Source organism: Corythoichthys intestinalis, chromosome 1, assembly GCF_030265065.1.
Source record: "Corythoichthys intestinalis isolate RoL2023-P3 chromosome 1, ASM3026506v1, whole genome shotgun sequence".
NCBI classification, from domain to species: domain Eukaryota; kingdom Metazoa; phylum Chordata; class Actinopteri; order Syngnathiformes; family Syngnathidae; genus Corythoichthys; species Corythoichthys intestinalis.
In genome coordinates, this window is record NC_080395.1 from 31,904,878 (window position 1) to 32,028,841 (window position 123,964).

The following is a 123,964-nucleotide window of genomic DNA, read 5'->3' on the forward strand; positions in this document are numbered from 1 at the left end:
AATATGCCAGAGTTTGGAGGAACACTAGGGAGAAGGAAATGCCAAAATACCTGAAGTCCAGTGTCAGGTACCCACAGTCAGTGATGGTCTGGGGTGCCATGTCAGCTGCTGGTGTTGTTTTATCAAGGGCAGGGTCAATGCAGCTAGCTATCAGGACATTTTGGAGCACTTCATGCTACCATCTGCTGAAAAGCTTTATGGAGATAAAGATTTCATTTTTCAGCACGACCTGCTCACAGTGCCAAAACCACTGGTAGATGGTTTACTGACCATGGCATTACTGTGCTCAATTGGCCCGCCAACTCTCCTGACCTGAACCCCATAGAGAATCCGTGGGATATTGTGAAGAAGTTGAGAAACACCAGACCCAACACTGTGGATGAGCTTAAGGCCGCTATCGAATCATCCTGGGCCTCCATAACACCTCAGCAGTGCCACAGGCTGATTGCCTCCTTGCCACACCGCATTGAAGCAGTCATTTCTGCAAAAGGATTCCCGACCAATTATTGAGTGCATAGCTGATATAATTAATTGAAGGTTGACTTTTTTTGTATTAAAAAACACTTTTTTGTATTGGTCGGATGAAATATGCTATTTTTTCGAGATAGGGATTTTTGTTTTTTCTTGACTTTTTTGCCAAAATCATCAATATTAAAACAATAAAAGGCTTGAACTACTTCAGTTGTGTGTAATGAATCGAAAATACATGAAAGTCTGTTAATCAGTACGTTACAGAAAATAACTATCACAAATATACAAATATAAAATATACAAATATAAAATTAACAGGTGTGAATTTTATTCCTCATCAGAGCACAACGCACAAATATCTTATTGTGCAAAAAACGGAGTTGCACGAAAAAACAACACAAAATAAAATTGGAAAAACAAAAATTAAAACTCAAAAACATAAATCAATAGTGTTGAAAAAAAAGACGGGTCCCTTCCTGGCAACAGCAGCACGCAAAGGAGCGCAAAGTGGCAAGCGAAGGAATTTTAAGGACGCTAATGACGAGCGCCTAGATGAGGCGCTGAGTGACATCATCTGGCAGAAGGACGGCTGCGCCGTGAGAAGCCCACGTGACCGATGACGAGTCGTACCGGCCGGCCAGCAGCCAATGAAACATCTTCTAAATGATGTCATGCAGCAGCTGCAGCGGTGGTATACGTCATCCTCCTCGTCTTCATCAGCATGAGGGGCGACATCAGATGTAGCTGCGTGTCAGGTAAGTGGGCGACCCTCTTTTTTTCATCCTTCTTTGCCTATTCTCCCCTGCTTTCCATTTCCTTCTTTGTCAGATCATTTCGCAGCTTTTGGACTTGTCGTTAATTTGGTGACTGTTCGATGAGGTTTCGCCTCAGACGCGGCGTCAATTGAAATTGTAGCGAGATGAAAAAAATGAAAAAGAAGGGACGCGTGCACACACAAAAAAAGAACTTTTCAGGAATGATAAAGGAAAAGTGTCGGAGAGCAAATCCAAGAAAGTAGTCGGTGGCGCGGCGCGTCTATGCTTCGGTGGTAACCATACGTGGATCAGGAATTTTACAAACAAGCCAATCAAATTGCTAGAAACGTCCACGGTCATCTTTTAGATACACAGTATAGTGATCCCTTGTTTTTCGCGGTTATTGGGGTCCAGAACCCGTCGCGATAAGTGAAAAACCGCGAAGTAGGGCCTCCTCCCCAATTTTTGTGTGTGTGTTTGTGTCAATGTATTTATTTAGATTCAGCATTGAAAAGAGATACATATTAGACATGTTTTTTTTACCTTTTTCCCCAAAATATAATAATTAAATAAATAAAAACATGTACTTATAGCATAAGCAGATTTTAAGGGAGTGACAGGGGGGCCACCCCCCCGGTGGTCGAAAAGTGTCATTGCATGTAATTCGTATATAATAATAATTCCTATAATTTCATATATATATTAGGGGTGTCAAACGATTAAAACTTTTTAATCGAGTTAATTACAGCTTTAAAATTAATTAATCGTAATTAATCGCAATTAATCGCAATTCAAACCTTCTATAAAATATGCCATATTTTTCTGTAAATTATTGTTGGAATGGAACGATAAGACAAGATGGATATATACATTCAACATACGGTACATAAGTACTGTATTTCTGTATTATAACAATCAACAAGATGGCATTACCATTATTAACATTCTGTTAAAGCGATCCATGGATAGAAAGACTTGTAGTTCTTAAAAGATAAATGTTAGTACAAGTTATAGAAATTTTATATTAAAACCCCTCTTCATGTTTTCGTTTTAATAAAATTTGTAAAATTTTCAATCAAAAAATAAACTAGTAGCCCGCCATTGTTGATGTCAATAATTACTTACACAATGCTTATGGGTGCTGAAGCCTATAAAATCAGTCGCACCCAAGCGCCAGCAGAGGGCGGCAAAACTCCGAAAAACACAACAAGTACACCTTTCACTCTGCTGTCATTTTAATCTATTTGAGCGGGGCATTTGTGTGTTAATTGCGTCAAATATTTTAACGGGATTAATTTAAAAAATTAATTACCGCTCATTAACGTGATCATTTTGACAGCCCTAATGTGTAATGCAATAAAACTGCAACAAAAATGAATGAAATGAACAAAAAAACATTTTTATAATGGGTCGAAATTATTTTTCGAGCACCTTAGACAGTCATTTGCTTTGCATATAATTTCAAATATATATGGCGGAAAACATTCAGGTGACTTGAAGTTCCGCTCTGAGACCCCCAATTTGGCCAACTTTCAAAATTGTCCGATATGCACATGTGATACATCATTGGAAAGCTTAAAATCTCCATTTTCTGGGGGAATAAAAATTTTGAACAGGAGGGCATTTTTAAAAAAATATATTTTTTAAACAGCAAAATCCTATCTGGAGGTGAGAGCACGCAAGAGCAGAATTACAGACGTCATGACTTTAACGAGGTAATATCGCGTACTTACCTTGTTTTCGATCCAAAAACTCCATGAAGCATGTATCACTGAGTGTCAAGACACAGCTGTGAATGGCCATAGCTGGATTTTGGGGGGATTTTATGGGTGAAACATGGTCATATAACAAGGGTCGCAATGCAGAAATCGCAGACATTAAGGAGTGGTCGAGAATTTATTTTTCATATATTTAACCTTTTAAACTTTGTTTTTCAATTTTTCTTTGTTTGGATCGATTATTTATCATCGAACATATCGGGGAAAATGTGACAGTAACAAAAAAAAAAATACAATTAAGCGATAGTTATGAGGTAGGTGACTTTTTTACAGACGCCATTTTTTTCATTATGACATAATTTGTTTAAAAGTTTAAAATATGTGAGTGAATAAGTTTTTTCAAAGTCGTTTTTTTTTTTTTATGAAATATGAGACATCAATTAATGATTCTAAGCTAAAAACGACAGACATTTTGAATAATAAATATAATTAATTACCTTCGTTTTATGGCTGGGTTGAAACAAAAGCGGTTGCGCGTTGTCTATAAACTGGGGTTTCCAGGGTAAAACGGACAAATTAAAAATTGTTCGGGGGCTTAATGCACCATGAATCTGTTATGGCAGCATATAGACATATTTTTCTATCAAACACAACAGTTGTTTTGACTTAAAATACTGCAGTTTCTTTTAAAGAGGAGTGCAAGAGCAAAAACCGTTTTTTCAGTCTTGTCTGTGTTTTCCGCCATATATACATATATACAGTGGGGAGAACAAGTATTTGATACACTGCCAATGGGTTTTCCCATATATATATATATATATATATATATATATATATATATATATATATATATACATACATAAGAGAAAAAAATATTTTAAAAAATGATTGAATGATTGAAATGAATGATTTTCCTTGATTGAATTTTTTTTTTTTTTTTTTTAATTGAGGCAACTTTTTTTGGTTGAAAATATATATTTTGATTGAAGCAACTTTTTTTTTTTTATTGAAGCAACTATTTTTTTTGATTGAATAATAAACACACAAATCTACCTCCATATGGCTCCGCCCTGGGGATACAATTTTTGACTGGGGTAAGTACATTGGCACGACATCGGCGGGTGTACCAAATTCGATGGGTGACCATCTTGGCGAAAAGTATTGCCTAAGCAGCCTGATTTAGAATTCCCCTCAAGAATGATGGGAAACAAAAAACGCTCATTGTCACCTTATTATTATAAATATTCTTGTAAGTTAATTTTATTGCTGACACTGCGTTTTGGGGTCATCAACATGTTGTGCCCCCGCTTCCCCAATAGTCAAACTCCGCCTATGTTGGCAGAAAACACATACAAGGCTAAAAAAGCAGTTTCTGCTCTTTCATCCTCTATAAGATAAACTGCTGTATTTTAAACCAAAAGAACTGTTGTGTTTGATAGAACAATAAGTCTATATGCTGCCATAGTGAATTCATGGCACATTAAGCCCCCGAACTATTTTTAATTTGTCCGTTTTACCCTGGAAACCCCCGTTGACAGACGTCGCGCAACCGCATTTGTTTCAACCCAGGCATAAAAAGAATTATATTTACATATATTTTTAAAAATTATTCACTTGCATATTTTAATCTTTTAAACAAATTACATCACAATGAAAAAAATGGCGTCTGTAAATAAGTAATGGATATCTACCTCATAACTATCGCTAAATTGTATTTATTTTTTTTGTTACTGTCGCCAATATTTTAGATTAGATTAATCAATTCAAACAAAAAAAAATGGGGAAAAAAACGTTTAAAAGGGTCAACATATGAAAAAGAAAATTTCGACCACTCCTTGATGTCTGCGATTTCTGCATCACGACCCTTGTTATATTACCATGTCTCACCCATAAAATCCCCCCAAAATCCGGCTGTGGCCATTCACAGCTGTGTCTTGACACTTGGTGATACATGCTACATGGAGTTTTTGGATCGAAAAGAGGTAAGTACGCGATAATATCTCGTTTAAATTGGGGCGTCTTTAATTATGGTCTCTCATGCTCTCACCTCTAGTTAGGGTTTTGTGTTTAAAAAATCTATTTTTTTTTTTTTAAAAATGCCTCCCTGTTAAAAATTTTTCCTTTGGTGTATCACATATGCAAATAGGACAATTTTGAAATTTGACCAAATTGGGGGTCTCAGAGCAGAACTTCAAGTCACCTGAGTTTTATCTGCAATATACAGTGGTACCTCGACATAGGATCGCTTCGACACACGATCTTTTCGACATCCGATGTAAAATTTGACTCGCCATTTGTTTCTACATCCGACGACATGCTCGAAATACGATGATTTATGCCAGTGCCGCAGTTTCTTTTTTCCCCGCAAAACGGACACACAGCTGATTTTCTTGTGAGAGAAATCAGCATAGGTTCCAAGAATATTAGTCCAGGTGGTGAAAAAAGGGAAAAGGTGATGCTTACCGTTGAAATGATGATGTAAATGATAGAAAAATGCATAGCATAGCATGGTGTGCGTGTCCGTGAACTGGCTCGACGATTCGGCCGTAAAATGTCTACGATCTCGACGGTCCTCCTCCGACCTCCGTTCGCCATTCTTTATAAGTTAATGTGACAAATATTATTATTGTAACATCGCCAAAGAAATCGTCAGCTTCGTCAGGTTTTTGATCATTTCAGAACTTGTGTAAGACAACAGGCCTACTGTCCGCCGCAGCTGACACCCAACAACAAAACATGAAAAGTGAAAGTAAAAACTCTAATGCACTCTCTCTCACTCTGTCGTTAGCGGTGCGTTCATATACACCACGCAAAGCACATCTGCCAAGCATTATTATTATTAATATTACATTATTATATTATTATTCCTATGGGGAAATCCTGCTCAACATATGACCATTTTGACTTACAAACAATGTCCTGGAACGAATTAACGTCGTATGTAGAGGTACCACTGTATAATAAATGTTTTTTAAGCACTTCAAATGTAATAATTATGATTATTATGAAGTTTATAACATGTTACTGTCCCACCGGATTATTTTTAAACAAGAATAAATTAGAAAAATGCTTGCCTTTATTAAATGTTTCATGGAGTGAATCCACTCAAATCCGCTCAAGCTGCTCACTTACACACAATGAGTTGCCACAGCAACTGTTTAACAATTTAAACGATTATTGACGCATGCGGCACTTTGAAGCTTGGGCTTCCAAGCATTGGTGCCAAGATCAGATATTAAAAGTCTGTCAATCATTGTTAACTTTAATAAGCAACTCCAGTGCACTGCCTGACCAACAAAGATGATCGGCTCGGGAGGCTCATCTGCATTTATTTATTTTTGAATTGAAACAAAATCCGTGATGGACTGAGGGCGCGAAGTTTGAAGCGCGAAGTAGCGAGTGATCACTGTTTGTCGTTTTGTTCAAAAGACAGCTTTTCATTCGCCAAAATGCTTTACTATTTTGAATTGCTTTCGGATCGAAGTAACTGTGTTCAATTTTGACACAGTCGCAGCATCTTTAAAGCCCCTCCGAAAGGATCAAAGATTAAAGACTTTGTCATGAGCTTGGGGGGGTTATGGCGGCGCGGCTGCACGCCCGGTTTGCGGGCGTAAGCGGGGCCTGGGTCGGTGAGGTTAAGGGCTAAATATCCTGTATGATGATGTGTGGCGCTGTAATATCTGTTTCAGCAGGTGTGCTTATCACAGCTGACATAAAACTCTTCGCCTGTTCAGATTTGTTTCACCACTGACTGTACCGTATGCTCTCTTGCTACTTGCAGGTCGTCGATAACTCAAATCACCCTGAGTGTCAAACTTCAACCTGAACCTTCATCATTGGAACCATGACATCATCCCTGAGAGAGAAGCTGCAGGGACTCCCCCTAGCTTCCCTCCTGTGCTCCTGCATCATTCAAAAAGCGCCCGATACCAGCGCTGAGAAGGAAGGTCAGTTCGACGGTCAAAGGAATGCCAATTCACGACAACGGCTAGCCATTTCATATTTGTTTTGCGCTCGCTCCTCCCGCAGGCACGGTGGACCTGAAGCTGGGCGCCATTCATCACCTGGAGCCCGGCGAACACGCAAGCGGCCGGGCCTTCCGTGTGGTCCTGGAGCCGCCCGGTTTCGGCGGAGGGCCCGGTCAAGGCACACAGGATGCCTGCCGACAGATTGTGGTCCGTTCCACCTTTACCGACCTAATTTGGCACGTGATGCTCGGAACGTCATCTTGAACGCGTGTGCGTGTTTTTCCAGTGTCGGGAGGCGGAGCTTTTGGAACCAGGGAGGGAAGACCGGCGCTGCGTGGTCAACGACCGGCTCAACAGTGACGTCCGAAACATGACAGAGGTCGGTTTCAATTTTGCTTCCTTCTCTTTAGTCGCTATAGAAAGTCAGAGGAAAACCGGCTCGGCCTTAACGTCGTGGATATCGGCTAGGTTAAAAAGTCAAGGCTTTAACACTCAAATGATTAAATAAGGCTGAAATGATGTTCAAATGACATGACATTAGTCTGATGAAAGCATTGGAAACCTACTAGTGGGAGTCCTACTAGTTATCGTTAATCATACAGGTAGTCCCTGGTTTACGAACGAGTTCCGTTCCTGCGCTGGCGATGTAACCTGGATTTCCACGTAAATCGGAATGAGCCCTTTAAATACCTCAAAACACCCTTTAAATTACAAAAAAAAACAACAACAATCCAAAAACATGTATTATACGTCATTGTACTGTCCTCGCCAAGATGGTAGAGCTATACACACATCCTATGTGCAATACTTATTTATGTGCAATATTAATGTGCAATATTCAATGCCTTCACTGTCAACTGCTACTACTTCACTTCAATTATTTGCACTGCCTGAACATAGGACTACCTCATACATACTTTATATTTATTTAGATTGTATACTTTTATTCTTGCAAGCCACTTTCGGGATTTTTACTTTTCCTGCACTGTATAGGGAGGTGCTCCACAGTTTTATTGTACAACTGCATAATGACAATAAAGGGCTATTCTATTCTATTCTATTCTATTCTATTCTATTCTATTCTATTCTATTCTATTCTATTTAGGGCTGTCAAAATTATCACGTTAACGGGCGGTAAATAATTTTTAAAATTAATCACGTTACAATATTTGACGCAATTAACGCACATGCCCCGCTCAAGCAGATTAAAATGACAGTATAGTGCAATGTCCACCTGTTACTTGTGTTTTTTGGAGTTTTGTCGCCCTCTGCTGGCGCTTGGGTGCGACTGATTTTATGTGCTTCAGCATGACGGGCTACTACTTTATTTTCTGATTGAAAATTTTACCAATTTTATTGAAACGAAAACATTAAGAGGGGTTTTAATATAAAATTTCTAAAACTTGTACTAACATTTATCTTTTAAGAACTACAAGTCTTTCTATCCATGGATCGCTTTAACAGAATGTTAATAATGTTATTGCTATCTTGTTGATTTATAATAAAAAATACAGTATTTATGTACCGTATGTTGAATGTATATATCCATCTTATGTCTTATCTTTCCATTCCAACAATAATTTACAGAAAAATATGGCATATTTTATAGATTATTTGAATTGCGATTAATTACGATTAATAAATTTTTAAGCTGTAATTTACTCGATTAAAATTTTTAATCGTTTGACAGCCCTAAAAAATTCTATTCTATTCTATTCTATTCTATTCTATTCTATTCTATTCTATTCTATTCTATTCTAAAGTCCTAGCTAGACAGTGAGCTAAGCTCCGAAATGACGATGTCAGACGTCTGTGTGGTTTGCTGACTTTATTAAGCTGCTCATGACATCAACAGTTGCAGAATGAAAGTATAATAAAATGAAATTAAATCAGTCTCATCCTCAATAAAAGCAAATGAAATCTGCGTTTACAAGTAGCTGCTGATGCAGCAATAACAAACGATTAGCATGTATCAGTTAGCGTCCGCACTTCATCAAAAACAATCCCATAAACTCGCCCCAACTATTTGACCACAATTGAAAATGCACAATAAGCAGTACTAAATGGGTTATACTAGTATATAGCCATTGCCTCTGGATGCTTCACAAGCAACAAATGTGCACGCAGGCTGTCACCTCTGTCACTCGGCTGCTCTGTGTGTGCAAGATAGGCGTCTCTAAATGCGCTCGCGTCCTGTTCTTCCTGCGCCAAAATAAAAGCATGCATTACAAAACAAAAGTCAACATTGAAAAAAAAAAAAAACAACGACACGCAGTTGTCGTAAAGTCGAAATAGCGTAAGTCGGGTCTGTCATAACCCTGGGACTACCTGTATTTGGGGATAGGGCATGCCGGGCTGGGATTTGCCCCTTGTCAGAACGTGGAACTCGGGTGGATACAGTCAAGCTCACGTGTGATTGATTCGGCAGGTTTCTTGACGGACGACCTGATTGTGAGAGCGGCCCACCTTCGTCTGGAGCCACTCTGGGAGAGTTTTTAAAGGAGAGGCCCACATGATCAGGCTTCATTTGGGCGGGACGGAGAGGACGTCACCAGCGCCTGTAAATAAAGATGCGACAAGGGACACCTGTGATGTCACGTGCCACGTCATGTTGAATAATGCCTCTCCTTGGACCTGTTTCATGCCTGTAGAGGTCCTCAGATTGACTTTTCAGTCACAGTGGCGCACTTTTTCCAACTCTGGGAGACTTCTGATCATTTGGTTTTCGTGCCATCACGAGTAAGACATTTCAGTTTGCTCGTACAGCAATTGTGTCTTCCTAGTTACCTTTTTTTCCCCCACTATTACATTTCAGCTGTTGGCAAAGTTACGACTTTGGAAAATTCAACTGCTTACTTTAGTGATCATTTCAATGGCAAGAATGGACACTTATGTCAATGCTTGATTGTTTTTCTTTGAGGTAAAAAAAAAAAAAAAAGAGGCCAGTGATCTGCTTAAGAGACTTTGGACTTGAATTTCTAGGCTGCATACAGACATTTGGCTTTTATGATTCTACCAAATGCAAGAATAGACTATTCCTTCACCAGCTGTAATCTTGTTATTCTTTAGTTATCAACATGCTTTGTGTTTTTTGTTGGTATTAGACATGTGCCGATTACCGGTTTCAAGGTATACCATTGTATGAAAACGTCAAGGTTTCAAAACTGCCAAAACTTTCCGTCATACCGTCCCTATGGTATTAGCTATTTTTTATGTCCCAAAAACGCATGCAGAAATGCCTTGCTTGCAGCTGTAAGGCTCAACCCTCTCCCATTGGTTGTTGCTCAGTGTCAGTAAATCAGCTGTGCTACACGATCGCTGGAGGAGGTGAAACTCCTGAACTCTTTCCCCCATCGAGGAAAACGAAGTCGCTGGTATGGGAATACCTAAGCTACAGAAAAGTTACAGATGGCAGCGGATTAGAGGACTGCAGAGGAGGCAATACCTCCAATATGATTTTGCATTTATAAAAAATTAAAGGTTAGTAAACATTGTCATGAATGGTTCCCACAAGCTACAAAGATTAAATCTAACATGTTTAGTGTGTTTAGCGGTGGTAAAACGTTTTTTTTTCTCTCTGGCAACTGTCTGTGTTGAGAAATAGAGTGTGTTTATAATGTAAACATGATACATGTAATTCACACGTGCTTATTATGGAAAAATATTAAATTATTTTTGTTATGATGGTAATAATGTTGAGCTGTGGCTGTGGGTTAAGGCTCATCTAAAGGACTGCATTTATTTTAATTTATATTTTGTTATTAATTAATTATTTTAATTTAACATTATAGTTATGTTCCAATTTGCTGATATGTTTTGAACAATAAAACTCCTGTTCAATGGGAAAAAAAAGGTTATTTTTTTGTTGTTGTTGTTTTTTTAATGCCAGATATCTCAACACATTTTAGAGCTGTAATTGTTATCATACCGTCAGAATATCATACCAGCACCTGCATAGTTGGCCTTGGTAACTTTTGGGAGAAAATTAGCTTTTATACTAGAGAACATAAACATATCTAGCGGAACACAGACAAATACAAATGTTTTTGTTTCGGTGTGACTTATAAACCTAAAACAACATTTGGGAATGTTTTTTGTGCTAAAAAGCAGTATAGACATTTTGGGGTGGGAATTTCTGTCCCTCCCATGCAGTTGAAGTTGATTTCTGATTAAAAAGAGCGACATCTCTAATCTTTTCAAGCGGGTATCGTTTTGCCCAGCCCACTGTACCTATCTAGAAATCTGTTGAGGGGTTTCTAGATCAGCAGCCACGGTTTTCTCGTTAACGCAACGTGTGGTCAGTCGTAAGGAAAAGGCCGCACGTGGACCAGTGAAATATCCGACAGCTTGGGATTCATTGCACAGCCACGCAAATACTACTGCACTAAGAGTCAAGGGGAAAAAAGCCTCAAAAATACACCTCGGGATTTTAAAAGACGTATGATTGTAGGCATGACCATTAAGTAGGAGGGGCTGCTGACCAAATGAAAAATGACCGAGAAATTACATTTTTATAGCACAGATTGGTTATTTCACGTCTGGAATTTGGACCTGATTCACAGCCTCTCGATTATTTGGATACCCTTGTCATAATGAGAGCCCAATTTGAGCTTCTCCTATTTTTCTCCTTCTCCTGAGGGTTCTCTTTGAAGCAGAAGACAGGTTAAAAAAAAAAGAAAATTGTGATGGTTTTGAGGAAAATCGCATATGAACAACATTTGAGGATGAGGGGAAACAGATGATGTCCTTGTCTGTTTCACCTCCTGCTCAAAGTGCCTCAGTGATGTCTCTTTTAGCTCATCTCTTGCGCTGAAGTTATCCCAAGTGTCAAGTGTAGTGTTCTGCCAGGAGGTCCAATATTGCTTCCTGACATTCACGTTTTACACATTTTAGTTTGCAGTGTGTGACGAGTCAAGCGGAGGTTGTCATGATTTCAAGACTGACATGGAAATACATTTCAATTTAATCATAAGGGAAGTTTGATTTTTGTGGGATGGGGGGCAAAACAGGTTGATGACCCCAAAACGCAGTGTCAGCAATAAAATGAACTTGCAACATATATGTATATATCTGAACCTTTTGGAATTTTTCACATTTCTGCATGAAATCACCACCAAATGTGATCTGATCCTTGTCAAAATCACACGGATGAAAAAACAGTGTTTGCTTTAACTAAACCCCCCCCCCCCCAAACATTTATAGGTTTTTATATTTTAATGAGGATAGTATGCAAACAATGACAGAAGGGAGAACAATAAATAAGTGAACCATCACATTTAAATATTTTGTGGCCCGCCCCCCTTTCGCACGATATGTTCAACCAGACGCTTCCTGTAGCTGCAGATCAGTCTGGCACATCGATCAGGACTGTACTAATCTTGGCTTATTGTTCCAGATAAAACTACTGTAGTTTAGTCAGATTCCTGGGATGTCTGGCATGAATCGTTGTCTTTAGGTCATGCCACAGTATCTCACTGGGGTTCAAGTCTGGACTTTGACTTGGCCACTCCAGAACGTGCATCCTCTTTTTATATTCAACTGTCTGACAGACGACTTCAGGTTTTCCTGCAAAACATTCTGATAAACTTTTGAATTCATTCTTCCATTAATGATTGCAAGTTGTCCAGGCCCTGAAGCAGCAAAACAGCCCCAAATCATGATGCTCCTTGCTCCATGCTTCACAGTGGGGATGAGGTGTTGATGTTGGTGAGCTGTTCCATTTTTCTCCACACATGACATTGTGTGTTACTCCCAAACAATTCAACTTTGGTTTCACCAGGCCACAAAACATAGAGCCAAAGCTTCTGTGGAGTTTCCAAGCGCCTTTTTGCGAACATTAAACAGGCAACATTGGGTTTTTTTTTTAGAAAGCAGTGGCTTCCTCCGTGGAGTCCTCCCATGAACACCATTCTTGGCCATAGTTTTACACATAGTTGATGTGTGCAGAGAGATATTGGACTGTGCCAGTGATTTCTGTAAGTCTTTAGCAGACACTCTAGGGTTCTTTTTTACCTCTCTGAGTATTCTGCGCTGAACTCTTGGCGTCATCTTTGGTGGACGGCCACTCCTTGGGAGAGAAACAACAGTGGCAAATTCTCTCCATTTGTAGACAACTTCTCTGACTGTCGATTGATGAACATCCAGATTTTTAGAGATGATTTCGTAGCCTTTCCCAGCTTTATACAAATCAACAATCCTTGATCGCAGGTCTTGAGACAGCTCTTTTTTGACCGAGCCATGATGCACATAAGACAATGCTTCTAATCAAGACAATTCTTACCAGTTGTGTGGTTTATAGTTGGCTGGGCAGCTTTAAACCACTCATCAGTGATTGGGCACACACCTGAATTTTAAAAAATTGGTTTCAATTGCTCTTTAAGTCTCCTTAGGCAGAGGGTTCACTCACTTATTTTTTCCCCTTGTGTCATTGTTCGCATGCTTTTCTCATTAAAATATGAAAACCTATAAATGTTTGGGTGGTTTTAGTTAAAGCAGACACTGTTTTTACATCTGTGTGATTCTGACAAAGATCAGATCACAGTTGATGGTGATTTTATGCAGAAATGTGAGAAATTACAAAAGGTTCAGATACTTTTTCATACCACTGTATTTGTATATGGCGAAAAAGACAGACAAGACTGAAAACGCAGTTTCTGCTCTTGCACTCCTCTTTAAAAGAAACTGGTGTATTTTCAGCCAAAACAACTGTTATGTTTGATAGAGCAATATGTCTATATGCTGCCATTGCAGTTTCATGGCGCATTAAGCCCCTAAACTATTTTTAATTTGCTCGTTTTACCCTGAAAACCCCCGTTTACAGACGTCGCGCAACCACTTTTGTTTCAACCCAGACATAAAACGAAGGTAATTAATTATATTTATTATTCAAAATGTCTGTCAATTTTAGCTTAGAATCATTAATTGATGTCTATTATTTTGTTAAAAAAAAAAAAAAAACGACTTTAAAAAATTATTCACTTGCATATTTTAATCTTTTAAACAAATTACGTTACAATGAAAAAAAAAAGGTGTCTGTAAAAAAGTCACGGATATTTACCTCATAACTATCTCTTAATTGTATTTTTTTTTGTTTCTGTCGCATTTTTTTCGATATGTTAGAGGATAAATAATCGATCCAAACAAACGAAAATTGGAATAAAAAAAAAAAAAAGGTAAATGATTGAAAAAGAAAATCTCAACCACTCCTTGATGTCTGTAATTTCTGCATCGTGACCCTTGTTATATGACCATGTTTTACACATAAAATCCCCCCAAAATCCAGCTGTGGCCATTCACAGCTGTGTCTTGACACTCAGTGATACATGCTACATGGAGTTTTTGGATCGAAACAAGGTTCGTACGCAATAATATCTCGTTAAAGTCATGGCGTCTGTAATTCTGCTCTCGCGTGCTCTCACCTCCAGATAGGGTTTTGCTGTTTAAATTTTTAAAAAAATTTTTTAAATGCCCTCCTGTTCAAAATTTTTCTTCCCCCAGAAAATTGAGATTTCAAGCTTTCCAATGATGTATCACACGTGCATATCGGACAATTTTGAAAATTGGCTAAATTGGGGGTGTCGGAGCAGAACTTCAAGTCACCTGAGTGTTTTTCGTCATATGCATCTTGACACTGTTCGTGTTCAATCCTTTGTTCAAGTTCAATTGTTGTTGAAGCTTTTGAAAGCTTAGGTTTAAAGAAATTATGAATATCCATCTTGCCTCCAACATGATCTGTTCAAAAAATAATTTTGACCTGTAATGTCTATTATGAAATACTCCGCGTATGACACTGTTATTTTTTTGCATCAGCGTTTTTTTTTTTATTTTTTTAATGAGGATCAGATGGATCGATGGATCGATGAAGCAAGTTGTTGTTGTATGATGGCGATCGACTGTATGAGATTTGCATACAGCACATGTAAATGAAACCAACGAGTCCTCGTATTGTTAAAAATTATAGTTTCTTTTTTAAACACTTTGCACAAGATAATCATCAATAAATGTGATTATTGAATGTATTGTATTAATTTATTAGTGAAATGGGTGAGAAAGTGAAAGAATAATGTACGTATATATGTGTATTTATGTATTCATTTATCTGGAAAACGTGTGGGGTAAATGACCCAAAATATAGTTTTGAGAACTATTTGTGGTGAATGTGGTGAAAATGAGTCTGCCTTAGGAGAAGTTTAATGAGATAAACATGAAAATGGGTGTTTTTACGTGCAGAGTGTGAGAAGGCCACGCACAAGCTTTTCCGTGGCCTTCTCGCACTCTGAGACTACAAAATACAGAAATTTCAGGATGAGAAAGGCAAAAATACAGTATGGCTGGTACTCGCAGCTTCCAGAGTTGACCTATAGCTGCTCTCCAATTGGCTATTGCCTAGCATTCCTCGCATCCAATTGGCTAAGAGAGACCTCTATTGTATGTGTATGTACAGGGTGACCCCCCAAAAAAAGTTTACACTGCCATAATACAACTTAAATGCCATGTTTATTCAGCTTAGAATTAGAATTTAATCACAAATTATACATTATTGTAAAGAACATGTACAGTACACTCTATTTTTCAATGTGTCCTCCCTTAAGTGTCACAACAGCCTCCAGGCGCCTGCGGAACGCTTGACAGGTCTTCTTTATGTAGGATGCTGACATCTTTTCCCAAGATCTAACAATGGACCTCTCCAAGGCTGCCACAGAAGTTTGTGGCTTCTTACAGGCACTGTCCTCCACAGTTGCCCATATGCTATAATCCAGGGGATTGAAATCTGGACTCTGGGGTGGCCACATATCACCTTGTCAATCAACTTTTTGGTCCCCACAGATCGGGCATTTCCAGACCCAGGTTTTCGTGAGGCTGTTCCAGTATCTTTCAGCTTCTTTTTAACTTTGTAGACTGCACATCTGGATATTCTCAGATTTGCTGCAATCTCAGTAGGTGTCAGACCGGCACACAGCAATTCAGGTACAGCTAAAATTTTCTTCATTTTCAGCAGAAGCACAGGAATTGTAGAGACGAGAGATTACCAGCTGCATTGAGTGACCTTAATGAATCACTTAAGCATGACAACCTATTTAGATATGTTTCAATGTCTTTTAAACAAGCAGTCAACTGAGTGTAAACTTTTTTTTGGGTCACCCTGTACGTACCCCAATGTCCTCTTCATTTGCCTCTCGCGTTCCAACAACTTTACATGAGTGTATTAATTATGATTCTTTACTCTATTCTTGTTTTTTTTTTTTACATAATGCACAACTCGGATTTTATGTTTATTGTGCAATAATGTAATTGTAATATACTGTATATTTGTTACATATTTTGATGCATTTTTATGCAGTATAAAAGATTCATGTCTAAATTTGGGGGGGCTGGGAAGGGATTAGGGCATTTACATGGAAAACGTGTCTCTAATTACAGGCTTTTCAAGTAAAGAAATTACTTCCAGAACCAATTAATTTCGTAAGTAGAGGTACCACTGTTTCCTGATGTCGTGTTTGAAAAGCAAAAGCGACGAGCGACAAGTTGTCAACATCACACAGCACAGCAGAGGGGTTTATTGAACACATTGCACAAGAGAAGAGATAAGCTCCAGCCACGAGCACTTCAGCTTCGCGGTGACCGCCGTACATCTCGGATGCACGTGCAGCCCACGGCCACCAGGCGGGGCTCCAGGCGGAAGCGCCGCCGTCCCCCCGGCTCCGGCGACTCCACGCGGCGCAGCAGCGTCACCTGATGCAGGATGGGCTTGGATCGTAGCCTCGCGTCCTCGGTGCCGTCAGGGTTCAGACAGCCTACCAAGACACAGCGGGCCTCTGACACCGGCGGGAAGACGGTTGCGTCCAGCAACTTGCTGACAACAAAATGCATGGACGTATTACATGCGTGCATGCGTCTCTACGCTGTGTGTGTGTGCGTGCTTTTCCTACTTGTAGGTCCATGGCGAGATGGAGCGGTTTTGCAGTGGCTGAATAGTCTGGGAAGGATGCAAGATGCTTGGGTCCAGCTCCAGGGTCACCGTTTCTAACGGGGACTTCACCGTGGCTTCCGTTTGCTTATCCACTTTCAGGTCGGCATGGCCCGGCAACATCATCATTATTATCGTCCACGCCACCTGGACCCATCAAACCGCTTACCTTCATCATCTTGAGCATTTTTGCGGTCATCAAACGTCATCGGCGCTCTGATAATTACTATCGCTCACACTCGACGATTTGTTTCCCCTCGACACGCAAATGCTAACGCCATGTAGGAGTGTGACGTGCAGAAAAGAAGTTTCAAAAGGGTGATTAGGCCAGATGGAAACAGACAACAGACAGAGCTCGGAGTTGTTTCTGTCACGTATACAGTGTTTTTGGAGGCCTTCGAGACAGACAAACCAAATGCCTGATCATTTCAGGCCCGTTTCAGTCTTTCGACAGCCCTTTTGACAATCAAGTACTGAGCTGCTGAAGTTTAACAAATTATCCAGAGTTTGATTTCAGCCGTTCAAGCATAAATTTTACCCCATTTCTGTAGTTGTTAATAAAAGTGGATGGAAATTTCTGCTTTTACTTTTAGCAAAAAGCCACCAGCAACATTTATGCCTATTTTCTGACGGAGGTTACCGACTAAAGATGTCCGGATCGATTAGGGTTTGATCGGGTCCGATCACGTCATTTTCAAAGTATTGGAATCGTCAAAAAATATCGGACATGCCTTTTTATTATATATATATATATATATATATATATATATATATATATATATATATATATATATATATATATATATATCTTTATTTAAATCGTTTTTTAATTGTATATAATGTTACAGACAAAATGTCTTACATTCATCTAGAGTAGTTTTGGCTTAAAATAGGGCTATCAAATTTATGGCGTTCACGGCAGTAATTATTTTTTCTTAATTAATCACATTAGATAATTAACGCATGCGCTGCACGACCCACTCACACATTGTCGCGTTCAATTTATAAAGGCGCTGTTTTACCAATATATAGAGCTAAACGCAGCGTATAATGAGTAGAAAGAATTTTGACAGCCTTTGGAGCCTTATTTTATTTGGCTAAAGCCTTACATTCCCTCTCTCAGCAATTAAAATTAACGTGGGAGGCAATATGGGGAAGAAAGGTAGTAGTTAATCATTTTCTTAACACCCTATGTTCTTTCCCAACGCAGAGAAGATATATCAATTGGTGCCCCTACGCACAGTCATGGTTGCACTTCCCATCATGCATTTGGGTTGAATGGGTGCAGTATCATTTACTGAAAGTTCAACAAATACACTGGATGGTGATATTTAGTCACAATATACAAAGTCACATTTATCCTTTAAGAATTACAAGTCTTTCTATCCGTGGATCCCTCTCACAGAAAGAATGTTAATAATGTAAATGCCATCTTGAGGATTTATTGTCATAATAAACAAATACAGTACTTATGTACTGTATGTTGAATGTATATATTCGTCTGAGTTTTATTCATTTTTTTTTAATGCACTGCCAAAATGTATATGATCGGGAAAAATTATCGGGAATGATTGGAATTGAATCGGGAGCAAAGAAAAAAAAAAGCAATCGGATCGGGAAATATCGGGATCAGCAGATACTCAAACTAAAACGATCGGGATCGGATCGGGAGCAAAAAAACATGATCGGAACAACCCTATTACTGACCCAACCAAATGATTGCCACTTTACAACAAAACAAAAAAATTAAAACATTATTACCTCAAATAATGATATTTGGTTCACCAAACAGTCACTGGAAAAAGTCACTTGACAATAATTTGGCATCCAAAATAGATGATCGGTAGAGTGGTCAAAATAGTGACACCCCCATTCATTCTTCTTCACATTCGAAAAGATGGTCAAAAGATTCAAGTCATGTTGATTTCTATCGACCGAAAGCACTAGAAGATGATAAATTCGTAGACAACGTGAATCAACAGTGATATCCTTCGATCTAAAGAAGGAGTGAAAAGCGCAGCAGAAAGCAGTCGATTGAAGTTTCTAAGTATCTCAAAGGGCTTAACAAAGATGGGCGACATCCCTTTCATCTGAACCCCGCGGATGGGCAAAGAAACATTTCGAGGCACGCCTGGGGAATAAAGAAGGAAAACAAAACTGGCAACAAACGGGCTTTTAACGAAAGTCCAGCACAGAGCGAGCCCCAAGTCCTCATCACCCAACCGGTGGCTTTTGAGGCAGTTGCCAGCCTCTGTTCTTGCGTGTGTTCTGGAGGCCGATACTCACCATTGAGACGGCGCCGCTCGGCAAGGGAAACATTCTGGCAGATGCTCGGAAGGTTTGTCTGAAGCTCTGCAGATGCGGGGACCTTTATCCCCATCGACCGGTGTCATCTTCCCTGCTAGACCGCGTGTGACAAAGCGAACCACCAAACCACTTTGGGTTGACATGAAAGATTCTAGGTCAAGCTTTGCTTTTGATCTGCTCACGTTGCACTTTGGGATGAAAGAACCAGCGAACTTTAGCGGTTTGCGGGTTTGCTTCCTGTCGTAGGAAGCTCAGAAGGGGGTGTTTTCGGTAGGGGTCTTCCTTTTTTTGATGTGCTCCGGCCAGGAAATTCCACTTAAATCGACAAAGTTGACTGAGAACGTCACACGGAGGCCATTGGGACAGCCGGAGAAGAGTGAGAAGCTGGCTGGTTGGTGAAGGGAAGAGCAGGGACCGTGCTGAGCGCCAGGTCCGAAGCCGCGAACATGCCTCCCGCACGCATGTAGCAGCTCGATGCTCGGCACAGGAAGCAATGTGCGTCAGTGAGGCTGACCTGGTTTCGGGTGACCCGCTTGACGTGTTGTCACCGTTTCTGCTTTGTTCCGCCTACGTTGATGCGCGACTAATGGAGGCTTTTTGTTCCACTCCACCGCTTGATCCCACCGCGTCCTTCGAATTGTTGATCTTAGGCTACCGCGACACCTTGAAAAATCATCGTCGAACCTCTACAGCCCTTCGTTCTGTGCAGCAGATTCTCTCGATCCGGAGTTTTTGGTCAACGGAACACTCAACGCTAGGAGAGGGAACCTCTTGGTCAGGGGCGCTGCCAGGGATTTTGGGCCCCATCACCAGTGCTGGGAAACACACACACATTTAGAGTATCAACTACGTAATTTCCTGCATTCTGGTGAATCTTTTCACACTAATTTGTACATTTTCTAATCAATCAATCAACTTTATTTGTATAGCACATTTAAAAATCCGCCAAGGAGACCAAAGTGCTTTACATACCATAAAACAGCAAAATAAGTTAACTTTCAAAGATAAAACATACACAAAATTAAAATAAACAAACAGTCATTGCACATGAAAAGCTGAAGAAAAATAAAATGTTTTGAGGCGTGATTTAAAATCTGTAAGTGAAGGGGCCTGTCTAATAGTAAGTGTTAATTGGTTCCACGGCCTGGGCGCCATCACTGCAAATGCTTCAGCCTTGATCTTGGGACTTCCAGAAGCAGGTGGTCAGCTGATCTGAGGGTTCTGGTTGGACTGTAAGGCTGAAGCAGTTCTGGCAGATATGGCGGTGCAAGATTATTCAAACATTTAAAAACAAATAATATCTTAAAATGTATTCGGTAATGTACTGGGAGCCAGTGAAAAGATGCTAAAATCGGGGTGATATGTTCGCGCCTGCGGGTTCTGGTTAGGAGTCGAGCAGCAGAGTTTTGCACAAGTTGTAGACGGGCCAGTGCAGCCTGACTGACGCCTGCATACAAAGAATTACCATAATCTAGCCGAGTTATGACAAAAGCATGGATCAATTTCTCCAAATCAGAGCGTGATTTACAATAAATTTCACCTTAACAATCTGGCGAAGCTGATAAAAACAGTCACGTACAACGCAAGAAATCTGCTTCTCAAATTTAAAATCAGAATCAAATTGGAACCCTAGATTTTTGACACAGTTCTTAAGAAATAGAGACAATGAACCGAGGTCAATATTCAAGTAGGCCTGGCTACTTGGTCTGAACACCATGACTTCAGTCTTGCTGTCATTCAAACTTAAAAAATTAAGTGAAAGCCATGACTTTATGTCGTTGAGGCATTCAATGAGTTGACAGAACGTGCCATTTTGTGCCATTGGAAAATAGATCCAACAGTCATCAGCATACAAATCAAACACCATGTTTCCTAAAAACAGAACCAAGAGGCAAGAAATAAAGCGAAAATAAAAGAGGGCCGAGGACAGATCCCTGTGGAACCCCATGTGGAAGCAATGCCTTTTTGGAGATAAAATTGCCCATTTTCACAGAAAAACTCAAATTTTCTGCTTTAATTTAAGATGAAAATATATTTGTGTAAACATACAGTGCATAGAGCAATAATGAATAGACTGATATCCTCTATAAGAAATGTACTGAAGGCCATCTTTTACAATCTAAATATATTTTTATTAGAAATATTCTCAAAGCAAATACCATAATAAATGACTTAGAACAAATGTTTTGTTTGAACTTAACTATACTACAGTATACATTACAGTATACAACTGTTTTAGTATGAAGAGATTGCTAAGGATTTGCCTGCTGTACTGAATAAATGTAAGCTAAAAGTGGAGCAAACACTAGCTAGCAAACAATTACAGTATTTCATTATGGCATAAGCGTAGCCTCATCTGGATATTTGCGATCTCCACTACAGGCTCCGAAGCGAGGTCCCTTGTTAACAAAATAAATTCAATTGATGACAAACTAAATTCAATAAAATTTTGACAAAGTGGATTCAAGTTGATTTTAAAAAAGAAAATTTCGACACCAGCTTTCAACATCTGTAAGATACCAAAAAATGCCGTTATTATTTGGAATTCATGTTTTTGAATAGGTGCATGTCGCTCATTGAGGCCGGGAAAATCCCGTATTTCTTACGGAGTGAGCTGGGACCTCGCTTCGGAGCTAAGATAACAGGTTAATTTTCAGCACCAAACTGACACAAGACACCAACCTTCCTTTGTGAAATACTTTGTCACATCCTGTTGGTATTTTCTACCCATCTCCTGTTTTGCTTTCTTTTCTTTCCTCTTTTGAAAACCTGATTTTTGTTGTGAAAAAATTTCTGCAGTACTGCGCTGCGCGCACTTCGAGTCATTGAGGGGTGTAAATGCGCACCGCTATGCTCACGGTCTGATCGAAGGAAGAGCGGACCAAACCATTTAATGAAAAATGGGGGCTGGCAACAAATATGCTCTCTGGGTGTTTACTTTTTGCCAAAAACAAAACAAGAAAACGAAACCCTTCGTTTTATTCCTATTAAAATGATTATTATTTAAATTTGCAAACGATTACCTAATGTTCTAATTTTCTTTGTGGGCCCCCATCAGGACATGGGCCCTTAGAATCAGTCTCACTTTTCACCCCTATACGGCGCCACTGCTCTTGGTACCTCACGATACGATACGATTTGCGATACAAAGCTAACGATAACGATGATTTGACGATATGGCGATACAACGATTATCGATACATTGGTCAGGAAATCGTTCTAGGATATTTTACAGAAAACTAATAAACAGAAAAACAAGCTTCTGCTGTGAATTGGAATGAGTTTATCACTAGTAGACGTCCAATCCATTTGAAAATGGAGGGTGGCAGCGAATGAACGACGGATTGAACATCTATAGCCATCAGTGGCAGCCAATGCCAGGCAATGAGGTAATTTTGGGCCATTTAAGGTCATTTACCTGTTGATTTTCAGTTACTTCCTGTTGATTTTGGGGTATTTTATGGTCACTTCCTGATTATTTTACGTTACAGAACAGGAAGTGACCTGGGATTTACCCAAATGAATAGGCAGTGACTCAAACTCAACAGGAAATGATCTGTAAATGCCCTATAATGAACAGCAAGTGACCTGTAAATGCCCCGAAAATCAGACAAAATGACTGTGAATGCTCTGGTTTTGAATGAACGAACGTTCCTAGTCTAAATGGATTGGGCGTCGAGCACCGTCAATGGCAACCTTTTAAAAAAAAATTTTTTTTTTTAATTGACACCTTTTTAAAACGATATCTCGATTCTTGACAGGAGCATATCGATAGCCTTTTGGGATACAAAGTATCTCAATATATCACCATTTCGATATTTTGTCACACCCCTACTCAACGCATTGCGATGTCCATCGCACACAATTTCCTTCCATAAACTGTGCTAAATTATGTCGTTAGACAAATTATTTATTCTGTTGTGAGCACCCCCTAGCTGAGTGAGATGCACGTATTGCTCACAAAATTCGGTACAAATATTACAAGTGGGCTTTGACAAACTAAAATGTGGCTAAAATCAACAAGGACAGAAAGTTACTAATCCGGTTATATGGCATTGAGTTCAGGGGCAATTATGGGATTTGTGGTTTCACATTTGGTGAGAGTGGTTGGAATGTGATTCAGTTTATACGCATGAAGAGCCACAGCAAAAGTGAAAAAGGCTGTACAAAATAGAAGTCAAGACACACACCGCTTTTGGATACAGCACAGAGTACACTTGCTGACATGTTCCTTCTAGATCCACGTTTTTCTAATTTGATACGTTTATTCCTTGATCGTGACCTGTTTTTGTTGTTGTTGTTGCTTGCCTGTCATAAAACGGCTGACAGGTTGTCCGTTCATGTCAATTTGATACATTTATTACTAGAGTTTTATAACTACTTGCCTGTTTTTGCAATTACTGATAATTATATCACACAATGACTGGGGAGAGAAAGGTTCAGAAAGAAATCATGGTGCTAGATGACTACCACTCTTTCGTGAAGCTCCGAACAGGCGTCATCACCAGCATCTGCTGTGCGGCTAAATCGTCATCATCTGATGCCTAAGGTTCAAACATGTAGGGATTAATTGTAGATAATCCTTCCTGGGAACCTTTGCCATTATTGTCGTCAAGAAAGAGTGATCCTTTTAGTGGAAAATATCACTGATATCGTTGCTGCTGCTATGCTCGCTGTGGATTGTCTTCTGTTGCGTTCAGGAATTTACGTCACACTTCCGGGTTTGGGAAGGGACTATTAACGGAGTGCACAAAACCTAAAAAAAATGCAAATTATCCTCGCAGTTACGCGTTAAAAATGACATGATTGTTTTGACCAACTCGTCCAAAATTTATATTTGTAAAATTACACCTAAATCCGAAAAGCTCTTTAGATGCTCTTTAACACAAAAAATATTTTTTTAAAAATGAAAAAAAGAAATATAATGGCTCCCAGTAGTTTCAAAAATTGTTGATTTTAAAAATCATGAATCGACGTTGACGTTGAACCGTCCGTGGCAGCAGGGCCACAAGTCCTAAATTTTGGCAGAAATGACCACTTAGCAATTGTGGTAGAAAAAAAAATAACCCCCAGACAATTGTCATGAAGACATGGTGTCACCACACTCACCACACAATTCATACTCTTTATTTGGACTCTTTTGTGACGTAAAATGTTTTTGATAGTTATTTTGAGATTTTGGGTTACTTAAAGGGTCAATTCCGATTTACGTGGAAATTTTGGTTGCGTCGCCAGCGTAGAAACGGAACTCGATTGTAAACCGAAGACCACCTGTATAATTCAAGTTTGAGAATGCTACCTTTGGAATTTCGACAAGGATGTGACAAAACATGTGCAGTTGTAATTGGTAACTTTTAATCCGTAGCAAAGAAAAAATACCCGTAGAACAAAACAAAAGAAATCACTTGCAAACAACAACAACAAAAAAGACCAACAACTTGTAGAACATTTATTAAATAATTTTTTAATGGTTATTTCAGAATGCAAATCTTGGGAATGTATATATATATATATATTAGGGCTGTCAAACGATTAAAATTTTTAATCGAGTTAATTACAGCTTAAAAATTAATTAATCGTAATTAATCGCAATTAATCGCAATTCAAACCATCTATGAAATATGCCATATTTTTCTATAAATTATTGTTGGAAAGGAAAGATAAGACAAGATGGATATATATACATTCAACATACGGTACATAAGGACTGTATTTGTTTATTATAACAATAAATCAACAAGATGGCATTAACATTATTAACATTCTATTAAAGTGATCCATGGATAGAAAGACTTGTAGTTCTTAAAAGATAAACATTAGTACAAGTTATAGAAATGTTATATTAAAACGCCTCTTAATGTTTTCGTTTTAATAAAATTTGTAACATTTTCAATCAAAAAATAAACTAGTAGCCCTATTCTGTCCTCAATGTGTGTAAGTACACAAATTGACAGATAGCGAACATAAGTTCCAAAAAGAAATCAGACTGTGTGGCAAAGTTGCATGGGCTTTACTGAAGTCATCTCTTTTTGACAGGAGCACGTTTCTTGTATTTTTGTAAAACTGAAAATAACAAGGCAATGTGTCAATAACTTGCATAAATCACAAAATAACATAAAATGTACACACACGTGTCCATTTGAGCAGTAGCACTAGCCAATTAGCTCACAAGCATCTAACAATGTAACTGCATTTCACCATATATGTGAACAAATTCAAATACACATCATCAATAACTATCTAATGCTCATGAATATAAACAAAGGAGGAATATAACTCACAAGCGATGCATGTATTAGACACAAACAGTGTGATGGGGCTATGAGAACTGCCACTGAATACTGGATGCGGACGTTAGCTGGTCTGAATAGCACTGTCTATTAGTGTGAGTTCGCGTCGACATATGATCACGTAAGAAAAGCGCGCCGAAACCCAAATAATCAGCTGCACTGAATCGCCAGCAGAGGGCGACATTACGCCACATAACATATGCAAGTCACACCCAAGCGCCAGCAGAGGGCGGAAAAACTCCATAAAACACAATTAACAAGTTGGCCTTTCACTGTACTGACATTTAAATCTGTCTGAGCGGGCCTAGTGCGTTAATTGCGTCAAATATTTTAACGTGATTAATTTAAAAAATTAATTAACGCCCGTTAACGCGATAATTTTGACAGCCCTAATATATATATATATATATATATATATATATATATATATATATATATATATATATTTTTTTTTTTTTTACAAGTTAAAAATTTTCACATGGAAAATTTTCATTTTACAACTACGTTACAAATGACTTTTTGGCTCCAAAAACTTGACAAGGATGTGACAAAACGTGTGCACTTGTAATTGGTCATTTTTAACCCGTAGCAAAGAAAAAACACCCATGGGAAAAAAATACACTTACAAACAAACAAACAAACTTGTAGAACAATTTAATACATTTTTTTTCATGTTTATTTCACAACGCAAAATTTGGGAATTCAAGTTTTCTTTTGTTTTGCAAGTTAAAATTTGTCATTTTACATGAAATATTTTCATTCTACAACTTCACTTCTTTCTGCACTATTCTATCTCCATACTTCCCTCCTCCCCCCCCTCTCTCTGCTCTCTCCCAGATAGCTGATGTGTGATAAAATTAGACAACTCGTGCTTCATTCAACCAAATTGTACTAATGCGCCCCTTTACAATCTCAGTAACCATAATGGCATAGCAAAGATAGGAAAAGTAATTAGATTACTCACTACTGAAAAAAAAAATACTGTTAGAAATCCCGTTGTACTCTAACGCCGTTACTAACAACACTGCATGTAGCCAATATATTTGGTGTGCTTGTACATGACATTATTTTGTCTGATTCGTAAGATGTCTTACTGATTTAAATACTTCAAAGCGAGGATTGGACATTTACAGAATTAAATTGAGTGCAAATTTACATTACCTGTACTATACTTGAGTACCCTTGTATTGTGTGCGTATTTATTTATTTATTTTTCATTATTGTTGTTTAAAGTCGATGGCAAATCCCAGTACATAACATAGTTCTTGTAGGCAAGCTAATGTATTTTGTACCACTGTAGCTGTCATAGTTGCGCATGCGCAGGACTCAACACGGTACAGGCAGACGCTCTTGAAACAGAAGGCTCTCGCTCGCCGTTTTTCTCTTCGTGTCTGCTCAATCTTTTGTTATTGTGTGTTTGTTGCAGCCTTTTTGCTGACGGCAAGAATGGCGTACCAGTTGTACAGGAACACTACGCTAGGAAACAGCCTTCAGGAGAGCCTGGACGAGCTCATTCAGGTGATGAGCTCAGCTAACGCTAGTTAGCTTCCGTTAGACGGGCGCTCGTTCGCGCTTATCTACCACAAGAATGACGCGATATAAACATTTATGGCATCTCTGTTTACGGCCTTTAAAATTAGAAAAATTCCTGGCTTCGATATTCACGCCTAGGTGTCTTGTCAGTCTTGCTGTTGAAAACGTAGACTACTCGTTGAGCGGGTTGGGCCTTGCCTATGCAACGTCAACGCATGCGCCATATTGGATGTGGAAGGGGTAGATTCTTGTGTGGTCTGATCCAACACTAACATGAGAGAAACGTTCGTGTGTAGTATGTGTATAAAGGAGAATGGGGTTGGGTTTGCACGTTGTCAATATTCATAAAAAATAAAATAAAGTGATTTATTATTATTGGTTACAATCATCCCCGCTAGTAGAGTTGGTTGCCACTTTTAATTAATTTAAATGGCAGTTTCTTATGATGACAACCTCTTAAGGATATTGAAGCGTGTTTGAATTACCTTAATAAAAAAGGAATCTAATCAAGAATGCAACATTACTCGTGTTTCTAAAATGACACAATTTGCTATGACTAACTTATTTAACCAATAGGAATTCAGTCGTCTGAAACTGTGATACCAGACAAACGGTCTACACTAGCGCTGCAGTTATTGATTACTGTAGTAGTCGATTAATGTATCTACTAGTTAGTTTGAAACATTGAGTAATCGGATTAGGAACACTAAATGCGTTGCAGAATACATTTTAGGAGATGTAAAACGAAGGCTTGCTAAGATTGCTCTTTCAAAAGAGCATTAATCGCGAAAAGTGTTTCTTCAAACTACCGTAATTTCTGGACTATTGGGCGCCCCTGATTACAAGCCTCACCCACTACATTTTTAAAGGAAAAACCATTTTGTACATACATAAGCCTCTCCTGTCTCCAAGCCGCGTGTGCCCATTTAGTAACATGAGATATTGACAAAGAAATACACAGAGTTTTCAAAATTTTAATAACACACCTTAACTTTTCGTTCCAAACAGCGCCAGCGAACACGTTAGTTATACAGCAGCGGCACGGAAGTTACATAGCATCAACATGGTGGTAGCAGCACTAAGTGGGCTGATTATTAAAAACATAAAAGTCTTTGTTAGCCATCTTCATCTTCCTCCTGTGCACTCAAACCATGGAAGTCTTCACCCTCAGTATCGGATATGAAGACGCTCAGATACACTTCGCCACGCACGTACTCAGTCCCTCCTTCGCTGTCGCCTTCAATCTCTCCCATAATGAGGCAAATTCACTCCTGAGCCCGTGCCATCCTCCTCGTCACGCAGCAGACTGGCCCCTCGAAACCTGTTGTCGATGGCGGACTTCTTTCACACCGCTTCACGCTTCCAGGCTCCCCCGGCAAGAGCTGCTTTTCGCATGCGGCAAGTCTTGGCAAACGAACGCTCGCCGCTAGTCATCTAAGCTTCCATACAACTCGGATGGCCAATTTAATTTCTTTTAGCATTTTCCATGATGCGGGTCGGCCAATTCTACTCATGCACAAAGACGAGGGTCCACCACCTCTATTCATGCACAATGCACAAAGTTAAACCACCGGTAATAGTGCAAACTAACGTCTTCCTCTACACATATATTCCACGTATCTCACTCCCACATTCCATGCTCTAGCGCCCATGGAGGCCGTCAGAAAAATGCACAAATTGGCCGCATCATTGAACACGTCGCAGGACCCAAAATGAGGGGAAAAAAGTTGCGGCTTGTAGTCCGGAAATTAGGGTATGCACAATTGCACTTTCATTTAAAAATAATATATCCGAGCTTAGTATAAAAACAAAAATGAAAATACTTTAAAAGAACAATTTGCTAAGTTGCATAGCAAAAGTCCACTAGCTTAAATGATATATAATGCTAACTTTTTTTAAATTTTTTTTTTTACAATCTTCTTAACAAATCGTTCAAACACATATTTCAACAAAAAAATAAAAATAAACGGCTAAATATACCTATAAATTCCGAATGCATTAAAAAAATGTATTCGCTCAAGCAAACGCTTACCTTATGTTAGTCTTCACAGGGAGCAGTTGGAATCAGCCATGTTAAATGAGGTATTTCATATTCACTGTTGCCACTAGAGGGCAGTGTATCCTCCCAAATAAAACTAAATGCAAACACTTTCAAAATCATTACAACGGCACTCTAATTAAACGAATGCACGAAACAGCAAAATTTGATTCGAGGCTTTTTTTTTGTCTAATCAAATTATTTGAGGTAATTGATTAATCATTGCACCACTAGTCTGCGTGCCCCAATGCATGCACACTACACAGCACACTGCTGTCTTTTAGAGTTATTCTAGTTATATGATATACACGACTGAGAGTTGCTGGAAAACAAATTCACTGTAACCAGTACAGAACCGTGACCGTAAAAATCCTTTGAACTGTTGGTGGTGTTAAAACTAAGTCCAAGTCATGCTTTTGACAAAAGCTAAACTACCAGCTAGCAAGCAACTAGCTAACTAGAGAATATGAATCAAAACTGTAGCTTTGTCCTAATACTTTGTTATTAGAGTTGTCCGATAATGACTTTCTAACTGATATCCTAATGTTGTCCAACTCCAAAATCTAATACCGATATTAAATCGATACCGATATATGTGGTCATGGAATAATCATATTATTGCCAATAATATTAAGATGCCCCACTGGATACTTGAATAATCATAAATGTAACAACGTCAAGGTTTTCCAAATGAAATAAACACTGAAAAATAAGAACTTCAACGGAAGTTATACAAAAAGGCAAGGCAAGGCAAATTTATTTATATAGCACAATTCAACACAAGGCAATTCATAGTGCTTTTACATCACATCAAGATCATAAAAATCACATTAAAATCAATAGAAGGTAAAAACAGACAATCGAAATAGGAAATAAAATACATAAAAATCGCATTTATTCACGAACAGAATAAAAAAAAAAAGAATACTACTACTACTTCTAAGAATTGAAATCAGCAAAAAAAAAAAAAAAGTGCAAAAATATTGTCCCATATAAATAAAATAATTTAAATGATCCCAAATGTCCGTGATTAAATAAAAGAGAAAATTCACAAATCACGTTTACACTAGTTACCCCAAAGAGCCACTAGGGGGCGACCAAAAAAGTACTAATACAGGGTGTTACTGGTAATCATAGAACATGCCAGTGCAACGACCGTTCCCAAAATACAATTTGCTGGGATTTTTCACAAATTTTAAAAGTATAATTATGTGTTTTATCACTTTTCCTAGTGGCCATTTCTTTTTGTTGATGCTGTAATTATATGTGATGTTTATTATTCATCATTTTTCATTTACTGTTCAGTTTATTTGTGCACCTGGAGTGATAAGGGTCTTTCCCTCAAGAACCAAATCTGAAGCATCTTCGAGACATCTAGAGCGCACTTTTAGCAGAGCGTCCATGCTAAGCCCACGCATAAAGGCTCCATGCTTGTACATTTATTTATAAACCAGCATATATACTGGCGCATAACTGTTTTCGGTTATTCTTTTAAATGCTTTAATCGGCTGATATTATCTATTTGTAATGGTAACCTTTTCACAACTATAAACATTTTGTGTAAAAACCCATGAAAAGGATAGTAAAACATTTAGAAATTTACCCTGAAAAATGTCATTGCCTCAAAGTGTGTGACTTTACTGTAAAAACAATGATTTTTATTTTCTGGGCACTATTATCAGCGTTTCAATGCTGATATTGTGCAACACCGCCCTCTGGTGGTCGAGCTGTAGCAAACGTGGCAGCCAAACTTGTTATCCCCTTTATGGTGTATTTGTCATTTATATATAGTTGCACGTGTTGCTGTGTAGTGCAGGTAATCCAACATAACAAAATAAGTTTTGATAAATGATAATTGTGGCCGGAAGTAATACTGCATTTGAGAAGGGTGGATTGGAAGAATGGAAACACATTTGCTCAATATCAAGTGCTTTCAATGTGTCGTGCTTGCTTGTGTCCTTTAGACGCAACAGATCACTCCCCAGTTGGCCCTCCAGGTTCTTCTTCAGTTTGACAAAGCCATCAACACGGCGCTGGCCAACCGCGTTCGTAACCGCGTCAACTTCAAGGTGAGACTTTAGATTTCATTTTTCCTCTTTATTATACATCTGCGTCAGACTGACTCATATAAATACTGGAGTGAAGTTAGGGTGTATGGTATGGCGGCCATTTGTAATATGTGTTAGATTTTTTCCAAGCTGCTTTTTTGGTCATTGAATGCAGCCTCGATCGATATGTGATGAGTATTTGCATCACCTGACTTGTTCGTTTTCTGCTTGTTGCAAGGTTTTCACGATTCACTGCCCGAACTTGCTAACGCTCTCTGCCTGAGCTAGAAGCCGGCACAACACCATACAAGAACCAGCTTATGTGTATGTGACTAACCTGTGCTGTAGTGCTTCAACTAACGATTATTTTTTATAATCGATTAATTCAACGATTAATCGGATAAATATCACTTTTTTCAATTACCTTCATAATTTAACATAGTTATTTTAGGCATTTTGTAAGCAACAATGAAGACAAAATGGATGGCCATTTCCTTAAAAAATATTTTATTACAGCTTCCTGACTTAACTATAGTCTACAAATGTACTGTTTTAGGTACATAAAACTTGTTAAAGTTTTTAATAAAGTTTCTGAGTATGAAACATTAAAATTTCTCAATACACAAGACAGACAAAAGTCCTCTTCATTTGAATAAAAAAAGTGCTGCTGATTGACATTTTTCTACTTGTGGGCAAAGCACTGATGTAAATTGTCAATGACTCATTTATTTAAACTAGAGCTGAAACGAATACTCGAGCAACTCGAGTATAAAAACTGATCCGAGTAATTTTATTCACCACGAGGAATCGTTCAATTTTGCCAGCTCTAAGCATCACGTTTTGCCTGGACTACTTTTAACACGGGACAACGCGCTGACGTCATGTGCGTAGAGAAAGAAGCAATAAATTAAAAAAAACTTACTGCAGCCGACAGCCACTACAAACTACGCCAACCTTGCTAAAAACTACCCCCGCATGATGCTAGTGTTGTAGCAGTAGTGTCCGATGTGTCTCATAGGTATCGCATGCATTTAGAACTAGATGCGAAATGATGGACTCAGCCGCGTCTGGGCAGCGTTAGTAAACAGCCGCCATCTTTAAGCAGTAGACTTCTCATCGCTCATAAATGTAACGTTACTGTCACTCGCTCACGTAACGTTAGCCCTTCGGAGGGCTAGGTTTCTATTGATTATGACCACTGTCGATGCGCGGCTAACGTGTCTTACATACAGGCTTTAACTAATCTGTAAAAACACAGCGCTGTAGAGTGATGAGGGTATAAAATTAAAACATAATAAAGCTAACTGCCAGTTTTAGCTCAATAGTCATTGCTGAATAAAGCACCAAGTAGCACTGGTCCCTAATGTGCTCCAATACAGCAGGTATCATACATTTATTTTTACACTGCAAAAACTCAAAATCCTATCAGTACTTACAGTTCAGACTAACTTAAAACTTAACTAGAACTTGGGGAAAAACACGTAGCTTTCAAGTGATGTGTGTTATCAAGCGTAATTACCGTACATTTTTAGGTAAGAAATATGTTTTTTATTTTTTATAAGATTTAGAAGTTTTTTGAGTGAAAGCAGTGATTTTTTTTTTTTCTAGTCACATCTGAGAAGCAATTGTTGGCTGTTTTCAACAATGTACATCGAAAATAAAGACATTGATTGACTGAAAATGGTTCAATATTGGATTAAATGTCTTTTTTTCCTCATATATATTGATAATTGCTCTTTACCTAAAAAAAAATGTTTTATCCGATTACTCGATTAATCGATAGAATTTTCAGTCGATTACTTGATTACTAAAATATTTGACAGCTGCAGCCCTAATTTAAACTAAACAAAATTGAATAAGGAGGAGGCAGACTGTAACGAATCAGTTTTCTTTATCAAATAGTTGTTCATACATACAATCCAAATCCAATTTCAAGGCACACTGTTGTATCACAAGTTAGTTAGCTGTTATATAGATGGGTTTGTGTGTGGTTTCCAGAGCTGAAACGAATACTCGAGCAACTCGAGTAACTCGAGTTTAAAAACTGATCCGAGTAATTTTATTCACCTCGAGTAATCGTTTATTTTGACAGCTCTAAGCATCACGTTTTGCTCGGACTACTTTTAATGCGGGACAACGCACTGATGTCACGTGCGTAGAGGAAGAAGCAAAAAAAAAAAAACTTAGTGCAGCCGACAACCGCTACAAACGACGCCGACGTTGCTAAATACTAGCCTGCACATGCTACGTTAGTTGCAGGTAGCGTCTGATGAGTCTCATAGAGATCACATGTATGTTGAACTAGATGGACAATGACAGACTAGGCCGCGTCTGGGCAGCGTTAGCAAACAGCCGCCATCTTAAACCAGTAGAGCGCTAAGCGCTAATATATAAGATTAACGTTACTGTCACTACTAGCTCACCTTACGTTAGCCCTGCGGAGGGCTAGGTTTCAATTAATTAAGACCATTTTCGATGCGTGGCTAACGTGTCTTACATACAGGCTTTAACATAACATAGCGTTGTGGAGTGATGAGGGTGTCAAATAAAAACTCAATAATGCTAACTATCAATTTTAGCTCAGTAGTCATTGCTGGATAAAACACCAAGTAACACTAGTCCCTAATGTGCTCCAATACAGCCTGTATCATACATTTATTTTGAACAGTGCAAAAACTCAAAATCCTATCAGGACTTAACAGTTTAGACTAACTTAAAACTTAACTAGAACTTAAAAATGGCTTGACTTAAATAGAAATTCAATTGAAAAACGTGGGAAAAAATCCTAACTTTTAAGTGATGTGTGTTATCAAGCGTAAAGGCATTTTAAGGTATATATATATATATATATATATATTACTTTTTTAAAATCTAAAGGTTTTTTGAGTGAAAGCAGTGAATTAGTCTTTTTTTTTTTTTTTTTTTTTTCTAGTTACATCTGAGATGCAATTGTTGGCTGTTTTCAACAATATACATCAAAAATAAAGACCTTGATTGACTGAAAATGATAAAATGTCTTGTTTTCTCATGTATATGTATAATTGCTCTTCACCTAAAAATATATTTGTTTTATCAGATTACTCGATTAATCGATAGAATTTTCAGTCGATTACTCGATTACTAAAATATTCGATAGCTGCAGCCCTAGTGGTTTCTTTATAAAAAAGAAATGAGACAACTTTACTATCTAACAATAATTCAAGTGCTAATATGCTTCTCCCAAACACAATACAAACAGACACCTAAGACACTGATTAGCATAATCGCTAACTGTCTTAGCGCTCAGTGCAATAATGTCTCATCGACAAAGAATACAAACAATACAGTTGGCTTCATTTCAAGGACGTAGGTTTGGTCTCAACATAATAGCATAACTTGCATGTTCACTTTTTGCTGCGGACGGGACATTAATAAGACCGAACCAATTATTGAACAGTGGTCAGGGCTACATTTCTCACAAATATTAACCTAATCAAGAAGCTAAATGATACATGTCAAATGAATCTGTATTGACTTATACTAACTTTCATCTGTATTGTTTCAGGTAATACAATGTTCAATTCAAACCTTCGTTTTCAAAAACTACTAAAGAAACATTTTAAAGTACAATTCCCTTTATTAAAAAAAACAAAACAAAAACGGAGCATTCAAAAAATGAGTCCACTCATTTTTTTTCTCCACAAATCACTTTTATATTACAATAAATTGGATCTAGAGGTGCTCCAGTGTCCCCGAAGTGGACCCATTCTTGGATAGCTCCCCGTTAAAAAAAACAAACAAAAAAAAGGAATAAAGGGACTTGCACTCTGAAGCCATGGCGTTGCATTACCAAGTGAGCAAGTTCACACAGTTTAATGTTATGCTCACTCTGATGCAGGTCGGACTTTCAGTAGCAAAATGAGTGGTGTTTCCCCCACCTCCACAACATTGGTATATTTTAAATAAAGTGGCTAGTGCTGGCCGAAAAAAAAAAAAAAAAGTTTGGGGAGGAAAAAATGGACCGGCGCATTTAGCAAGTGAAAAGGGATAAATTAAAGTCTGAACATAATGAAAATAATTTACTTAATAATGGTAGGGTTAGGGTTAGGCACAGGACTTCTTTTTTCGTCTTTCAGAAAGAAAGCTGACCAATACGCGGGGTCTGAAAGGCAAATTGTTGTTGGATTATTATCTTTAAATACCTGCTACTTTTGGAGCTGAATTCTAGCTTTATGTAGGCTACTGTTCCTATACATTTATATTTTGCATTTTGTTTTCTTACTGTACCGAAAATGAACCGAACCGTGACCTCAAAACCGAGGTACGTACCGAACCGAGATTTTTGTGTACCGTTACACCCCTAGAAGACAATGTAAATTACCTACATGACTGAACTCCTATAATGCAAATAAGGTTGCTTAAAAGTTTGAGCATCCTGAAAAGTTGGTAGTATTACGTCCCTACGCAAACCTACGCCCTTGCTTCATTTACTCACCTCTGACTGAGGAACTTAGGATCACACACACACTACTCAAGACAATCTAACGTGTATATATTATTGATTCAAACCCAACCTGAGTGTAGCAGTGAACTCTCTATCTCTTGCGCTAATCACTGGCGGACGCAGCCTCATATTGCACACAAACAGGGACCCAAACGGCAAAAATGATCAAATTCGTTGGCAACTAACTTATGAATCGATTTGTTGTTGCAGCCTTATTGTGCTGGAAATGAGTTTAGTTTGCCTGTGAGAAACCCTTTGTTGTGCAAAGCACCTCAACACCGGAAAGCTCAGTGTGCGGCCATCTTACTTTTCAGTCGCTTCGGCTGACAAAACTGAGCTACACGACAGTCATTTCTGGAGTAGAAGCCACATCGTCATGTGAGCGATCTGTCACTATCCCGATACTTCATTTTGCAGGATAAGGCTTACCTAGTCATTTGCCAGGAGTATCATTGACAACTCGTGCTGAGGGCAGTATTTCAAGAGCACACCTGGCCTGGGTAACGTTTGGGTGCTTGTGATTCTTTTTGGCCTCAAACTAGGCGCTGATAGTGGTGCTGACAAATGTGGTGGGAAACCTGCAGCTTGTCTTTCTTCCACCTTTGCACTACTCTTCTCGAGCTCTGCAACTTCAAGTACTCTTGTTAACCCCTGGCTAATATAGATTAGCACTATCTTGCGCGCTGCAGAATACTTTCACTTGGCTGCGGTGGGCCACGAATGTTATCTGTTTAGAACATCAGTGCTAACATTTTCTAGCTAACTATGAAATCAAAAGCTGAACTAGGATTTTCTTGTCTCTTAGCATTCCTTCTCGAGTGTCGCAGTGTTTTTGCTCGTAGCGGCCGCCAATAAATTTGACTCGGCTCGCATCGGAAGCGGTTCGTCAAATGCTTCATTTCATACGATGTCGGCTTTTTGGCTGGTTGAAAACGGGGTGTGTGAAAACAGATTTGCGTTGAACTACGCAATGCAACAAACACAAGATAAGGAAATCGTGAGCCCCTCTCCGTTGTTTTCCAGGGTTCGCTGAACACTTACCGCTTTTGCGACAACGTGTGGACGTTCGTGTTGAACGACGTCGAGTTCCGAGAAGTCACCGACCTGGTCAAAGTGGACAAGGTCAAGATTGTGGCCTGCGATGGAAAGAGTTAGTATCGTTGGGAATATTTTTATCGACGCCTCAACTAGCAGTGTTACAATGAATGGCTTTTTTTGTTGTTTTTTCCCCCAGATTCTGGCTCCAATGCCGGCGAGTAGGCACGCACACCTGCCAACATAACCCTCAAGTGTACATATGCTTCTAATTTATCTCTGTGTGAAGTTTATTTTACATTTGTTTTCCAGCGTTTGTATAAACTGAATAAATAACTATAAACGCTTGAGTGTCTTTGATGACTTTTAAGAACGGCAGCCGACGCTCAACTGTAAGTGGCCAATCTCCATCATTAAATGATGAGCTTTTCCTTGCTGAAGGCATGTTTAGATTTTCAACACAGACCTAATCCAAATATTGAATAGGTTAAACAGAGGAATAATGCGTGAGGCAAAATTTTGGCGCAAGAGTTTTTATCTTTGCGTACGACAAAGGCTGTTTTGCAATATTTAATCAGGATTTTAGCAAACTTGTTGATAATTCTGTTCTAGGTTTTAGTGCCCATTGCAAAATATGTGCGAGCAACACTAACACTTCTGTTGGATGTCAAATAGGGGCCGCAAAATATTGTCCAGTGGGCCACAATTTGCCCCTGGGCTGAAAGTGAGACCTCTTCCCTTAATGCAGTACTTCTCAAATAGTGGGGGGCACAGAGCAATGCCACGCATGTGACCTCGGGGAACATGTTTTTTTTTTTGCCGTACTGGAATAAAGTGTACTTGCACATCCACTCAGTAGGTGGCAGTGGCGCTCTCATTTTCAGAGTGCGCGCAGTATTTTTGAACTAAGGAAGAGCACTCAGCACACACAGACAACAGATATGAAGAGCAGTGAGCCACCGCCGTTTTTCGAAAGCCGTTTTCCGACCGGACTCACTCACGCGCGCAGCGACCCACTGTCTTGTCCGGTTCTCACGTCGCCGCCCGAGAAGTGCCATTTTCGGCTTGGGATCGTCACGACGACTCCCCTCACTACCTCGGCCGCCGTGAATGCGCTTTTTTCGTGCCGTTTGCCTTTTAGCTTTGACTTTTAATACAGTGGGTGATGATGAAAGACCACTGTTTACTGTGTCTAAAAATAATTATAGCAGACAGCAAGAAGCCAAATCAATTAAGACGCCACTTAAAGACATTAGACCCCAATCTCATTGTTAAGCCGCTTGATTTTTTCAGTGAAAACGTGCCGAATATTGCCAACAATCGTCCTGCTTTGTCAGTGTTACATCAGTAAGCCAGTGAGCATTGTTAGCATGCTAATTGCAAAATAACTCCACACCATTGCAAAGGAGGTAAATACTGTGAGCAGCAAAAATAAAAACTGTCCTGTCCAAGGACACTTTTTTCCCCCCTTTTATTCAGATGTTTTTTCGTTCAAATTTTTTGGCACATTGTCCTCATGAGTGAATGTTTCTAATCAATTTTAATTTGGTATTATTTACTGATTTTATTACATTTTATTTTTCTGTATCAAATGGTCAGAAATGTACCTTGAGTGTATTTTTTAGTTTGGATGTGAATTTTTTTTTTTTTTTTTTAATTCAGGCAAATTGATGCACCTCAAGTCTTCTGTTACAAACAAAACAATGTTAATAAAGTTATACTTTATTATAAGTTGATCTATGTTACTTTTTTTCTTTATTAGAAAAAAAGGACAATGTTAGGCAGATGCATATTTATAATAGTAATTTTATAGACAAATGATACTATTTACAGTGGCGGCAGAGAGTTTGGGGGGGCGCGAAACATTTACGTCTTCCTTGGGGGGGCGTGACAAAATAATTGAGAAGCACTGCCTTAATGAATGTAATAAAATCAGTGAAGAAATATCATTCGTGCATGAAAGGGTTAAGTGTTGAGCAAAGGGTTGACGGCATCACCACAAACGGTAAATGTATTTTTTTTGTTTTCATTCAAAGATCAGAAAAATTACTGGTGGCATAGGCGCAAGTAGCTGAAAAATGTACCTGCTGTGTTGAAAGTTTTAGGGGCAAAATGCATTATTAACCTTCTGAGTCCTAAAATCACGCCGGCGATATAAATCCTGTGGCATCTTTAAAGCGCTGTAAAAAGATATTTCACAAAGAGCGCTGCCGTCAACGTGACTTGCAAATGCTGACCCCCCCATAAAACCGAAAATGTTTTGGTTTGATAATCAAGTTCATCCATGCATGTGTTTGCATTAGACAATTAGAGGGTTTTAAAGTAGGACATTTGATTGTATTTTGTATTAAAGATAAATTATTTCACTCATATATGCAACAAATTGAGGTTGAAAAAAAATCACTTCTAAACAAACAAACAAAAAAACAAAACTCAGCTCTACCAACGAGATGTCCTAATTATTTTTTTATTTTCAGGGAGTTGGCAACCCTAATCATTTGACGTGGATGATGTCTATTTTTGGTTATTTGACTACAAAAAAAACTGGCGTTCACAACTTCAAATTTTGGATCATTTGACCACGATATTAGCTAACTCTTAACATACTAATGGTGTTTCAAACTTCGGTTAGGGCTCCAAATTAGTTTTAAATTAGAGTTAATCGGGTTTCAAAATTGGGTTGGGGTTTAAAGGTTCTTTCAAATTAGGGTTTGGGTTCCAAAGTAGGATATCGGATAATGAACATTAAAAAATTAAAATACCTGAGCTGTACCTCAAACGGTATAAAAAAATAAATGATGCACAACAAAAGAACAGTTGGCTAACTTACATAGCAAAAGTTCACTAGCTTAAATGCTATAAAATGCCAACTTTTTTTTTTTTTTTTTAACAATGCTCTTAAATAGTTCAGACACATATTCCCACAAAAAATGTCTAAATATACCTAAAAACTAAATTACGAATGCATTAAAAAAAACAGCTCAAACAAAAACTTAGCTTATGGTGGTCTTAACAGGGAGCAGATGGATTCACCCATGTGAATTGAGATAGACTAGAGGGCCGTGTATCCATGCAAATCAATAAAACAATGCCACTTTAATTAAACGAATACTCGGAGCAGCAACATTTAATTCAAATCTTTTTTTTTTCTAACCGAATACTCGAGTTAATCGATCGTTGCAGCACTGTAAATGTGTAATAAACACACAAGGCTTGATTCAATCAACAAAAGCTGCAATTTATTTGAATCGGTGTTGAATTGCATGTCTCAAAATGTGAGCGGTATTTTCCATGCTATTGCTAATTCGAGCAGTTACAATGAAGGCACTGCAATTTCAAATGTTGATCCCAATGAGAAAGAAACACTTTGGTTAGCAAATATCAAATTTCAGCAAATCCCAAGCGCCCCTTTCCCTATTGCTGATTACATTAACTCTCTCATTGCCGTTGACGATGATTGAAGTCCAATACATTGACCTGGGACGGCCCCTCCCTGGGTCAGGATTAGGGACGCCTTCCAGGTCAATGTATTGGACTTCTATCACCCTCAACAGCAGCAATTGAGTAAAGCGTAAACCAGACGGTCACGATGGGCACAGCTTCCGTAGACTCCGGATCAGCAGACGACCTTCTGAGGCATCGTGTGTCACACTCGTAGGTTTCAGCGTGCACAGTCATTAAAAGGAGGACGGTCGGCGTCCGGCTTCTCGGAGACTTTCCCATCATGCTCTGGTGCTTCTCGTCTGTGGGTAGAATATGTGATGGTATAAATATTGGGAGGTAAGTGCGCTTCAAACCTTTACCACTAGATCGATAGATACCACAAGAACAACGAAAGACATTACAACACGTAGCCAGACAACAAAACAATATATTTGAGTGCAATTTAAAAAAAAAAGAAAAATCATGCTTAAAGATGCATTTGTGAGTGTGTGTTAAATAATTTGCTTTTTATTCTTTTAAAAAGTGTATTGCTACTGGTGACTTTTCTCAGGTAAATTTTATGTATAATCTTAACTCATGATGATTGAGTTTAAGCATTTAAATGATTTATTTCAATCATTGATTTTATTAAATACATTATATGGTTAAGTTTTAAAACGAAAATAGCCACTACTGCTTAGCGGCCATTTTTTTGGTGCCACCTACTGCTGTACACTAGTGCTGCAACAATTAATCGATTATAAATAAAGCTTTGAATCAAATTTAGCTGCTTTGAGTATTCATTTGTTTAGAATAGCGTTGTAATGGTTTGTTTTGAAAATGTTTGCATTGATTGATTGGGTGGATTTACTGCCCTCTAGTGGTAACAGTGAATATGACATAACTCATTTAACATGGCTCAAATCTGCCACTCCCTGCTAAGACCAACACAAGGTAGGTTTTTGTTTGAACTAGGGCTGTCAAACGATGAAAATTTTTAACTGAGTTAATTACAGCTTAAAAATTAATCGCAATGCAAACCATCTATGAAATATGCCCTATTTTTCTGTAAATTATTGTTGGAATGGCACGAGAAGACACAAAACACGGTACATAAGTACTGTATTTGTAACAATAAATCAACAAGATGGCATTAACATTCTCTCAATAATTACACCATGCTCACTCATGGTACTAACCCATAAAATCAGTTGGACCCAAGCGCCAGCAGAGGGCGCCAAACACCAAAAAACAAGTAACAAGTGGACATTAGACTATACTGTCATTTTAATCTGTTTGAGCGGGGCATGTGCGTTAATTGCGTCAAGTATTTTAACGTGATTAATTTTAAAATTAATTACCGCCAGTTAATGCGATATTTTTGACAGCCCTAGTTTGAACTAATGTTTTTTTCATGCATTCGTTATTTTGGAAATAAATTTAGTTGTTTTTTTTTGTGGATTTGAACGATTTGTAAGAGCATTGTAAAAAACAGTTAGCATTTAAGCGCATTTAAGCTTGTGGACTTTTGCTGTGCAAGTTATCCAATTGTTCTTTTGCAGTATTTAGATCCTAATTGATTTTTTTTTTTACCATTTAAGGCAAAGTTCAGGTATTTTAATTTATTTTTAATTGAAAGTGCAATTCTGCATAGTGTGAAGAAACACCCTTTGTTTTCGATGTTCTAAAATGTATTCTGCAACGCATTAAATGTTCCTAAACTTTGAACTAAAAAGTTGATTAATCAACTACTAAAACAATCGATAGATGCAGTCCTACTATACAAGCACACACTTTTATTCCACATTTTTAACATGTTCGTTATGATTGAACAGTGGCTTCTTCACAATCTACCATCACAAGGTGGAAGGCAATGAGTAAAAAAAAAAATCAAGTTAATGTGCTAAAATTGAGAGAAAAAAAGGGCAAACAGCTGCTGCTTACTTTTGTTCATCTAAATTCCCGCCAAAAAGTTGCACTTTCTCAGTGTGGCATTATGGGAATTGTAAACGTTTGGTTAACTAGAATTTATAGCCAGATACATTTTAGCGTTAAACAATTTTTAAAATCTTAACTACATTTATTTCAACTTTTAATACAGAGACCTCACATTGAAATTGACATTTTTCTTTGGTCGCTTCGGAAAAACGTATGTATTCGTTCAACAAAAACGGTACATAAAATCTATTTTGCATGTATTTTTTCTGTTTGATCACATCTAAAAGACTGCACACTTTATGTTTTTTGTTTTTTTTTTAAACCATAGAGGTGTCATTTATTTTATATACAATACTGACATCATCTGGAAATAGAAGTCACCCATACAGTGGGGAGAACAAGTATTTTATACACTGCCGATTTTGCCGGTTTTCCCACTTGCAAAGCATGTAGAGGTCTGTAATTTGTATCATAAGTTCTCTTCAACTGTGAGGGACGTAATCTAATACAAAAATCCAGATAATCACATTGTATGATTCTTAAATAATAAATTTGAATTTAACTGCATGAAATAAGTATTTGATACATTACCAACTAGTAAATATTTCGGCTCTTAATTCTTTTTTAAGAACCCCTCCTGTTCTCCACTTATTACCGGAAGTAACTGCACCTGTTTGAACTTGTTACCTGTATAAAAGACACCTGTTCACATGCTCAAACAAACAAACTCTAACCTCTCCACAATGGCTAAGACCAAAGAGCTGTGTAAGGACATCAGGGATAAAATAATAGACCTGCACAAGGCTGGGATGGGCTTAGAGCTGGGCGGTAAACCGAAAATTTACCGTCACCGAAATTCTTCACGATGACCGACCTAATTTTGACCATGTCGGTAAATTCGGTAAATTAATAAAACAAGAAAATAGTCTTTTCATCCCGCTTTGACTCTGTGTTGTTCGTCTATGTTCATTCCCCTTTAAGAAACCAGTCAATGTACTTACGTAGGGAGTCACGTGATCATCAGGAAGCCAATCAAACAGAAGCCCGGTAAGCTAACGCTAGCAGCTAACGCTACAAGCAAAACGTGATGGAGTGTGGCTTAAGGGAGGTTCGCCAAACTTTCACCCGACATTTAGTAGACTCTTGGTGGGACGGGCTTTCACCTGCTGTCCTCCCTTGTTCTCACGATTTCCGGAGATGGTGCTTTCTACTGGTAGCCAGGCCACAGTCTAACGTTAGCGGCTAACGCTAGCGGCCGCTAGCGGCTAACTCTACAAATGAACGTGATGGAGTCGGATAGCGGCTCTAACCTTGTCGAAATGGCTGAACTTAATGAGTGGATTGGGCACGGACTGCATCTAGGAATTACTATGTCGCGTTATTTTGTATCTGACTGTGTGTGATTTCTCTGATAGCTTTTTTGATGGTAAAGCATTCAGCATAGAGCACAATCCAACGGTGAAACTTATAATATGGCCGAGAAATGGCCCCAGCTATTTTTCTGTATGTGCTTAATTCTGTGTCATTATTGCTATCATAAAATCTTAAGTGTTTCATTTGCAGAAGATCAATATAGCTTTAATGTATGTCTGTCTGTCTGTTTGGGGGTTCATGTATGCGTGCATATATTAAAAAATGCACTGGGGGGAACCTGAAACCATAAAGTAAACACTTGTATTGAATAATTATGTCACAGCAGCCAATAACAATAAATTGTCTTTTTGAAGTGTACTGTTCAAGCTGCAAGTCATTTGTGTTACAATGACATGTTTGCACAGGCATATTGATTTTGACAATGTACATTGTTCAAGCCATACACGCTGTTATAAATGCTCATACTTGAATTCTTATTGTTTACAATACATTTTAATAAACTTAATGTTTAGACTGCATGTACAATTGTTAAATATATCAAATTGAATGCTGGTACCTAAATCAAGAAACTGTTAATCTGTATTTCATGCATTGATTCAGATTTTCAAATTATATAACAGTCCGCTTGGGCGACTTTATCGTCATTTATCGTTATCGAGGTAAATCTGCTCAATTTATCGTGATACGTGTTTAAGGCCATATCGCCCACCCCTAGATGGGCTACAGGAATATAAGCAAGCAGCTTGATGAGAAGGTAACAACTGTTGGGAGCGATTATTAGAAAATGGAAGAAGTTCAAGTTGACGGTCAATCTGCCTCATTCTGGGGCTCCATGCAAGATTTCACCTCGTGGGGCATCACTGATCATGAGGCAGGTGAGGGATCAGCCCCGAACTACACGGCAGGACCTGGTCAATGACCTGAAGAGAGCTGGAACCACAGTCTCCAAGAAAACCATCGGAAACACATTACGCCGTCATGGATTAAAAACCTACAGCGCACGCAAGGTCCCGCTGCTGAAGCCAGTGCATGTCCAGACTAGGCATGTGCCGGTTACCGGTTTCACGGTTTACCGTGGTGTGAAAACGTTGCGGTTTCAAAACCACTAAAATTTTCCGTCAGACCGTAGTACGGTATTCGCCATTTTTCATGTGTCAAAAATGCAGCCAGAAGTGGCGTGGCGCGGCAGCGCTCACCCCCTCCCGTTTGTTTCTGTGTGTGAAAGTGACGCTATCGGCTAGACAGCAACCAAACCCAAAAACAAATACTCCAAACATAAGTCGTTCTTTTCTTCAATTTTATTGAGCTCTCAAATCGTGGTAAGTGTAATATACAAAATAAATACATTTAAAACGTTGTACAATTGTATTTTTCCATGTGTGAGACGTGAGTAGCTTCAACAGATTAGCACCATGGAAAAGTTCGCTAAAAACAAAACACACATTTTCCTTTCAAATTCGATATACGCACTAACTAAAAGCTTACAAAGATGAATGTTAGCCTAAGCTTAGCTGGAAGAGCAACTTCGTCGAGTGTTACAGCCGCAGAGTGAGAAAACAAGCTTGATTTGCTTGAATGAAGGGGGGAAAAGGCATAGCATCAAAGATCATTAATTGACGAAAGATTATCTTGCCCTAAGCACAAATCCACGTTTGTTAGCTCAAGCAGAGGTCTCACTCCCAATGTTTTTTTTTTTTTTTTAGATGAAACCTTTCCACAACAATATTTACATTTTAACTAACTTTTACATTTTTAACTAACTTATACTAACTTGTACATTTTTAACTAACTTATTAACTTATGAATTCTTTATGTTCTTTTTAACACAAAGGCATGACCGGATTTGACACAGTGGCTGAAAATGGCAAAACTTCACTTGAGCTTTTCCACCCTCCAAAAAAAAAAAAAAAAAAAAAAAAAAAAAAAAAAGTCATGCAGTATACATTTTAAAAAATTTTATTCAGAAGTGTTTTTACTTTTTACAGAAATTATTTTGTTCTTGCTCTAATCTTAATCAACTTGAGCTGTGGCTGTGGATATAGTCTATTAGTTATATTTTAATTTTATTTAAAATGTTTTTTTTTTTTATTGATAATGCATTTATTTTAACAATATATTCATGTTACAATTTGCAACTATGTTCTGGAAAAAAAAAAAAATCCTGTTCAATGGAAAAAAGTTATTTTTTTTAACCCATACATCTCAAAATAACACATTTTGTAGCTATAATTGCAATGCCGTGATACCGTGAAACCGCGGTATTTTTGCTCACGGTTATCGTACCGTCAAAATCTCATACCGGCACATGCCTAGTCCAGACACGTCTGAAGTTTGCCACTGACCATCTGGATGATCCAGAGGAGCAATGGCAGAAGATCATGTGGTCGGATGGGACCAAAATTTAACTTTTTGGTCTAAACTCGGCTCGTCGTGTTTGGGGGAAAAAGAAGGATGAGTACAACCCTAAGAACACCATCCCAACCGTGAAACATGGAGGAGGAAACATTTTTTGGGGCTGCTTCTCTGCCAAGGGTACAGGACGACTGCACCGTATTGAGGGGAGGATGGATGGGGCTATGTATCGCCAGATCTTGGCTGACAACCTCCTTCCTTCAGTGAGAGCCCTGAAGATGGGTCGTGGCTGGGTCTTCCAGCATGACCACGACCCAAAGCACACAACCAAGGCAACTAAAGAGTGGCTCCGTAAGAAGCATCTTAAGGTCCTGGAGTGGCCTAGCCAGTCACCAGATCTGAACCCGATAGAAAATCTATGGAGAGAGCTGAAAGTCCGTGTTGCCCGGCAGCAGCCCCGAAACCTGAAGGCTCTGGAGAAGATCTGCATAGAGGAGTGGGCCAAAATCCTTGCTGCAGTGTGTGCAAACCTTGTCAAGGACTACAGGAAACGTTTGGTATCTGTAGTAGCAAACAAAGGTTTCTGTACCAAATATTAAGTTCGATTTTTGTGATGTATCAAATACTTATTTCATGCAATTAAATGCAAATGTATTATTTAAAAATCATACAACGTGATTTTCTGTTTTTTTTTTGTATTAGATTCCGTCCCTCACAGTTGAAGAGAACTTATGATACAAATTACAGACCAATACATGCTTTGCAAGTGGGAAAACCAGCAAAATCGGCAGTGTATCAAATACTTGTTCTCCCCACTGTATATTATTATTTTTGTTATGAGTGTTGTCACCTAACAAATTAAACATGCATCTCAAGTCATTGGATAAATGGATACACATCGCCATCTAGTGGAAGAGCATTTCATTGATAGCTCAACATTTGTATACATAGATGTGGATAACTGAAGTATTTTATGTAAATTAGAAATTATATAGCAAGATGTGCCCGAGTTCAATTAGAGGAAAGTTTTGCTTTGTAGTTTACTCACCAGCTCATCTACTTACTGCCGGCGAGTTTCGACCTGATCCTGTGTTTGATCTAAATAAACAAAGGTAATGGATGAATGGAAGCAAATAATGGGACTTAAGAATTCTGAAAAAGTGACCGTCGCTCACCTCGCCCTTGTCACCGTCAGATGGGAAACCCCCAGTTTTCAGCTTGGAGAAGATCAGGATTCTATCCACCATTACTTCGAAACTGCCTGTAGGCACGATAACGATTGTTACAATTACCATAATTTTCAGACTATAAGGCACCCCTGACTATAAGTTGCCACCCACCAAATTTGACACAAAAACAGCATTTGTTTATACAGTAGATTAGCTGCACTCGACTATAAGCCGCAGCTGTCTTCACTGTTTTATGTCATATTTACACCGAAAGATATTAACCTATAATACATTTGACAGTGGCGTTATCAGACTGTCATAAGATCAAATGAACCACCATGACGCTTTGAACCAATTGGCTGCAAAGCTCCATTGCTTCAAGAAGCTTCATTTGGCCATCACTGCTCCCTTGGGGTAGACAGTCAACCTCTGCTGCCACCTGCTGTCAACTCTGTTGTTGCCCAACATGCCTCCTAGCATGCATTGCAGCGCTACAGATATAAATAACAATCAACATTCATGTTCTGTGATATTTATTTATTCAGTTACTGTTCCAGTTGTTTCATTAATTGCTAGTTATGGTATTTAGTAGTGATGCACGATAATGCATTTTTCAGCCGATACCGATAACCGATAATTTCCTCCTCGTTCCAACCGACAACCGATAATGTCAAGCCGATAATTTTACTAAAAGATTAATGTAAAATTTTAAAGTATACACAAGAGAAAATATTACTGTTCAAAAATATTATTGCTCCTTTTTCCAACATCAAATGTGAACAAGTAGTAAATTCCAACATCTAAATAAAGACAGATTGTCCGACAATGTGTAATGGTAAACTTTTGGCAACAATTACACAAGTTGCACAAAAATGCCTTTAAAAGTAAGCCATTCCTAACGTATAACATTACTACGCAGCAAAAACACAACTCCTTAAAACTAGTTAAATTCCCTTGTTTTCAGTGTAAATCTATTGGAAACAAGTGAAATTAACTGCCAGCACTTCAAGTATATTTCACTCAGATTTCTTGAAGAAAAATAGCCAGCTGAAAATAAGCTTAACAGCCTTATTTTAAGCAATACATTATTATACATAATCCTAAAAAAAAAAAAAAAAACATGTCAGAAATGTTCTTTATTCAAGAATATGTATGGCCCAAAACATTATTTGAAAGCATTTCCCCCCCTGATTTAGGTGAAAAATGACATTTTTTTATATGTTTGGGCTTAATAAGAACAAATGGCAATATTTAGTTCAAGTAAGTGGAATCATCTGGCGCATTCATCTGTTAACTAGTCTTCAACACTCAAACACATTTGGAGGCTAAATCAAGTATATAATTATCGGATTGCATTATCGGTTGATTTTTTAAAAACCTGTATTATCTGTGTGACGTCATAATTGCCATTATCGGCCGATAATTATCGGTAACCGATATTATCGTGTATCTTTAGTATTTAGTAACACTTTATTTGAAAGTAACGCAATAAGACTCATTAGAAAAATCATAATTATGACATGAAACTGTCATGGGCATTACTGAATGCTTATGACAGATGTCATTTAGTGTTATCTGGCAAATTATCTCACTTTATATATAGCCGCTAGTGTTAGCCTGTGGCCTGGCTACCAGTAGAAAGCAGTGAAAGTACCCTCTCCTGAAATCGTGAGAACCAGGGAGGAAAGCGGGCGAAAGCCCGTCTGGAAGCCGCCAAGAGTCTACTTAATGTTGGGTGAAAGTTTGGTGAAGCTCCCTTAAGCCTGACTCATCAAGTTAGCCGCTAGCGGATAGCACTACCAATGAACGTGATGGAGCCGGATAGCGGCTCTAACCTTGTCGAAACGGCTGAACTTAATGAGTGGAATGGGCAATGACAGCATCTAGCAATTAGTACGTCGCGTTATTTTGTATCTGTGTGTGTGTGATTTCTTTGATATCTTTTATGATGGTAAAGCATTCAGCATAGATTATAATCCAACAGTGAAGCTTATAATATGACCGTTTAATGGCCACAGCTATTTTTCTGTATATGCTCTGCATTGCAGCGCTACAGATGTAAATGACAATCAAAATTGTCTGTCTGTCATGTTTGTGCTAATTATTTTTTCAGTTACTGTTCCAGTTGTTTCATTAATTGTTAGTTATGGTATTTGGTAACACTATTTGACAGTGGCGCCATAAGACCGTCATTAGACCATCATAATTATGATATGACACTGTCATGAGCATAAATGAATGCTTATAACAGATGTCATTTAGTCAAATCATCTCACTTTTGAATGGATGTAAAAGATCTGAGCTGGACATAAATAGGAGTTAGTGACATAATTTGCCACTTCATGACATCTGTCATAAGCATTCAGTAATGCCCATGATAGTGTCATGTGATAATTATGACGGTCTTATGACAGTCTAATAAAGTCGCTATCAAATAAAGTCTCACCTATTAACCTAAATAAATCAACTGGACTATAAACAAAAGGATTTAAAATAAAGGGAAAAAGTAGCAGTTTATAATCCGAAAATTACTGTACTATATTATAAACTTTTCATTTGTTTCACGTTGATTTTTTCTTTGCAAACTTAATTAACTGACAATATCAAGATTTTGTATTTTTGTCACAGAACTTTACGAGTGACACGACCAAACACTGCTAAGATGCGTGCTAACTACACATACGATAATATCACGAATTTTGAACTTATAACAGAAACTGGCAAATTTCATCTCGTTCTCGTCTCGTCAAACGGCAACTGGCATCCGTCTTGTTATATTTTAGTCTCCCAAGACACGTTTTCTGCGTGTCATTATCATAAAAAAATTGTTCGTTGACGAAATATTTTCGTTATCGTCATTGTTGACAAAAACAACACTGGTATTAACTTTTGTTGTTTTTTTTTTTTTACATTATGCATAACTCTCATTTTATGTTTATTGTGCAATAATCTGAATTTAACATGTATTTGATACATGTTTTGATGCTTTATAAAAGGTTTATGTCTGAATTTTGGGGGCTAGGAACAGATTAGGGCATTTAAATGGAAAACCTTATTTTCAGTTTAAGAAACTACTACCAGAACCAATTTATTTCATAAGTAGAGGTACCACTGTACAGACAAACAACCAGACAGTCACACCCACAGTTAACTGAGAAGCATCTTCTGCCAAGTACACTATTCTGTGTACTGCTACTATGTAACCCATCGTGTTTTGTGAATGTGGGAGGAAACCCGTGGTCAAAATCAAACAGGTGTGGGGAAAAAAACGCGATTTCACCCAAGGCCAGAGGCTGGATTTGAACTGGAAATCGTAAAGCGTTTTCCATTTGTGAATTAACTTCAAAGTCTTGATTTTATGTACATTTCTGGCAATTAGAGCATTCTTGTTTTGTATTTTGTTTCTGGCATTTATCCATTTGTATCATTTGCTTCTTCGATACTATTTTCAGACCTCGATTCAAGTACCAAGTTTTTTGGAAAAAATGCACTTCTTCGTCTTTTAATTCTAAATTAATGCAAACTCATTTGACTGTAACATAAAGACATCCCTAAACGTATTTTTTTCCATTGAGGGTTGGCAGCGAATGAACGTTTGTCCCAATTCAAATAGATTGGATGTCTACAAGTGATTAACATTTAAGAGAAAGAATTGAATTGTTAACATTTTACCGGATATATTACATATGTTGCCGTAAATTTGTACTTCATATTTACGATACAATCTGCATACTTTTCAGATTCAACCGATCACATAATTTGTTCATTGATGGACTATAAGTTAGAAAGTACTAAAATGGATAAAGATGAATAAATAATAAAAGTAATAATAATTATATAAATGATAATAAAATAATAATAATAAAAATTGGACCCCCCCCCCTCCCCCCAAAAAACAAACAAAACAAAACAAAAAAACATACTTGATCTGCCAACAAAGCCTCGGATTTGGACATCCTCGCCATGGGAAAACTCGCTCTGGAGCTCTTTGGCCAGCTTGTTGTAGCGAGAGCCGTAGCCTCATCCGCCACTGAAACAACAACAACAACACGTTTCTCATCAGCATACAAAATACTTCCTGACCTTAAACGGAGAACCCAACTTACCAGTACTCAATCTCAACTAGGACCATTTTGCAGTTTTTTTCTGGAGGGTCTTCTGGTCAACGAGCAACAGAAGTCAGGCACGTTTTTGTTGATGGCTGAACAAAATGCAAAGTCACGTCCGTCTGACTTCAATTTATGATAATAAAATGAGACACACCCAGTGGGAGGGCCTGATGAGGCAACCAGTTGGGCAAGTTTGAACATCACTGTGTGCAGACATCATCAGTCAGCTATTTCCTGTTTTCTTTCAACTCAACCTCAAACACCAAAACCACACACACACACACACACACACACACACACACACACACACACACACACACGAAAAACAGAACTTATGTTCTGTTCTACTCTTTAAAACCTATGCAAAATAAAGGATTAAATACTATTTTTCTTTCTTTCCTTTTTTTTTTTAAATAAAGGGCAAAGTTCTTAAAGTAATCTCTTGGGAATTTATTGAGGTTGCTCATATTGAAAGTGGAAGAAAGTGAAAAACACTTTCATTTTCTTTAGTAGTCATCTATTGAACACACACGCACATATATACACATTATACAAATACACCTATATATTACAATAGAAATATTGAAGAATTTAAAAATAAATTCACAAAAATAGAGAAGCACTCAGACTTCAGTCTAAGCAGCCAAATTCAAAGCATTGCCATTTTTCTGAGCTCATGGCACCTACCCCGCAAATTTGACTTAAAAAGGCTATTATCACCATTGGCCGCAATAGAAGTCCATATCGTTCCTGGTTCAAATTGACTGGACGTCTACTACCAACAAACTAATTTACACTGCTGGCCAAAAGTATTGGCACCCCTGCAATTCTGTCAGATAATGCTCAATTTCTCCCAGAAGATGATTGCAATTACAAATGCTTTGGTAGGTATATCTTCATTTATTTTGCTTGCAATGAAAAAACACAAAAGAGAATGAAAAAAAAAAATCATTATCATTTTACACAAAACTCAAAAAATGGGCTAGACAAAAGTATTGGCACCCTTTGATAAAATGGTGATGCTTCTCTAATTTGTGGAATTAACAGCACCTGTTACCTATGGCAAAAACACAGGAAGTGGCAATAACTAAATCACACTTGCAGACAGTGAGAATGGATTAAAGTTGACTCAACCTCTGTCCTGTGTCCTTGTGTGTACCACATTGAGCATGGAGAAAAGAAAGAAGACCAAAGAACTGTCTGAGGACTTGAGAAGCAAAATTGTGAGGAAGCATGGGAAATCCCAAGGCTACAAGTCCATCCCCAAAGACCTGAATATTCCTGTGTCTACCGTGCGCAGTGTCATCAACAAGTGTAAAGCCCATGGTACTGTGGCTAATCTCCCTAGATGTGGACGGAAAAGAAAAATTGACGAGAGATTTCAACGAAAGATTGTGCGGATGGTTGAGAAAGAACCTCGACTAACATCCAAACAAGTTCAAGCTGTCCTGCAGTCCGAGGGTACAAGAGTGTCAACCCGTACTATCAATCGGCGTCTGAAAAGGGACTCTATAGCAGGATACCCAGGAAGACCCCACTTCCCAGAGACATTAAAAAGCCAGGCTGGAGTTTGCCAAAACGTACCTGAGAAAGCCGAATACGTTTTGGAAGAATGTTCTTTGGTAAGATGAGACAAAAGTAGAGCTTTTTTGGGAAAAGGCATAAACATAGAGTTTACAGGGGAAAAAATGAGGCCTTCAAAGAAAAGAACACGGTCCCCACAGTCAAGCAGGCGGAGGTTTCCTGATGTTTTGGGGTTGCTTTGCTACCTCAGTTACTGGACTGCTTGACCGTGTGCATGGCATTATGAAGTCTGAAGACTACCAACAAATTTTGCAGCATAATGTATGGCTCAGTGTGAGAAAGCTGGGTCTCCCTCAGAGGTCATGGGTCTTCCAGCAGGACAATGACCCAAAACACACCTTAAAAAGCACTAGAAAATTGTTTAAGAGAAAGCACTGGAAACTTCTAAAGTGGCCAGCAATGAGTCCAGACCTGAATCCCATAGAACACCTGTGGAGAGATCTGAAAATGGCAGTTTGGAGAAGGCACCCTTCAAATCTCAGAGACCTGGAGCAGTCGGCCAAAGAAGAATACTCTAAAATTCCAGCAGAGCATTGCAAGAAACTCATTGATGGATACCGGAAGCGGTTGTTCGCAGTTATTTTGTCTAAAGGTTGTGCTACCAAGTATTAGGCTAAGGCTGTCGATGCTTTTGTCCGGCCCATTTTTGGAGTTTTGTGTAAAATGATAATCATCATTCTCTTTTGTGTTTTTTCATTGCAAGCAAAATAAATGAAGATATTACTACTAGGGTTGTTCCGATCATGTTTTTTTGCTCCCGATCCGATCTCGATCGTTTTAGTTCGAGTATCTGCCGATCCCGATATTTCCCGATCCGATTGCTTTTTTTTGGCTCCCGATTCAATTCCAATCATTCCCCATCATTTTTCCCGATCATATACATTTTGGCAATACATTAAGAAAAAAATGAATAAAACTCGGACGAATATATACATTCAACATACAGTACATAAGTACTGTATTTGTTTATTATGACAATAAATCCTCAAGATGGCATTTACATTATTAACATTCTTTCTGTGAGAGGGATCCACGGATAGAAAGACTTGTAATTCTTAAAGGATAAATGTGACTTTGTATATTGTGACTAAATATTGCCATCTAGTGTATTTGTTGAGCTTTCAGTAAATGATACTGCAGCCATTTAACTTCTGCCCAGATGCATGATGGGAAGTGCAACCATGACTGTGCCTAGGGGCACCAATTGAGTTATCTTCTCTGCGTTGGGAAAGAACATAGGGTGTTAAGAAAATGATCAACTACTACCTTTCATCCCCACATTGCCTCCCACGTTATTTTAATTGCTGAGAGAGGTATTGTAAGGCTTCAGCAACATATAATGGGCTCCAAAGGCTGTCAAAATTCTCTCTACTCATTATACGCTGCCTTTTAGCACTATCTATAGGTAAAACGGCGTCTTTATAGATTGAATGCGACAATGCGTGAGTGGGTCGTGCAGCGCATGCGTTACTTAACGTGATTAATTTTTTTTTTTTAAATTACCGCCGTTAACGCAATAAATTTGATAGCCCTACTTTAAGCCAAAACTACTCTGGATGAGTGTAAGACATTTTGTCTGTAACGTTAAACACAATTACAAAACTATTTCAATAAAAAAATATATATATGTCAAAAAAAGGCATGTCCGATATTTTTTTGTCGATTCCGATACTTTGAAAATGACGTGATCGGACCCGATCGATCGGGATATCTTTAATTACTACCAAAGCATTTGTAATTGCAATCATTTTCTGGGAGGAATTGAGCATTATCTGACAGAATTGCAGGGGTGTCAATACTTTTGGCCAGCAGTGTATATTCCCAACAGAAGGATGAACAGAGCCACAATTGGACATCTAGAACATCATCCTTCGTATCTCGTTTTTAAAACTACGTTTTGAAAGCATACGACACATTAAAGTGAAGTTTGAGATTTTATTTCTTTAAAACGATGTTCAGTACAAAATGTATACAGTAATACCCTTAAAGTGTGCCCTGAATATAAGATGACAAAGCTGTTCATGCAGATAATAGTATCTATAAGATACACTCGATTTAATCCATCTGCGCTAATTGACAGGTGATGACAAAGATATTACAGTCGTACCTTTGTAACAATTAAAACTCTTAAGGGCGGACACACTTTGGAATAAAACGACAAAAACGATGTCCTGGAAAAGTTGCATTGCAATCTGCCCTTTTTTCTTAAAAACAACACATGATTTGGGAACGAATTCGGAGATAAAAGCAAGAATACAATATTAACGCACTGATGCTGTAACAGATAGACAATGCACTTTGATTTCTTATAACATATCTCAAAAGAAGGCAACATCAAAAACACATCAATAAATAATAATAATGTACCTGCTCATGAATGCACATGCGAAAATAATCGAGTTTTGACACAGCGAGAGGCCGTTTTTATGGTAACGCAATTCTTCCAGTTGATTGATTGATCACAGCGTCGTCAGCCTCATTGATTGGTGCGGCTCCTTGGCTCCGCCCCCGAGTGGACACCTGGTCGGGCGTGTACTCGTTCCTCTTCAGATCTAAACAATGACGACATTCCTTATGTAAGTTGGCATAGCAGAAAAATTCTGAGATATTACGCAGATATTTCAACATTTCCTTAACAAACACTCGGTGAACACATTTTTCATCGATTCAAATTTCCATGATCATGAAATAAACATCGCAAAGTGTTAAGAATAGCGTTTTGTAAGGCTGTTCGATGAATCAAATCTGAACCAAAACAGACTTTTCTGGTTAAAACGATGTTAAAAACGATCAAATCGGCACGATTTTCAAAACCGCGCCATTTTGGTTTATCTAAGCTGCCGTAGTTTCCCCTGCATTTCCACTTCCTCCCATGAGAGCGCGCCGTCTCAAACAACAACAACCATGGCTACCGGCAATTCTGCTACTTTTGCTCAGCCGCTTTGGACATTAATTGCATAACGCCATGTGTAAGCGTATCATCTCATCATGTACTTATGTACAGTGGGGCAAATAAGTATTTAGTCAACCACCAATTGTGCAAGTTCCCCTACTTGAAAAGATTAGAGAGGCCTGTAATTTTCAGCATGGGTAAACCTCAACCATGAGAGACAGAATGTGGGGGTGGGGGGGTGGGGGCAGAAAATCACATTGTTTGATTTTTTAAAGAATTTATTTCCAAATTAGAGTGGAAAATAAGTATTTGGTCACCTACAAACAAGCAAGATTTCTGGCTGTCAAAGAGGTCTAACTTCTAACGAAGCTCCACTCGTTACCTGTATTAATGGCACCTGTTTTAACTCATTATCGGTATAAAAGACACTTGTCCACAACATCAGTCGGTCACACTCCAAACTCCACTATGGCCAAGACCAAAGAGCTGTCGAAGGACACCAGAGACAAAATTGTAGACCTGCACCAGGCTGGGAAGACTGAATCTGCAATAGGTAAAATGCTTGGTGTAAAGAAATCAACTGTGGGAGCAATTATTAGAAAATGGAAGACATACAAGACAACTGATAATCTCCCTCGATCTGGCGATTCATGCAAGATCTCACCCTGTGGCGTCAAAATGATAACAAGAACGGTGAGCAAAAATCCCAGAACCACACGGGGGGACCTAGTGAATGACCTACAGAGAGCTGGGACCACAGTAACAAAGGCAACTATCAGTAACACAATACGCCGCCAGGGACTCAAATCCTGCACTACCAGACGTGTCCCCCTGCTGAAGCCAGTACACGTCCAGGCCCGTCTGCGGTTTGCTAGAAAGCATTTGGATGATCCAGAAGAGGACTGGGAGAATGTGTTATGGTCAGATGAAACCAAAATAGAACTTTTTGGTAGAAATTAATTAACGCCCGTTAATGCGATAATTTTGACAGCCCTACTTGAAAGTGAAACTTTCAAGCTCACCGCTCTGTCTCTGGCACGTCAGCCCCACGGAGCGTTCAGGTACAGCGAAAAACGTCCACCACATTAGAACCAGATTTGTAACATTATTACAGCAATTATTGTTATTATTATCATTATACTATTCCGATTTTTATTCATAATTTATTTGTTTTGCTATGTGTAATTGCCATTTGTAATAGTACCAGCTGTATTTATTAAGGATTTAGTGTAGGTTTTTGGGCTGTGAAACGAATTAATGGAATTATAATGTATTCCTATGGGAAAATCCTGCTCGACATACGACCATTTCGACTTACAAACAAATTAACTTCGTATGTAGAGGTACCACTGTATATTTGTATTTGGAATTATTTATGATTTTTAAAAAATCTCACCACTGTCCTATATAATTGTAATAAAAAGATTTAAGAAAAAAAATAATTAATGCATGAAAGGATTAAAGAGGAGAATGTTAGACTTCATTTGTTTACGTACCAGGAAGTTTTAACTTCCTGCAGCAAGAATTGCAGCGATGTTTGGCCCGGAAGTTTCGAATAGCATCATCACCCAGGTTGGCCGGTCCAAAGATCATGTCATAAGACCTGCGGGAAGATGTCACAAAAATAAAACAGATATGACTCACTTAATAACACATAAGATCATTGAGATGTAAAACAAGCGCTTACCCCTTCTCGCCGCTCTTTATTACAGACGGATCAGTCAGAATCTCTCCGACACCTGAAGGAAACAAACACAGCAATGAGAAAGTTGCATAAGCAACCTGAAGTGGAGAGTTGATGTTACCCTGCAGATCGAGCACCAACAGCTCGCCGCGCGTGTATTCATAGGTCCAGTGGCTGAAGGCCAGCATGGTCTCCTCCAGGAGGTTGGTGGGGGCGATCTCATCGCCGTTGTTGTTATTGAACTTGCGGAACTCGCCCGTGATGCATTCCTCGATGGCGAACCACTGTCCCGCTGAGTGGCAGTAGAGCAGGAACACCTCGAGGAACCTGCGCGTGCACATAATGGCATGTAGTCAACATATTGCCTAACATAAAAACACGCTATTTTTATCTTTTTGCTGTGACTTTGAATTGGTTTATTACTAGTAGATGTCCAATCCATTTGAACTGGGAGGGTGGCAGCGAAGAGCAAGTACAACAACTTCTACAATGTCTCGTTAAGACATTATAAAGATTGCCAAATGGCAAGGTCAGCGATTGCATTAAAAAAATGGAACCACCGAGATAAGTAAGTGTGTTCGGAAACGAAGGGTCACCCGAAGTTGTGACACGGTTGGTCAAACACTGCCAACTTTTATCACTTTATGTCGTATTTTTGATTGGTGCACTTCATCATTTATTGTGTACATGTTTGCTGTGAGTCTGTGACTTATTTACATTTCACACTTCAAGTATAGACCCTACTCACATGACGTCACAACCACACCTCCGCGCCATGTTGTCCGTCTACTTGTCGTGTATATGCATTACCGCTACGTAAATTCCTCCTATTATGGCGTGTTTTTCTGCTCGTTAACATTAATAATCAAAATGGTGAAGGCGTGTGTGGCGGTTGGTTGCAATAACAGAGAAGATAGACGGAGAGACTTGAAGTTCTACCGTATTCCGAGAGACCCGGAGAGGAGAGCGAGATGGACTGCTGCAATTCGACGAGAAAACTGGGCTCCAAACGATTACCACGGATTATGTAGTAGTCATTTTATATCTGGTAAGATGCATTTAATATATATTTAGAGGGTTTGGGGCTGACAACCACAATTAAGATCATTGCGAGGCTAATCGCCGACAACATACAGTTTCAAATTCAAGATGCTTATTTCTTCCACCATCATTACATTTTGAATAATATTTAGCTGGTACCAAGTGAAAGAAGCTGGCCTCGTCTACGGATCATCAGTTAAACAGGTGTGCCCAAACCTTTTGCGAAGGGGGCAAGATTTGGTGTGGTAAAAATGCGGGGGGCTACCTTGGCTGATTTACATAGAACAATATGTTTAAACAAATGTTAGCAAGCCCTTCTGTGTGTCACATTTGCTTTATTATTTTTTAAAATTCGTAATTTCAACAGTCTCGTCTTTGTGGTGTTCTCTTTCGACACTCGGGCTCTTGCGAAACTGCGGTCAAGCCACCCTCCACTCGTTAAAACGAAGTCAAGCTAGCCGCCCCTCATTTTGTACATGTCAGCGTGTCTTGTTATTATCGCGTCACATCGAACTCTTTGAAAACAGCGACTGTCTCTTTGCAAATGAGGCAGACACAATTGTTGCGTGTTTTATTGAAGAAATAGTCCAATATCCACCTATCCTTGAAGCCTCGGCCATTGCAGTCAACTTTTTTTTTTTTTTTGATTGTCGCCATTTTAGAAATCACACAGGGTAATGTTGCTTAGAGTGCTGCTCTTAATGTTTTTCAAAGTTTCGTGAGAATAGGCCGAGTTTCTGTGGAAAAGATAGTTGTATATATCAGGGTAGCAGATGTCAGGCAGAGAGGGTGTAGACAGCGGGTCGAAAAATATCGATTTAGGCATGAAATATGGATCTGGCGAATGGATAGACTGAAGCTTTTCCACATAACGCCTTTTATGCAACGCATCCAATGAATTTACCGCGTCTCAAAGCACTGGGGCTTCCATGAATTGCTCTATAAACTGAACGACTAATTGAAACCATTGAGAATAGGGCTAAACAGAGACGGACAATATGGCGGCCGGATACAGCGACACGTCATTCTGTGACGTCGGTGAGTAGGGTCTATAGGAAAAATAAAGCACAGGTTTGGTGTCAAAAAAGTCGTTTTGATGTTTAATTTTCAACAACAGTTCACACTTGATACATCATCACTGATTGCGAGTGCCTCGGTGCTTTTATTATAACGGATGGGAGGAGGAAGGAGAGGATTCATTCCCCACTTTATTGTGGCAACAATAAAATAAATAAAATAATAGCGGGCTGTCGCAACATGCGACCGCTACTTTCGCTTTCTCCCGTTCTTTCCACTCGCTTCCCGTTACGTCACCGCTCCCCAGTCCGATCGCCTCTTAAAGGACCCGCGCTTAGTTACGGACATTACAGTATGGTTAACATTTGTTGTCTCCGCTCGTCTGCGTGGCTGTCGCGCGCTTGGTGGGGCTCGCGTGCGGCTGGATGTGATAGGGCGCGCTCGGGTGGGGGGTCCCGGTGCCGGGAGTGGCGATGGGGCAGCGTAGGGTTGGTTGCCAACGGGTTTACACTCACAAGGGATTCACATGATTATTGGGTTCTAGATCAGAGCTGGTTTGTGTACACTCTACCCCTTTCAATCACTTAGCTTATAGACTCCCCTACCCCTGTCCCCCTCTTTTCCTGGTCAACAGGCACCCCACATGGTGTCAACCGGAAATACATCTAGCTGACGATAGCTCCAACATATTAATAGTTAGTGTAGACGTTCAATGTATTTCTTGTTGTTGTTTGTTTGTGTTTCTTTTCTTCTGTTCCCCCATAACCCCTTCCTGTTCGCTGCTTTGTCATAATAAACGAGGTATGTTGAATGATCACAATGGGAGTATATCATACCTTCAATGTGAAACATTAAAACTCTTCAGACCAATCGGGCACTTAGACTTCCATTCTCAGTGTCAAACAGCTGAACAGGATAGGTTTTAAAAAAGAAAAAAAAAAAAAATTGTTGTTCAATGTTGATGAGCTGAAGATCCACATTCAAGCCTTCCATCTCCGTTGGAATTATTGTGTAACTGGAAGAAAACTAGAGGAAGTCGACAAGCGTCCCCCCAAACCGTACAAACACTAGCCACACCCCTCTAGTGGCTTGGCGGTGAATTACAGAGCAACGGGTTCCCTTGCCACAGAACTATCGAATGCTCATTGACGCCGTATTAGCTTCACCGTCACCGCAACGCAGAAGCATAACTCAGGCTTCAGCCAGGCAATGGGTTCGTTAAGGCTGCAACAACTAATTGATTAATAAATTAGTTGCCAATGAATTTGAGTCGAATTTTGCCGGCAGCTATGAGCAGTCCCGTTTGGGTCCTTGTTTGAGTGTTACGTGAGGCTGCGGGTGCGCCCGCCAGTGATTACAGCAAAAAGAGAGTTCACTGCTACACTCAGTTGCTGATTCAATAATATTACGAAGCGTCCAGCGTTAGATCGTCTTTTGTGTTGTTAGATCCAGTGTGCCTCCGTCAGAGGAGAGTAAATGAAGCCAAATGTATTGTTTGTATTCTTTGTTGATAAGACGTTACTACTGAGCACTAAGTGCTAAGCTAGTTAGCGATTTTAAGTGTCCGTTTGTATCGTGTTTTGGAGAAGCATATCAGCACTTCAGTTACCGTTCAATAGCAGTGTTGTTTTTGTCAACGATAATGAAAATAATTCGTCAACTAACTATTTTTTTCATGATGATGAGCTAAAGAAGACGAGCTAAAAACATGTCTTGGGAGACTAAAACAGAACGAGATGGATGTCAGTCTTCTGACGAGACAAGATGAAAATAGCTTCCGTCATAAGTTCACAATGTGTGATATTTTCTTATTGTATGTGTAGTTAGCGTGCATCTTATATGTTTGGCCGTGTCACTCATGCGACGTGCTGCGCCTCCCCCAACCCACACAAAGGCTTACTCACCGGCCGGTAAGCGTGTGCCTATTCCAGGCTCATTTTTGTGAAACACATGTGTCAGGTGCTGCTTGGTAAGTTTTTGTTTTGTTATCCTGGGTATGCCATGTTGCTTTAGCCTTCATAGGTCTGGGCTGAATGATCATCACACACTTAACTAACTTGTAGCGCTAGCATAGTGTTCGCGTTAGCATTAGCATTTAGCGTGGTGACTCAGTGAGTGTTTTCTTAAACTCTTAGAAACCTTTTTTCACATACAGTTCGTGATGTCCAGGTGAGTTGAATTAATTGCAAACAATGTGCCGTTTTCCTGCTTAGTGTGTATTTTCATCATGAAGATGTTGATGTCCTTGTATATTCTACAATTATGTGCTCGTCTGTCAATGTTCATTCGAAATTGTTGGAAACCTTTTATCTATTTATTCATGTACTAGAACTTTTGAAGTTTATAGACAAAACATTTTGAGAATTGTCAACTAAAACTAGATGAAATTTGTCTGAATTTTCGTTGACTAAAACTAGACGAACACATTTTGAAATGACTAAAATATGACAAGTATTTTCGTCCAAAAGACGAAAATTAAAAGGGCTGCCAAAAATAACACTTAGATAGTAAAATTGTCTCATTTCTTTTTAAAACCAAACCACACACATAAACACATTCATATAGCAGCTTAGAGCAGGAGGTCAGCAACCCTCGGCCCCAGAGCCGCATGTGGCTCAGTTTTAAAAATAAACACGAGTATTTGATTAAAACATATTGTGGCACTTATGAGATTTAACAAAGAAATTTAGCTTTTCTATAGTGAGCAGAACAAGTCAGTCTTTTTAAACAGAGCACAAGCGCAGGTCATTAATTCAACTATGTAAAGTCATGGTGCCACCTTCCAAGTGACCCGTGACTTTACATAGTTATTGATAATGACCTGCATTAGTGTTATGTGAATAAAGATGTATAAAAAGGTGAGCCTGATCATCTTAATTTGAGATGGCAAAAAGTGTGTGCGGCTCCCAGTGTTGTTTTTTCAGGTTTTAAAGGTTTAAGACCCCTGGCTTAGAGTCACCTGTCAGTCAGTGATTAAATTTTGGTGTAATGATGTCTAATGTCTCAGAGGTCAGAAAAGGAATTTTCTGATAACATAAGATGTATTGTTTTAGCACTCTCCATGAGTCTGATGTTAGGCGGTTAATTTAGTGTGGCTAAACAGGAATGAACACATAGTTAAAACAGCCGTTGAAGATGTTTGATACTTGAGTTAAAAAAAAAAAAAACCTCACCCTACACACAGACAACTTTTGTTTCGCAAGATCAGAATGTTTTACGACTAGTTGGAAACAGGAAGTCCACGCCTTGGGAACTGATTTAAAAGAGAAGAAATTTCTGCTGAACAAAAATCAAACGTATGGCAGAAATTATTATTTAAATTTTTAAGACTGTTTTTTTAAACTAGCCATACACTTTGCCATCCTGTGACTGGCTAATGTGAGAAAATAGGTAGATCTTGGGTTTATCATGCAAAGCTACAGGTTTTACATAACATTTGTAAACAATTCTATTTGAGCTGTCATGTATGTTCTTTTTGGAATATTTAAATGTGGCACTTCCGCATCATTACACTCAGTTTTTATAAATTTGTAGAGTCTGCCAATATATTTTGGAATCCAGTTTGTAATCAGAGTATTTACTTTGCAACCTTAATTTTTTCCTGGATGCACAAAAGGGATAGGCAGGTGCTAAGTAGAGTAGAGAGCTGGCAAGTTAGGCTGGCAGGTAAATAAACACAGCAGCCGGTTCATCTTGTTCGGTTAGAAACTCATTTGTTGCCAAGTCATCATGCCACCATGAGAAATCTGACCAGTACAACTCGTATTACAGTAAATTGTTGAATATTTACCTTGGCGAGTATGGAATTGGCTTGGGTCGGATTTGGTTAAAGGCCACCGTCAGCTTTTGCGCTGCTCGCTGCTGTTGAATTTCCTTAAATTAATAAATAAAAATGACGTATCAAGTCCTGAAGAAAGAGTGCATATATGTAATGAACTTCCGTTGTGTGCTATGTATTTGGGTACCCTGAGACAAAGATGCAACACTGTGTCATCTTTGTAGATGCTCTGCCAGGTCTCCACCACCTCAGGAAGAAAGGACTTGACTATGTAGTGGAGTCCCGGCTTGAGGATGTCGTATTCGGACCAGGTGCATAGGACTTTGAGGGCCCTTCTGAGACCTCCGCCCATCTCCTCTTTGCTGAGAAACTCAATCTTGGCACACAGGCCGCGCTGGGCCCAGGAAGACATGCTGTTGTTGATGGTGTTGGGCGAGCTCTCCTCCAGGCGGTACACAGTCACTGGCTCACCTGAAACGGTAGACACATACTGAATAAGACTTGACTGCAATAATACTGTAGGTCTGAGTATATTTAAACATAAATAGGAATAGTGTAAAGGGTAATATAATTTGGAAGCTACAAGCTTTTGAGATAATTTTTACATGACACAAGTTTACTTCAGCCAACATGTTAGTTTGCATCCTTAATTTTAAATACACAGACAAAAAACACACCAAAAAACAAAAACGTGAACTTTTTTGATTGCCAAAAGGAATGTAGCTTAGCGATAGAGAATAGATGGAATAGAAAGTGTCATTATACAGAGTACAATGAGATTTAAAGCTTCAACATGAAGTGCACAACATAAAATTAAAAAAAAAACAAAAAACAATGAGGCTAATATAAAAACACAGGTTACAAGGTACACAAATTGGGAATAAAGTGAATAAATGACGAGCAACAAGTGGTGAGTGTTGAGGTAGTAGTAATATACCAGTGTATATATACAGTGTCTTGCAAAAGTATTCGGCCCCCTTGAAGCTTGCAAACTTTCGCCACATTTCAGGCTTCAAACATAAAGACATAATTTTTAATTTTTTTGTCAAGAATCAACAACAAGTGGGACACAATCCTGAAGTGGAACAAAATTTATTGGATAATTTAAACTTTTTTAAACAAATAAAAAACTGAAAAGTGGGGTGTGCAAAATTACTCGGCCCCCTTGCGTTAATACTTTGTAGCGCCACCTTTTGCTCCAGTTACAGCTGCAAGTCGCTTGGGGTATGTTTCTATCAGTTTTGCACATCGAGAGACTGACATTCTTGCCCTTTCTTCCTTGCAAAACAGCTCGAGCTCAGTGAGGTTGGATGGAGAGTGTTTGTGAACAGCAGTCTTCAGCTCTTTCCACAGATTCTCGATTGGATTCAGGTCTGGACTTTGACTTGGCCATTCTAACACCTGGATATGTTTATTTTTGAACCATTCCATTGTAGATTTGGCTTTATGTTTTGGATCATTGTCCTGTTGGAAGATAATTCTCCGTCCCAGTCTCAGGTCTTGTGCAGATACCAACAGGTTTTCTTCCAGAATGTTCCTGTATTTGGCTGCATCCATCTTCCCGTCAATTTTAACCGTCTTCCCTGTCCCTGCTGAAGAAAAGCAGGCCCAAACCATGATGCTGCCACCACCATGTTTGACCGTGGGGATGGTGTGTTCAGGGTGATGAGCTGTGTTGCTTTTACGCCAAACATATCGTTTTGCATCGTGGCCAAAAAGTTCAATTTTGGTTTCATCTGACCAGAGCACCTTCTTCCACATGTTTGGTGTGTCTCCCAGGTTGCTGGTGGCAAACTTTAAACGAGACGTTTTATGGATATCTTTGAGAAATGGCTTTCTTCTTGCCACTCTTCCATAAAGGCCAGATTTGTGCAGTGTACGACTGATTGTTGTCCTATGGACAGACTCTCCCACCTCAGCTGTAGATCTCTGCAGTTCATCCAGAGTGATCATGGGCCTCTTGGCTGCATCTCTGATCAGTTTTCTCCTTGTTTGAGAAGAAAGTTTGGAAGGACGGCCGGGTCTTGGTAGATTTGCAATGGTCTGATGCTCCTTCCATTTCAATATGATGGCTTGCACAGTGCTCCTTGAGATGTTTAAAGCTTGGGAAATCTTTTTGTATCCAAATCCGGCTTTAAACTTCTCCACAACAGTATCTCGGACCTGCCTGGTGTGTTCCTTGGTTTTCATAATGCTCTCTGCACTTTAAACAGAACCCTGAGACTATCAGAGAGCAGGTGCATTTATACGGAGACTTGATTACACACATTTGGATTCTATTTATCATCATCGGTCATTTCGGACAACATTGGATCATTCAGAGATCCTCACTGAACTTCTGGTGTGAGTTTGCTGCACTGAAAGTAAAGGGGCCGAATAATATTGCACACCCCACTTTTCAGTTTTTTATTTGTTAAAAAAGTTTAAATTATCCAATAAATTTTGTTCCACTTCACGATTGTGTCCCACTTGTTGTTGATTCTTGACAAAAAATTAAAAAATTATGTCTTTATGTTTGAAGCCTGAAATGTGGCGAAAGGTTGCAAGATTCAAGGGGGCCGAATACTTTTGCAAGGCACTGTATATATATGGCAATTTAGGCAGATCACTGACTTGATACGATAGTGCAAATGACAGCCTAGACAATGCCTAGATACTGATGCAACACTGACAGTGAAAATTCGTGCTGCAACGATTAATCGATTAAATGACGCAATTCAATTACAAAATACTTTCGAATCAAATATTGCTGCTTCGAGGATGCGTTTAATTAGAGTGCCGTTGTAATGATTTGTTTTGAAAGCGTTGCATTTAGTTTTATTGAGTTGGTTGGATACACTGCCTTCTAGTGGCAACAGTGAACATGACATAACTCGTCTAACATCCTGAAACCAGCTGCTCCCAGTTAAGACCAACATAAGGTTGTAAGTTTTTGGTTGAGCGAATATGTTTATGCATTTGTAATTTAGAGGTATAACTAGCTTTTTTTTTTTGGTGGGAATATGCGTTTGAACGAAGAAAAAAAGAAAAACATTAGCATTTTATAGCATTGAAGCAAGCGGACTTTTCCTACCCAAGTTAGCTAATTATTCTTTTATTGTACTTAGATCCTCATTATTATCATTTTTTTTAATACAGTTTGAGGGTCAGGTCAGGTAATTATCTTTAAATGCATTTATTTCGCTTGTGAAATGAAAGCTCAATTCTGAATAGTTTGAAGAAGCACTCCAGTATTTTCTTTTGTATTTGCATTTTATGCTCTTTTGAAAGTGCAATCTTAGCACGCCAAAATAAATGTTATAGGAAGCATAAACACGTTTATTTTACATCTCCTTAAATTTATTCAGCAACGCATTAAATGTTTGTAATCCGATTACTGGAGTATTTGAACCAACTAATCGATAGATTAATCTATTACTTAAATAATTGATGGCTGCAGCCCTAGTGCAAACATCGCATGTGTATGTATAACGCCACCTGTTTCTTTAATATGCAAAGCCACTGTGGTTTCAAGTACAAGATAGTTCTGACGCCAATAAATATGTAGACTGAAAGGAAACTGACCTCATGGTGTGTTTACTTTAATCACAAAACCTGATGTTTTAACCACTGCTGTTTATTTAGAGTTAAAATAGACAATTTAACCAGTACACTTCTGTGAATAATGTACAGTAAGTTCGAACTAAGTGAGTAGGTAGCCATTTCCAAATTGTCAGGCAGAAAAGACACAAACAAAACACAGGAACTCAAAGATGATGACATGATGGTCAGGATGTCATGGTGCCGAAACCGCATGAGCAACCAAAGTTTCACATATCCTCTTTCGTTGTGAGAGTGTCGTGTTTTTGCATACGCGAGCACACTTACCTCGTGGGGGCACCGGTGTAAAAGGGATGCTCTGTGACAGTCTCATCAGGTTATTGCGCTCAACAGCTGAAGGGGAAAAGTGCATGTATAAAATGTAAATCACATTGACTGGCTCAAAATTTAAGATAACATATGGCGATTTGGGGAGGCCATTTTGAAGTCTGTATATTTGAACGACAACAGGGATTACAGCGATCCCTCATTTGTCGTTAATGGCAACAGCCCCGCAATAATCAAAACCCGCGAAATAGAGGCAGAGCTTATTTACATAATTTTTTTTTTTTTTTTTGGGGGGGGGGGGGTGTTTTCAATGTATTTATTCAGATTTAGCACTGGAAAGATACATAAGACATGTTTTCCCCTTTTCCCCCCAAAGAATAATTTAAATTGAAAAATAAATAAATAAAAGTTTTAAAAATGTTACCAATCCACAGAATTATTTTTAAACAAGAATAGTGTAGCAAAATGCTCGTCTTTACTAAATGCTTCATTGAGTGAGTCTACTCAAAACCGGTCACGCTGCTCACTTACACACACACAATGAGTCGCCACAGCACACTACCGCTAGTGTTAAACAGGCTCACACATTCAGCGCCTTTTAAGGTAGGTGCTCCCAAGGTTCTCTGGCATGATCAAAGCTTCAGAGCTCTCACTCATCGTTAACTTTAACATGCAGCTGCTTGGTGAGGAAAAAAAGCAGCAGGATGGAGAGGCTGTACGTGATTGGATCGGGAAATCTCTATAGAATACTGTATTTATTTATTTATTTACTTATTTTTTAATTGAAAGAAAAGAAAAAAAATCTGCGATAGACTGAGGGCATGAAGCTTGAAGCGCGAAGTAGCGAGGGATGAATGTATTATCAAATTTAAGGAATATGCAATGTGAAACAGAAGTGATGATATTTTGGAGCAATGGGGTCAAAGGTCAAAGAGGTCAGAAATGCAATTTTGCAATAACTTCTTAACGAATTAGCCTATTTAACTCGATTTTAGGGGTAGGTGATATGATAACAGGAGAATGAGGGAAGGTAGTGCCCTACTCTACCAGAGATGGTAGTTCTTTGAATTTGGCTGCATAGGTGGAGGCCAGCACTTTCAGAGTACATCTTTTTTTTTTTCTAATTAAAAAAAAAAAATATATATATATATATATAGAGAGAGAGAGTCATTATAGCATTTTATAAATTATACATGTATAAATAAAATAAAAATATGTATTACAAATAATCTATCAACAATAAGTCTTCTATTGGTGTTACCAAAAATAGTCATGTGCCCTATTAGGAATTAAAGTGGCCTGCGGTCTTAAAAATAACCACAGCATCTCATCCAGAAGCGTACCTGAATACTGGTAGTTTTCCATTGGCTTGAAGGGTGATCCAATGGCTGCAGATAATTAACAAAAAAATGGGTTTAATATCTAAAGAATGTACAGATACAGTAATAGTAAGTAAGAGTAATATATTTAAGATTGGTATGTGACCAAATAATTTCCAATTTGAATCGTAAAAACATGTTAAAATAAAACTACTGAAAGGAGACAAAATGGCTCACAATCCTTTCGGGGTCCAAGGTGAGAGTGGCGAGTTGTGCAAAAAGAGACTGGAGCTACAAAATAAAATAAATATATAACACAAATGGGAAAAATTTTAACTAATGATTGAAAATGTTGAAATTGTTTTAGTCATCTCTCAGACTGTACATTTAATAGGGACTACAAGTAAATTAATGCAGTAAAAAGTGCAACCATGTGAAATAATACAGTCAATTGAGACTGGAATTCATATGTGTATAGTACACATTTGATTTATTGTAGAAATAGTACAATTTACTCACCAGTTAATATATCTTCTCCAGGGGGTTGGCTAGAAAGGAGACAAAAAAATCCATAAAAAGTGCAATGGAACTTTACTAATGGTGTAAAGCGCTTTGAGGGCCTTGAAAGGTGGAAAAGCGCTATATAACACCATTTACCATTTAATTGCATAAACTTCATAATGATTGACGGATCAGATTCCACCTTCACAACGCAACACCTTTAAGTTGGGGGCCGCCCTACAGTGCGCTTCAGTTATTCGCAGTCGGTCGCAGAGTCAACACATGCAGTGATCCAACGCCTGATTTGGGATTGGAAAAAGTACGAAAGCTGTACCGCATACAAACAGGAAGGATTGTCTCTGGAGTGATTTGTTCGAAGATTCAAGGTAATTATTATATTTTTCGGACCATGCATGCATTTTGAACGTTGTGAAAAAAATCAATGGGAGAAATTAACCGCTACGGACTAGCATCATTCTTCGACATATTAACCTAAAGTAAATGCAAACTGCCCGTTTTTTTTTTTGTTTTTTTTTTTTTGCTTTTAACCAAGAATCTAAACTCTTTTACGTGCATATCTCTAAAGAATTCGGGGATTTAAGCATTTATTCACAAGAATTTTCAACAGAAAAAGCTGTTTACATATGGCGGCTGCTAATTTCCATCCAGACTAGCCTCGTAGTTTGCAATATTTATGAAAAATAAATGTTACCTGCACGTTTTTTTGGCTTTTAACAAAGAATCGCGACTGTTTTACATCCATATCGATAAAGAATTCAGGGATTTAAGCATTCATTCATGAGAATTTTCAACACCAAGCCGTTGTGGCAGCCCCTTATCAAAACAAAGAGCTAAGAGATTAGCATCATTCTTCGACATACTGTAGTTAGGTAAAATAAATGCTAACTGCACTGTTTTTTGCATTTAACCAAGAATCGAGACCATTTTACGTCCGTATCTATAAAGAATTCGGGGATGTAAGCATTTATTCACAAGAATTTTTACCGGAAAAGCTCCGCTTCCATAAGGTGCACGCTAGCTACATTTACTAACAGACCAGCATTGTACTTCGACATATTAACATGAAATAAATGCTAACTGCACGTTTTTTTTTTTTTTTAAACAAGAATCGAGACTGTTTTAAGTCCATATCTATAAAGAATTCAGGGATTTAAGCATTTATTCACAAGAATTTACAACAAAAAAAGCTCTTTGTCTGTGATTCCACTTGGTCAGCTTTGACGGCATCGCCAACAATGCAGGCTCCCTATTTATCGGCCCCGCACCCAGTCAGTACACGATGAAGTCTATGACTAATTGGACTGTCAGTGTCTTTTAAAGCAGCAATGTTCACAGCTCAATTATGAGTGTACAACACACAGGAAGATACTTACAGGCTGCTTGCTTGGGCTGATTTGACTTGCACTCTCTCCTGAAATTATCAGAATTAGAGTTAGTAAAGCAGGTTTTTGATTTTCCACAGTCTTGACAGACATGATATCTATATGAAGGTTTTTCATCATATTCTATTATTGCACAAGTGTTTTTTTGGTTTTTTTTTTTTAATGACAATGTTTACAAGCTGCTGTTTTGGTTAGCAAGGAATATGCATTTCCTACCGGCACTGTAGACCGCGGATCCTCGTGGATGAGTATGTCCTCAGCCGACACTCTGCTCCGATCCTTCTTTCTGAGAGCTACAGACAGACACGGACAGAATCAATGCATAATTTTACACAGAACTTGTTTAAAAGAAAATGTTTTGTGATGTATGCGACTTATTCATGGCAACCTACTTGAATCAGGATGAAGAAAAGCAGGATTCTTGTCAAACTCCGTAAAACCAGCGTAGGAATTAACTGCTCTAATGTGACCTTGACTTTCAGGCTGGACCTAGAAAATAAAAGAAACATCACATTTACTGTATTTTTTGGACTACAAAATGACATGTTGGTTCTACATTGTTGTGTTCACTAAACAGTGAGGAAGAACTTGCACTTTCATTTTGTAAGCAAAAGAACAGGCTGACTTTGAATTATACAATGACAAACGATGGCCTGTCATGAACTGAAATGTCATACAGTCACAGGGTCATAACAAAACTGAAATGATCACATAAACTAAAAAGACTATCAAGTAAATGAAATATAACTATCAATTAATGAAATAACTACAACAGTAATTGAAAATATAATTATCGCTGTACATAAACTTTGAACATTACATCCCTAGCACCGCAATGCATGCTTGGAGGCATGAGGCACTCCTAGTCACCTCGTCAACCTTTTGTTTTATTCTATTCTTATTGTAGCAGCTGTTTATAGTGACTGTTCTTATGGGTCTGTTCCAACCACAAAGGTTGATGGGTAATTTGTTTTGGCACCATTACTGAGATTTGAGTTTGCAATAATGACTTACTTGGGTGGTGCATTCAATAAAGCAGACTCTTACTAGTTGGAGTTGTGCAGTGTATACACAAGAACAACCTATGTAAATTAAGGCATGTGTTCCCATATGCAGTCCCCACAACACTCACTACATAACTTAAAATTGCCTTTCAAAATGAAATGCCTAGTTTTGTGGTTGGATTTGATTAAAGTTCCCCACAAAAATGCAACTTATACTGCAGTGTGACTTTTTTTGCTTCATCAAATTGGACATTTCTTAGCTTGTGCGACTTACACTGAAGTCCAAAGTAAAACATCTTACACACACGTGCGCACACCCAGTCAGAGATGCAGACTGACCTGCCTAGGTATGGCCGGGCTACGTTGTGGACTGCAGGATTCTTTGGGTGTCGAGTGCTCGAGGTCAAAATTGTCTTTATAGCCTGAAAGCAATAGAACATCATGAGACATGTATAATCAAAACCTGCAAAATTGTCACCAAACTCCCTTTCCAATTAAACATCACATTTTTAATTGAAAACATCTCTCCTTCATGCATCCGGTTTGTATATCAACATTTATAAATATTGTGATTGGTCAAGAAATCAAATCCCATCACCGAGAACTCTGAACCCGCCTCCACCTGTCAAAATATCCTGAAAGTAATAACACTGTCGACCAACCATTCATGCAAGCGGTCAAAACATGTCTAAAACATTTAGATCAAACCAAAACCAGCGAGAAAAGACCAAGAAGCGCAAGAAAGGGAGGGGAAAAAAAGCTGCATTTCTCCTGATCTGGAAGTGGACAGGTGCAAGTCCCCGGCAGATGCGGCCCTCAACTCAAACCTCTCATTTGCAATTCCGCGTGCGTCCTCTCATAATCTCCGCTTCTTCGTCTGAGGAACCAATGGGCCGTCACGGCTGAGGCGTTCGTGGAAGACTGCTGTACACTGTGTTCTTTGCTCTGAGTGTTTGTTTGACGTCTAGTCGGAAAGGCTGTGTGGCCCTCATCGTCACAGAAAGCCTCATTCACGTACCCCACAGCCCCTTCCCCCACTATTAAACCTTGTGCATTGTCAGACTGCGCGGAGCAAGCAGGAGAGCAGGCAGGCTGAGCAGAGTCCGAAGTCTTAGATACAACGACCGCAGTAGGATAAGCACACACACAGTTTTCCTCGTCCTCGCTCCTCGAGTCTCTCTCGTACTTACCGACGAAAGCGCCAAACTCTATGGCGGGGCTTTCCGCCGTCTGCTGGTAAAGCCCAGCCAGGGCGAGCTCCGGATGGCTGGAGCCGCAAGGCTGGGAGGGTGTGCTGCTGATGTGAAAGTGCGCCACCCGCGATGGCACGTTGGGCAGGCTGGATGGAGAGTCGGAATATTCCGGCTCATGTGGACGGGTCAGTTTGCCGCGGGTGAGGGAGTGGCCCCGGAACTGCAGCTCCGACAGGGAAACGGCGGCAGCACTTTGGACAAAGGCACTGGAGGCACCGCTGCCGGAGGAGCCAGCCTCGGCGGCGGGGTGCCCGAGCCCTAATAAGCCCTTCCTTTCTGGACTCAGATTGGGGTCAAGCCCCAGTCCCGTTAAAGGACTCGGCGCAACTCTACGGCTACTATCGGTCCCCATCCCAAAAAGAGAGTCTGCAATATTCGCCGAGCCCAAATAGGGCCCGAGGTTGCGCTTCCCCAAAACGGAGGGTTTGGACTGCGGGCCGGTGTCGTTCGCCACGGGAACAATGCTGGGGACCACATTCTTGGAGAGGCTGAGCTCCCTAGTGATCTGATTGTGGACCTTGCTGGCCTCAGACGCCCTCTGAGCCATCAGGGTATTCAGGGTGTCCACGGTGAGGGCAGACAAGTCCTGCAGGTGACCGATCTGGGAGTCCAGCGTGTGCAAAGAGCGCTTGATGAAGTTGACCTTGTTGCCCACCTCCTTCATCTGCATACACATGGTCTCAACTCTGAAAAGGACAATAACAAACTCTTACCAAATTATTAGTACCTTGCCCTATTCTCTAATAGTGTTATTATGTAAAAAAGTGGTTCTCGAAGTGAGGTTTCTTTAAAAGTACACTAAAGTTTGAACATTTAATACATTTTTTTTTCAATCTGCATTCATCAAAATACAGGTTAGTTGCATTCAATTTAAATTGAAAACAATTCACATAAAATGTTAAAGAACTTTTTTTTTTTTTTTTTTAAATTTATAAAGAAAAGTGCAATACCATTTGACTCAATCCTGCCTAAAGGGACGGAAAACACCTAAATGACTTTTATGTGAAAAAACAGCTGCTCAAAGTATTTAAATATCGTAATTTTCGGACTATTAGGTGCATCTGACGATAAGCCATCACCCACCAAATATGACAAACACAGCACTTGTTCATACAGTATATCACAACAGTGAGTACACCCCTCGCATTTCTGCAGATATTTAAGTATATCTTTTCATGGGACAACACTAACAAAATGACACTTTGACACAATGACAAGTAGTCTGTGTGCAGCTTATAGAGTTAATTTATTTTCCCCTCAAAATAACTCAAAATATAGCAAAATTAATATCTAAACCCCTGGCAACAAAAGTGAGTACACCCCTCAGAAAAAACATCCCTAAATGTCCAAATTGAGTAGTGCTTGTCGTTTTCCCTCCAAAATGTCATGTGACTCGTTACAGTGATGCAGAAATTGAAGAGGTGGGGGGTTAGCCTGTTAGTGCTCAGACCATACGCCCCTCTCTACATCAAATTGGTGTGCATGGCTGTCACCCCAGGAGGAAGCCTCTTCTGAAGACGGTACACAAGAAAGCCCGCAAACAGTTTGCTCAAGACATGTCAACAAAGCACATGGATTACTGGAACCATGTCCTATGGTCTGATGAGACGGACGGGTTTTTTTGTGTACAGTCTTCAGAAGAGGCTTCCTCCTGGGGTGATAGCCATGCAAACCAATTTGATGTAGAGTACGATGTGTGGTCTGAGCACTAACAGGCTGACCCCCCACCTCTTCAATCTCTGCAGCAATGCTGACAGCACTCCTGTAACGAGTCACATGACATTTTTGAGGGAATGAATGACAAGCAGTGCTCCATTTGGACATTTAGGGATGTAGGTTTTTTCCAAGGGGTGTACTCACTTCTGTTGCCAGGAGTTTAGATATTAATGGCTATATTTTGAGGGGAAAATAAATTAACTATTATATAAGCTGCACACGGACTACTTCTCATTGTGTCAAAGTGTCATTTTGTCAGTGTTGTCCCATGAAAGGATATACTTAAATATCTGCAGAAATGCGAGGGGTGTACTCACTTTTGTGATGCACTGTACATATGCTGCACTGGACTACAAACCATAGCTGTCCTTAGAGATATTAACCGTTAACACTAATTGACAGCGGCATCATAGCCACCATGAAGCTTTGAATCAATTGGCTGCAAAGCTGCATTTGGCCATCATTGCTCTATATAATCTCTCCCTTCCCTTGGGAGAGACAGACAACGTCTGCTGCGATCTGCTGTCTACACTGTTGTTGTCCAACATGCCTCCTAGCATGCATTGCGGCGGTACAGATGTAAATAATCAAAATTCCTATTCTGTGCTAATTATTTCTTTAGTTACTGTTCCAGTTGTTTCATCAATTGCTCAGTATGGTATTTGGTCACACTTTATTTGACAGTGGCGCCATAAGACTGTCATAAGACCATAATATATGCTTATGAAAGATGTCATTTGTGTCATCCGGCAAATTAGCTCATGTTTGAAATGGATATTAAACATCTGAGCTGGACATAAATGGAGTTAGTGACATAATTTGCCAGCTCACACTGAATGACATCTGTCATAAGCATTCATTAATGCCCATGATCGTGTCATGTCCTATTTATGGTGGTCTTATGGCAGTGTTATGACACCGCTGTCAAATAAAGTGTTACCTATTAACCCAAATAAATCAACATATAAGCCGCACTAGACTATAAGCCACATGATTCAAATTGAGGGGAAAAAGCGGCTTATAGTCCAAAAATGACGGTATGCAAATTGCAAATTTTTTAGACATCTGATAATGGTGGGCGAGAGAGCGATCACACGCTGCCAGCCTCTTCCAGTAAAAATGGATTGGACGTCTAGCGCTGTCAATAAATGCCAAAAATTTAATGTTGGTATTCCTCAAGGTGGTACTTGCTGTAAAATTTTTGAGAACCACTGATCTAAAATACATCAGTTGCTAGATGCTATTGTTGTCAAAAAGTCACATTAAACATTGTAAATGTCTTCTTAAAACAATCACCACTATTGTTTATCATAACCTGCTGCTCATCTTCTGTGGTACCTTTCAGAGGTGAGCCGTATGCGTTCATCACTTCCTGTGTGAATCTGGTCTTCCTTTTCATGGAAGTACGTCTCCACACACTGCTCCTCAAAGTCATGAAGCTTTTTCTGGTCTTCATCTGTGAGAAACAGCTCTGGAAAAAAGAACAAAATTGTTCCCTGACTTCTCAGGCCATGCAAACCTGACTAATAGGCAGACATACTTGGACCGTAGGTGTGCTCCTTCTTCCTCTTTCGACACAAGCAGAAGAGTGAGTAAATATGGCACAGAATAATGAAGGGTGGTGGAAGGACTGGTTTCTCATGGTAGGCCATGATAAAATGGTAGCGTTGGTACTTCCACACCAGATTGGAGATGGACTTTACCTGTATATACACATTGCTGCGAAGAAAATGGTCATGCTTTTAGAGTTAAGGCCACACACTGGTTAAGGTGACTAGATGATTACTTTTGCTCTAGTCTAGTCTCACTGGCCCATCCCATTAAATTACTTTTGTACAAACATGTGCTAAAGAAAGATGCATTTTAATAAATCAAAATACCATTACTCTGTACATTTTCCTTGGCCACCCATGAATTGATTACTTAAAGCTATTTCTTTCTGTACTAATTGTTGCAGACACAAATTATAAAGTTGTTCTTTCAATGGAGCGGTTGGTTCCCCTGGCAATGGCTGGTAGTGGAAACAATTACAGTGAAGAAAATGTGTATTTGAACCAACTGCAATTTTGTAAATTCTCCCACTTAGAAATCATAGAGGAGTCTGAAATTTTCATCATAGGTCCATGTTTACTGTGAGAGAGATAATCTAAAAAGAAAAATCCAGAAATCACAATGCATGATTTTTTAATAATTTATTTGTGTGATAAACAAATAAGTATTTGAACACCTGTCAATCAGCAAGGAATCTGACCCTGAAAGACCTGTTAATCCACTTATTAAGTCCACCTCCACTCCATGTATTTGTGTTTTTTTTCCTTCTAGTGTGACTTGTCCCTGTGATTGCCCATTGATTTCACCTGTTGTGCCTGCTCCTAGTGTATCCTCCAACCTGCATCCTCCTGTGTCACCCACCTGTTCCCCGTTGACTCGTTACCCCATGTCTGTGTCTATATAAGCTCCCCGTTTTTGTTGAGTCTTGTTGCGGCACTGTGCATGTCCACGTTCATGTCAGCGTTTTTGCCAGTTCCTCGTGTTCCTCGTCCTGTTTCGAAAGTACCATAAGTTGATTTGTTGATTAATTAAAACATTATTGCACCACCTTTTCCGCCTCGCCTCCCTGTCTTTGCATTTGGGTCCACACGCCCGCTTGTATTCCCTGAAAGATAGCTGCATAAAGACACCTGTCCACCCCATACTATCAGTAAGACTCAAACTTGTAACATTAGCAAGACCAAAAAGCTTTCCAAAGATACCAGAGACAAATTTGTACACCTCCACAAGGCTGGAAAGGGCTACGGAGCAATTACCAAGCAGCTTGGTGAAAAAAGGTCCACTGTTGGAGCAATCATTAGAAAATGGAAGAAGCTAAACATGACAGTCAATCTCAATCGTAGTGGAGCCCCATGTAAGATATCACCTCGTGGGGGCTCAATGATCCTAAAAAAGGTGAAGAATCAGAAGAATTGGTCAATGGCCTGAAAAGAGCTGGGACCACTGTTTCCAAAGTTACTGTTTATATTACACTACGACGTCATGGTTTGAAACCATGCATGGCACGGAAGGTTCCCCTGCTTTAAACAGGACATGTCAAGGCCCGTCTTAAGTTTGCCTGTGACCATTTGGATGATGCAGAGGAGTCATGGGAGCAATTTTTTTTGGTGAGATTAGATTAAGCATGTGCCGGTTACCGGTTTAAAGATTTCCCGTGGTATGAAAATGTCACGGTTTCAAAACCATTAAAATTATCAGTCATACCGTAGTTACAGTATTTTTGACGTCTTGAAAATCGAGTGAGAAATCCTTGCCTTGGAGCGGCAGTGTGCACCCATGCCCTTTCAGTTGTTGCTCTGTCCTGTGTCTGCCAGTGACACTACACGTGCACCCCCCCCCCCCAAAAATAGACAAAGTCGTTACTCGTTAGTATGGGAGTACTTCGGCTACCGAAAACTAAGAGACGGCCGTGACTTGTAGGCGGAGGGACAGGCAACACCTCCAACATGATTACACTTTTAGGTAATCATCATCCGTCACTTTACACAAAATCTAAGGTAAGTAAACGCTGTCGTGAACGGTTCCCACCAGCTGGTTTTGGGTGTCTAGTGATGGTAAAACAAATACTATAACGTAAGCTTGTTAACGAGGCAAATAAGTGGCTAGTTACCATGGCAAGACTGCCAACTAGTTTCCTCTCTACCATTAGCCTTTTGTAATGTCTTCCGCCATTGTAAACATCTGCCTATTTGCAAATATGTTGTGGAAAAAATATCCTGTTCAATGGATTTTTTAAAACTCATACATCTCAAAATAATAACGTTAAACATTTTTTTATCTATAATGGCAATACCTTGATACAGTGACACTGCAGTATTTTTGCTTAAGGTTATCAAAGCGTCATACCCTCATATCGGCACATGCCTAGATGAGAGTAAAATAGAACTTTTCGGTCATAATTCCACTAACCGTACTTGGAGGAAGAAGAACGATCAGTACTATCCCAAGAACACCATCCCTACTGTGAAGCATGGGGTCATAGCATCATGCTTTAGGGGTGATTTGCTGCGCATGGGGCAGGACAAGTTAACTGTATTCTGAGATTTTGGGAAAAAACCTCCTTTTTCAGTCAGAGCATTGAAGATGGGTCCCAACTGGGTCTTCCAACATGAGAATGACACAGCACACAGCCAGGAAAAACAAAAAGTGGCTCCGTAAGAAGCATATCAAGGTTCTAGCATGGCCTAGTCAGTCTCCAGACCTAAACCCAATAGAAAACCTTTGGAGGGAGCTCAAACTTAAACCTGACTGATCTAGAGAAAATCTGTGTGGAGGAGTGGGCCAGATCCCTCCTGCAGTGTGTTCAAACTTGGTAAATTGTTACAGGAAAGGTTTGACCTCTAATTTCAAACAAAGACAACTGTACCAAATATTAACGTTCATTTTCTCAGGTGTTCAAATACCTACTTGCTGCTGTATCACACAAATAAGACATTCAAAAAATCATACATTGTGATTTCTGGATTTTTCTTTTTAGATTGTCTCTCTCACAGTGGACATGCATCTACGAGGAAAATTTCAGACTCCTATGATTTCTAAGTGGGATAACTTGCAAAATAGCAGGATGTTCAAATATTTACTTTCTTCACTGCATTTGTGTCTGATTTTTAGTATACAATTTTCCGACTATAAGTTGCTACTTTCCCTCCTAGCTTTAAACACTTCAGGTATTGTTCAGTGTTGTTTGTTTGTTTGTTTTTATTTACAGGTTGATGTCTTGAGGAATAAACATCCCATAATAGCATATTGACAGCTAAGGTTTTTACCTTTTATAGTGCAAGTACCTTTTATAGTGCAAGTAATTAATGTGATGTCCACATGTAGAGGGAGGTCTCAAGACTCTCAATTAAATTTTAATAAAAATTAAGAAAATGCATTATATTAGATAGGCTGTACCAAGGGCTGGTGAGAAAGGTCTACTTCTATTCCAATGATATGTAATGTACAATGCCACCAATTCATTTAGACTATTCTGAGTGAATTGGATCAATGCAGGCACAGCGTGCGCATGTGTGTGTTTTATCAAATTTCAACAAAGTGCACCTACTTGAAAAAGGCAATGAGGAGGTTAACCATGAGTATGTATTGTACAAAGAGGTAGACTGCTTGAAGGAGAGGAAGCAGCCACACTTCTGTTGTGCAAAGGCCCTCTACTGACTTTTCACTGTTGCTGGCGCACACTATGAAGAAAAAGCACCTATTAAAACATGTATACATAGACCAAAAGCACTTTCACGGACATTATAACTACATCTAACTACAGCATCTGTCTTGAACGGACGTTACCATGTGTTTTTGATCATATTTAGCACAAGCAGTATTGCTCAGCAACACTACTTGTGCTGGGTTGTTTGGGCCAAGATTGGTCAAATCGCCATATAAGAAACCACGATTTTCGGCCGCCAATTCGGTGGTTCCACACTTACCACCTTGGGCCATGAGTTGTTTAATTTTGCTCCCCTGAAAAATAGTAGAAGTTGGACACCTGAGCATGACAATTTAGCCTCGTTCCTAACAATCCGGGCCACATGGGTACACTTCTGGGGACCCATGCCCTAGAACCGTTGTTACCCAGCCATTTAAGGTTTGATCCCATTAATAGTGTTTTGTTCATGTTTTAAAGGTGCCAATAACTCCGCAGCATCAGACTTCACTCCACTGCACTGTGACCTATGGTTACTTCTTGCACGTAGCGTGACCTACATCCCAAAACATCACTTTTGAAAGTAGTCCTATTAACATTTCATCGATTGTCAATTTGTCGCTGTATTTGGGGGCACTCCTGTTTGAAAATTTCCATGGTCACTGTCAATGACCCCAACAACAAATCTGCCAATTTTCATTAAAATCCGACATAGTTTGGGAGCAATCGCAACAAATCGGTTTTGGGAATATGAGTATTTTCTGCACTATTGAAAGCTCCGCTACATTGGAACTTCTGAGAAACACTATTGATTGCTCTAAGAGAGTCAAATTTGGTTTAAATGGGGCCATTCATTCTGCAACCCAATTTTTTCAATTATCGATTTTTGATACTTATTATTATTATACTTTGATACAAAACCACCCTAAGAACACTGAGACGCTCATAGTACAAATGTGTAAAATTTCAAGAAAATCGCTTGAGCCGTTTCGGAGTCCATAGGGAAAGAAAACACACGCACAAAGTTCAATTTACGACTATATACATTTAGATATTGATATAACGTGACGCGTGCGAACGTAGTTGATCAGTCCCCATTAATTTTTGATTTTTCATGTCCTATCAGAGTGACCGATGAGGGTTGCTGCGTGAGAAACTTGGAATTAAACTGTCCTTACCCTCATAATCTCCCTTTCCATCCTTACCATCGATTTCATAGGCATACACTTCTCCATACATCATCCAGTATGGCTGGAAAACCACATCTTTGGCCAGTGTCCAGCTGGGTTCTTCATTCGGATTCAAAATGGCTTTGCGAGGAACGCCATAGCTAAGCAGGACGATGGCCATGATCACCACAATGTAAAACATGTTGGCCACCTATAAGAGACGAGGTCGATAGCAAATGAATGACGCCTTACAAGGATATACAGTATGATGGGTGGCATCTCAAAACATTGGCAAAGCGCTTTTATTGTGTTGGAACGCACCATTTTGGCAATCATCATGACGTACGGTCCAGCTTGCTGGTTGACGGCCAGGATATCGAGGAGTCTCACATACCAGAAAATTATGTTGAGACAGTAAACCGTCCTGCCGGGGACGAAGGCTTTCCCACCGCCTAGCCTTAAGCCAAATCCGATGAAGAAAGACACGATGGCCAGGAAGTCTGAGACGTTGAAGTACTCATCGAACCACACCTTTATCTTTTGACTGATTTTGCCAGCTTCTGACATAAACATCTGCAAATGAGGTAAAACTTTTGTTCGAGCAACATCGTGAAAAGAACTATTTTCTAGTGTTGATTGGCGTACCTCTCGAATCTTTTCAATGGCTGACGTAAAGATGTAGAGGATGACAATCCACTCTTGTAGAGAAGGCCATTCGGGCATTTTTACCAGTACCACAAACGAGTAGAGCATCAAGAAACCCAAATAAAAGAGCTGGGGGAAAAAAACAAGAACATAAACAAAATTGTTGTTATTTGAAAGGAAGGCAGGAGGTGTGCTTCAGACTTCCATCATCAAGGCAGCTCAAAATGGAGCAACCATTTTATATTAATGCGTGTACACATCCAGTAACGAATGAGGAACAGACACCAGTAGATGGCAGTGTTCTATTACTTTAGAGACAAAAACTTGAGAGGCGAATTTCTTGATCTTGACATGACAATAATTAGTGAGAAATACCGACGTGGGAGTAAGTCAGACCAGTTTGGTGTGGAGTTGAACCCCAGTGAAAAACTGTACAACAATCAATTATTTACTAGTGGCGGTAGCTTGACTTTGTTTTGTTAGATACTGTTTATCTTATCTTTCTAGTTGCAAGACTTCCCCGGACATGTTGGTAGCAGTTAGTCAAATCTGAAGACTTTAAGACTGTGGGAAACATAATTAGCATGTAGACTTAACTGATATACCTGATACACCACGGACTAGTCGGACCTTTAAATAACAAATGAACCACAAACTATAATAGTTAAGTGCTGGGAAAACAAGCATTTGGGCAGGGTGCTGCCCTTTACACCTGGAGGTCAGAATGCAAATAGGTATCTGAGATATGATAATGAGCACTTTCCTTGATGCTATCTGCTTGTTATTGTCCTCATAAATAGAACCCAGAGGCAAACCAGAGAATCTGCCTCAGGCTTGCCTACATTAAATGAACATTGCAACACATGGTGGGAGGTGAGATTATATCACACTTGAGTGTGAATGTGATCACTTGAAAGCTGGATGAATGTTAAGAAATTCAAGCATTTTTACTAGTCATTTTATTTAAAAACACCCCCCCTAAAATATTAAATACTAAACTGAAAAATATGGCAAGATATCAAGTGGCACATTTGTGTTAACAAAAATGTGTGACCATTTCCTATTGGTTGATTCAAATGTGTTTATTCATTTTAGGCTATGTCTACACTAGGACGGATAATGGCCTTAAACGTGTAATTAGTTGGACTATACGGCATGTCGGCTACACTAGTATGCCTATTATCCAGATTAGTTGTTAGACGGTTAATGTAGGCGGGTAATATTACCTGCTGCTTAATATGGACTACTGTCTCCGTACAAAAATCAGATACTAAGAAAGTGACGTCATGCCGTTGCCATTTTTAGTGCGGCATGACAGCATCATAAACAATGGAGGCGGACGATCACGACGTGGCATTCCTGCTCCTCTTTTTTCCCCCCACACATTTTTCATGAACCTTCAAACTACATCTCAATAATATGCTTCAATTCAGTGGCCATTTGTGGTCCTCCCATCGCGGATGACGCTGAGATGAGAGTTTTTTACAGCGCTCGTCTCCCGCGTTTTCTCCGATCAGCCAGCTGCGTGGCTGGCACCTCCCAATTCAATGGCGACTGTCAAAACTGTCACCATTTCCAGGATCACCACTGTTATGCACAAGCACTCCTGGTTGCGGCTTCCAGGTAATATACGCAACGCCACACTATATGCTTCTATTTGTTATTTTCCAAGTGGTGAGAGCGCAACTGAGCATCAATTGTAACATCCAAAGTAACACTGTCAGGCTTTCGTTGTTTCTACAGATTTATTTCAATCACAACTTGGCGACTGCTCGTAAAAGCTGAGCGTGCTCTCGCTTCACTCTCGCTCCTGCGTGACGCGTTCAATTGCGTTCATGAAAAAAACAGTGATCACAAAAGAAAGACAGTCTAGAAGGTGATGTAATTTTTAAATGTTCCACCGGCGAATAATAAGTTTCCATTTCAGAGGTAAACCGCGCGAGCGATGACATAACATATTATGCTGCTCCTTTCTACGCATGCGTAGTTTGCGTAAATGGACGCATACGTTGCAGAAGCGGGGGTGCCTTAAATGCACCTTAAAACCTAAGTGTGGACAAGTATAAAAATAGTCAGCAAAATACCCTGGAGAAAATTATTTGTCCCAGTGTAGACCTCGCCGTAGAGATAGACAGATTATCGATCGGGCTGATATTTGGAAATCTGACTTATATCGGTCTCTGCCTTTTTTTTTTTTTAATCTGACTGACCGATATGAAAAAAAAATCAATTGGAAACTGGGTTATTTAAGCTCAGGTGCAGCCGTGCCTCTCTCTCCTGCACTAGTATTCACCCCGTCCTCTGATTAGTTGAATGGAGTTTCAATTGTATTGCGCCTTTCCACCTTTTTAAATCCTCATCTACCTTCTTGTGACACAGCAACAGGAGCGACGTGCGGTTTAGCATCTTGCTCGAGGACAATTAGACGAGGTCATCAAGGCAGAGAATCGAACCCGCAACCTCTGGTTTGGGGAACGACTACTCTACCACTGAACCAAGTCACCCCCTATTATTAGCTATTATTTTCTATTCGTGTGATTCAATAAACATAGTTTAGGCATTTCAATGAAGTTGAGTGTTTGTATTATCCATTTATTTACCGCCAATTTTTACACTTTTACTGCAAACGAATATTGGCTCAAAAAATAGATTATTTGCCAGTCTAACTACTAATAATCGGTAACGGTCCTAAAAAACCCATATCGGTCAATCGCTAATTCATTTCATGTTATACTTGTGTGTGTTCCCTTAGCTTTTCAGCCAAAGGTGTTGCGGGGAAACGGATCCCCTATGGGATTATGGGGGTCATTAAGTGTTGTGCTGTGTATGAGGGTGTCTGATAACACTGCACTTTGTCCCTTTCCCTTATTGTTTGACTACAACAACTGTACTCGACTAACAGTTGTATGAAGTTTTCTCACAATACGCACAATAAAATACCACTGAAGATTGTACACACCGTGTTTGACCAGAACTTGACAATGGGAGCATGGTAGAAAGCGTAGATTTTCCTGGTTAATGGCAGCTTTCGGGTGCGGACGTGTGTTTCCATGTCATTCTTTGTGTCCACAGGTTCACTGGATCTGGTCTCCTTTAATACATCCTGAAAAGAACTTAGAATGAATGAGGACGAAAAAAAAAAAGCAAAGAAGGAATAGACAGATGGAATGGTTCTAACCATTTGGATGTCATCCCCAATGTTCTGAGAGTTGTTTTCGCTGTCCTCCATGGTAATCTGGTGGTCGTCCTGGCTCTGTGGGATGTGCGCCATCTCGGCCTTAGACTTGTATTCCAACAGAAGGATGGCAGGAGGCACTAGGATGCTCAGAATTACCTGGAGACAAATACAACGGCGGATGGGTTCTCATATTTTATCCCACCTGGGTAGCCAAAAATATAACATTAAACACTTGTTTCATTGGATACAAAACAAGAATAACAAGGTTCCCTCCAGTGCTTTACAAGCCCTGTGGGCTGCCAGGCTTTTCATGTTTTCTGGAGGAAACACTGAATAAACAGCACTTTATTAAGGTACTCATGATTATGACTGCTCGTTAAGCTCCCCCTGGGTAGAATGAATTTTTTATCACTCTGTTAAGTTTTTCAAACATATGTCAAAATTTAAGATGGCCTTTGAACCTTGTACCAGGAGTTCTTGCGCATGTTTAGTCGCCCCATCCACATGTCAGACAGCAGGAGTTGGGTGCAGGTGTGTGCCACGAAGGGTCGCAGGTGCGAAGAGACTGCCAGCTTCAAGCAGGTCGAGTTGCTCCAGTTCTTCAGCTCGTAGGTGAGCAGCTTCATGGCCATGGTCTCGTCTTGCCTGAATGACTGCTCCAACAGGTCCACTGCCAACGTGCCGAATTCACTGGAAAACACCCGGAATTTGGACTTAACTACTGTTGCTCTTTCATTTACAAACAAAAGACCAAGCATAACCTTTCATCAGGTAAGTGACTATGTCTGGTATGTAAAAAAACAAACAAAGGACCTAATGCCAATAAAGACCTGACGTCAACACTCACACACAGAATTATTTAACATTTCATTAAAACAACTTCTAATCTAAAAGGCATACTTGACTATAAACCGCACCCTTTAAGTTTAAAGGGTACCTCAGACTTAAAGACTTTTAGGCTCTAATAAGCCACAATTGTTCTCTTTTACTAAAATATGTTATTAGAAACACATAAAATATTGCCATGGATTTAAAAATCTATTATATTTAGTACATGTTTTGACCTACGGAGGGCGCCATGTTTTATGTGTGCAATGGATGCTAGGTGTGAGGATGTTGCTTGTCACTGTCACTCGACGAACACTACCAATATTCTGCAATTCCTTCCTACGCGGCGAGACGTCCAACACATGTGCACATCGGTTAAAAGCGGCGAGTACTTACTATTTGTGTTTTTATTTAGTCTTTTATTACCTTTTCATTGCCTCAAAATACTTTTTGCATGTGTTTCCCTCTCATAGTTTTAAGCATTTTGTTTCTTGTGGTAGCTTTAAAGCAGATTGTTATCTGCTGACCACATTAGTCACATAGCGTATTTAAAACACCTTTATTTGATATTACTACGTTTTAAGTATTTTCTGAAGGCATCTTTAGTATGATCTGTCTGTATGAATCTAAACAAAACAAATTGAAAGCACAAGGTAGTACTTTGGGTGTCAAATTTGCCTCTTGTATGACGTTTCGCCGGTGAAGCACATTTTGGCAGGAACACCGATTTCGCCCTACTCTTGTCTCATCTGATCCTTTCTTTCCTGTACATTTTGCTTTTGCTGCTCGTTTTGTGAAATATCAACAGTGCTGTCATGCTAATTAATGCTCCTCTAGGGTTCTAATTGAAAGGGCTGAAAAGATAAAATGTTTATATTGCTAGAGTCATAATCTGGAAGCCCGGCAGCATGACCCAGTGACGTCACCGCCCTGCGACTTCTACAACAATGGCGACCTACTAGTTAAACTAATTTTACAAATTGTATAAAAACGAAAACATCAAGAAGGGTTTTAATATCAAATTATCTAAACTCATAATAATGTTTATCTTTTAAGAACTACAAGTCTTTATCTGTGGTTCCCTTGAATAATTTATCTTTTTAAGAACTACAAGTCTTTTTATCTGTGGTTCCCTTTAATAATATATATCTTTTAAAACAAGGAAACAGTATTTGTTCATATATAAGCAGTATATAAACCTGGGGTATCCAAATTGTTTTATGGGATATAGGCACCAAAAGACATGCATCCCATTAACCTGTATAAATCCCTAAAGACGCCGCACTGGACAGAAACCAAAGCGTTCAGTATGGAAGGGGAAAAAGTAGTGTCTTATAGTCTGAAAATTATGGACCAAAATAAAACTCAAGTCGAAAAAAACCCAACAATTTCATAGTGAACAACAGAGGTCCAATTTATTTAAACTGGGAGGGCCTGCCAGCAATCAAATGACAGAGACTAGTGTGACTGCTTAGAACCTCACAGAGTTCCAACTCATTTGGTAGTTGAATGCAAAAAAAAATGTCGGCATCTTGTGGCACTCTTGGCTTTAGTGCTATTACCAACTTCTACCGTTAACTAAAGGCTCCCATTGAGATCTCTCCCTGTCAAAACAGATTGGACGACTAGCGCCGTTAATGGCAGTCAACGAGTTCAATGAATGCCCTATAAAAATGATTAATCGGAATGAAAACGTGCATGCCTAACTGTAAATATTGCAGTTTATGCAAAGAAGGAAACCTACTTGGAGTACTCTTTGAGCTCCTCGGATGTGTCATCCACCACGTCGCTCTTCTTGGCCTCGTAGCACATGGAGCGGCAGAGCTTGCAGGCCACTAGGGCCTTGGCCATGTTCTCCTCACCATGCTGCCAGAAGAACAGTGACATTTTCTGTCGCTTCATCAGTACGGCCCACACCAGCAGCTCGTTGAACGGGTAGGCGAAGCGCCGTGTCTCCGGGTCGTCAATGTCCACGATCTCCTCCCTGTTGCGCTTTTTGTTCTGCTCTTTGGTGGACTCCAGCTGAAAAAGGTCAGAGCAACGTAGGTGTTGAGTTCAGATATCTAATTAAATGTGCTTTGAAATAATGTGGAAAATGAAGTTGCAATTTAAGCCAAAAGATTTTCTTTACTGTGGGTTTGTACGGTTGTGCAGTCTTGATGAAATGGTTGTGCCTGGTTTTCTCCTTCTTATCAGCCTGCATGGTGAATGACTCCGGACTTTTTCTCAAATGAGAGCTCGAGCCCATTGGGTGGCGCACAGACCTCTGTGCACACATAGCCGAGAATGACTTTCCATTTGTATTTAGGAGAAAGGAATCAAAGATAACTGCGATACATCAGAGGAGGATTACAGTCACTCACCCGGTTGCTGCCATGGAGATTATTGTATATGATTCTAAAGCGTTTCCTGGTGTAGTTGCACCTGTAAGTCCCGCCCATCAGGTACTCAATAATCAGACCCACGTCAATTAACGTTATCTTGTAGTTTGGAGGCAGATGGCTCTGCGAAAAGTCACAGGAACAAAAAGGAGCTCATAAGCCTTTATTATTGTTATTATTATGCTATTATTCTTTATTATTTATTATAGCCTTTCATTGCATTTTTTTTAAATTGTATTTTTTACATGAATAAACAAAATTATAATTTAATAAAATGCTACGGAAATACTCTAGTTTTAGCCCTTTAAAAAATTCTACAGTTGATTTGTTTTTTGTTTTTTTTTAATTTCGTTGTATTAAACTCAATCTGCAATTGACAATGATAGACGTCCAATTCACTTAAACTGGGAGGACTGACTATGAATACTCATGTTTCATAATTTTTATTTTAAATAATATATTTAATATTTTACTAATAAGAATAAATAGATCACATTCAATGTTTTGTTTTTTTTTCTAAATAGATGAAAATTTTAAAAATTATCGTAATTTACGGACTAGAAGACGCTACTTTTTTACCCTCATTTTGAATCCTGCGGCTTAGAGTCCAGCGCGGCTTTTTTATTGATTTATTTGGGTTAATAGGTAACACTTTGCCAGTGGCATCATAAGACTGTCATAAGTATGACATTACATGATCATGGGAATTAATGAATGCTTATGACAATGTCATTACCTGTCATTCGGCCAATTATGTTACTAATTCAATTTAGGTCCTGCTTGGATCTTTTACATCCATTCAAAAGTGAGATAATTTGTGCTATAATAATTAATGCTCATGGCAGTGTAATGTCATAATTATAATGGTCTTAAGAGAGTCTTCTGGCGCCACTGTCAATTAAAGTGTGGCAAGGAATTAATGAAACAACTGGAACAGTAACTTATTTACATCTGTAGCACTGCAATGCATGCTAGGAGGCATGTTGGGTGCCAACAGTGCTGACAGCAGGTGGCAGCAGAGGTTGACTGTCTCCCCCAAGGGAGTAGTGATGAAGTGAAAAATAATGTCACTAACTCCATTTATGTCCAGCTCATATGTTTTGAATCCACTCAAACGTGAGCTAATTTGGCGAATGACACAAAATAACATCTGCCATAAGCATTCATTAATGCTGATAGCAGTGTCATGTCTAATTATGATGGTCTTATGACAGTCTAATGGTACCACTGTCAAATAAAGTGTTACCAAATACCATAACTAGCAATTAATGAAACAAATGGAACACTAACTGAAGAAATAATTGGCACAGAACATGAATTTTGATTTGTTATTTACATCTGTAGCATTGCAATGCATGCTAGGAGGCATGTTGGACTACAACAGTGTTGACAGCAGGTGGCAGCAGAGGTAGTCTCACTCCCAAGCGAAGGGAGAGATTACATTGAGCAATTATGGCCAAATGAGGCTTTGCAGCCAATTGATTCAAAGCTTCAAGGTGGTTAATTTGGCCTTCTGACAGTCTTATGATGCTGCTGGCAAGTAAAGTGTTATCGGTTAATATCTTTTGGCGTAAGTATCCAATAATACAGTGAGGACAGCTTTAGCTTATAGTCCAGTGCTGCTTATCTATGAACAAATGCACTTTTCGTATCAAATTTGATGGGTGGCGGCTTGTGCACCTTATATTCCGAAAATTATGGTAAGAAATAAGTTTTTTTTTTTTTTTTTTTACATATGTATTTTTTCAATAAGTAAAATAAGATCAAGTTTCCTGTTTTCCCTTCCCCGTTTTTGTTTTTAATAAAAAACCATGCAAAAATAAACATTAAAAAAAAAAAAAAAAAGAAACAATTCTTACTGTTAACTCTTTAGATGCCACTGATGGCAGTAGACATCCAATCCATTTTGACGGGGAGGGTCACTCGCAGCCTCTCCCAGCTAAATTGCAATGGACATCTAGCGCCATCAATGGCTAATAATGAGCTACAGAGTGCCCTGGAAGGAGTAAAATTTAAATCGACTTTTACTTGGAAGGTGAAAATGATCTTCACTGACCTGCTTGACATCTCTAACCAAATGGAGGAGAGTTGGATTGTAGGGAGGGTGTTTCTAAAAATCAAAAGGAAAATGTTTGACTACCATTTGCAAACATCTGGCTTCTTTACTTGTGGTTTTTAACCGTACAGTGTTGTAAAGCTCCTCCAGCCGACTGATTGTCAGGAAGCGGTGCATGCTGACACCGTTTTCAATCAGCAGCTTGACAAAGTCCACTCGATCCATCACCAGTGCATCGAGCATAGCTTGCTCCAAGGAGCTTACCTGCATACAAACACACGCACACACACACACACACACACACACACACAAAAAACAATGACCATCTTTCAAGTTATGACTCATAAAAATAAATTTGGGTTAGAACAAAAGATATTCCAGGGTCATTTGGGGCCAGTCCAAAGGTTTGGGGTTAACACTTACAGTAGCTAATAAGCAAGCAAACATGATTCACACGCACATACCAAAAGCTGCTGTCCGTACACAAATACATGATTCTTGGCAATATCGACACGGTCCCAGGCAAGGGTGAGAACCAGCTGATCGAAGGCAGAAGCATTTGTGCCTGAAATATAATATGAATCTATAATGAACAGACACGTTCAGTAATACGAGTCACACAAATAGTACTGCTAAAAAGCTCTCGTATATACTATTTATCCAGACCTATCCAATTAAAGCCTGCCTTTATGGACCTTGCAATATGCACAGGAAACATAAAAGGGGTCAAACTGTTCCCACGAAGTTGGAAGCATAAAACAGTCCAAAATATCTGTTATAATAAGAAATTTACTTCGATGGAGGGATTAAGGGCTCCAGCCTAGTCCTGATTGATTGATGGATTTCTTTGTTGTGTCCCAATTGTTTCATCATATTTCAGATTGTGTGTGCATAACTGATCTGAAAAGGATTTCCTGACAGCAATATTCCCATGCGCGCAAAATTTCTCGTTTCAGTGACGGCAATGATTTAACAACCCACAAATTTCCCACTACACATCATGTTTGCTGGTGTGCCATAAATACCAAAAGTGGAAAAGAGACTTTTTAGGGCACTCATTGAATTATATATTAAGGTTGTTTTAGAGGAGGACTTTGAGACAGCAGACTTCCTCCTAAGCAGCTAAATTCAATTTGGCCCTGTGACCTTTGACCTTATTAGCTCAAAATTTAATCAGCTCTTCCATTTCATATCAAAAAACATGCTGCAAACAGCTAATCCAATGTCAAATAACGAAATTCTTTTTGACCTATGTGAACATTGACCTGAATTTAATCACAGGCATTAAAATGGGTCAGGGGTTATAAATGAGAGAAGGGTGTGGAGGAAATACGTTCCGGTACACTGTACAACTAGGGCTGTCCTAAACGACCAATTTTCCCCGATTAGTCAGCTGACTATTTTCACGAGTGGTCGATTGATCTAATAACGCCCCCCCCCCTTTTTTTTTTTTACTAATTTAACAATGACATTTTTGATTACGTCAAAGTACAAATAAACATGTAAATAACAACAATAAATTACAAATAAACAATGAGGTCAAATGCTGATAGTTTGCAAGTTTGCATTTTGGAGAAGACTGCCAATGTTTTATAGCAGACTAAGGTAGGTTGCCTTTTTCCCTCAATGTAGCATTGCAGTGTTTAATATAGATGTGTTTTCTTATTTTGTATGTCTGAACTTTAATTTACGACGTGTTGATGAACAATAAACATCTGTGAAAGGAACCGTTGTCTCATATGCCATTAGCATGCTCGCACAATTGTATGCACACGTGTGGCGATGAAGCCTCCGACATCAACCCCCCCCTTAAAAAAATTGTCCTCAGATCTACACAATTCACGTAGGTCCCCCTTTTTGACTTCAAAATGGCGAATTTCGTCGAAAGGGGAGAGATTTTCATGCCTGTAATCATGTCTTCCGTTTGATTTTACATCATATAATTCTGCAAATTTGATAATCCCTTTATTCATTCTTGAGTTATCTTGAACACAAACGTAGAGCGCGACAGACAAACTGAACTTGTTACATAACCTGCGCCTTCCATAAATTTTGCCTACTGGCGGAGGTAATTAGGATTTATGCTCATTTTCTGTCATTTTAAATTTAAAAACTCACACAGTGATACTGTTTATAAGAAGGCAAGTTATGTGCATTTTGATTACCACACCTGCACTTAAAAGGGCGACATGGCCTCCAAGTGTTAGAAAATTTGTGTCCTTTGGAAGATAAGTTACTGTTTCACCAGCAAGAACACACCTTGGTCAGACAAATATTTGTCTGTGTGGACTTTTCAGTCAATACGATAAATCATCTGCAGTCATTACAGGCTTAGCTGGCTTTTGTCGAGTTATATAGTGAAGTACTCTTTGGGTAGGGAGTAATAAACTCTTCCAATAACTAAGTTAAATTGAGTTGGACTCATTTTTGAAAGTTTTGCATCTCTAAATTGACTTCAATACGAGTTTTGAGAGAAAACATCAAAGGCATGTCTGTGAATGCGAGGAAGGTGATCTCGAAGGCTAACAGGGCCAAAGTGCATTGAAAGCATATCAATGACAGAACAAAAACACGGCACAACTCTGAAATCTTATAGCCTCCGCCCCTGCAGTTGAGGACACTGAATAAACATGGCTTGCACTCTGGTAGAAATGTGTCTTTTTAGTAAAGTAATGTAAAGGGAGAGTATGGGAAGAACTCTTACCTTTGAGGAGGGCTCTGAGAATGGCGACGTCGATGTCTTGGCTTTCCTCTGAGCTGATGTGAAACACAGTGATCTGTTTTTGAAGAAATGCGGTCCTCAGTGTCAAGTCAAACAGTCTTTACAAGTTCTTGAGTGTTACAGTATGGCAAGATTATATAGTTACAGATTCATGCTCTTTATATTACATAGGAAAATATACATGAACCAAATTAGAGATGTCCCGATCCGATATTTGGATTGGATCGGACGCCGATATGGGCAAAAAAATGTGCATCGGTATCGGATCAGAACATGGGAAAAATTCCGATCCAGACTTCCGATCAAGTTTTTTTTAAAAGTCCGGTCCGGGTTGTCCAGCACACCGATTTACGTAATCCATTCCAGTTTTTGCTTCGGTTTCCCTAAAATCCGGTCCGCATTTTACGGCACACCTTCAACACACTACATTTACATTACCATCTCCCAATTTACTAAAATGTCAGCTGTGTGGGATCATTTCACCTTAAAGGACGACAAAGACGAAGAGGCAGAGAGCAACATATGCCACAATAAAGTCAAGCGTAGTGGTAAAGCTGTAAGATGTTTTAATGCAACCAACCTAATCAAGCATTTAGCGAAATACCACCACAAACAATATGAGGAGTATGTTAAGAAAACCGAAGACAAAAAGAAAGGTCCTACGCAACTAACACTGGCAGAAACTTTTGCTATGCGTGACAAACTGGCACTCGACAGTCCCAAAGCCCAGGGAATAACAAGAGTCATTGCCGAAGAATTCATTCTGGATGACGAGCCATTATCTCACGTGAGTCAAGACGCACCATCCAACACTTAGAACCACGGTACAACATGCCCAGCCGTCATTACATCCTTGAGCGTTTCGGCCGTGGAAGATTCGAGAACGATTCACAAACATCCAAATTCCGATTATTGAAATATATCAAGTAAAGCGGAACGAATACACAGCGCGGTCTTCGGGACGCAATGAGAAACTGACCACATTGCGTCCCGAAAGTAAACATAACTTGTTTTAGACCCGGGTAATGCCAATGCTCAACTCACGGCTTTAGCTCAACTCATGCCGCTGGATAAAAAACACAAGAATACCTGACTTCTGCTGACAGCCGCAACAAACTACGTCAACGTCGTTTTACTGGAGATAATAGATATCATATGTATATATAACCAGATGCTACACGACAGACTCGACTGCGTTAGCAACATTGAAGTATTGAAAACCAGATGCGTTAGTAAACAGCCGCCATCTTAAAGCAGAAGACTTCCCTAGTAGGCTGTTGTGAACCTTCCAAGCTAACCTAATTAACTTTTTATCTAAAATACTCCTAAATCGGCAAAATCTTGACTTGAATCTATCTTCAAAACAGTTTTAAAACTTTCACATGTCGAAAGTAGACAGAAGGGAAATTATGGAATAACGGGAGCAGTTTTAACAACTTTAACAGTTGATTCGCAAAATTAAATGAATTGAATGTAGTTTAAAGCTGCTGATACAGAATGGGGACTTGAGTATTTTATTTACTGTTTTAAAATGTTAACTTGATACTGAAATAGTCGTTTATTTAAACCTGAGAGGCTTTTTATACAATTTTTGTAACTAATGCACGAAACATTAAAAGCATCTAATAGCTTGGGGGATTTGTGGGATTTTCCACTGAGGTTGTTGGTGTGTTTTGTTTTTTTAAGACAGTTTACAATATTATTTGCACGTTTTACTGACTGACTATGCCATTTCTGTTTGTTAATTATAATGTTTTGTGTTTGTCACTGAATAAACAGGTCAGTTTCTTGTTACCAACCATTGTCGTTTATTCAAACTCACCTAGTTCAACTGGCTGGTTGTTATCAAGGGTACTAAAACCTTTTTCAACTGACAACTAAGTAAGGAGGCTAAATAACTTTAAACTTTAACACATGCTCAGATAGGTCGGTATCGGTATCGGCTAGTATCGGTATCAGATCGGAAGTGCAAAACAATATCGGTTTCGGATCAGAAGTGCAAAAACCTGGATCGGGACATCCCTAAACCAAATATCCTGTTTACTCAAAACTGCCAAAAAAAGACTGGGGATAAAAAAAAAATATATATATTTTAATTAATAATACAAACGAGTGAAAGATATTTGTGGAAAAGGTATACTTGATATGCTCTGCATATTATGCAAGAGTGCCTAATAAAGTGTCTCGTGAGTAAATGAATGCATTTTCCCTATTCCAACAATGTACCAATTCTTTCTTCTTCATGCATTCCATCAGAGTTTGAAAAAGATGGATGGCATCACTCTGGCTGAAGTTGAATGTTTTCTTGATGGTGGCAATGATGTCCGCCTCCACGCCGTCTGGGAGTCCACTAGGGGAAGAAAAAAAAAAAAAAAAAAAAAAAAAAAAACAATATCATTAATTTCTTAGCAGCACTGTGAAACAAAAATAAAGGGAGTAAATTATAAGCAGACACTGCTTTGAAATTGTACTTGCTTCTACTGGTCACACTGAATTTTGACACCTTGAATCCATAGTTAACCACGTGAATGGAAGTAAATTGATGACAAGTACTGCAACTTTAATTTATCTTTTAATACACAAAAGATGACAACAACTTCCATCATGTTTGATTTGCATTTGCTTGGGCTCATAAATAGTGGTTTATTTTTATGATCCATAAATAAGAAAGACACAAATCATGAATGAATGTACTTGCTTCTCATCTTAGTAACTCAATTTACCCCATGGGATTAATAAAGTACCCGTCTGTTTCTATTGAGGCAATATATGTGTAATGTGAGCAAACAGCATTTTAAAATGTAGTAGAACAGTCAAGCAGATTGGTGAAAAATAAGGGTGTAACGGTACATGTATTTGTATTGAACCGTTTCGGTACGTGGTGCTCGGTTCGGAACGGAGGCATACCGAACGAGTTTCTGACGTAATGCAACCCTTACTTTTCGAGGCTGTGAGTCGATCGGGTTACAGCACAGGTGTCAAACCGATTCCAGAAAGGGCCTAGTGGGTGCAGGTTTGCTTTCCAACCAATGAAGAGGACACCTTTTCACCAATTAGATCTTTTACATGTGTAATCAGTTAAACTTTGTCAGGTGCTTCTTGTTTCAGCAGGAAGTTCATTGGTTAAACTCTCTGCGCGTTATCGGTTGGAACAAAATCCAGCACCCACTAGGCCCTTTCTGGAATCGGTTTGACACCTGTGGGTTACAGTTTCTTTGTGTAGATTATATTTACTCCGTCTTCTCTACTATAATGAGGACCAACGCGGTAGGACAGTATAACCCAGAAATGTCAACGTCGCGACAACGTGGCCGCTGCGAGAACGCAGTGAAACGCGGGCGTTAAAGTCAGTCAGCCAATGCACACCAGTCGCAGCGCGGCCGCGTGTTAGACGCGTCCCAGAAGCGACTCAACACGACGCATGCGAAAAGAATGGCAGAGTTTATTATTTGACGCGAGACGCGACCCTCCTGCGTCAATACTACTACCGGTAGCTAGGATCGGGCAGACCGGAAAATCGGGTAAAAATACGATGGATCCAGTCGATTTTCAAACTAATATGCAATCGTAACCCACTTTTTGAGTCCATCAGATCTCTTGACTGGTAGATCGGGGCACAGTTAAGTTGTCTTTGTTGATTTACTGCTGTTTTCTCTGCTATAATAATAACCAACACGGCCCCGTGTTCAATACAAAACCCTCCTACCACAACAAAACAAGTAGGAACTAATATTCACATAGGAACTAAAGTTATACAACATAAAATATACAATATAAATGAATACTCCATCACATTTGTAAAATATAAACACATAATAAAATAAATAAAAGCCCATTTAAATGGAATAAATTGAAATGAGCTAAAACACCTGTAATTAAATAAGAATACAAAGATCCTGCTTACGCAATTAAATTTATTAATTTATGTGTGGCGGTTTAACTTGAGAAAATCCACCAATAAAGCTTTTGAAAACCATTCATAAGAAAAAAAAATGATTCATTGAGGCATTTCATTTGTAAAATACATGTTAAAATCTATGTCATCGGGATTGCTTTTCTCTTTAACACAGGACTTTTTCTTCTTTCTTTCAGAAAGAAAGCTGACCAATACACAGGGTCTGAAACGCAAATTGTTGTTGGATTATCTTTAAATATCCGCTACTTTTTGAGCAGAATTCTAGCTTTGTATAGGCTAATGTTCCTATAGTTGAAAGCACAAAGGTGTGTAATAAACAACTAGCACATTTATATTTTGCATTTTGTTTTCTTACTGTACCGAACATGAACTGAACCGTGACCTCAAAACCGAGGTACGTACCGAACCGAGATTTTTGTGTACCGTTACACCCCTAGTGAAAAATGAGGCAAAAAACCCCAAACAAACAAACAAAAAAAGACAAAAAAACAAAACAAAAAAAAAATGGTTTGACCAGGAAAATCACACTGCACGTTTGTGGTCACGCTGACAATTTAAGCAAAGAATGTAGTTTATGTGCAATTCTGTGAGCAGATAAGATCACCAATTTGTACTCCAAAACTGTGGTTGTAAATATTCCAAAATGCATCGCAGACACCAACATGTCAAATATCTATGACTCAATCTCTTACCCGCCCTCTTCAGTTTGCTTGTGGACGTAGGCTAGTATATCAGCGGCTCGGCCCGTGCCCTCGCACACAACCACGGGGACGGGAGGGGTCTCTTGAAGGTAATCAAGTACAGTCAAGATCACATTGGGACCCCCTTCAAAGATGAGTGCCACAACAGGAACACCCTGACCAATGCCTACAAGAAGAGAAGAGTTTCAACAAGCATAATATTGCTCGCTATATGACAGATTTTCATCCCTGTTAATAATAAGGTGTTAAGTGAATCTTCTATTCACAAATTTCATTGTGTGCCTCTTACGTGCATGTATTCTTTGGAGGTTGATATGCTTCTCCAGGTCGCGCCGGAGTTGGACCTCCGCACCGTACTTGCCCACCGTTCCGTCGTCAACGAGTAGGAAATGTGAGTGGAGGCTGTTGAGAATATTGAGTTTGCTGAGGGGGTTGAGCAGGGTCTGGTATGGAGCAATGATCTGTGGAGACAAAGCAGACTGAATTAGGGCTGCGTTTTTTGTTGTTGATTTTTTATTTATACGGCGTGACATAGTGTCTCTTACATCTCTACCGATGAGGTCGGTTCTGTTTTCGATGACTCCCCAGGATGCAATGCCAATAGTGCAAATTTTCTTGGATGATCTGGAAGAATGCTCTTTGAGAGCGTCACCGACATGCTTTGCTACACCTACAATAGAGCAATGAAAATAACTGTCAATGGAGCAGATTTTCATTCCAACACTGAAAATAATTTCCTTCCTATCAGTCATGCTAATTAAGACTTGAAGAAGACATAACACAAATTCTTAAGATCTCTCAAAACTTTCAGGGACAGTGGTCACTACTAGGGATGTCCCCGATCACGTGATCAGATATCGTCCCCGATCACATAATTTTCAGAAGATCGGAATCTGGTAAAAAAGATTGGGTTTTTAAAATGTATATATACATTTTTAAATCAATGTCTACAAAGGAACAAAACAATCCAGATGTACAAATAAATTAGCAAGAGAAACAAATATTTTTTATACTACATAACATTGTAACACAGACTGAGACATCAGGAACCCAACGCCGCAAAGGATGTTATGCTAGCTAATGCTAAGATTAGAGCTGGGAATCTTTGGGCACCTAACGATTCGATTACGATTCAGAGGCTCCGATTCGATTATAAAACGATTATTGATGCACCCCACTCCTTTTTTTTTTTTTTTTTTTTTTTTTTAATTTGTTTTGTACATTAGTTCCAAAATTGTTCAAAAATCCTCTCAGGCTAAACCAAACTACTATTTCAGTATCAAGTTAACATATAGCAGTAAACAAATATACAAAAATAACAGTAAATAAAAAACTCCAGTCCCCATTCTATATCAGCAGCTTTAAACTACTTTCAATTAATTTAATGTTGTGAATCAACCGTTAAAGTTGTTAAAATTGCTCCTGTTATTCCATAATTTCTCTTTTGTCTACTTTCAACATGTAAAAGTTTTAAAACTATTTTAAAGATAGATTCAAGTCAATATTTTACCGATTTTGGAGTATTTTAGATAAAAGTTAATTAGGTTCGCTTGGAAGGTTCGCAACAACAGCCTTGCAGGGAAGTGTACTGCTTTAAGATGGCGGCCGTTACTAACGCCCGCATCTAGTTTTTTGTAGATGTGCTGGTAACGATACCGAAGCTATAATGCATCTAGTCCTATATAAATGATATCTACCGTAACGTAATGTGGCTTGTAGCAGCTTTTCGGCAGCAGTCAGGTATGTTGGTGTTTTTTTTTTTTTTATCTCGTGGCATGAGTTGAGCTAGAGCCGTGAGTTCAGCATTGGCGTTACCCGAGCGGCCGGGTAATGAGAAGCATGATGTTTAGCTACTCTCGCTCCGTCCCTAATTGCGTACCGAAGACCGCGCGGCGCGCTGAGTGTGTCGTACTTCTGCTTTACTTGGCATATTTCAATAATCGGAATTTGGATGTTTATGAATCGTTCTCGAATCTTCCACGGCCGAATCACGAATAATCTAAGAATCGGAAATTTTGCATACCTCTAGCTAAGATAGCATCGTGCAGGAGTAATCATCGCTTTTTTTTTTTTTTTTTAAACCGGTCCTGTTCAGCTGCTTGATACAGAGAATGGAAATCTGAGTGTCCGATTGGTCTGAACAGTTTTATTGTATAACATGGGAGTATGACATACTCCTATTTAGAGCTGCAACGAATACTCGAGCATCTTGAGTAACGTTTCGTTTGTGCTGCATTTATTGAGATATTTACAATTCTTTTATAGGTCAGTCTGAGGTCAAAAAGACCCCATTTTTGATTAAAAATGGCTAGAATGGTGTCAATAATTTGTGCTGTAAAACGTTTTCTTTGCGCTGCAACGGTTTTGTAGATATTCTGCTTTTAATTTGTAGTAATGATGTCACACAGACCCCATTTACTGCAAAATGGACCCGAAGTGGTGCCGTTCGTTTGTGCTAGTTTGTGCTATAACAAATTGTAGTATCATTTTCCAAGTAAAACATCTCCAAACCTGTGTTGACCCCTCCTGTAAGAATCCAGGCACCTGTGGTGACGGCTGCCTTGACGAGGCCCTTGCCAACCACCTGCTTGATGCGAGGGTGCAGCTCAAAGTTCTGCACGCCTCCGTGGACAGAGATCAGAATCTTGGGCAGCTCCATATGCCACTCCTTCAGCATCAACCGAAGGATGCTCTCCGGACGAGAGTCGTAGGACAAACGCACATACTGGAAGGACATTAAATAGCCACAAACAACCACTAAATTAAAAAAAAAAAAAAAAAAATAGAATAGAACATAGCAGTGATGTTCATGTCTGGTGAGGTACTGACTTCATCACAGTCTGATTTACAAACATGTGACCGTGATTTTGAGGAGAAGAAAAAGTGAAATTAAATGAAAAAGAGTTTTAACACTGATTAAATACAACCATTTTAATTATTTTTAATTTCATATTACATGATGACATGATCCCCTGACCGCACATCACTGGAACATAGAATTCAATAAATGTATAATTTGTATTATTACAGTGTTTTCGCAATAAACTTGCCTTTCAGGTTTTTGCGTTAACATATAACCTCCTGCTACAATCAAAAATGACTAACATGCCCTCATTACATTGAGTACCCCTCACTACCTTGGCTCTATAGGAGTGCGAGCCTCCCTGGAAGTTAACGACACCATAGGCGTCAGTAGGGCTGGCCTCTGTGTGTTTTTCCACCGACCACTCCTCCAGCTCCAGCGCGGCTCTGCCGGAGCCCTCAGCCGTCTTCACGTCCGAGTACTTGTTGGCCAGGCTGGCTGTGAAGCCAACATGCTGCCGCACCAGACGTCCGCAGCAGCACCTGTATACACACACGCGCTCATTTGTCAGGATCAATTACTAAACGAAGACATATATAGAATATATTGAAATACTTTCAAGAACAATTTTAAAGCTTTTCACATCCACCTTCAAATGTTATAATTGATCGTGCGTCCGTGATGATCGCATTGATGAAAGAAAAGACATACGATTATGCTGCAGATTTGTAATAAGACATTATGTAATGTACGCACTTTTCCCTGACACAAAGCGCCAAAATCAAAGAGTCATAGTATATTTTGCAGGCCTGGGTGATTAATCCAGTTTATGTATTTAAGGTTGTTGTTTTTTTATTAAAATTGTGAATAATTTAAAAATTATTAGGGTTGTTCCGATCATGTTTTTTTGCTCCCGATCCGATCCCGATCGTTTTAGTTTGAGTATCTGCCGATCCCAATATTTCCCGATCCGATTGTTTTTTTTTTTTTTGCTCCCAATTCAATTCCAATCATTCCCGATAATTTTTCCCGATCATATACATTTTGGCAATGCATTAAGAGAAAAATGAATAAAACTCGGACGAATATATACATTCAACATACAGTACATAAGTACGGTATTTGTTTATTATGACAATAAATCCTCAAGATGGCATTTACATTATTAAGATTCTTTCTGTGAGAGGGATCCACGGATAGAAAGACTTGTGACTTTGTATATTGTGACTAAATATTGCCATCTAGTGTATTTGTTGAGCTTTCAGTAAATGATACTGTAGCCATGCCCCAATGCATGATGGGAAGTGGAACCATGACTGTGTGTAGTGCTACCAATTGATATATCTTCTCTGCGTTGGGAAATAACATAAGGTGTTAAGATAAAGATCAATTGCTACCTTGCTTCCCTACATTGCTTCCCATGATATTTCTAATCATTGGGAGAGGGGTTGTAAGGCTTTAGCCAATTAAAAAACGGCTCCAAAGGCTGCCAATATTCACTCAACTCATTTTACGCTGCCTTTTATCTCTCTATATAGGTGATACGGCGCCATTACAGTTTGAACTCGACAATGCGTGAGTGGCTCGTGCAACGCATGCATTAATTGCGTTAAATATTTTAACGTGATACATTTTTTAAAAAATTAATTACCACCATTGTTGGGATAAATTTGATAACCCTACCTTAAGCCTAAACTAAAGACTCTGGATGAATGTAACATATTATGTCTGTAACGTTATATACAATTAGAAAACGATTTAATTAAAATATATATATTAAAAACAGGCATGGCCGATATTTTTTTGCCGATCCCGATACCTCGAAAATGACGTGATCGGACCCGATCGATCGGCATCTCTAAAAATGATTGAATTCGAGTTTGTTGTTTTTAATGGCTGCTGTTTTTTTTGTTTTGTTTTTTTGCCAAAAAGGAAATCTATCAACCAGTTATTCGATATATTTTTTACATAAGAAAGTGTTTATATTTTTGCGTAGTCATTACTTTGTAGTTGGGGGATGACGGCACTAATAGGGAGAGAGAAAATTATATTTAAAACAGAGGTTTTGCACTTTATTTAGCAAATCCTTTAAGGGAGGACAATTTTAGACCATACGGCCCAGTCCTGATATCTAGTTTGTCAACAATTTATGTGACAATTATTCGAAAAAGAACACTCAAAGGGTGTGAGAAGGTAGATAGACACGTGATGTTGTGGAATTTGCAAAACTTAATAAATATTAAGTTTGGAGTAGAATGGAGTTTTCGTTTATACTATCAGATTTCGTAAGACTTATATTTTAAGGTTATGATAGAATATAGGGTTTGTATAATCGGACTTCTTGAGACTTAATAAATATTAAGGTTAAGGTAGCACATACTGTTTGTACTATCAACTGTGGTTGTCTGGTTAGCCCATTCTGATAAATGTGAGACTTAACAATGAAGCATCTTTAAAGCAATTCACCATCACATTGTATCTCGAGCGGTTGTTTTTACATGTTGTCATTTTTAATGGTTCCACGATTTGGCACACCAGTGCTTTAATTAATGGATATTTACAACAATGTGCTATCACTGACAAACAAATAATTGTAATGATGGAATGTATTCAGGCCTGAAAAACCTAGATAGTAGCTTTTTATGTGATTCTCACAGATACTGTTTTCTCATTGTTATATTTTTTTGTCACATGATGTAGTACTTCACTAAAACAAAACAATACCAGATGAAGATAAATACTGTCATTTTAACTTGATTCTTTAAGAATTATTGAAATGGAACAAGACTACTGTATCTTTAAAACCAGTTTTACAAGTGTGATCAGTGATCACAGTCAATATAATGAATGGACTACATGAGCTTTTCAACTCAGGTGATTAGCTTCGAAAAGAATGTGGTATCACAAAGCCTGGAAGTTAATTGTTTCCTAAGGCGGGTTTCTGTTCTGTGGAATTACAGTCTTTGCCCTCAAGCTGCTTCTGAGTAGCAGAGATTCTCTCCAAACTAATCCCGCCTGACCAAAGAATGTCGGAAACAAAGACTGAGGCAGTACTCACCGGACTAGCTGCTGGCAAATCTGGCATCCTGGAAGGCATCTACATGTAATTTAAACACATAACATAAAGCAATCACAAGCTTGAAAACAAACAGTCCAAAGCTTAAACTAAAACATTTCTATAAGATTTTTTTAATCTGGATTTGAATCTTCCCCTTTGTCCAAATGATGTTGGCAAAACACTTCCACTGTAACACAACTACGGACCCTTATTGATGCCATGTATAGCTAATGATTGAAATGCAAGAAGCTCCAATAACGGTTTGAACAATGACTAAAAAAGTGACCTGTGATGATAGTGTTAGACTATATAGGAAAGCAGGACGAATACAGAAAGGAAAGTCATTTTCTCTATTCAGGCATTTCTAAAATTAACATTGATGATACAAGTTTATCCCATCATGAGGCGCAGAATATGGGGCACGGGCAAGGGCGTAGGTTTGCATAGGGATGGTAGGGACATAACACTATCAACTTTTCAAGATGCTCAAATTATCCCCACCAACTTTTCAGTAACCTTATTTGCATTGTATAATGACTTCAATTATATAGGTAATTTAAATTGTCTTCCCATATGTTGTAAGGACAGAATTGCCCCTACCATTAATGTAATTACTGTACTTTAATTATGTTCGGACTAACATTGACCGCTTTTCACTTGCTGAATGTGCCGGTCCATTTTTCCCACTCAAACGCTCGTTTGATTGGCTGATGACAGTAGTGTTTTACCTAAAGGAAGGCTCCATTTGTATTTTTGTTATTCCCTGTCTCAAAAGTTTTTTTTGTTCTATTTATTTAGACAGAAAATTTTGAGTGGTATTAATTTTTTTTTTTTGCATTCCTGGATACTTAAGAGATGATTAACAAGTTTGTATTTCTTGTGTTTGTTTACATAATTTGTGTTCAAATATTGCGATTTAAACTTGATTTAAAAATCCAGACATTTATACTGGAAGTTTTCAAAATGTTTCTTTCATAGTTTTTGAAAACAAAGGTTTGAATCGAAGAGTGTATCACCTGAACCAATACATTTGCACTGCAAAAACCTTAAAACTGTAGGAAATGAGAGAAAAAAAACTTAAATTCTCTTGTTTTCAGTGTAAATCTACTAGAAATAAGTAAAATTATCTACCACTGCTTCAAGTAAATTTTATTCAGATTTCTTGAAATAAGAAAAATAGCAAGCTGAAAATAAGCTTAACAAACTTTAGCAAAAAGTTTGTACATTTAATCTTATGAAAAAACTTGTTTGTCAGAAATGTTCTTTTGATTTAGGTAAAAAATGACCGACTTTTAGATGACAGGGCTTAATAAGAACAAATAGCAATATTTACTAAGAAGAATCTGACGCAATAATCTGTTAACTAGCCTTTAGTACTCAAAACAAGATGGAGAAAATTAATCGACTAGATTTTTAAAAAATTATCAGATTAATTTGCATTGTGAAAAATAGTATAAATCAGTGTAGATTTATTTTGCATTAATCGTTTAGCCTATCAATTACTTAGGTTATTATTTGTGACAAATGTAGCCCTGACCGCCGTTCACTCAATCTCTTTGGTCTTATTAATGTCCCGTCCCCAGCAAAAAGGGTCCATGCAGGTTATGCTGTTATATCATCCCTACCAATATTGAGGCCAAACCTACGCCCTTGGCCACAGGTTAAAGGTTCACTGACCAAACTATGAGTGCTACCATGCAATGGAGAAAAGGCAAATTATTGATCAAAAAGAAAACACAACAATAACTGTGCCGGAAGGTTGAAGAATGTACATTGGTACAAAGAGTAACTAAATGCACATGATTTATCACACAAACAGGTTACACAGTAAATCCTGCAACTGTGAGAATTGACTGTTATGTTATGTTGTTATATGTTACATAAAAAAGAATTTTTATTTTTTTTATTTTATTTTTTTTACAGTGTGTGTAAAATAGTGTTCTGTATGGGACACGGGGTTAATTGTCAGATTTTTCCACTCTTTCACGAACATCTTCCCATCTACACATCTGACAATACATTATGAGGAACCCTGACATCTTGGCTTGGATTTGACATCCTTTTTTTTTTCCAAATTTTTTTTTATCCCCTCCGTAAGTCATCCCCTTATCGTGGTGGAGGGGGTTTGCGTGTCCCAGTGATCCTAGGTGTTATGTTGTCTGGGGCCTTTATGCCCGTGGCAGAGTCACCCATGGCAAACAGGTTCTAGGTGAGGGACCAGACAAAGCATGGCTCAAAAGACCCCTTATGATGACAATTATAAATGGAATCAGTTTTCACTTGCTCTGACGAGGGTTACCTGGGTCCCCCTCTAGAGCCAGACTTCACCGCTCACATGGGCAATGACAGTGAGAACTGGAGAGGCATGATTGGGAGGAACGGCCCCCTCGATCAGAACCCGAGGGGTGTTCTGTTATTGGACTTCTGTGCTTGTCACGGATTATCCATAACGAACACCATGTTCAAACAGCGGGGTGTCCATATGTGCACTTGGCACCAGGGCATCCTAGGCCGTAGTTCGATGATCGACTTTGTAGTCGTGTCATCGGATTTGCGGTTGCATGTTTTGGACACTTGGGTGAAGAGAGGGGCGCAAAAGAGAGGAAAATTGGATAAAGGCTAGTTTTCCGTTTTCAATTACCAATTGAAAACGGAAAACGATTACCCCCATTTTTGGGGGTGGTGGTTGAGGTTTTGGTCTTGTTTAACACGCACAATATACAATTACAGTGATCCCTTGCTACTTCGCGCCTTCGGTCCAGGTGAGCCGTCCCGAGCCGATCGCGTAGTCTCACTCTCCCTGTTCGTTGTTGGTCAGGCAATGAGTGCACTGGAGTTGCTTATTAAAGTAAACAATGATTGACAGACGTTGATGTTTGACGTTTCTAGAGAACCGAACTTCCAGGTGGCGCATGCGTCAATCGTCGTTTAACTTGACAAACAGTTGCTGTGGCAACTCATTGTTTGTAAGTGAGCAGCTTTGGATTTGAGTGGACTCACTCAATGAAGCATTTACTAAAAGCCAGGCATTTTTCTGCTTTATTCATTTTAAAAAATAATTCGGTAGGACAGTAACATGTTTAAAACTTATCATAATTATTACATTCGAAGTGCTTAAAAACTATTAAAATTAGGGCTGTCAAACGATTAAAATTTTTAATAGAGTTAATTACAGCTTAAAAATTAATCGTAATTAATCGCAATTAATCGCAATTCAAACCATCTATAAAATATGCCATATTTTTCTGTAAATTATTGTTGGAATGGAAAGATAAGACACAAGATGGATATATACATTCAACATACGGTACATAGGGACTGTATTTGTTTATTATAACAATAAATCAACAAGATGGCATTAACATTATTAACATTCTCTTAAAGCGATTCATGGATAGAAAGACTTGTAGTTCTTAAAAGATAAATGTTAGTACAAGTTATAGAATTTTTTTATTAAAACCCCTCTAAATGTTTTCGTTTTAATAAAATTTGTAAAAATTTCAATCAAAAATAAACTAGTAGCCCGCCATTGTTTATGTCAATAATTACTTACACAATGCTCATGGGTGCTGAAGCCTATAAAATCAGTCGCACCTAAGCGCCAGCACAGGGCGGCAAAACTCCATAAAACACAATTAACATGTGGGCATTTCACTGTACTGTCATTTAAATCTGTCTGAGCGGGGCATGTGCATTAATTGCGTCAAATATTTTAACATGATTAATTAAAAAAATTAATTACCGCCCGTTAACGCGATAATTTTGACAGCCCTAATTAAAATATATATATGGCGGAAAACACTCGAAGTTCGACTTGAAGTTCCGCTCTGAGACCCCCAATTTGGCCAACTTTCAAAATTGTCCGATATGCATGTTTGATACATCATTGGAAAGCTTAAAATCTCAATTTTCTGGGGGAAGAAAATTTTTGAACAGGAGGGCATTTTTAAAAAAGAATGTTTTTTAAATGCAAAACCCTATCTGGAAGTGAGAGCACGCGAGAGCAGAATTACAGACGCCGTGACTTTAATGAGATATTATCGCGTACTTACCTTGTTTTGGTCCAAAAACTTCATGTAGCATGTGTCACTGAGTGTCAAGTCACAGCTGTGAATGACCACAGCTGGATTTTTGGGGGATTTTATGGGTGAAACATGGTAATATAACAAGGGACGCGTGAAGAAATCGCAGACATCAAGGAGTGGTCGAGATTAACTTTTTCATTTACCCTTTTAAACGTTTTTTTTTTCTTTCAATTTTTCTTTGTTTGGATCGATTATCATCTAACATATCTGAGAAAATGCGACAGTAACAAAAAAAATACAATTAAGCGATAGTTATGAGGTAGATATCCGTGACTTTTTTACAGACGCCATTTTTTTCATTGTGACATAATTTGTTTAAAAGTTTAAAATGTGAGTGAATAATTTTTTTAAGTTTTTTTTTTTTTTTTAAACGAAATTTAACGACAGACATTTTGAATGATAAATATAATTACCTTCGTTTTGTGGCTGGGTTGAAACAAAAGCGGTTGCGCGACGTCTGTAAACGGAGGTTTTCAGGGTAAAACTGAGAAATTAAAAATAGTTTGGGGGCTTACTGCGCCATGAATCTGCTATGGCAGCATATAGACATTGTTTTATCAAACACAACAGTTGTTTTGGCTTAAAATACAGTTTCTTTTAAAGAGGAGTGCAAGAGCAGAAACTGCTTTTTCAGTCTTGTCTGTTTTCCGCCGTATACACATCAAAGTTTTTTCTATAATAGTTTGGGGGAAAAAGGGAAAAAAAACATGTGTTATTTATACATCTCTTTCTAATGCTAAATCTGAATAATTACATTGACCACACACACACACACAAAAAAAAAATTGGGGGGTTGGGGCTACTTCGCGGTTTTTCCACTTATCGCGGCGGATTCTGGTCCTAATTAAACGCGAAAAACGAGGGATCACTGTACACTGTTTCCACGGTTACTACCATTAGGCTCACTACAGGAGAGTGCACACATACCTGTGGGGGTCCTTTGACACTGGAAGTATGTACACACATTCCCTCTTGGTGAAAGTGCTTTCTATCCAGGGTTTCTGGGACTGAAAAGAGAAGATGAACATTATAAATGATCATGTCAATGGTTTTGGAAAATGTAATGAATCAGAATATGTTTGATACTATTATTTCTTTCTTTTCCCAAAACAAGGATTTACATCTCAGGAATGTTCGATTAATTGCCAGTGCAGCTCGGGAGGTCCAGGGTAAGTATTAATAGGCCTAAATCCCTCACAGAATACGAAAGGAATTCATCATTAAAGCACTTCAACTACTGTAAAGTCCAACAAGACATACACCAAATGTGTAAATTTAATCTCAAATATACAATTTTACATGTTTAGAGGCTGACTGTGTATTGGTCAAATTTTACAGTCATACACTGATACTAAAGGCAGAAGCAGTCAGTGTAAGAAGCGGTTGAGTCAAACCTAGTCAAATCTAGTTAGATCCAGATTGCACATTGCCTAGAATTGAAACCAAGTCTTCCCCAACAAAAAAAAGAATAAACAAATGACATTTTCTATATTTAAAACTTTAATTGAATTAAATTTGCTGTTCATATAGTTTTAGAAACAATAGTATCTTTAAAACATCAGATTTACATAGACTGCATCCATTTATACTCCAAATTCAACATAAAAGATCAATTTTCCTATCATAAATTGCTACTTTCCAAGTATGTAATACAAGAAAGGAACTCAATTCTTTCTTTCTTTTTAATCTTTTTAATTCTTTGCTGCTCGAGGACTATTAACCCTTGTGTTTTGTTCAAAATCTGCCGACTTTATTGCTACTTGGTCAGATTTGATCTGTGATTTAACGCACCCGGAAAACACTAAACCTTTGCAGTATATTGTTTTCGGGTCACGATTGATATGTTTTTAAGTTTGGATATGTCGAAAGTACCACTGATTTTTGTATACCCAAATTTGAAAACCGGTCAGTATTGATGCGAACAGAAAGAAAAAAAGCACCGAATTTGGGCAAGGAGCCGGCTGACTTAATATTAGTGTCCCGATCCCTTAGATGGGAAAAGAGAACACAAAAAGGTATGCTCGTATGGTGGGGAGTCAGATTGTGAGATAATAAAAACGCTATGGACGATAGCCTTATTCTGAGGTTTTTCCTATTGGGTATTGCTGGCATACCTGACAGTCTTCTTCATCTTCATCTCTGTATCTAAGAGCTGTGTAGAGGAACATCCCAATGCACTGTCATGCATCTCCTGGTCCAAAACAACAATCGCCCTTATTGCTCTTCAACGATCGATTACCAACATTAAATCACAAGCTCGTGTGTCTTCACACAATGTCCTTGGCAGTCTCAAAGTTGACAGCATTTACGAACAGATCTGCCTGAAAGTTAAAAGCTGAGCTATCAGCAAGAGTCGACTGCCTTGCAATAGTGCTACTTACAGTTAATGTGTAAGAAGCCTCTCTCAGGAGGTAGATGAATGTGTCTGAGAAAAAACACTACAGTGAGGGGGGCCCAGTGGACAGGCAGAGGCCTCAAAGTGATAAACATTCATCTGACTACTGGAAAACACCACCTACTGTGACACAGACACACATTAACCCTGATCTACACACATTTTAAGAGTACTGCAATCCTTTTCTTTGCATGATAATATAACTTATATGATCCACTCATAATACATTTCCAGTTTTTAATTCGCCCAAAATCCACTGGAATAATGGTGTTACAAACTAGTGCTGTTGAAAACTGATGGATGGAAGCTAAACATGCTTCACTAACAGCTTAATTATTAACAGTTATTTTCAAAAATATTTCCCTGGAAGTTTCAAAAAGTGAAATTGAAGACTTTTGAACCCTTTGAAGACCAGTTAAAAACAGAATTTAATGCCAAATATGGGGCAAATTTCACAACCAATCTGCCCAAAACAACATTAACTCCGAGAATGTCAGAAAATGCATTTACTGTATTTGCATTAGCATCACACAGCAGCTTTTCCTTGTTGCTTGGACATTTCTCAGGAACAATTTCACAAAATGCAACCTAACTGTGAATTGCGTTAATGTTGCTCCATTTCAAATAGCTCACATATGGCACTTAAGATGGCAAACTCATTGAGAGTAAGGTCAATTGGGTAATGGGGCAATTAATCTATTTCCACACTAGCAACACTGTCAATTAATCAATTAATGCATGGATTGTTATGTCCATTCTTCAACACAAATCGGAGTTGCAGCTCGACTTGAAAACTGCCTAGCCCAGTTTAGTGTTAAAAACCGGATTGAGCTGGGCTAACCTGTAACCATGGTACCTGAGAATGTCGGCCAACAAAAGACTGGAGCTCTTTGGAGAGCCTGCCAAAAACACACACATACACTTGTACTTCCTCACAACCCTCCTCCATTTATTTTTCAGGCCTCTTTATTCAAAAAAGTTTGATTTTTAACATAAAAAAAATAAATAAAACCATTTAAAGTAATTTTTTTTCCTGCATTTCCTTTGGACCAAAAATGGACCGAACTGAGCACTTCAAGAAAATGACCCAAACTGAAATTACATTTCACCTCATGTAAAAGTGCATTTTTGGTGTCTACACAGCACAACCACGATTCCAAATTGCAGCCAACCTTGTATCATCGTATATCGTTGGCTTTTCTAAATCAAACATCTTAAACTTCTAACGGTAGTTAATAAGGTAACAAAAATGTAAACATAGCTAGCTAGGTGTTAAGCAGTACAGTTCTACGGTGCAGCAAACTGCAATCAAAATATTGAATGAAAAATACATTGCTATATAACATTTCTCTGAGAGTATTACTCCATCAAATCTGAGCATCGCCATCTCTAGGAAGGCACCTTTTCATACAGCTCTTATGCTGAATCTCAATTAACTCGTTCTACGCCTTTAAACGTTAAAAATAATATTATTGATATGAACAACAAAACAGCCATTTGTACAGGACCACAGGGAAAAGCATTGGCAGAATCTGGGGCAACCCACACGCCTCAGTGAGCTAGGGCTCTTCTCTTGACTTTTTCCACCTCGTAGCTTTTTCCCTGCACCATTGTCATCAGCGCAGTTATAGTGTGCAAATAAATAAAAACATTTCTCTGCATTTGGCTGTACAACTAAAGACTGCTTTTAGTTGTACTTCATAAATTTGAGTGCAAGGAAAGTCCCCTAATATATTTAAAACAGAACACAGGATAGCATGCACAGTACCGAAAGTACACTATTATTCACAACAAAAACAGAACTATGAGGGTCTCCTCTAATTACTTCTCTTGGGAGTCTACATTCATTCAAGCACTCACTAAAGGGATGCAAGACCTTTGCAGGAAAGAGGAAACTGTATTAAAGGACTAGAGATGGACAGATTATCAGCCGGGCCTATTATCGGTGCCGATATTTGGAAATTTGACTTATTTCGGTACCGGCCTTTTTTTTTAATCTGACCGACTGATATGAAAAAAATCTTTTTTCTGCTTAAGGCCCTCAAAGTGCTCACACTAAATCCTCATCTAGCTAATCGTGACGCAGCAACTGGAGCAACGTGGGGTTTAGTATCTTGCTCAATGATACTTAGACGAGGTCATCAGGGCTTTCTTTTCTGTGGAAAAAATTCAGAACTATTTATTTAACCTTTTATTCAACCTTATAAGAGATGTTCCTGAATCTAGGAAATTCAGGCACTTCTGGAGCTATTATTTTCTATTTGTGTGATTCAATAAACATGCTTTAGGCATTTCAATGAAGTTCAGTGTTTGCATTATTTAAAAAAAAATTTAATGCAATTTTTACACTTTTACTGCAAATTAATATCAGCTCTAAAAATCAGTTATCGGCCCCTCTAACTACTAATAATCGGCATCAACCCTGAAAATCACGTATTAGTCGATCTCCATAAAGGACCATAGTGGGTTTATACCGTTGGGTAATTTAAAGCAGGGGTGTCAAACTCATCTTTGGCATGGGCCACATCGTGGTTGTGGTTTGCTTTAGTTGGCCATTGTGTCTTCCAACTAGGACTGGCACTATTAATCGGCAACAATTCAACAATCAAATTATTTGACAACTATTTTGATAGTCAGTGAATTGTTTTGGGACATCGTCGGCCTAAATATGGTCTAAATCCTCTTTTAGGACCCTAAAGATGGACATACAGTATATATTCTCCATTTTTTATTTTCAATTTCATTTACAGTATTCATTTAAAAAAGCAATCATTTTTTAATTTAAATAAATGAAGAAAAAATTAAATAATTTAACTATTTTTTTTCATTTTTCAGGTTTTTCATTTTTAAAAATGTTTTTGAACAAAAAAAACACAAAGGAAAACTATATTTTTATTCTTTTTATTTTAAATATAGAAAGGGAAAAGCAGTATATTCTTTAATTTGTTATTAAAAATGTTTATTTGAAATAAAAACAACAACAACTAAATATTCTCCAATTTTTGTAATCTTAGATCTTCAACTGATGACTACAGAAATGTGAAATTTGAGTTTAAAAAAAAAAAAAAAAATTAAAGTAAAATTAAGTTGCATATGAATTTCTTTCACAGGCCACACAAAAAGATGTGGCAGGCCGAGTCTGGTCCTCAAGTTTGACGCCAATGATTTAGTTTTATTCCAAAATGCATATTTTTGGAAGATGGGAAGAAACCAGCACACCCAGAAAAAATCCACACACACGTACAGACACCCAGCAAACGCCACACAGGAAGGCAACAACAGAGATTTGAACTCAGAACCTCTGAAGTGTGAGGTAGCCTTCTGACCAATGAAACACTGTGCTGCTGCGATAAAGCAAAATGTAATTTTCCAAAAGAAAAGAACTCGGAATAAAAATAAATTGCAGTCTCTGGAAGGATTTTGTTGAACGAGTCACGAGACAGCTCTTGCACTTGTTCCCTGTGGCCATGGCTCAGCAGTGCACTCCATGGTACGGCACGCCATGCTTCGCTAGAATACCTTCAAGCATGTGATGATTTTTCTCTCTACATCTGCAGTCCATGCTTATTTGGGGCAATGGCAAGCACTAGGAAACATCTAGTTTCACGCAAAAACTAATTTATGTAGTTTACTCTTATTGTACCAACGCTCCATAATGAAGACTCGATAAGCAACAGTAGCAGGACCTCCACTTCATTGTCCTCAATTCATTTAAAAAAATGAAGTGTGAGGCTGTGACTGAGTTTGCCCTAAAGTCAGTCCAAGGCCAACGGAAATAACTTTATCAGTCATCTTGAAATTAACAAGTATGTGTGGGTTGTACATGGATTAGCGCGTGAGATAACAGAGCTCAGAAACAGTCCGCAGACTCCCCCCTGCCACACACGCATGCAAGCGCCTGCCAAGAGTTTACCCAAGAGCACAACCGGGTGATGCAAGACCAATTACTATCAGCTCTGAGGCAGCAAAACACAGCTGATCATTTCCAGAATAATGTTAAACATAAGCATTTACTTTACCATGAAACATTAAATTTAAATGAGATATTAAATGCAACATTCAAGATTCCTGACGTGCTGGGTTCCTAATTTCTCAGGTCAAAATACACAAATCAATTACAGACAAACCAAACTGTCTTTTTTCCGATGCCTTTAGCAACAATGTTACACTAAAAACAAAAAGTAAGAAATTTAGTGACATTTTGTTGTGCTGTTGGATACTTCTGAAGAATCTTGAGAAATACATTTTTAGCCTTCCATATACTGTATAGAGAGTAGGGTTGTTCCGATCATGTTTTTTTGCTTCCGATCCCGATCGTTTTAGTTTGAGTATCTGCCGATCCCGATATTTACCGATCCGATTGCTTTTTTTGCTCCCTATTCAATTCCAGTCATTCCCGATAATTTTTCCCGATCACATACATTTTGGCAATGCATTAAGAAAAAAATGAATAAAACTCGGACAAATATATAGATTCAACATACAGTACATAAGTACCGTGTTTGTTTATTATGACAATAAATCCTCAAGATGGCATTTACATTATTAACATTCTTTCTGTGAGAGGGATCCACGGACAGAAAGACTTGTGACATTGTATATTGTGACTAAATATTGCCATCTAGTGTATTTGTTGAGCTTTCAGTAAATGATACTGTAGCCATGCCCAAATGCATGATGGGAAGTGGAACCATGACTGCGCATTGTGCTACCAATTGATATATCTTCTCTGCGTTGGGAAATAACATAAGATGTTAATAAAAAGATCAATTGCTACCTTGCTTCCCCACATTGCTTCCCATGATATTTCTAATCGTAGGGAGAGGGATTGTAAGGGTTTAGCCAATTAAAACAAGGCTCCAAAGGCTGCCAAAATTCACTCTACTCATTTTACACTGCCTTTTATCTCTCTATATAGGTAAAACGGCGCCATTACAGATTGAGCGCGACAATGCATGAGTGGGTCGTGCAACGCATGCATTAATTGCGTTAAATATTTTAAGTTAACGTGATACGTTTTTTAAAAATTAATTACCGCCGTAATGATAATCCTACCTTAAGCCTAAACTAAGACTCTGGATGAGTGTAACATATTATGTCTGTAACGTTAAATACAATTAGAAAACGATTTAATTAAAAAAAATATATATATGTTAAAAAAGCCATGGCCGATATTTTTTTGCCGATTCCGATACTTTGAAAATGACGTGATCGGACCCGATCAATCGGGATGCCGATCGATCGGGACATCTCTAGTAGAAAGCAAATAAATGTTGATTGTAGAATAATTTAACCATAGCCCCACTCAAACTCCAATTGTACACAATTCACAACAGCTGACGAACAGGCATCTTTTCTGAAATTAATACAATTCTTTCAGATTGCATCCTGCCAAGGTTAGTCTACCAGCAGTGTTGTTTTCGTCAACGATGACGATAACAAAAATATTTCGTCAACAAACAATTTTTTCATGACTAAGATGCGTCTTAAAACACAAAAATGTCTTGAGAGACTAAAATATACGATGGATGCCAGGTGTTGTCTGACGACATGAGAACGAGATGAGAATTGGCTATAGTTTCCGTCATAAATTCACAATGTGTGACATTTTCTTATTGTTTGTGTAGTTAGCATGCATTTAGCAGTGTTTGGTCGTGTCACTCATGTGACGTGCTGCGCCTCCTCCTGCCCCCCCCACACACGCTTACTAACGTAAGCTTGTGCCCATTCCAGGCTCTGTTTGTGAAACATATGTGTCAAGTGCTGCTTGGTAAGTTTTGCTTCCTTATCTTGGCTAGATATGCCATGTTGCTTTAGCTTTAGCCTTTAAAGGTCTGTGCTGAGTGATCATCACACACGAAATTAACCCTTAGCCTTAGCATAGCGTTCACTTGCGTTAGCATTAGCATTTAGCGCCGTGACTCGGTGTCTTCTTAAACTCTTGGAAAACATTTTACATAGTTTGCGACATCCAAGTGAGTTTAATTAATTGCAAATAATGCGCTGTTTTTCTGCTGAATGTGTATTATCATAATGAAAATGGTGATGTCCTTGTAGACTCTACAGTTATGTGCTCGTCTGTCATGTTCATTTGAAATTGTTGGTAACCTTTTATTCATTTATTCAGGGAGTAAACTTTTGAACTTTTTGGACGAAAACATTTTGAGATGGCTAAAATATGGCTAAGACTAAAAAGCATTTTCGTCCAAAAGACTAAGACGAAAATCAAAATGGCTGCCAAAAACAACACTGTCTACTAGTCATGATTGACAGCTTTTCTTTCAAACTGCCTCATTTTTGTACTTATCAAAGTAGTCGGGAGTCATGTGTACTAACCGTTGAGCTAAATTTACAGCTGGCAGCCGGCGACCAGGGTTAAGTTTTTGATATCATGTTATAACAGTTGCGTTGTAATAGAAAATGCAGTGACACCAATATCTTAAAACACACTACGTTACAGTGCCAAAAGATTGCCTTAAATTCTTTTTCATATGAATACTTCTGCATAATAATTTAATGCTTTAAATTACACATACAACTGAAGATAAGCAAATGTTTACTCATATAAGAATACAGGAATTTATACAGAACATACACTTTATAATTTATTGATGCACAGTGCCTACTTTTCCTAATATTGTGCATCTGTTTGCACTTTTTGAGATTTTTTCCCACTTTGGAGATTTTAATTATAGCCCAACATTTCAGAATCATTAGTTTTTAATTACCTGGGTCTTTCCAAAGGAAAGGCCAAGGTAATGATATTCTACAACTTTATCGCACTTTTTCTTCCTTATTATTATTATCATTATTATTATTCATCTTATTCTCCGCGTTTTTTCGTCCCGCCGCGCAGCCCGAACCGTTGCACCGTTCGGCACCGTTCAAGTATCGGCACGACCGGAATTTTCGTGTGACCGTGGCTTTTTGTCAAACAGCCCCGAAAAAATTTCCGTTTGCCCGTAAACGGCAATTTTCCGGAAAAAAAAAAAAAAAGTTTCAAAATGTATCTAGTTCCAATGTAAATTTCCATTTAACGTCCAGCTCCGAGTTTCAAGCTGAATGTAATTTACACCATAATTTACACATTTTTCAGAGATACTGATAACGGCTAAAAACACTAAATATGAGTTGAATGAAACAACTCAAGCTGGAAGCGAATGACGGTTATATAAGAGCAGCTACTTGCTGGCGCAATAATGTGCCCTATATTCGATCCGATTAGCCAACTAATCCCCCCAAAAATTGTGATAAGTCTACTATCAAAATAATCATTTGTGGCAGCCCTGCTGTATACAACAGGAGGTTTGGTGCCTTAGCCAAGGGCGATGGCGAACTGATCTACTGATAAACTCAGAAGAGCCACATGATGGCGGAGCACTAATATAGATCAAATAACTTCCACTATTCTGCTAGATCATGGTATAGTGACTGTGTCAATGTCATTAGAAGGACTGCTGTGAGCTGCAGTGAGCCCCATCTAGTTGCGGGGTAAGCTGGGGGCATGTGACAGTCTCAGACTTCCGCTGTGGGAAAATGATGGGGTTTCCTGTCTTGGCCATTACAGTCTTTTGTCTCTGCATGATAATTTTTCCATCTAGTAATTAGGAAATCCCAGTGGTGCCTTCATGAGATCATTACAGTGGCTGCGACATGCAAAACACTCTTACAATTTTTTTTGTATGTATGTATGAAATATTTATTGTTTTATATTTATATTTTGCCCCCGCGACCCGACCCCGGAACAAGTGGAAGATAATGGATGGATGGATGGATATATTGATTGTTTGTGAAACATCGCATAAAACCAATTCTCATTTCCAAAAAATGAAATAACTAAAGGCGAAACAAATTTTTACTTTAAAAAAATAGCAAATGGCGAAACAAACACTTTTCAGGAAACTAAGGCAAATTTTTCATTTTTTTACACAGAGAGCTACATGACAGCAGCCTGTGTAGTTAAGAAAGGTTTATACTTTGAACCCGCCTTTAATTAATAATTGATCAATGAACAATTGAAGACATTATCTACTTTACCACCAGGTAAGGGGGCTCCTCCCTCTTGATAAATGCCACTTCAAGCTTACGAACAGTGCACGGAGAACAAGTTTGTGAAGCAACATGAAAATTTCCACAACATGCTCAGTTACTTCCATGCTTCCTATTTTTTTTTATTTTTATTTGTTAATAAATTGGTTTATGAAGGAGATAGTACCTTTTCTCGTAGGCACCGTCTAACTGTTTGCAGTACTCTAGCACACTTAATATAATCAGTCAGGGAATAGTATAGTTTCTTGTATTTACTGTTTGTATTACTCTAACACACACAATATAAAATAAATAGCACTTTTACCATAGTTTAAGGAAAGCAAGCAGAATATAGGGCATAAGAGATAAACAACGCCTTATTATCACGGAAGCCTGAGCGTCATGCAACTAACTGAGCAAGATTGACACACCAACTCTCGCCGTCAGTTCTCCCTGACTCTCCAGGACAAATGGCGGGACGCCCTGTCCCGACACAAGGAAACCCAACGCCCGATATCGAACTGATAACACGACTGACAAGACTCCAAGAGCCCCTTTGACGCTGGTGTGGCAAAATCCACAACTCTCGTTGGCCTGACAACAGCAACTCCAGAATCCTCCTGTCCAATCCACAAACAGACAATAATCTTAAACAATGCCCATACACACCCTTCTTCCTGCCCAAGGCCTGCCCAGCGAAAACCTTCAAAAGACTGAATGTTTAACTAACCGTGGTCATTTTTCTCGGGAACCGTTTATTGACGTGTGATAGGGTGACCTTGCCTCACCGCCTGAGTGTTTCTGTTTCACTTTGCCGTTTTGATCGTTGTCGATCCGAATAAACTGTCAACTTGTTTTCGGTGAGTCTTTTTTAAACCTTTCAAAATGGAGTCAGTACGAAGGGTATGAGACTAAGGTGAACGTGCGGAGTTTGGCCTTCTGGCCGGATTCCCACCAGCGCAGGTCCGACGGTTCGGCTGGCGTGATTCCGGCGGTCTGGCTAGAAGGTCAGATTCCTTCAGTTTATATGTAGGGCTGCAACTAACGATTATTATTTTATAATTGATTAATTGGACATGTAACTAAATGATTAATCGGATAAATCACTTTTTTCAATTACATTCACAACTTGAAGTTGTTTTGGGCATTTTGTAAGTAACAAAGACAAAATGGATGACTATTTCAAAAATAATATTTTATCACAGCTTCTTGACTTAACTGCAGTCTACAACTGTACTGTTTTAAGTACATCACTTGCTAAAAGTTTTGTTCATTTAAGTAAAAAAAAATGCTGCTGATTGACATTTTTTGTCTTGTGGGCAAAGTGCTGATATAAAAAATTGTGTCAATGATTCATTTATTTTCTTCAAACAAACTAAACAAAGATATCGACAACGGAGGAGGCAGACTGCAAATGATTCAGTCTTCTTTATCAAACAGTTGTTCATGAATACAATCCAAATCCAATTTCAAGGCACACTCTTCTATGACAATTTACAGTTTGAATGGGAGTTTGTGTTGAAAGGAGACTAAGCGGGTATATGAATGGGTTTATGTGTGTGGTTTCTTTATAAAAAGAAATGAGACAACTTTACGATATAACAATAACTCAAGTGCTAAAATGCTTCTTCAAAACACAATACAAACGGACATTTAAGACACTGATTAGCATAATTGCGAACTACATTAGCGCTCCATACAAAGTAGTAACGTCTCATCAACAAAGAATACAAATGGCTTCATTTACTCACCTCTGACCCAGGCAAACTGGATCTATCAACACAAAAGACAATCTAACTCTCGACACTTCATAATACAGTTATTGATTCAGCAACCCAACCTGAGTGTTGCAGTGAGCTCTCTCTCTTGCATGCAGCCTCACACAAATAAGGACCCAAACAGGACTGCTCATGGGTGCTGGCAAAAATCGATTATCAAACTTTTTTGATAACGAATTTATAAATTGCTCGTTGCAGCCTTATATATGTGTATTTGAAGTGCTTTTCATACAAATAATTACTATTTTTTACTTTACTACTATTTTTTTATTACAATTACAGCATAAAAACATTACAACTGAATAAATTTCCAGGTTTAAAAATCTATTTAAAACAATATCAATAAGATGTACCGTAAAACACTTCAATTTGGAGCACATAGGAGTAAAACCTTGAACAACCTCGAAGGAACAGAGGAAAAATTGCCAGTCTTGGGTAAATCTACGTCTCAGATAGTGTGGTTTAAGTACAACACTACTTCCTTGACACTGCAATGGCATTTTGACCTACAAGGTAATTTGTTCATTCATCAATCTAGTAATTCCTGTACAAATGTATCTTATTGAAATGGATAATAATGCTATTAATCTGTTCCAGACACCCCCCCCCCCCCCCCAAAAAAAAACGACACAATTTATTGTTACACATTCTTACAAAATACATAAAAACAGATCACACAAAAGGTTTTATATAGAGTCGTGAGTGGTGGTTGTCACAACTCACAAGCAGTTATGAAACAAAAACTGTTGTGCTGTATGTTTGCAATTAAGGGGGTGTTACCAAAGGATTTAGAGTATGCATCTGGGCGTGAGTTGTGGCGTGTTTGTCTGGTTTATAGTGACTGAAAGTTGGTAAATGGAGTTAAACCTTTCCACCTTCAAGGCCCTCAAAGCGCTTTACACTACATCCCCATCCATTTACTGGTGACGCAGCACCAGAAGCAACGTGGGGTTCAGTATGTTGCTCAAGGATACTTAGACGAGTTCATCAGGGCACAGAATCGGACCAACAACTTCTGAGTAGTGAGTCTTAACAATTTCCTACACTTCAATAGCATAGTGGCATGTATTAAGCCCGCTCCTAAGTCAAATGTCTAACTCGACACAAAGCAAAACAACAATAAAAAAATAAAACAACTACGCCAGTAATTCCCAAACAGTGTTCTGCGAGAAATTCAGGTGCACCACAGAAATTATCCAATTACAGTGCATCACAAAAGTGAGTATAACCCTCGCATTTCTGCAGATATTTAAGTATATCTTTTCATGGGACAACACTGACAAAATGACACTTTGACACAATGAAAAGTGGTCTGTGTGCAGCTTGTATAATAGAGTTATTTTCCCCTCAAAATAACTCAAAATATAGCCATTAATATATAAACCCCTGGCAACAAAAGTGAGTACACCCCTTAGAAACTACGCACATCCCTAAACGTCCAGATTGAGTACTGCTTGTCATTTTCCCTCCAAAATATCATATGACTCGTTACAGGAGTGCTGTCAGCATTGCTGCAGAGATTAAAGAGGTGGGGAGTCAGCCTGTTAGTGCTCAGACCATACGCCACACTCTATATCAAATTGGTGTGCATGGCTGTCACCCCAGAAGGAAGCCTCTTCTGAAGATGGTACACAAGAAAGCCCGTCCGTCTAATCAGACCATAGGACATGGTTCCAGTAATCTATGTGCTTTGTTGACATGTCTTCAGCAAACAGACATTTTTGTAAATTTATAAAACCCACCCGGACGATGAGGATACTACGTGAAAGTAGGACATGTCCGGGCAAAAGAGGACGTTTGGTCACCCTAGCCCAGGCCTAATTTCCAAACTCAACTGAAGATTTGTCACTTGAAACCACTGTCAACCAGGCTTCATATGGAATCTCATTTCATAAAAAGCACTAAAGACGCAAGTAGGTGAGTTTTCCAGAAAATAGGGTAGCTGCATTTTTGAATATATTCAATTTTTATACAGATCTTAACTAGCTAAGAAGCATTGCAATGCAAACAGATTTTTTTTTTTTTGCTATTCTGTGTGAATTAAACTTTAAAAAGTTGAGATAAATGAATGCCTAATAGAAATATGAGCTTCAGGACTGGAATGTGGCAAAGTCCAAGAGTGCGGAGCGGGAGTGCACGGCTCGAACGGCGGTCTCAGCATCTCTCGACCCCGTGACAGAACAAAATATCCCAAACGAGACAGGTGTCCCACGTCCCGGTAATGACATCTGCTTAACAGCAATGGTAACTAGTCTTTCAGCCACAAAATGTGTCGTTACGGGCATTAATAATGGAGAACATAATTGAGATTGTTGTTGACACTACGGTTAGCTAGTTAGCACGCAGCGCTCCTAAGCTAGCCACTTAGCACGCTAATATGCGCCCTGTGTGGGGGGCATGCGTGGGGCATTTTTTTTTAACTGGACAATCACCGCAGAGCCTTTTCACAGTCATTTAAATGCAACGGCGTGCCTGCCCGTGGGTCAACGAAAACACTCCACATCACCCTCGAGCCGAACAAGCAACCGCATTGCACGGGTGGACTTGCCACTAGGTTCCGCGGTCAGTCACGAAGACCCACCGGCGCCAATTTGACATGCCGACAAATGCACTTCAGAGGCGGCTACGTACCATTCTCGTCACCGTTGAGACTCAGGGGGAGCTGCGTCGTGGCTTGTAGCCATCTATCGGCGGGGCTCTGTGTTATTCGCCTCGGAGGGAAAGCCCGGTGGACGTGAGAGAGATCCGCTTCGGCTGCAGCACAAACGGAAGGTTGCTTTTTCATAATTGTGCGACTCTAGACTGACGCGGCGTGACGGAGCGGCTGAGTCAGCCAGCCCAGCTCTCACTTGTCACATGGCCGTGGGAGGGAGGAGCCTCCTGCCACATGTGCCTTTGTTTTACTCCACATCGTGATGGCCACCCACGACCGAAGCGGCGTTGTCGATGAAAAAACGTGACAAAGCAGGCTACATTAAAGAAAAAATACATCACTCCCCCTTTTCAACTAAAATACCTTCTAGAACACCGTAAAACGCAACTGGTCATGCCATTTGTGTCGCCCAGTGTTGTCAAGCAGAGTTCATAGTGTTGGCCAATGAAAAGCTTTGAGTCATATACAGGTAGTCCCCGGGTTACGAACCAGCTCCGTTCCTGCGTTCGTTGGCGACGCAACTCGAATGTCCGCGTAAATCGAAACAAACCCTTTCACCCCTAAATCTCGAAATATCAAAAAACACGTAGTATACGTCATATTAATCAAATAAAGTAAAAAAATTAAGATACTATACTTACCATCAATGCTGAAATGTGTTATTGTTACGCGACTTAAAAAAAAAAAAAAAAAAAACGACTGGAAACAAAATCCCCTTATCCCTTATCCAGACTTATATCCCGCTAAATTCCCTTGTAATGTGACGCAGAATTTACCCATGTCATGGCTAGCAGACATGGGGAGATGTCCAACCCGGGTAATTCCCGGTGTTCTGCCAAAATCTGCTACATCAGCGAAACGTGCTACATTAGTTGAATTTGACACCCAGAGTACTGCCGTGCTTGTTTTGTTTAGATGCATACAGGAAGAATGTACTAAAAAAATGCCTTAAGAAAATATTTAAATGTTGTTATATCAAATAAGGATGGTTTAAATACGCTACGTGACTAATGTGGTCAACTGCTTCAAAGCTAACACAAAAAACACAATGGTTAAAAGTATGAGAGGGTAATACATGCAAAAATTATTTTTGAGGAAATGAAAAGGTTCTAAAAAACTAAAACAAAAAGTGCGCACTCGCCGCTTCGAACCGATGTAAAGTCGAAATCACGTAAGTCAGGTACATCGTAACACTGGGACTACCTGCATACACTGATAGCCAAAAGTATTGGCACCCCTGCGATTCTGTCAGATAATGCTCAATTTCTCCCAGAAAATGATTGCGATTACAAATGCTTTAGCAGTACGCTAATAACTTCATTAATTTTGCTTGCAATGAAAAAATACAAAACGGGGGAATAAAATAAATCATTAGCATTTTACATAAAACTCCAAAAATGGGCCAAACTAAAGTATTGGCACTCTTTGAAAAATTATGTGATGCTTATGTAATTATGTGAACAGCACCTGTTACTTACCTGTGGCACATAACAGGCGGTGGCAATAACTTAATCCCACTTATAGCCAGTTAAAATGGTTTAAAGTCGACTCAAACTCTGTCCTGTGTCCTTGTGTGTACCACATTGAGCATGGAGGAAAAGAGAGAAGACCAAAAAAACTGTCTGAGGAGTTGAGAAGCATAATTGTGACGAAGCATTGGCAATCTCAAGGCTACAAGTCCATCTACAAAGACCTGAATGTTCCTGTGTCTACCGTGCGGAGTGTCATCAATAAGTGTAAAGCCCACGGCACTGTGGCTAACCAAAAACCAATTAGAATATGGTTTAATGTTTTGTTACAAACAGGGGAGCCTCCAAATTTCATTTAGAGACGTATTAATACATATAACCAATGGCGCAGGAAGTGGGGTGCTTAGGGTGCTGCAGCATCCCCTGGTGTTGGGGCGGAAAAGTGTTTTGGTAGATTTTTTGGGGGGTTAAAAAAAGACAATAAATAACATTGAAACAATGGAGTTTCTAACTTTGGTGATTATATATATATATATATATATATATATACTGTATATATAGCCTATATGTTGGAAAAAGCCCCCCCCCCCCCCCCCCCCGCCTTTTTGTAAAAGGCTGAAGAAATAAATTTGATTTGATAACATGGCCACACCCTGACACTTTAATTGCACCCTAAACCTTAATTGCTCCCTGGTCATGTTGAATAAGGCGCTATCGGAAAAGGCGTTAACGGGGCACAAAAACAAATTAGCGTTTTTGTTTTTTTTTCTTTACAAAAACAGCAACATTTTCTAAAATTCAATTCGTGGTTGAAAATGAAGATGATTATGATGATTGTTCTATCTACCTTTGGTGTCTTCAAATAGG

General features: G+C 38.8%; 4 protein-coding genes across 5 annotated transcripts; 2 read left to right on the top strand and 2 right to left on the bottom strand.

Annotated features, from left to right (window-relative positions):
* The first annotated feature begins 1,161 nt into the window (after positions 1-1,161).
* On the top strand, positions 1,162-10,747 carry LOC130922977 (stathmin-4-like). Its single transcript, XM_057848310.1, has 5 exons — positions 1,162-1,226; positions 6,726-6,891; positions 6,974-7,119; positions 7,199-7,291; positions 9,341-10,747. The coding sequence occupies exons 2-5, from the start codon at positions 6,789-6,791 to the stop codon at positions 9,347-9,349; spliced, it is 351 nt and encodes a 116-aa protein (XP_057704293.1). The 5' UTR covers positions 1,162-1,226; positions 6,726-6,788; the 3' UTR covers positions 9,350-10,747.
* Positions 10,748-16,518: 5,771 nt separating this feature from the next.
* il17a/f1 (interleukin 17a/f1) lies at positions 16,519-19,293 on the bottom strand. Its single transcript, XM_057830029.1, has 3 exons — positions 19,166-19,293; positions 16,842-17,026; positions 16,519-16,765 (listed from the first exon to the last, which is right to left on the bottom strand). The coding sequence occupies exons 1-3, from the start codon at positions 19,196-19,198 to the stop codon at positions 16,519-16,521; spliced, it is 465 nt and encodes a 154-aa protein (XP_057686012.1). The 5' UTR covers positions 19,199-19,293.
* A 7,452-nt stretch (positions 19,294-26,745) lies between these two features.
* Positions 26,746-37,322, top strand: gtf2a2 (general transcription factor IIA, 2). The gene is made up of 5 exons (XM_057852222.1): positions 26,746-26,810; positions 26,903-26,994; positions 31,012-31,116; positions 36,602-36,728; positions 36,813-37,322. Exons 1-5 carry the CDS (start codon positions 26,792-26,794, stop codon positions 36,836-36,838), a joined length of 369 nt encoding a protein of 122 aa, XP_057708205.1. The 5' UTR covers positions 26,746-26,791; the 3' UTR covers positions 36,839-37,322.
* A 14,536-nt stretch (positions 37,323-51,858) lies between these two features.
* On the bottom strand, positions 51,859-107,802 carry trpm7 (transient receptor potential cation channel, subfamily M, member 7). Of its 2 annotated transcripts, XM_057828473.1 has the most exons (39): positions 107,702-107,802; positions 102,690-102,728; positions 99,966-100,173; positions 99,340-99,553; positions 97,374-97,498; positions 97,118-97,289; positions 96,820-96,994; positions 94,438-94,561; positions 92,194-92,266; positions 89,954-90,054; positions 89,619-89,753; positions 89,490-89,543; positions 87,416-87,556; positions 87,184-87,318; positions 86,797-87,074; positions 84,686-84,914; positions 84,225-84,380; positions 84,006-84,149; positions 81,047-81,175; positions 80,723-80,974; positions 80,438-80,612; positions 79,137-79,269; positions 75,579-75,757; positions 75,377-75,509; positions 72,260-73,008; positions 71,409-71,491; positions 70,458-70,554; positions 70,282-70,358; positions 70,057-70,094; positions 68,681-68,709; positions 68,399-68,452; positions 68,186-68,230; positions 66,843-66,908; positions 63,163-63,446; positions 62,988-63,070; positions 57,261-57,466; positions 57,143-57,194; positions 56,952-57,058; positions 51,863-55,114 (listed from the first exon to the last, which is right to left on the bottom strand). In XM_057828473.1, the coding sequence occupies exons 1-39, from the start codon at positions 107,800-107,802 to the stop codon at positions 54,987-54,989; spliced, it is 5,703 nt and encodes a 1,900-aa protein (XP_057684456.1). In that variant the 3' UTR covers positions 51,863-54,986. The 2 variants fall into 2 exon arrangements, with proteins under 2 accessions (XP_057684374.1, XP_057684456.1); XM_057828391.1 differs by having other exon boundaries at positions 51,859-55,114; positions 84,006-84,380.
* Positions 107,803-123,964: the final 16,162 nt, after the last annotated feature.

Bases quoted from the DNA above. Each gene is read 5' to 3' on its own strand.
- LOC130922977 (XM_057848310.1), top strand. From the start codon at position 6,789: ATGACATCATCCCTGAGAGAGAAGCTGCAGGGACTCCCCCTAGCTTCC. The intron at 6,892-6,973 runs GTCAGTTCGACG...CTCCTCCCGCAG, and splicing joins TACCAGCGCTGAGAAGGAAG to GCACGGTGGACCTGAAGCTG. The intron at 7,120-7,198 runs GTCCGTTCCACC...GTGTTTTTCCAG, and splicing joins ATGCCTGCCGACAGATTGTG to TGTCGGGAGGCGGAGCTTTT.
- il17a/f1 (XM_057830029.1), bottom strand. From the start codon at position 19,198: ATGTTTCCCTTGCCGAGCGGCGCCGTCTCAATG. The intron at 17,027-19,165 runs GTGAGTATCGGC...TGATGGGTCCAG, and splicing joins CGAGCGGCGCCGTCTCAATG to GTGGCGTGGACGATAATAAT. The intron at 16,766-16,841 runs GTAGGAAAAGCA...TTTTGTTGTCAG, and splicing joins ATCTCGCCATGGACCTACAA to CAAGTTGCTGGACGCAACCG.
- gtf2a2 (XM_057852222.1), top strand. The intron at 26,995-31,011 runs GTGATGAGCTCA...TGTGTCCTTTAG, and splicing joins GCCTGGACGAGCTCATTCAG to ACGCAACAGATCACTCCCCA. The intron at 36,729-36,812 runs GTTAGTATCGTT...TTTTTCCCCCAG, and splicing joins TGTGGCCTGCGATGGAAAGA to ATTCTGGCTCCAATGCCGGC.
- trpm7 (XM_057828391.1), bottom strand. From the start codon at position 107,802: ATGTTCATCTTCTCTTTTCAGTCCCAGAAACCCTGGATAGAAAGCACT. The intron at 100,174-102,689 runs GTGAGTACTGCC...GTGTGTATACAG, and splicing joins ATTTGCCAGCAGCTAGTCCG to GTGCTGCTGCGGACGTCTGG. The intron at 66,909-68,185 runs GTACGCTTCTGG...TTTCCCCTTCAG, and splicing joins GGAAAACTACCAGTATTCAG to CTGTTGAGCGCAATAACCTG.